Source organism: Hemiscyllium ocellatum, chromosome 20 (genome assembly GCF_020745735.1).
Source record: "Hemiscyllium ocellatum isolate sHemOce1 chromosome 20, sHemOce1.pat.X.cur, whole genome shotgun sequence".
Classification (NCBI taxonomy): Eukaryota; Metazoa; Chordata; class Chondrichthyes; order Orectolobiformes; family Hemiscylliidae; genus Hemiscyllium; species Hemiscyllium ocellatum.
Window position 1 is genome coordinate 51,204,402 of NC_083420.1, and position 144,179 is coordinate 51,348,580.

Genomic DNA, 144,179 nt, shown 5'->3' on the forward strand with positions numbered 1-144,179 from the left:
TAAATTATTCAGAGAGAATGGGTCATCTAAATCCCAACCCTGCTTTAATATTAAATTCTGAATGTTCTCATTTTGTCTGCATGCTCACCCAATGCATTATTTCCTTGCTAATCCAAGAAGGCTGTGAAGTAGAGCTCCAGAGCCCGGGGCTCCCCTGCCTTTTCTTTCTTTTCTCTTTTTTTCTCCTTCCTCATTATTTATCTTCTCTTTCCTTACCTCTTGTGAAGAGCGACAGCATCAGCAGCGATTTGGGTTCCCAGCAGCTTCTGCATTGATGAGGTGAGCCCAGCGCCAACTCATGGCTGCTGCAGGGCAGGTCAGTTTGGTGTCCCATGGCATCTGCATCCAGTTCAGATTCACGAGGATGCCAGTAAGGCAATACGTGAGCCAGTGTTATCAGCAGTGGCTGCATCGGCATGGTGGGTCCGGAGCGCAATCCTGGAGGCAGTAGAGTCACGTTTCAGATGGTGAAGGACTTGGGGGCATTGGTGGCGGCTGCATTGAATTGAATTGAATTAAATTTATTATCATGTTTACCGAGACACAGTGAAAAGCTTTGTCTTGCAACCAATACAGGCAGATCACAGAGTTAAATAGCACAGACAGTGAATAATAGATAAACCGCAGCAAAAACAAAAACACAGTTAGAGGCAAATGTTAAGAGTTTGTGAGTCCATTCAGTATTCTAACAACACTAGGGCAAAAATGTTTTTGAAACCAGCTGGTGCATGTGTTCAGGTTTCTGTACCTTCTCACTGATGGTAGAGGTTGTAGAAAAACATTGCCAGGGTGTGATGGATCTTTAAGAATGCTGGCAGCCTTTCCTTGACAGCGGGCCTGTTAGATGGACTCTATAGATGGGCGGTTGGCCTTTGTGATTGTCCGGGCCGAGTTCACCACTCTCTGTAACTGTCTCCGATCTTGAATGGTACAGTTGCCATATCAGGTAGTGATACATCCAGACAGAATGCTCTCAATGGCACACCTGGCAAGGGTATTTGCCGTCATGCCAAATTTCCTCAGCCACCTGAGGAAGAAGAGACGTTGTTGGGCCTTTGTAACCAGTGCATCCACATGAAGAGTCTAAGAAAGCTCACTGTGGATGACCACTCCCAGGAGCTTGACACTTTCCATTCGTTCCACCTCTGTGCTGTTAATGTGTAGGGGGGGCATAAGTAACAACCCGCTGAAAGTCAATAATGGGTTCCTTGGTTCCATCAGTGAGGTCCAATGAGGATTCATGGTGGTGGCTGTATTGGTGGAGGGAAGATGGCATCAAAGTGTTGTTCCAGTAATTCAGCGAGGGGATTCATGGCTGGCTGCTCCAAACCCGTGGCTGACCACTTATCAAGAAGGGCTGTCAAGTAGAACTTTATTTCTTTTTTTCTCTGCTTTTTTATTCTATGTTTTGCTTTGTTTTTCTGTGTTTAAAGATGGCACCGGAAAGAGGTGACACTTTACAACACTTCTCACTGTATTTTGTAACAAAATACATATGACAATAAATAAATCAAATTTTAATAATCAACATGGCTGCTTTGAATCAAATTTGATTTATTTATTTGTTTTTGGCATGTGTTCTATGACAGGAGAAAAAAATAGCCCCCTAATTGAACAATTTCTCCTACCTCATTTGATAGTGTTACATTGATGCTTCTATTGGACAATAGACAATAGGTGCAGGAGTAGGCCATTCTGCCCTTCGAGCCTGCACCTCCATTCATTATGATCATGGCTGATCATCCTTAATCAGTATCCTGTTCCTGCCTTATCTCCATAACCCTTGATTCCACTATCCTTGAGAGCTCTATCCAACTCTTTCTTAAACGAATCCAGAGACTGGGCCTCCACTGCCCTCTGGGGCAGAGCATTCCACACACCCACCACTCTTTGGGTGAAGAAGTTTCTCCTCATCGCTGTCCTAAATGGCCTACTCCTTATTTTTAAGCTGTGTCCTCTGATTCGGGACTCACCCTTCAGCGGAAATGTTTCCTGCCTCCAGAGTGTCCAATCCTTTAATAATCTTATACGTCTCAATCAGATCCCCTCTCAGTCTTCTAAACTCAAGGGTATACAAGCCCAGTCGCTCCAATCTTTCAACATAAGATAACATGATTGGTGTGTTGGATTTCCACTCTAAGCAAACAGTAACTTTATTAGATTGAAGTGACATACCATTCATTTTCAAGCAAAGTGAATTGGAACACTGGAAGAATTTAATTACAAATGCTCTTTCATTTTACCCAATTAAGCTGGAAGTTTTACTAGTGTCAACCAGTCACTTCATTTTGAAGGTTACCTTCTTGCTTGATACATATTTCTTCTTGATGGCACAGAATCCCTTTGTTTTTCTCCCTTTTTTCTCCATAATAGTCTACACTAGCAAAGTATCTCCCATGAGAAAGATAGTAGCCACCAACCCTGTTATAAATTCAGAAAGTATAGGCAAGATTCAGAACATTGTAGCATCTGTGACCAGTGAAAAAGTTAACTTTTCAAGTTAAATATTTCTCCTCTGAAGAAGAGTTTTGTTTTCATCTAGTGTTCTCAAGCTGGTCACAATATACAAGGGATGTCCTCAAATGGATTTACCCTTCTGTAATTTTGGGCCCTGAGGCCATTTGCAGCAAACCACGGTGTTTGTGGATACAAGAATGCTGCCACCGTTCCTTAATGAAGTATTTTTAGTTGTTCCTCTACCACTGTAAACTAAACATAAACTATGACTGAGGCTCTTGTCTGAACAAGATGCAATTTATTTTATGATAACAATTAGGTTACATTAACGATTTAGACATTGTTACTAAGATTATTAAGAGACAATGATGTCAAATTTGTTCACTTTGAGATCCAGACCTACCCTCCCCATTACCCCATCCAGACTGTATGAAATCATCACACTGGGTAGAACTTTATGCAATCTGCAACATTAACCCCTTCAGAACCATCACCTTATACAATCTTTCCCCCTAAGCTGTTTTCCCCATAATTAACATTTATACATTGACAACTCACTTGCCTCTGGGAATTTCTTCTTCATCCAATAGAATTTTTCACTGCAGTACCCTGTGGTACTGAGAAATGATGCCCATCACTGATTGCTCTGCAATATTTATGGATCTTAATCTCAAGGCCTAGGTAAAAACAATGACTGCAGATGCTGGAAACCAGATTCTGGATCAGTGGTGCTGGAAGAGCACAGCAGTTCAAGCAGCATCCATCTTCCAGCACCACTGATCCAGAATCTCAAGGCCTAGTTGATTTACAGTGGAAGAGGAACAACAACTACAGAATCCTTACATGAACAAAGTTCTTATCTTAACAAGATGTAGTTTGTTGCATAATGGCAAGTGGTGCAAGTTACATTAGCTAGTTACAATTTGCTGCTCAGAACATTAGGAGACATAGATCTGTCCTCTTTAAGAGTCAGAGCCATTCTCCCCTTTCCCCACTCGAGATATCATCAGATTGAGTGGAATTTAAGCACAGTCTCCAACGTTACTGCTTTCAGAATAACTGCCTTATACAACACAGGAAAAATGCAGGTTGACATTGACAGAGTTAGGAGGTCAGACCACAGCTCTTTCCTTGTCTGTGAGGTTTGGTTACTCACTGAATTAACCTGTTGAACCATTGGTGTCTTTCACAGAATAAAAGGTCATTTAGCCCATAAGGTCCATGCCAGTTTCCTATGGAGGAATCCACTCAGTCCTATTCTTCGTTCAATCTCTACAGCCCTGGTAATTTACACCTTTCAAGTGTCCATCCTTTTGAATTAATTAATTAATTGTTTCTGCTTTCACCATTCTTTTGGACATAAAATTTCATGTTATTAACACTTGCATTTCCCCTACATCTCCGACCTAAGATCTCAAATTTATGTCTCCTGGTGTATGAACCATCAGATAACAGGAAGATTGATTCCTTGACTATCCAAGCTTGTTGTTGTGAATCACATGGACAAACTGTAAACTGAAGTAACAAAATTTACCAAGTAACCTCCAGATGAAGAAATTTAAGATAAATTTCACTTTAACTACTTGATACATTAGAGATATGTCTTACACACTGCAAGCATCTTCATCACACCCCACAGACATGTATCATCATGTGTAATTCCAAAGTTCTTCAACTAAATCTCTGGTTGATAGAATTTCTCACTTTCCCACTCAATCAATTCTATATTTGAGTCATGTTCATAGTTAGCCTATATTCCATCTGAAGACCCTGGAGATGGTCATCACTTGAACATCACACTTCTGTAAAATGCTTCAGCTAGATTCATAACAGGCGTGATGGCACAAATTTTTCAGACACTACTTTATTTGATTTATTTAAAAAGCATTATTGCACAGTCTGGTTGATTCCAGCAGAATTGAAACATTGTAGAAAAACTGTACAATCCACAATCTCTGCTGTAATCTATGTTAAGATTTCTGGAACCATAGAATCCCCATATGTGGAAAGAGGCCATTCGGCTCATTGAGTCTGCACCAACCCTCCAAACGGAATCCCACCCAGACCTAGCTGTCTAAACCATCCCCTTAATCATGCATTTCCTCTGTTTAATCAACCTAACCTCCACATCCTTAGACACAACTTAGGATGGTCAATCCACCTAAGCTGCACATTTTTGGACTGTGAGAGGAAACTGGAAAAATCAGCGTAAACCAACACAGATATGGGCAGAATGCGCAAACTCCACACGCACAGTCGCCCAAGGCTGGAATCAAGGCTGATTCCTTGTGAATTATATTACATGCACAGCTCCTTACAAATGTCCCTCTCTGTTCTTCTTCAGTTGTAAACTTTGTCGCTGACAACATTTGTGTCCAAATATTAAATTTCTTCATACTGGTACCACTTCCAGGTCAACAGTCACCATGTTACATTGGCCAGTACACCTTATCTAAGAAAAGTATAACTGATACATTTACAATTGTTGCAGCCTCTTCAAAGTCCTTTTTCATAGACACTTCTAAACAATTACAACTCTCCATACAGTTTAAATGAATTACAATTTTCTTTACTGTACAGTTTCTGAGTCAAAGATTCTTGTACTCTCATTATCTTGTGCACCTCTATCAAATCTCCCCTCAATTTCCTTTGTTCCAAGGATAACATCTCCAGACTTTCGAACATAACCTTGTAACTAACCCTCCCTGCAATTCCTGGAACTATTCAGGTAAATCTCCTCTGGATCCTTTTAAGGTGCTTCATATCTTTCCTGAAGTATAGTGACCAGAACTAAATGCAATTCTCTAGTTGGGGACTAACCAGAGTTTATATATATGCAGCATAATTTCTGTGTTGCACTATATGCCTCTATACATGTAGCCCAAGATTCATGTGCTTTTCTAGCTACTCTCAGTATGTCCTGCTATCTTCAAAGATTAAGTCCCTGTATTCCTGCACACTCTTCAGCACGGCACCACCAAAACTATGTTACCTCTCTCTTCCTCTTATGCACAGCCTCACACTTCTTTGTATTAAATTCCATCTTCCACGTGTTTGTCTTTTCTGCGAGGCTACCTATGCCCTCATATTGGTGTTTCACATTATCATCACCGTCTTATTGTGAGCAAGTTTTGAAATGTTACTCCTTCTGCCGAGATCCAAGTCATTCATTTATATGTAACAAAACAAAGTGCAGTGTTGCTGGCATTGAACAGCAGGAAATACCATGGTCTACTATCCTTCAGATAAAGAAACAACCATCTACCATGACTCACTGCTTTTTGACATTAAGACAACTCTTTTATCCAATTGGGTACTAGCCCTCCTATTTCACACCATGGGGCACCAGTTTGTTAATCAGTATTTTATTTGGTACCTTGTCAAGCAATTTCTTAAAATGCATATAAACAATGTCCAACTGTTTTCTCTTCATCAATCTTCTCTGTGGCTTCATCAAAACAATTCCATAATATTAGTCAAGTGCAACATGTCTTTTAGAAATCTGCACTGGCTCTCCTTAATTAATTTAAATTTCTCCAATGCTTGCTGTACTTCCACAAATATCATCTACTGTATCTGTTGCACCCAATGTGGCCTCCTTTATACTGGGGAGACAGGACGCCAACTTGCGGGTTGTTTCAGAGAACATCTCTGGGATACCCGCACAAACTAAACCCACCACCTCGTGTCTGAACACTTCAACTCCCCCTCCCACTCCACCAAGGACATGCGGGTCCTGGGCCTCCTCCATCACCAAAGACTAACCACCCAAAGCCCAGAGGAAGAATACCACACCTTCTGCCTTGGGACCCTCCAATCATACGGGATAGTGTGAAGTTCACCAGTTTCCTCATTTCCCCTCCTCCCACCTTATCCCAGTCCCAAGCCTCCAACTCAGCACCGTCCTCTTGACAAGTCCATCGTCTTTCCCACCTGTCCTCTTACCCTCCTCTCCGATCTATCACCTTCTTCCCCACCTTCATCCACCTGTCACATTCTCAGCTACCTTCCCCACAGCCCCACCCCACTCCCATTTATGTCTCAGCACCCTCCTGCCCCACCCCCGCACCAGCCCCCACAAGCCTCATTCCTGATGAAGGGCTTATGCCTGAAATGTTGACTTTCCTGCTGCTTGGGTGATGCCTGACCGGCTGTGCTTTTCCAGTGCCACACTCTCAATGGCGATTGTTGATTTACATCCTTGATTATGGATTAGAAAAGTTTGCCACTTTTTAGCCAATGTTAAACTAACCAGCCTGTGTTTGCTAGGACTATCCATCCAAAATTTTTTGAATTAAGGATGCCTCATTTGCCATTCTCTGGTCCTTTCCCCATACCTAGGAAAGATTGGAAGATTAAAGCAAGCCCCTTCCACCTCCACTTCCTTCAGCAACCTTGGATGCAAGCCAATATCAAAGGAATAACTCAAATTGGTCTTCTTTGCATTTCTTAAATAATCTAGTAAATCAAATATATTTCCAGTCCAAAAACGGTAGCAAACTTTCAAGAACCAATGTGTTGCATCCAAGTATGAAACTGGTAGCAGTAGCAGTGACATATTTGGATGTGATCTTCACAACCAAGATAAATGCTTAACCCAGATTTGTTTTAGCAGAAAAGAAAAAAATTGTGGCGGACTGGAATTAATTTCCTTGACTCTTTTTCACTGCTTATCCTCACACTGTGATGGCAACATCACAAAATAACTGAAAATATGCATATCATTTTTCAGCTTAGCATATGTACAGTCAAACTGTTTGGATATCAAAGTATGAATCTCTGAGGTATATTACAACACTGTTGTAGACAGCAAGTGACATTTGGCATTTAGCCTAGAGAGAAGCATTTCCCTAGAATGTGATTGAACAGTCAAATCCACCATCTATAAGCAACTAAATATCAGAGAGCCTGCTCTTGCTAAGATAATTCAAAAAAAAGCAATATCAATGAAATGCCTTCCATGTGGAAATTAAGAAATCAAGGATGTGGTACTATAACTAAAATTGGATCCTTCAAATTAATGATAGACCGCTTAACTATAAATTTTGAAGTCTACTTGAAAAACCAAATATATTTGCATCAAAATGAACAGAGACACATCAATTTAAACATTTTTAAAATCTGAGAATGTTGCAATATTGAAGGAGATATTTTAGCCCAAGCTTATTGTACTTACTTTAAAAAACATTATCCAATTAGTATCACTTTCCTTGTTCAATCCTCAATTTACAACATGTTTAGTTTAATTTTAATTTTATAAGTGAATCTGCATCCACCATGCTTTAAGCTGCTTCCACCACCCTTTTGCACAGCATATTCTAGGAATGCTTTAGAAACAGAGGATTGAGATCTGGACATGATTTTAAAATCCACACACAAAATATTGCCAATGCTAGTAATGTGAGGTTGGATTATAGTCCTTAAATACACTGCCTCACTGCAGGAGAGTGAGCTGAGAATAGTGTTAATAAACATGGTGATACTCAGAGCTAGCCTGCTGAAGTGTCGAGGTTGGGCATCAAGCTGGTTCAACTTCAGAGAGGCCACAGACTGACTTAATGTCTGGGTTTGATGTAGCCATGGAAACGGGGGCTAAGGATCCCATGGAAATTCCAGCAGAGGCAGGAAATGAAGCCATTGCTGTGGATATTCTGGCTACAGTTGATTTCAATACGAATCTGATCATGGGAAGTTTCACTGAGCTGGATAGTGAGAGGAGGGAGATAACAAGGAAAGCAATTGTGACATTTGTTAGATCTTATGACTGGGGTGGAAACCTGGAGGATGCAGGTGAGACATCAGATTACAATCACAGCATCTTTGAGACCTGACAATGACAGCTTGGAAAGAAAAGGGAAATATCTAATGTCAGGGAATTATTTATAATGGCAGCTAGCAGGGAAATGGGGCTGGTTAAAATAAAGACTTGTGATTGTAAAACAATGTCCAAAATTTCAGGATATGCCTTACAGCTGATGAAATATACTATACAATGCTGCTAATATGATGTAGGAGAAAATGAGGACTGTAGATGCTGGAGATCAGAGTTGAAGAGTGTGGTGCTGGAAAAGCACAGCCGGTCAGGCAGCATCCGATGAGCAGGAGAATTGATGTTTCGAGCTTAAGCTCTTCATCAGGATCATTCCCGATGAAGAGCTTATGCTCGAAATGTCAATTCTCATGCTCCTCAGATGCTTCCTGACCAGCTGTGCTTTTCCAGCACCACACTCTTCGATTGCTAATATGATGTGTATGTTTCAAGGTAGGGCATGCGGAACTCAGTTTATGGATACATCCACAAACAGCAACGTAATAATCATCTCATTATAAGTTTTTGAGTCATGAATTGAGGAATAAATATTGCTCAGGACACAACTCTCCACTCTTATTCCCAATCTCTTTCAAAATAGAGCTATGGGATATGTTAGATCCATCTTAAAGAATATGTGGACGAAGTCTCGCATTAACATTTCAAACCAAAGATGCATTGCCAACACTTGCAGCATTTCTTCACTGGACTGGAGAGTGAGCCGAGGATTTTGTACTTCGGGCAGAATTTTTGTTCCAGTATAAGATCAAAAACAGATGAGAGCAGACACAAAATCCTGCATCCTTGGTATCCTAATTTGTTGGCACCATTCTGCCCCCTGGCCACATTCTCTGAGGATGGTTGCCAAATGAGGCTAATTGTCAGAGCCCAATTGAATATTTCTAGACAGCTCCTGGAGTCCCAGAGGTGTTGAGAACTAGATCAGCTGCCTAGAGATGACTTTCCATTGCCAGACTTGGGGCTTTTAGAACTCCAGGTTGACTCTGAGGTACCCTCTCTGCCTACTTGATCACAGCTGTGTCTGCAAGATATCTTATGGAAAGGTGATGGAGCTGCTGAAAGCCCTTGTCTTCCTATTTAAATAATGCAGAGAGGGTGCTTCAAGAGAGCGGCTCCTTCTCTCTGAGCTGCAGTCCAATGCTGCTTCTGTACTCAAAAACCTCCTATTTTTCCTCCATCTTCAAGAGCCTATACACTGTCAGTAATTAGGCAGCAGACTCACCTGCTAGCCACTAATGGGTCAATTCAAGGAAAATTGTTTTGTTATGACTTCCATTTGACCATGTGCCCTATCCAAAACCCCACCCCACATCATAGGAATGAGACTTTAATCCATAATCTTCAGGCCTAGAGGCACTGATGATGCCAAATCAATTATAACTAATAAAGATTACAAAAGGAACTTGGCCTTGCAAGAGAATGTAAGAAACAGGAACAGGAGTAGCCCATTCTGAACTTCAGGCTGTTCAGTAAGTTCAAGACTAATCATCTACTCCAACACCATTTTTCTGCATTATCACTGAACCTTTTGATATTTTTAATATCTTGAAATCTATGGATCTCAATCTTGAACATACTTAACAACTGATCCTCCACAGTCTTCAGTGGCAGTGATTTTCCTAAGACACAACACCTTCTACGGGAAGAAATTCCTTCTTAACTCAATCCTGAATGGCCTGCCCATTCCTCTGAATCTCTGGATCATAGTTTTAGACCCCCTAGTCTGGCAAAACATCATGCTGCAAAAGAAATGTAAATGTTTTAATGAAATCACCTCTCATTATTCAGAAAGTAATAAGCAAGTCTATTTAATTTTTTTTCAAAGGACAATCCCTCCATCTTGGAAATTAATTTCTGAATCTTCATTGCACTCGGTCTACAACAAAATATATTTGCCCCTAGGTAAGGAGATCAAAATTGCGCACAATACCCCAAGTGTGGTCTCAGCAAGGATGCTTTTAATTGCAGTAAGACATCATTACTCCAACACATAATCTTATTGTAATAAAGGTCAACATACTATTTGTGTTCCTAATTACTCTTATACTGAATGCAGGTACAACAAGAATTTGGTGAATATCATGGGATTTAAATGTTTCAATAGGCCCTTAATGAATAGTGAACCACCCAGGCACATGCAACACTTACTATTTCAAAATCATACTTTGCCTGAAACTAAATTTCAACTTCTTCAGCAACTAGTGCAATTTAAACAAAAAATATGTTTAACAAAAAATTTGCTTCAGCTGATGATTTGAACGAAATGGTGCAAACTGTGCTTTGCAATATAACAGAAAACATTGGATAAATCCAGCAAAATAGCATTTTTTTTTAGATTAGATTACTTACAGTGTGAAAACAGGCCCTTCGGCCCAACAAGTCCACACTGACCCGCAACCCACCCAGACCCATTCCTCTACACTTACCCCGGCACCTAACACTACGGGCAATTTAGCGTGGCCAATTCACCTAAACTGCACATTTTTGGACTGTGGGAGGAAACCGGAGCACCCGGAGGAAACCCACGCAGACACGGGGAGAATGTGCAAACTCCACACAGTCAGTCGCCTGAGGCGGGAATTGAACCCGGGTCTGTGGCGCTGTGAGGCAGCAGTGCTAACCACTGTGCCACCGTGCCACATTGTCAATGGTCAGAGAGACTACAGAAATATTTCACATTTATAATCCTTCATCAGAATTGGGAACTGTTACGGACGTGATACATCTTAAGCAAGGGCAGAGGCAGGAACAGGGTATGTGGATGTACCTACTAGAGAAGGTGCAAAACTTGACCTACGCTTGGGAAATAAGGCAGGGCAGATGACTGAGATATCAGTGGGGGAGCACTTTGGGGCCAGCGACCATAATTCTATTTGATTTAAAATAATGATGGAAAAGGATAGACGAGATCTAAAAGTTGAAGTTTTAATTTGGAGAAAGGCCAATTTTGATGGTATTAGGCAAGAACAATGGTTAGCACTGCTGCCTCACAGCGCCAGAGACCCGGGTTCAATTCCCACCTCAGGCAACTGTCTGTGTGGAGTTTGCACATTCTCCCCGTGTCTGCGTGGGTTTCCTCCGGGTGCTCTGGTTTCCTCCCACAGTCCAAAAATGTGCAGGTTCGATGAATTGGCAACTAAATTGCCCGTAGTGTTAACCAAAGGGGTAAATGTAGGGGAATGGGTCTGGGTGGATTGCTCTTTGGAGGGTCGGTGTGGACTTGCTGGGCCGAAGGGCCTGTTTCCACGCTGTAAGCTATCTAATCTAAACTTTCGAAAGCTGATTGGGGGTAGATGTTCACATGTAAAGGGACGGCTAGAAAATGGGAAGCCTTCAGAAATGAGATATCGACAATCCAGAGATGGTATATTCCTGTTAGGGTGAAAGGAAAGGCCGGTAGGTATAGGGAATGCTGAATGACTAAAGAAATTGAAGATTTGCTTAAGAAAAAGAAGGAAGCATATGTAAGGTATAAACAGGATAGATCAAGTGAATCCTGAGTAAAAAATGAGGTCTGCAGATGCTGGAGATCACAGCTGCAAATGTGTTGCTGGTCAAAGCACAGCAGGCCAGGCAGCATCTCCTGAGATGCTGCCTGGCCTGCTGTGCTTTGACCAGCAACACATTTGCAGCAAGTGAATCCTGAGAAGAGTATAAAGGAAGTAGGAGTATACTGAAGAGGGAAATCAGGAGGGCAAAAAGGGGACATGAGATAGCTTTGGCAAATAGAATTAAGGAGAATCCAAAGAGTTTTTACAAATATATTAAGGACAAAAGGGTAACTAGGGAGAGAATAAGGCCCCTCAAAGATCAGCAAGGCGGCCTTTGTGTGGAACTGCAGAAAATGGGGAGATACTAAATGAGTATTTTGCAACAGTATTTACTGTGGAAAAGGATATGGAAGATATAGACTGTAGGGAAATAGATGGTGACATCTTGCAAAATGTCCATATTATAGAGGAGGGAGTGCTGGATATCTTGAAACAGGTAAAGGTGGATAAATCCCCAGGACCTGATCAGGTGTACCCTAGAACTCTTTGGGAAGCTAGAGAAGTGATTGCTGGGCCGTTTGCTTAGATATTTGTATCATCAATAGTCACAGGTAAGGTGCCGGAAGACTGGAGGTTGGCTAATGTGGTGCCACTGTTTAAGAAGGGTGGTAAGGACAAGCCTGGGAACTATAGACCGGTGAGCCTGACGTCAGTGGCGAGCAAGTTGTTGGAGGGAATCCTGAGAGACAGGATGCACATGTATTTGGAAAGGCAAGGACTCATTAGAGATAGTCAACATGGCTTTGCATGTGAGAAATCACGTCTCACCAAACTTGATTGAGTTTTTTGAGGAAGTAACAAAGAGGATTGATGAGGGCAGAGCAGTGGATGTGACCTATATGGACTTCAGTAAGGCATTCGAAAAGATTCCCCATGGGAGACTGATTAGCAAGGTTAGATCTCACGGAATACAGGGAGAACTAGCCATTTGGATACAGAACTAGCTCAAAGGTAGAAGACAGAGGGTGGTGGTGGAGGGTTGTTTTTCAGACTGGAGGCCTGTGACCAGTGGAGTGCCACAAGGGTCCTCTACTTTTTGTCATTTACATAAATGATTTGGATGTGAGCATAAGAGATACAGTTAGTAAGTTTGCAGATGACACCAAAATTGGAGATGTAGTGGACAGCGAAGAGGGTTACCTCAGATTACAACAGGATCTTGACCAGATGGGCCAATGGGCTGAGAAGTGGCACATGGAGTTTAGTTCAGATAAATGTGAGGTGCTGCATTTTGGGAAAGCAAATCTTCACAGGGCTTATACACATAATGGTAAAGTCCTCGGGAGTGTTGCTGAACAAAGAGATCTTGGAGCGCAAGTTTGTAACTCCTTGAAAGTGGGGTCACAGGTAGATAGGATAGTGAAGAAGATGTTTGGTATGCTTTCTTTTATTGGTCAGAGTACTGAGTACAGGAGTTGTGAGGTAATGTTGCGGCTGTACAGGACATTGGTTAGGCCACTGTTGAAATATTGCATGCAATTCTGGTCTCCTTCTTATCGGAAAGATGTTGTGAAACTTGAAAGGGTTCAGAAAAGATTTACAAGAATGTTGCCAGGGTTGGAGGATTTGAGCGAAAGGGAGAGGCTGAAGAGGCTGGGGCTGTTTTTCCTGATGCGTTGAAGGCTGAGAGGTGACCTTATAGAGGTTTTCAAAATTATGAGGGGCATGGATAGGATAAATAGACAAAGTCTTTTCCCTGGGGTCGGGGAGTCAAATAGACAAAGTCTTTTCCCTGGGGTCAGGGAGTCCAGAACTAGAGGGCATAGGTTTAGTGTGAGAGGGGAAAGATATAAAAGGGACGTAAGGGGCAACATTTTCATGAGACATGTATGGAATGACCTGCCAGAGGAAGTGGTGGAGGCTGGTGCAATTGCAACAGTTAAAACACATTTGAATGGGTATATTAAAAGGAAAGGTTTGGAAGGATATGGGCCAGGTACTGGTAGGTGGGATTGGATCGGGTTGGGCTATCTGGTCGACATGGATGGATTGGACCAAAGGGTCTGTTTCCATGCTGTACATCTCTATGACTCTAGAACAAAAGAGACGGACCATGATAAGGTGAAGGTAGGAGACATTAAATGATGAAAGGGATGGTATTGAAAAGTAAAGAACAAGAGATGGAGCTACAGGAGGTATGAATGGAAAATAGTAGTGTCATCACCAACAACAGTGGGCGGCACAGTGGCACAGTGGTTAGCACTGCTGCCTCGCAGTGCTAGAGACCCGGGTTCAATTCCAGACTCAGGTGACTCAGGTAAAGGGGTAAATTGCTGTTTCACTGTGCCCCAGTTGGGTGAAGGTTGCAAATCCTCCACTTGCTTGGAAAGCTGTTTTGGGGGGAGTGATTGAGGAGTGGACTGCAGCATCAGAAAAAGAACTCCTGCTTCACAATGCTAGGGTAAAGAGAACTTGCATTTGTTGGTAGCATCATGCTGAAGGTGGCAGTAATGGCAGAGAATGATCTGTTTGATATGATGGCTGCTGAGGTGGAAGGTGAGGATAAGGAGTATGTTGTGGAAAAAGCTGGGTGATAGAACTGAGAATAGAAGTGTGCACATTATGTCAGACACTATTAAGGGTCCTGTCAATTATGGCGTTGGGGAATCCTGAGTTGAGGGCAAAGGAAGACATATCAGAATGTGACATTGTCAAAACTGATGCAACATTGTCTATCTTATACATTGCAGGCATGGTACATTGGGGAAACTGAGCAAAGACTACGACAACGGATGAATGGGCACCGCACAACAATCAACAGACATGAGGGTTCCCTCCCAGTTGGGGAACACTTCAGTGGTCCAGGACATTCAGCCTCGGACCTTCGGGTGTCCATCCTCCAAGGTGAACTTCGGGACAGGCAGCAGAGGAAAGTGGCCGAGCAGAGGCTGATAGCTAAGTTCGGTACCCATAGGGAGGGCCTCAACAGGGACCTTGGGTTCATGTCACATTACAGATGATCACCATTGCACTACACACACACACAGATATTCCTACACACACACACTCTCACATACACACGGACACAGGTACACACAGGCGTGCACACAGACACCTACACACACCCGTATAGACACACACACTCCCACGCTTACACATGCACCCCCTCGCAGACTTAAGACACTCTGCACCCACCACACACACACACACACACACTTTCTCACACTCACAACCCCCACCCCAGACAGACAGACACACACAGACAGACAAAGACCCACATGCACACAAATATTTTGTGGGGTGAATTTGTATTGTACAGTTACATTGCACTTTGCTCAAAAACTGCATACATTCATGTAGAACTCTGAGCTCAAAAACTGCAGGAATTTATGTAAAACACTGTTATCTCACTTATTAGATTAGAATCAATCTTAACATCAGGTCATAGACAGAGAACACAGGGGCGAACACCTTCAACATATTGTCTAGCTATCACCATTGTTAGCAGTAACCCGAGAATGCAACTTTAAAAAGAAGGGTTTTGTGATTTACACATGAAAGAAGTGAAACTATCACTGTATTCTAACAGATGAAAGGCTTAACAGACAATCAATTTTTCAATGTATAATTTCAGTTACATCACACTGTAAATTTTTGCTATAAATTCTGTTACGATCGAGCCCTCCACAATCACCTGATGAAGGAGCGTCGCTCCAAAAGCTAGTGTGCTTCCAATTAAAGCTGTTGGACTATAACCTGGTGTTGTGTGATTTTTAACGATGCATGCAAGAGAAAAAATTCTTACAGGAAGATAAGATCAATCAAGGTACCATTGACAGCTAGTGAACCTATCATAGCTATGAATCAAAGGCAAGTGGAGATAGAGAAGGAAAGTGTCGCAAATAGACCAATTGAATGCCAGGAATTGTTGAAATTGGGAGCAATATTGATTACATTTTCTAGTTTAGGGCAAGAGCAAAATTTGACATTGACATAGTCTTCAATGAAAGAGGTGAGAGGATAGGCAATGGGGTAACTTGGACTGAAACGCAGTCTGTCCTGACTATCTGAAGGGGCAGATGTAGTAAGAAGCAAGGTGAGTGCCTACAGCTCGAGGAGGAAGTGACAGAATTGAAGGAGAAATTGCTCAAAGTGAGAACAAATTCAAAAATGTGGAAATGGTGGTGAAGAAATACTGATGGTGGATGGGGATTGGTAAATGCATCGATTCATGTATCATTCAGAGAGATCTCACACCATCCTGATGGGGAATGGAGGTGGTGAGGTATTGGATATCCCAGTGAGAAAATTATCAGGGCCAAGAAACTGGAGGATGTTGAATGATTTACAAAATCCAAAGGACTACCGATGCTGGAAATCAGAAGCAAAATCAGAAATTGCTGGGAAATCTGAGCAGGTCTGACAGCATCTGTGGACAGAAAGCTGAGTTAACGTTTCGGGTCCAGTGACCCTTCTTCAGAACACAAAAAAAAGACTCACCGGTGTGGACTTGAAGAGATTGGATGAGGAGAGAAAAAAAAGAGTTGGGATAGGAATAAGATAAAAGTATGGAAAATACGAGCAGGCCATTCAATGCAAACACAGCTGATCTGCAACATCAACTACAGTTTCCTGTTTGCGGTTCTTAACCTTTGATTCCCTGAGAGATCTGTCTATCACAGCCTTAAGTGCACTGAATAATTAAGAATCCACAACCTTCTAGGGTAGAGAATTCCAAAGATTCACAACCTTTGGAGTGAAGAAATCTCTCCACATCTCAGTCCTAAATTATCAACCACTGATCCTGAAACTGCCCTAAATTCCCTAGCAAGGGGAAACAACCTTTCAGTGTCTAACCTGGCAAGTCTCTTCAAAATGTGATATGTTTCAGTGAAATCATTCTTCTAATCTCCAGAGAATATAAGCCAGGTTTACTGCACCTCTCATCATAGCACAATCGCCTCATCCCAGCGGCCAAAAAAGTGAACCTTCACTGTACTGCCTCCAATGTAATTATGTTCTTCTTAGAATAAATTGCAATGGCTGGTCTTATCAGAGCAGTTCTATTTGAGGATCTTAGGAAGGAGACAGAAGTGGACTGTGTGGGATTGAGAATTGTTCCACTTGGGGGGCCTAGGAACAAAGTGTCCCCAGAGATGTTGAAGACAGTGACTATCTGAGCAAAGATGACTTGACATTCAATGGTAGAGTCACGGTCCAGTCCTGTTCTTGTCACATTACTGGCAAAGTTACTTGGGTAAAGCCTCGAGGAACATGTGGGTTGATATTTGAAACCAAGGAGGAAAGCAATGGAGGCTCGGATCACAAACATAGCTGATGTAGCTGAAAGCTTCGATTTACACAGAGGCGTATGCATGGAGCTTCAGATAGCTGTGTGATTCCCCCTGGTGGTAACAAGTAGCAGAACTGCCTTACTTTGCAGTTCCCACAGATCACAAATTACTGAAGAAATAAGCTTCAGCAAGTCACATGGTTCCAAAATCGCAGAATAATAATATTTTACTTTACATGCAATGAAATTTATAATGGAAGAGATTTAAAGACATATTTCTAATCAAAATGTTGAAAAATAAACACAAAAAAGCAATTAGTTGAGCAGCAATCAGAAGAATTTGGGACTATGTAATTAAACAATGCCCTTTCATGCTCGAATCCATGTAGACAGACGCCTAATCCCTGGGGCACTTGTAACTGTCAATAGTGTCTGATACCCCAATATTAAACTTCTTCTGATTAGCATGAAAATGCTTCCAATATAAAACAAGCATGAGTATTGAAAACTTGAAATCAAAACCAGAAGAGTGCTAATAGACCACAGTTTATTGACAGAAACATTGGACTCATTGATAATTATTGGAAATCTTTGTATTGACTGGAAACATACCCAGCAGAAAGGAAGATGATGGTGAATTGTAAGTCAATCATCTCAGCCCCAGAACATCACTGCAGGAGTTCCTCAGGACAGGTTTTTAATTAACTTGTTCAGGTACATTAGGACACATAACTGGAGCGTAAGGGATTTGAATTCGGGCTGTTTAGCTCACAAGGTAGGGATAGCAACACTGTGCCACAACAACTCCATACGCTCCTCAGGACAATGTCCCACACACAATTATTTTCACCTACCTCCCTTCATCATAAGGTTAGAAATGGGATGGTCACTGACATTAGTAACTTCCATTCATATTCAGTCCATGCTTGCATCCTACAATAGTAAGGATTAGGCTGAAAAGTGACAAGTGACTTTCATATCACACAAGTTCCAGAAAATGACCAATGCTAACAGGAATCCTGTTCTGTGGAGAACTTCTGCAGTGTATTATACATATAGTGAAGGAGGAAATTCAAGAAATTTTAAGAAATTAACTCCTGCTAAAGCCTAGGGTTTTTTTTGCACGTAGTGTGTAACCTAATTTCAACTGAACTTACGGTCTCTTTCATAGAGAGATATGAGTTATAGAGCATGGAACAGACTTTTGGTCCAACTCGTCCATTTCCCAAACTGAACTAGTCCCATCTGCCTGCGTTAGGCCCATATTCATGTTCACGTACCTATCTAAATGTCTTTTAAATGGTGTAGTTCTATTTGCATCTACCACTTCCTTTGGCAGTTCGTTCTATAAATTCTCCACTCTGTGTGAAAAAGTTGTCCCTCAGGACCCTTTTATATCTTTCTCCTCTCAGCTGAAACCTATGCCCTCTGGTTTTGAACTCTCCTACCCTAGGGAAAAGACTTTGGTTCTTCACATTATCCATGCCTCTCATGATAATATAAACTTCTATAAGGTCACCCCTCAGCCTCCTATGCTCCAGAAAAAAAAGTCTCAGCCTGTGCGGTCTCTCCTCATAACTCAAACCCTCTGGTCTTAGTAACATCATTGTAAATTTTTTTTGTATCAATTCAGTTTATCAGAATTATATGCAGTATTCCAAAAGTGCCCACAAACTAGCTGATTACTGGCAGCCCAATCATGTGGCTTGTTAGAACTGTTAACTACTGTCAAATGACTCAAATCTTTCGAATTTGAGTATTTTTTCCCTTAAGGGAAATAAAGTAGTAACTGGGTTCTAAAAGATGGATAATACAGATTAATTTTAGACCATGGACTAGCTGAGACATGGTGTTAGGAATTCCTGTGCCATTTGGAAATGTCAGGACACTTTAAGTATCTTGGGGGAACCACTTGTGTTGGAAGGTTCTCCAGCTGTCTGAGCTTGATTTGTGGAGCATCAGGTAAGTAAAGAACTTTCTTAATTGAACGCTCCAAGGAGGTGGCCACCCTGCACACCTCACATATAATCACACTATCTGGCCATGTTCTGGTATTAGTCATTCTAATAGCTGGTACTTTGAAGCTCACACTGTTTCCAAGAATGTAGCACCGCCTAAGTGAAGGTCTGGATTTACAAATGGTGTAGTAGAGACTTTTGCACATCCATTATATCCAGAATCCAGTTTACCGATAGGAGATGCAATCTGACTCAAGTGTTGCAAGCTTATATCAAACTGCAGGCTCTCCTAAGTGAGTAGCTACTCAGTAATATGTTCAATGCTAGACATTCGGATGCTGCCTGCAACTCTATGATCAGCCACAGGTTAATCACCAACCCCAAGCACAATTTAGGAGACTTATCAAATTCTACCTCTTTCCTAAATTTATCAGCAGTCCACATTCATTTTATGCTGATAATTTGTTGAAAGTATCTGATATTTAAAATGGATATTCGTGGCAATATTGACAAGGAAATGATTTACAAAGATGTTGCCAGGATTGGAGGATTTGAGCGAAAGGGAGAGGCTGAAGAGGCTGGGGCTGTTTTTCCTGATGTGTCGAAGGCTGAGGGGTGACCTTATAGAGTTTTACAAAATTATGAGGGGCATGGATAGGATAAGTAGACAAAGTCTTTTCCCTGAGGTCGGGGAGTCCAGAACTAGAGGGCATAGGTTTAGAGTGAGAGGGGAAAGATATAAGAGACCTAAGGGGCAAGTTTTTCACACAGAGGGTGGTACGAATATGGAATGAGCTGTCAGAGGAAGTGGTGGAGGCTGGTACAATTGCAACATTTAAAAGGCATTTGGATGGGTATATGAATAGGAAGGGTTTGGAGGGATTTAGGCGGGTGCTGGCAGGTGGGACTAGATTGGGTTGGGATATCTGGTCGGCATGGACGGGTTGGACCGAAGGGTTTGTTTCCATTCTGTACATCTCTCTGACTCTATCTCTGGAAGTCAGCACTTTGTTTTCATGATTGGACCAAGGTGGTAATGAGTTCAGGAGGCATATGGGGCCAATGGAACCCAATTTGAGCACTAGCATACAGATTATTGCTGAGTAAGTGGTTTTGATCGAATTGTTAACTACCCTATCAATTTGCCTATGGTTGAGAGTAGACTGATGGGACAGTAAATGACTGAGCTGGATTTGACTAGTTGTTTTTTTTGTGGACAGGACATACCTGAGCACCACTCCCATCACCTCAAATGACTAGAGTTACTTGTTCTCAGCTTGACTGCAGCCTTTTAATGAACCAGATTGATGGTTCTTCAGGGTTGATTGAAAAAATATTTAAGACATTCTGCGGTTAAAAGTTGCTGGACATTCAGGAAATCTTAGTTTCAAATTTCCTGTCTACAACTCCATCCTCTGCACTAAACACATTTTGAACCCATGACCATCTGATTCAGAGACAAATCCTGCTATTACTGACAGGTTTGACTGTGATATTTTTGCATACAAGGATGGAAAGGCCTAGCAGGAGCCACATAGAAACTTCTTACAAAATGGGTCCTTCTCTGTGTGCACTAATAGTTGATATATTTGTTTTTTTTAATGTACTCTAGAATATAGTCCTGCAAATTCAACTGTTTTCTTGATATCAAAATTAATGGATTCTGGTTACTTTTATATATTCCTATATTACAGAATTAACATTTGATATTTTATGAAAATGAAAACACAAATGGCATTTGGGTTATCAATTGTAATATCATCTCCCTAAAAGCAGGCATAGGAAGTGTGAATATCATACCATGCATCTTGGCCAACTTCAATGCTGTACACCAGCCTTAATCATCACTAATGGCAATCTAACCCATGAAGGTAACACTTCTAAAGGTTGATATGTCAATATGCCTCTATAAATATAAATCATTAGGTGACCATCTGCAAGAAGCATCCTTGCAACAAACTGATATTTCCAATGATCTTTTCAAAAAGAAGAAGTTAAAATCCAAAAGCGTGCTTTCTTTTCTGACCCAGCAACCTGCCCCCAGCCTGAGAACCTCCACGTGAATTACTTTTGGAAGCTTCGGCATATTTTGCTGATCATCAAACCCCAGAAGGTCAAGAATTCAATGGCACGTAGCTGTTCAATTTCTGGCATTTTGGGATATGTTCTTCACCAACATCACTTTCCTCCAACACATTAATATTCTGGTATCAGATAGAGGGTAAGGCATGACTGGCCTGAGGGTGTAATGACAACAGAGACTGAATAAAGAAGGGCATGTGAATGTGTAGTGAGAACATAAATAAAGAATATAAGAAATAGGAGCAGGAATGGACTAAATGGCCTGTTAAGCCTTTTCCACAATTCAATAGCATCATAATGACTCTTTGGCTTTGTTCAGTCCCCATACCTCATGATTCCCTAAGAGACCAAACATCAATCCATTTCAGCCTTTAATATATTCAATGACTGAACATCCACAGCCCAAAAAAGTGAATAGATGTTGCCTCACCACCTAATAATTAACCTTCTATCATGCAGGTTTGCTCCCCAATGGCTAGGTGTCTACCCTATCAAGTCCCTACAAAATTCAGTACGGTTCAATGAAATCCAAATCTAATTAGTACTGATGTCGAGGAAGATGAATTCTTGGAATAAATGCAAAATGGTTTCTGCAGCAGATCTGCAGAACCAACTAATGGATAGGTTATTTTTGATCTAGTAATGTGCAATAAAAAAAGGACTGATTACTAATGGTTTTGTATAGAAGCTTTTAGGGAAGAATGAACATAATATGATGGAATTTTCCATTAATTTTGAAAATGATGTAATTCATTCAGAAACTAGGGACGTACATCTCAACAAAGGAAACTGATAAGGTATGAAGTGCCATGATTCACTGGGATAGCACACTGTGTTCCAAGAAAAACCAGCAATATGATACGTGAAACAGTGGGAGCTTTATTAAGGGGGTGTTCACTCTGTCAGCAGCAAGGTTAGATTAAGCTAGTTACCAATTGCATAGGACATGCAGGTCCTTGGACTCCTCCACCGGCAAAACATAACAACACGACGGCTGGAGGAGGAGCGCCTCATCTTCCGCCTGGGAACCCTCCAACCACAAGGTATGAATTCAGATTTCTCCAGTTTCCTCATTTCCCCTCCCCCCACCTTGTCTCAGTCGGTTCCCTCAACTCAGCACCGCCCTCCTAACCTGCAATCTCCTTCCTGACCTCTCCGCCCCCACCCCACTCTGGCCTATCACCCTCACCTTGACCTCCTTCCACCTATCCCACCTCCATCGCCCCTCCCCCAAGTCCCTCCTCCCTACCTTTTATCTTAGCCTGCTTGGCTACTCTCTCTCATTCCTGATGAAGGGCTTATGCTCGAAACGTCGAATTCCCTATTCCTGAGATGCTGCCTGGCCTGCTGTGCTTTGACCAGCAACACATTTTCAGCTGTGATCTCCAGCATCTGCAGACCTCATTTTTTACACTTAAATGAGACAGTCCACCAATCCACGTAAATACATAACATGAGTCATCACAAAAGTTGAAGGTTTTAAAGTAAGTACACAAAATTCCAAGTTTACCTGATTTTCAGATCCAGGTTGACAGAAAGCACACACCAAGTTTCTGTGCTTATAAATGACCATTTATTACAAGTAATTAGACTCTAACACCAGGTAAACAATAGAACGCCACAAATTAAAAACTTTAATCCTCTGAAATATTCACCTTTGAGACACACACACACATACCAAGAAAGATGAACTGTGGTTGGAGGAAAGCTGTGAGGCTGTGCAGTGCCTTGCTCAGATGTTCCTTATGATTCCGATGCTGGTCAGAATATTGCTTTTCAGTCATCTTTCTCCAGATACTTCCACTAGTTCGCAAGAGACACAAAGTTGCTGATTTATCAGTTAAAAGTCACAACTGAAGGAAAGATGAACTGGTGTTCTTCAGGTTTAAAATAGGTTTTGACTGCAGAGAACAGAGAAACAGCTTCTGTGCTGATGGACATCAAAACAGTTCTCTCTATCTTGTGCCCATCACCAAATTGTTCAGTTACCTGAGGACCAATTGGCAGGCAAACGGCACTAGTCCATAGACACCAAACAACTTCCGTTGCCACACAGTTGCATCTATACAATTCCCCTTGGTTCTGAGTCTTCCGTAATAACTTCAGTTATTGTCTGTCCAAAAAGCTGTTTAAACTATGTTTGCCATGAGTGTTGGGTTACTTACTTTTCAAAATGCAGCAACCCTTTAAAACACGGGCTTTAAAATAATTCTTCCTCACTTCAGGCCACAATTTTAGAAAAACTCAAAAAACAAAGATCTTTACAGAGAAAAACGTGGCTATGGTATTATTGGAAAATTGCATTAAAAGACATGATGGCAGTCAGGCAATGGCTAACATTTAAAGAACTAATACAGAGTTTACAACAAAAATACATTTCTTGAATGCTAAATAACCATTACGGAAAATCTTCCAATAATATTAATGAAAGGAATCAAGACCGTATTAATCAAAGAAAGATGTGTTAAAGTTACCCATAAAATGGAAAGCACGAGGATTTTTAAAATTCTTCCATGAGATGTGAGCATCAGTGACTGGACCAGCATTTACTGTCCATCTATAACTGCTCTTTTGGAAAGCTGAAGTACATTTGGTATAAGTACCTTACAGTGCTGTTAGGAAGTAGTTGATGGTGAATTGTTGCACAGCATCCTGTAGACAGTACAAACTGTTGCCACTATGTAACAGTGGTGGAGGGAATGAATGTTGAAGGTGTTAGATTGGATTTCAGTCAATCAAGTTGCATCAACCTGGTTGGTGTCAAGCATCTTATGATCTGCACTCACCCAGGCAAGCAGACAGAATTCAATCACTCTCGTGACCTGTGCTCTGTGGATGGTGGACAAACTTTGGGGAGTCAAGGGGTGAGTTACTCACCACTGAAATCCCTAGTCTCTGTCCTGGTGTATTAGCCATGGTATATTTCACTTTTTAAAAAGTATAGTAATCATTTCCATAATACTGCATTTTTAAAATCAGCTCTTTTCCCATTTCAGTTTACAATCAAGAGTACAGAAAAATAACAAGAAAGATCTGTCCACAAATGCAAACACGTTATGCAAAAAAGGAGCGACAGACAGAAAATAGGGGATTATAGATCCGTTTGTCATAAGAAAGTGCTAGGGTATATATAAAAAAGTGACAAGGGGACAGTCGACAAATCAAATGAGAATTGGACACAGCCATCATGGATACATAAAGGGAAATCACCTTGAAAAAAACCTGTTCGCAGTTTTTTGAAGATGTAGCTATCAGAATTGATAAACAGAAACAACTGGATGTGGTATTTTTAGAAAGCTTTTCGTAAGGTCCAACAAAGAAGGTTACTAAACATAATTATAGTGTGCAGAATTTGGGGAGAATATACTGGTATGGATTGAAAATTGATTAATGCTCTGAAAACAGAGAGTAGGAATGTATAGGTTATTCTCAGGTTAGCAGGCTGTGACATGTGGAGTACTCCAAGCATCAGTACTTGGACCCCACTATTCACGATTCATAGCAATAGATTGGACCTGGTGATTGAATGTAATACTTCCAGGTTGACAGATTACACAAAACTAGAGGGAAGTTAGAACTGTGAAATGGATACAAAGACACGTTGGAGAGGCTGTCAATAGGCAAAGAAATGCCAGATGGAATACAATGTGGAGAAATGTGAGGTTATGCACTTTGTGAAAATAACATGCAGTATATACAGAGTATTTCTTAAATGGCAAAAGACCGGAAAGTGTTGCACTTTGAAGGAATATTGGCCTTTGACAAGGAGATTTGAACTCAGGAGTAAAAATGTCTTCCTACTGTACAATTATATAGTGCTTTATAAGACCATAGTTACGCGCAAGTTTGATCTCCTCATGTACAGGCATGTGGATTGGCCATAGAGGGAGTGCAATGAACATTCATGCTCTAATTCCTGGAAGAAGAGATAGTCCTATGTAGAAAAATTCAACAGACCACGTCCTTAGTCTTTGCACTTTGGAAGAATGGGAGGTGATCTCATTCAAACTTACAGAATTTTTTTAACAAAGAACAGACATTTCTGGCAAAACTCAGCAGCTCTGATAGCATCAAGGGTCCCAGGAGTCATTAGATCTGAAATATTAACACTGTTTTTCTCTCTTCAGAAACTGCCAGACCTGCAAAGTTTCACCAAAAATTTGTTTTTGTTTGTTTCAGATTGCTAGCATCCACATTTATTATCTATCAAATGCTTACATTGCTCTTCAGGGTAGATGCTGGAAGGTTGCTTTCTTGGCTGAGGTGGCTACAATCAGCAGACAATGTCTAAGAGTAAGGAGCAGGCGATTTAGGATTGAATTGTGGAGAAGTGTCTTGATCCAAGGACGGTGAATCTTTGGAATCCTTTGGCCAGAAGGCCATGGAGGTTCATTGAGTAGGCTGAAGACTGAGATTGATAGAGTTTGACATGTGAAAAACAAAAAGGGATACAGGGATGATGCAGGAAAATAAGGTTGAAGATCAGTCATTACATTTAATGGCGGAATGGGCTCAAAAGCCTGAATCTCCTATCCTGCTCTTTCGCTTATTCTCATGAGATCACCTCTCATTTTTCTGAACCTCAATGAAATCGGCTCAACTAACTCAACCCTTTCAGGAATGAATGTTGAGAAATTTCACTGCAAGAGCAGCATGCTTAAGTATGGGTATTCTCTGGCATCTAGCTCAACATGAAAACTACAGTTTGGTTGTGCTTTTCTGTATGAAATGACAGGAGGTTGACTTGTAAAATAGATAATTCATTAATGGTATTTGATTTAAAGGGAACAGCCTGGACCAAGGCTCAAAAACTAGTCAGTCCAATAGAATGCAGTTCTCTTCTATCTAACTTATGGTTGACATAAGGTAAATGTGTGCCTGAAGGTCTTGTTACCCAGCTTACTTACTTCAACTTACACCACCCACTGAAACATCCTTCTCCAATGCTTCCAAAACATTTCACTTTTACGATAACAACTGCTCAAAGAAAATACAAAACTTTTTTTTTTAACCGATCCTGCAATTTTCCTGCAGCAGGTTGTCCATAACAGTGTTCAGGAGACTAATGTGTCCAGTTCCTATGAGTCACCAGGGTGATCTTGAAAGATTGACTGATGCTGGTTGCAAATGTCTTTGGTGAGTTTGGGCAGTTTCAAACCATCTCTAACTAGCCAGGAAGGGGCCACAGCACCAAACTGGCAGAGAATTATCTCACTTACAGGTTTCATCACTTATTTCTTTTACTCAGAAATGCTATCACACACTGCTAAGTGACTTGCTCACCACCAAAACTACTGTGATGTCTTTATTTTGCATTTTTTAAACTACTGCCAGAAATCACCAAGTAGCCAATTAAATAGTTACCAGCAAAGCCCATTATGGACAGTGCAAGCCATCAAAAGTGAGGGAGAAGTAGGGTGAGAGGGAAGGAAGTAAATCAAAATGGCGTTGGAGTTGAAGGGAACTTTTTCAGGTAATTTTTATTTGTAAACTTATAACCACCACGAGTAAAATCACTCGTGGAGCCAACCTAATCGTTTCAAGCAACACGTATTATGGGGAATGCAAGCTATCAAAAGTGAGGGAGAGGGAATATACTAATCAAAATGGAGATGGAGGGGGAAACACTTACAGGTGATTAACTGCTGCTGGAGATGGGAAAACAACCGTCACTGATGATGATCATGGAGGTGATGATCAGTCACACCAGCTGCAGAATTAAACACGTTTCACTTTTTAGAGAGAATGAAAATGAATTGGGAAATATGTGAACTGGATTTACATTTCTCATAGACACCTGCTTTGACCTGCCTCTCTCAGGAAGCAGCCAGTTGAGCTGAAGCCCGCGGTGCACTGCGCTCTTGGCCTGACCTCACTCCCGAGATACTCCTGCTTTTGGAGAGTGGCGGGAAGGCCTGACCTCACTCCCATGTTGCCCGGTGCGTTTGTGGCACGACCATGGGGAAAGAAACAGGTTAGAGTGAAACATGGAGAGAGTTGTTAATTGCCTTCAGCATTGGAATCACTGTCTTTTAGTGAGTTTGTGGAGGGGAAGAAATCGCTGTCTCTGACTGAAGTGAATCGGAGAGCCTTCAGCTCTGGGCCGCGGTTGCTATGGGAACCAGCCTTGTCCAGAGCTGAAAACAGCAGCAAATGGTCAGGCAGTCACATCCTTTCAACTCAGATGTGGTTTTAATTCTCTCTCCCGTTTTATCCTCGAAATAGGCTTTATTCATCAGTCAATCAGGATACAGCAATGTACAATTCAGCTGTGGCTGTTCACAGCGTAATACAAACCACACTCCAGAATGCCTCGCTACACTTCCATGCAGAGTACATTGACTTTCCATATGGGAAACTGGAACTGGGTTTAGCCATGCAGTTCCTTGAGTCTCTTCCATCATTTAAATTAGTTTGTGGCTGATCCTCAACTGTAACTCCCACTTGGAGACAGTAAGGACCTGCAGATGCTGCCACTTCCCTGTCTGATTTTCAGTGATCACCATTCTTAGCCTTTATTGACTGAGCGTTTGCAACTGTTTTGGGGTGGATTTAACAGATTTCTAACTCGTGAGTGAAGACATTTCAGCTCATCACAGTCCAGAATGGTATCCCCATAACCTTGATGATGTCCACCAGCTCTAGGCTTGCCATCTAAGGAAAGCATCCTCTGAGTAGCTACCCTTTCAATTCTTCAGAATCAAGGTATTAAGCTGATTGGGGGTAGATGTTCACAGGTAAAGGGACGGTTGGAAAGTGGGAACCCCTCAGAAATGAGATAATGAGAATCCAGAGATAGTATATTCCTGTTAGGGTGAGAGGAAAGGCTGGTAGGTATAGGGAGTGCTGGATGACTAAAGAAATTGAGGGTTTGGTTAAGAAAAAGAAGGAAGTATATGTAAGGTATAGTCAGGATAAATCGAGTGAATTCTTAGAAGAGTATAAAGGAAGTAGAAGTATACTTAAGAGGGAAATCAGGAGGGCAGAAATAGGACGAGATAGCTTTGGCAAATAGAATTAAGGAGAATCCAAAGAGTTTTTACAAATGCATAAAGGATAAAAGGATAACTAGGGAGAGAATAGGACCCCTCAAAGATCAGCAAGGAAGCATTTGTGTGGAGCCCAAGAAAATGGGGGAGATGCTAAATGAGTATTTTGCATCAGTATTTACTTTGGAAAAGGATATGGAAGATATAGGCTGTAGGGAAATAGATGGTGACATCTTGCAAAATGTCCAGATTACAGAGGAGGAAGTACTGGTAGTCTTGAAACAGGTAAAGGTGGATACATCCCCAGGACCTGATCAGGTGTACCCTAGAACTCTGTGGGAAGCTAGAGAAGTGATTGCTAGGCCGTATGCTGAGATATTTTTATCATCGATAGTCACAGGTAAGGTGCCGGAAGACAGGAGGTTAGCAAATGTGGAGCCACTGTTTGAGAAGGGTGGTAAGGACAAGCCAGGGAACTATAGACCAGTAAGCCTGACGTCAGTGGTAAGCAAGTTATTGGAGGGAATCCTGAGGGACAGGATGTACATGTATTTGGAAAGGCAAGGACTCATTAGGGATAGTCAACATGGCTTTGCGCATGGGAAATCATGTCTCAGCAAACTTGATTGAGTTTTTTGAGCAAGTAACAAAGAGGATTGATGAGGGCAGAGTGGTAGATGTGATCCATATGGACTTCAGTAAGGCGTTCGACAAGTTTCCCCATGGGACACTGATTAGCTAGGTTAGATGTCATGGAATACAGGGAGAACTAGCCATTTGGATACAGAACTGGCTCAAAGGTAGAAGACAGAGGGTGATGGTGGAGGGTTGTTTTTCAGACTGGAGGCCTGTGACCAGTGGAGTGCCACAAGGATCAGTGCTGGGTCCTCTACTTTTTGTCATTTACATAAATGATTTGCATGTGAGCAGAAGAGGTACTGTTAGTAAGTTTGCAGATGACACCAAAATTGGAGGTGTTGTGGATAGCAAAGAGGATTACCTTACATTACAACAGGATCTTAACCAGATGGGCCAATGGGCTGAGAAATGGCAGATGGAGTTTAATTCAGATAAATACGAGGTGCTGCATTTTGGGAAACCAATTCTTCGCAGGACTTATACACTTGATGGTAAGGCTCTAGGGAGCGTTGCTGAACAAAGAGACCTTGGAGTGCAGGTTTATAGCTCCTTGAAAGTGGTAGATAGGTAGATTGGATAGTGAAGAAGGCATTTGGTATGCTTTCCTTTATTGGTCAGAGTATCGTGTACAGGAGATGGGAGGTCATGTTGCGGCTGTACAGAACATTGGTTAGGCCACTGTTGGAATATTGCGTGCAATTCTGGTCTCCTTCCTATCAGAAAGATGTTGTGAAACTTGAAAGTGTTCAGAAAAGACTTACAAGGATGATGCCAGGGTTAGAGGACTTGAGCTATAGGGAGAGGCTGAACTGGCTGTTTTCCCTGGAGCGTCAGAGACTGAGGGGTAACCTTATAGAGGTTTACAAAATAATGAGAGGTATGGATAGGGTAAGTAGGCAAAGTCTTTTTCCTGCGGTCAGGGAGTCCAGAACTAGAGGGCATAGGTTTAAGGTGAGAGGGGAAAGGTATAAAAGAGACCTACAGGGCAACTTTTTCACGCAGAGGGTGGTACGTGTATGGAATGAGCTGCCAGAGGAAGTGGTGGAGGCTGGTACAATTGCAATATTTAAGTGGCATTTGGATGGGTATATGAATATCCAAGGAACAGGAGAATCGGCGTTTCGGGCATAAGCCCTTCTTCAGGAATGAGGAAAGTGTGCCAAACAGGCTAAGATAAAAGGTAGGGAGGAGGGACTTGGGGGGAGTGGCATTGGGATTGCGATAGGTGGAAGGAGGTTAAGGTGAGGGTGATAGGCAGGAGAGGGGGTGGGGGCGGAGAGGTCGGGAAGAAGATTGCAGATCAAGAAGGCGGTGCTGAGTCCGAGGTTGGGACTGAGATAAGGTGGGGGAGGGGAAATGAGGAAGCTGGAGAAATCTGCATTCATCCCTTGTGGTTGGAGGGTTCCTAGGTGGAAGATGAGGTGCTCTTCCTCATTCCTGAAAAAGAATGCAGATTTCTCCAGCTTCCTCATTTCCCCACCCCCCACCTTATCTCAGTCCCAACCCTCGCACTCAGCACCGCCTTCTTGACCTGCAATCTTCTTCCCAACCTCTCCGCCCCCACTCCCTCTCCAGCCTATCACCCTCACCTTAACCTCCTTCCACCTATCGCTTTCCCAATGCCCCTCCCCCCAGCCCCTCCTCCCTACCTTTTATCTTAACCTGCTTCCTCATTCCTGAAGAAGGGCTTATGCCCAAAACATCGATTCTCCTCCTCCTTGGATGCTGCCTGACCGCTGCACTTTTCCAGCAACACATTTTTCAACTCTGATCTCCAGTCCTCATTTTGTCCTGGGTTTATGAATAGGAGTGGTTTGGAGGGATATGGGCCGGGTGCTGGCAGGTGGGACTAGATTGGGTTGGGATATCTGGTCGGCATGGACGGGTTGAACTGAAGGGTCTGTTTCCGTGCTGTACGTCTCTATGACTCTATGGACATTTTGTTCTTCTGAATGCACATTCTTCTCATTGTGCTTCCACCAGAGAACCCTCTTATCCCAAAAATTAATTTATTCAATCATATTTACACCCCCCTCTTAAGTTAACTGTGCCCTTCCCTAAGTAAAATGGGGTGTCTGTACAATATCCTAATGCCATGAGGCTAGTACAATTCCAACATTTTAAAGGAATCTGGATGGGTACATGAATAGAAAGGGTTTAGAGGGATATAGACCAAATGCTGGCCAAGGGGACTAGATTAGTTTAGAATATCGGGTCAACATAGATGAGTTGGATCGAAAGAACTGTTTCCAAGCTGTACAACTCTATAAAGTAACCAGAATTGTTCTCATCCAGTTACTTCTAATTAAGCCAAAATATAGGTTCTCCCAATTGCTTGTTCTTAATTATGTTATGAATATATTTTGATTGGTATAAGCGTGAATGGTTTTACACTGGTTCCAGGTCCTTAGTGTGACTTAGATCCAATGTGACTTAGACTCTGACTGTGACCTTCACCCCATTGTTACTTTATGTTGACTGCATCAGACTTCCAGTGTATCTCTCAGCATTTATCCCTGGACCTTGGAATATGCCAGTCTACACTGCCTGTGGACAAGCGGAAAAGGTTACGTCAGAATACAACGGGATCTTGATCAGATGGGCCAATGGCCTGAGCAGTAACAGATGGAGTTTAATTGAGATAAGTGTGAGGTGCTGTGTTTTGGAAAGGGAAATCAGAGCTGAACTTATGCACTTAGTGATAAGATTCTAGAGTTTGTTGCTGAACAAAGAGACCTTGGAGTGCAGGTTCACAGTTCCTTGAAAATGGAGTGGCAGGTAGATAGGATAGTGAAAAAGGCATTTGGTATGCTTTCCTTTATTGGTCAGAGCATTGAGTATAGGAGTTGGGAGGTCATATTGTGGCTGTACAGGACATTGGTTAGGCCACTTTTGGAACATTCTGTGCAACTCTGGTATCCCTCCTATGGGAAGAATGTTGTAAAACTTGAAAGGGTTCAGAAAAGATTTACAAGATGTTGCCAGGATTGGAGGATTTGAGCTATAGGGAGAGGCTGAACAGGTTAGGGCTGTTTTCCCTGTAATGTTGGAGGCTGAGGGATGACCTTATAGAGGTTTATAAAATCATGAGTGGCCGGGATAGGGTGAATAGACAAAGTCTTTTCCCTGGGGGTGGGAAGTCCCAAATGGAGGGCATAGGTTTAAGGTGAGAGGGGAAAGATTTAAAAGGGACCTAAGGGGCAATTTTTTCACATAGAGGGTGGTGCCTGTATGGAACGAGCTGCCAGAGGAAGTGGTTGCAGTTGGTACAATTACAACATTTAAAAGGCATCTAGATGGATATATGAATAAGAAGGATTTGGAGGGATATGAGCCAAGTGCTGGCAAATGGGACTAGATTAGGTTAGGATATCTGGTTGGATTGGAGCATAGCATCTGATCTTACAGAGCTGTTTGAGATGAGCCTCAACAAAAGCTCCTGAACCCCTTTCCAAAACATTCTTTGTAAGTGCACAAAAGATGACAAGTCTTACTCTTCCCAACCATCTAACCACGAAGTGGGACTCTGGGTGTGCACGAAGGAGCTATTGGAGAGGAATGTATTCACCACACTTCAAGCCACATCTTGGTTATTCCTTGTCAGTTCTGGCAATAAAGTGTTTTGAGGAACCATCCAACAGGATCCAATATCTCCTTTCTCCGCAGGGCTTTGAGGATATTACATGCAGACCACTACCTCATCAAATTGTCTGATCAAACATGTTTTTATATTTTTAAAAATTATCTATCAGGAGCAGGAGTATGGTGTGTCCAACTGAATGGAGCATTCCTGGGAACTTGGCCAGATCTATCCTTCAAAATACTGGCACAATTAGAACTACTGCACATACTGGCAGGTAGTGTTTGTGTACTGAGGAATTATGGAGAACTTGATGCAGCCACATGCAAAGGTAGTGATCAGGTGTATTTTCCGTCCTTTATCATCTAAAGGTTTGAGCATTATACCCCTGCAAATATGGTCCATTTTCAGTCTCCAGATAAAATGAAGTCGGGCTTGTGTGATTGCCTTAGTGCTGCAGGGAGAATGGGTCAAACACGCACCATGTATAGAAGCACCGAGAGCATTTTGTATTCTGATAACCAGGTTATCACATGGAATTGAGAGGAACCATTGCTCAAAGAAGGTTTTCACAATCCTCCAATTGTGTGAGTTCAAAGGTGTCAACGTGTTTTCTGAGGTTTCAACCAAGGATGCGCTAGATCTGCGGTGTGCCAATGACATCACACAGTTTGGTGTCTTTTACTAGTTCTGTGGCGTCCAGTTTGCTGTCATTTTTGCTGGATCATCCAGCCTCATTGATGATGCAGTTGCAGTTACTGCATAGAACAACATGGCCTGGTCATCATCAGCAGCAATAGGAGTTGCTAGAAGTAGACCAGTCACTCATTTACTCAAGCCAGAAATGAAACCTGAGTGGTCAGAGCAAAGCAATTTTGCAACAAGACCACTAAGTACTGCTTCCTTCAGTGTTAGCGAAGTGTCTTCTAGCAACAGAATATCCAGCCGTAAAGAACAATGACCGTTAACATGCATGTTTGCTCACTGAGCTGGAAGGTATGTTTTCAGATGTTTTATCACCATACTAGGTAACATTATCAGTGACAGTCTCCAGTCACCATACGTGGGAACATCATCAGTGAGAGTCTGCAGTGAAGTGCTGGTGGTATGTCCCGCCTCTCCACTTATAGGTCTTGCTTTCTTAAGGTGGGTGATACCATTTCTGATTTCTTTTCTCTCAAATATCACAAACAATGATCATTGCCTCTTGACCAAATTGATGACCATTATCCTGACCACCTGAAAGAACATCAGTTAACCTTGGGGAGGTATCCTAGGATCAAAGACCATTGTATAGTTTTCTTTCTTCACATCATTATCCTTCGAACTTTGAATTTCTGTTTACAAAGGTTAGTTCAAAGATCCATCTGAAATGTCATATAGGTTGGTTCTGGCCTTTGGGTGTGTTCCTGCACAGTGTTACCTGCAAGGTCCCTTCCAGACCTTACACCATTCTGCCTTAAGTCAAAATCTTGGAATATTTGTCATTGGAACAATGTTAGAGTCTATTGTCAAGGATGTAACGGCAGTGCATTTAGAAACACATAATATAACAGGTAGAATCAACATGGCTTCAACAGGAGAACTCATGCCTGATAAATTTCTTAGAATTATTTGAGAATGTCACAACCAGGCTAGATGAAGGGGAACCAGTAATTGTCATATATTGGGATTTTCAAACAGCATCAAATGAGGTACTGTAAGGCCACCTTTTAAGGTGAGCCCATGGTATTGGGGTCCTCATGTAAGAATAAAATAAAGCTAGCATCCAAGGATTGTTGGCCTTTATTTCAAAGCAAATTGAGTATAAAAATAGAAAGGTCTTGTTAAAATTATACAAGGCACCAGCCAGACCACACCTGGAATAATGTGAACAATTTGGTTCCACTTATCAAAGTAAAGATATACTGTCATGAGAGGCAGCTGGAGATGGAGCGGTTGAGTAATTTGGGCTTGTACTCAACGGAGTTCAGAAGAATGAGAGGAAACCTTATTGAAACCTATATGATACTGAAGGGGTTTGACAGGATACATAACTGAGAAGTTCTTTTCCCTTATGGGACAGCCTAGCATCAAAGGGTATAAAATCATAGTAAGGGGTTGCCTATTTAATGCCAAAATCAGTAAGAACATTTTTCTTTCAGAGGATAGTGAATCTGTGGAATTCTTTATTGCAGAGGGCTGTTGAGGCTGAGTTGTTAAATATATAAGCACATGGATGATGATGGGATAGTGTAGGGGGACAAGCTGAGAATAGTTCACAGGTCAACGCAACGTCGAGGGCTGATGGGTCTGTTCTGCCCTGTATTGTTCTCCGTTCTATATTCAATGCGGAGCTAGATAGGTTTGTACTCTAGAAGAGAATCAATGCTCATGGGGAAAGACAAGGGAGTGGAGATGAGGATTCTCAACTTAGTCATGATCTCAGTGAATGGCAGAACAGACTTGATGGACCAAATTGCCTAATTTTCCTATGTTTTATAGTCTAACTTCGGTGTTAACAGTACTATGGTTGCCCCTACAACACATGGTCTGCAGCATGTAACCTTGATTCTTTCAATAGCAAAATTGGAGAAAGGTATGGGATGGCTTCTTTGGCATTCATTTTCAATGCTATCTTGATCTATTAGACCATTGATGTAGGAGTACCTTCCAATCCTATCAGTATATTTGCTGTATCGTTTCAGTGACAGGAATGTGCTGTCATGGTGCAGTTCCTTTACACTGGGAAGGAAAGCTTGCAGAAACTTTGGGGATCCATTCACGTTTTTAAAATATCATTTCAAGTTATGCACTATAGGCAAGGTAGTCCACTGCTTGGAAATCATATCACTCGTATGAACCCTCTGCACTTAGAAGATGAGGTTAGCAGGCATATCTTTTTCCACTTTCTTCATCAACATTCTGACAGTGCCCTATACTCCCTCACTCAGTTCTCACCATTTTAACACGTTTGACTCCTCGACTCCTATTGATATTAGACCAAAGCTACAAACTAATGAGAAAAGTCAAGACTCTTCACTCAAATGTTTACAATCCTACCTTTGCACTTTGCCAAAAAGCCAAGAAGCAGTCCCAGGAGGGAACTACCCTGCAGTTTCCAAAGTCTGTGACAGACTCTGAAAAGTACCGTTGAAGCCACAATCTCATAGTTTAAATATGCTGGAGAGTTAATTTCACTTGATTGTACTTTCAAAGAGAAGCTGATATATAGGCAAAAAATGATGACAAAATGCAAATTAATTCTGTCAAAAAGTACTTATGAATTTGATGTCTCATGGCTAACTGCCTTGCTGTTGCTCCAGAGGTAGCCAAACATGAAAGAATCAGCAGCAGTGGGCTGCATCATTAGCTTGAAAAGGTGAAGTGTTCTGTAATACCTCTTCTTCCAAACTGAGTATCCCTGAGCTGCAAGCTGCTGCTCTCTGCAGTTTAACTTTAAAATGAATCTTGATCAATTGGGTCAATGGGCTGAGGAGTGGCAGATGGAGTTTCATTTGGATAAGTGGGAGGTATTGTATTCTGGTAAAATAACCAAGTGCAGGACTTACACAATTAATGGTAGGGCCCTGGGTAGTTTTGTAGAACAGAGAGACCTAGGAGTTAGGTACATGCTTCTTTGAATTTGGTGTCACCAATAGGCAGAGTAGTTATGAAGACATTTAGCACACTCATCTTCATTGCTCTGATCTTTGAGTATTGGAGGTGGGATGTCATGTTGATGTTGTATATGATGTTAATGAGGCCTCTTCAGGAGTACTGTGTGCAGTTCTGGTTGCACTGTTACAGGAAGGATATTATTACCCGGCAAAGACGAGTTAACTTGTCTTCACCCAATTTGTCTTTTTCAGAGTGCGATGAGTAAACTCGTCCAAAACATATAATTTCAAAAACAGCCGCACACGAGTTTATACGTCAATTCTCAGCATTTATAGGCCCTTCTCAGCTAGAAATGAGTATACTCGGTGACTCATATGTCTGGTAGCTGTGTCTCTTCCACCTCAGGCATTGCAAGAAGCGTCAACGCACCGCTTTTGGGTACACACTGTCATTCGGTTTTTTCTGTTTTTTTTAACAAATTACGCCCAGATGTTGAGCTCAGAAGATGACAATGAGTATGAGCCTTCTATTAGAAGCTTGGATACATCAGATGAGAGTGCAAGCATTAAAAATACTATTAAAAAAGCAATTAAAAAATTGGTCTGAAAATGAAACGTTTTGTCCAAAAAAAAGTCGCTGGGGAAGGGGTTAAAATGGGGAGGGTTCAGAAAAGATTTACCAGAATGTTGCTGGGAATGGAGGGTTGCAATTATAAGGATAGCTTTTCACTGAACGTAGGAGATTATAGAGATCATGATGGGCATAGTCAAGGTGAAAAGCAAGGTTCTTTTCCCTAGGTTGAGGGAATTCAAAATGAGGGGTATATTTTTAAGGTGAGAGGAGAAAGCTTTAAAAAAGACATGAGGGGCAACCTTTTCGCACAGCGTGGTTCGAGCATGGAATGAGCTGCCAGAGAAATGGATGCAGGTACAGTTACAACACTTAAAAGACAAGTACATGAATAGACTAGTTTAGTTTGGGAACATGGTGGCCATGGATTAGTTGGACAGAAGGGTCTGTTTCCATGTTCTATGACTCTCTGCTCCAAGAATTTCTGTTAATATCTTGCTTCAGTTATACAAATTTGCCTGTGTATCGTGGATTCTACCTAATCTGGCTTAAAATAAATATTTGTGCACATTGCAGAGCTCATCAACTGAAGCATTTCTACCATTTTCTGGAATTTAGTACCTCCAGAACAGTAATTACTGACATTTTATTTTCTTGATAAACCTATGCAAATTGTGTTAGCTGTTTATCTCTCTTGCTAACATCATTACTTGTAGTATATCATCAGATACTCATTCAAAAACCAGTAGAAAATAGATTGCAATTCTTCAATAAAGTGGAAACACTTGAGCCAAGATTATGATAAACAGACTTGATACATCAGTGCAGTACTGAGTGGAGCAATGCCAGAAACAGGTGACTTGGTCATTCATTTCATTGCTATTGGAGGATCATGCTGCACATAAAATGGAAACTATACTTGCCCACAGAACAAGAATCGGTACCTTCAATTTAATTCTGTGTGTAGCAAACTCAGAGATAATTCTGAGATACACTTGATAAATAAATATTTCTCACATTTTAAAGGACTAATATTGAGGCTACAATCAATCGATGTTCCCAGATCATCTGTAGTGTTTTTATAAATATTGCACTCTCCATCATTGAATAGCTATTAGCCTCTTCAAATTCTCTGTGCAAAAAAGCCAAAGAATACTAAAAAAAAATGCCTCTGGAAAATGGTGCCATGTGTTATACTCTGCCATCAATGGGAATCAAACATACTCTACGCTTCATTACAGTGGCCAATATTTTATGCTATAAATGTTGCTGTCAGTTCACAAAGGAAAAATCCAATAATTATGTAGCGTTGTTTATTGCCACACAAACAGAAGTAGTAAATAATTCTCAGCAACATGGTACAATAATTGTACATGGGATGTAGACTCCCAATCCATTGACTTTTATTTCTCATCTTTTACGTCAACCCAATATCATGAATCATTTTTGTCTTGATATTAAATGCTACCTTTGTTACTCCATTCTATATTGCCGGATGGCATACAGAGATATACAAGTGACTCCTTTGGTTCTTTCAAGAAAACTCACCCGCTGGGTGCATTTTTTCTTTTCAACGAACCTCAAATTTTCAAAGTTGTGGAGTGTGGCTGCCTGCAGAAACCAGCCGTTTTTTAACTTCATTCATACATCCACCATTTTTTGACACCAGTAGACCTGTAAAATTGTACATAACTGCAACTCTTCATTTGTTGGCCTAATCAATATCTGAAGCTATTTATTCACAGGTGGCATCACAATTGAACCTTATGCTATTGTCATCAATATGAACCTTAATCATACGTGCTGAAGAGTAATTTGAAGAGGGAGCCATGTTTTGAATGGTAGAAAATGTCTCAAACAAATAGATGCAAATGTGTTGCTAGTCAAAGCACAGCAAGCCAGGCAGCATCTCAGGAATAGAGAATTCGACGTTTCGAGCATAAGCCCTTCATCAGGAATAAGAGAGAGAGCCAAGCAGGCTAAGATAAAAGGTAGGGAGGAGGGACTAGGGGGAGGGGCGATGGAGGTGGGATAGGTGGAAGGAGGTCAAGGTGAGGGTGATAGGCCGGAGTGGGGTGGGGGCGGAGAGGTCAGGAAGAAGATTGCAGGTTAGGAGGGCGGTGCTGAGTTGAGGGAACCGACTGAGACAAGGTGGGGGGAGGGGAAATGAGGAAACTGGAGAAATCTGAATTCATACCTTGTGGTTGGAGGGTTCCCAGGCGGAAGATGAGGCGCTCCTCCTCCAGCCGTCGTGTTGTTGTGTTCTGCCGGTGGAGGAGTCCAAGGACCTGCATGTCCTCGGTGGAGTGGGAGGGAGAGTTAAAGTGTTGAGCCACGGGGTGATTGGGTTGGTTGGTTCGGGCGGCCCGGAGGTGTTCTCTGAAGCGTTCCGCAAGTAAGCGGCCTGTCTCACCAATATAGAGGAGGCCACACCGGGTGCAGCGGATGCAATAGATGATGTGTGTGGAGGTACAGGTGAACTTGTGGCTGATATGGAAGGATCCCTTGGGGCCTTGGAGGGAAGTGAGTGTGGAGGTGTGGGTGCAAGTTTTACATTTCCTGCGGTTGCAGGGGAAGGTGCCGGGGGTGGAGGTTGGGTTGGTGGGGGGTGTGGATCTGACGAGGGAGTCACGAAGGGAGTGGTCCTTGCGGAATGCTGATAGGGGAGGGGAGGGAAATATATCCTTGGTGGTGGGGTCCGTTTGGAGGTGGCGGAAATGGCGGCGGATGATACGTTGTATTTTGGAGGTGGCGGAAATGGCGGCGGATGATACGTTGTATTTTGGAGGTGGCGGAAATGGCGGCGTTTGGAGGTGGCGGAAATGGCGGCGTTTGGAGGTGGCGGAATAGATTCCTACATTAATTTGTAATAGTGACAGATTGATAACAATTATGTCAGAATAATCTAAAATGATGAAATAATTTCACTTTGAGACATGGCTTTTTCCAATATCTAAGTTGTTTTCCTTATCCTCCACTCTCAACCTTTTGCTCCTCCCTGGCCACATTCTTCATTAACTCAAATTGGTGCATTAGCTTTCACGTCTACTGAAGTAACTGTTTCCTACCTTGCTGCTTTGTCCAGTGACCTAAGTATTGTATTAAGACTTGGGACATTAAAGACTGAGAAGTTGTAGCCTGGAATCTATCAACTTCAGTTACCTTCAAATTGATCCCTATGGTTGCTGTCTCTTCTTCCGTTAATACTCTTCTCAGTGCCTTCATCATTTTGGCTTCTCCAACATCTTTCAACCTTGTTTCCTTGTGCTACATCTCAACAATCTTGCAACTCATCCAATAATTACAGCAGTATATGTCTTCATTGAACTTATGTTCAAGAGTTCTGATTTCACAATTCACATGTGTCTTTTTAAATTTTCATATCCAACTTACTGACTTTCTCTTCCTTGATGTTGCTGTCTGTGCTTTCTGCTTCTTACTGCACCAGACTCTCTTCACTCAGTTAATTTATTATCACTCATTAAAGTTTTGTCCACGAGTTTCCTTCTCTGCATCATTTTTGACTTTATCTCTTGCAAGATCCCAATATTCTCCCTGTCATAAACTTAAAGTTCTCCTCTGTAAATTTCTTTTTGTTCAGTTTCAGCTTCATTTTACTGTCCTTGTACATTATATCCTTCTCTTTATTGTCAAGTATTCTGACATACTTTCCTGCATTGAAAGAGCATCATTATAAATGCAAGTTGTTAGTTAAAGGGAAAGGAATGCTTGCATTTTCATGAAAACCAAGATTCCTCTCAAAGAGTCATTTGATTGATATCTTTCATTTTCATGGGCAAATCTTACTTTTTTTATTTAAAAAAAACTAATACTATTTTGCCAGTTAATCAATATTGTATTTGAGCACTGTTTGAGCCATGACTTTACACATTATTGGTATTTATTTTCATATGGTAATACTCTGACAGCAATTAAAGCTTTATTTTCTCTGTTTCAGCATTCCCCTGCAGATACTAATTTGTTAGATTGGAGAAGCACTCTAGAAATCAAGCCTCATTATTTCCAGTGTTGTCATGAGTTAAAGATTTTTAAAATAGGCAAAATTACCTGTCTTTTTGACCCAGATTGACAGAAAGTATAGACCACGTTTTGGTTCTTAACAAGAATTACTATTTATGACAGCTAAATAGAGTCTAGCTGCAGATAAACAATTGTGAATGGTCAACATGTAACTCTAGTAGTTAAAACTCTAACCTCCTTGTAAAACCCAACCTACACATTCATGCAGACAAGTGCATAAAATTAGTGTTATGGGTAGAGGAAAAGACTGGAAAGGCAGTTCAGTGAGTCCTGTCCTTTGGGTTTGTCAGGACTTGCTGCTCATCAACCTTTCAGAGGTATTTTCACATGCTTGTAAGAGGAATATGGCGACAACTTCACAGTTACAGTTGATTTATTGTTTAAAAGCTACAGCCTACAGCAAATGTTACGGGGAAATAAACTAGTTTACTTCAGACTTGAAGTACTTTTTAGGTGCAGACAAAAAGATTGCACCTTCTGTTTCAGAGGTTCAATGGCTACTGATCAAACATTCACGCCCATAAGCTGTTCAGTTACCTTGTAACCAATCATATATTTAGTGGAAGGTAAAAGCCTTTGTGATTGGCAACTGCCACAATTTCACAGATCAGTTAGCTACTTGTTGCTGGCCAAATTTCATTTGTACATATTTCCTGGTTCCAGCTTCTTTGCAACTAACACCCCACACCTGAACGGCTTCAACGAACAACAATGTTAACAATGAATGTTGGTGACCTGCTTTTTGAAAGTGCAGCAATCCTTTCCACAATCTTTGCATTTTTTTAAACAGTCCTTTCTACTTCAACCCACAATTAAAGATACAGAAAAATGAAAAAGATACAGTCTTTTCAGATTTATGTAAGGTATAGTACCAAAGACAACTGTTAACATTCTGACACTTCATATAAAATGACATTTACTCATTTGTAAACCTGACAGTAAACTGGCAGGCAGCAAAGGTTAACCAGACAATCCAGGTCTTAATTTCAATCAATGTGCATTCATTCTCCAGCAATTATCATTGGGTGGTTATACGATTACAAAGTTTAACTTTGTTTTCCTTCCTTCCTAACAGAAAGGCACTGAGAAAATCTGAGGAATCAAGCCCACAAACTCTAATCTGTAGATCTCAGTACCACACCAAGTAATGTTCTTAGCCAATGTTTGGGCAGATCTTTTATGGTCATCAGACAGAATTAAACTTGAAGTTTATTAGAAACAATTATAATATTCAGAAGTGGTCCATTGTTATTTAGGTCCTCAAATGATAGAAATCAGTATAGGTCTGTGATTTAAACATGCGCCCATTGTGCAGATCAAAATACTTTACTCAAGATCTCTGAGAGGTGATGTATTTGAATACAGGTCTTTCTGCTATAATTTGCATTTTGTTAATGGGAATTTGCTACAAACACAGTTGGCAAATTGGGGATACTGCTTCTGAAGTGCGATCTTTTAAAATGTGTGTTGCTGTAATGCGATTACATCAACAACACTGTAAGCGCTGTTTCTAAAGAGCGATTTTTCTATAGTGGGGGTGGGGGGGGTTGCACAAGAACACAGCCATTACATTATAGGACAACTACCTGTATGTGCTTCTTCCTTCATTGTTCCATTTTGTAGTTTGGCACCAAGCATACTTGTTAAGTAACTTGTGATTGTCTTGTAGTGCCACTTATCGAGAAGAATCTGCTGGATCTGAAAGTAAAAGAGGTTCCTCCCTGGACTATACAGAGACTATTATCCCCAATGTCTATTTTTCATGCTATCTGCAGATGTAAGTGTGATTTAAGAAATCTAATTCTACACATGAGATCTCAGTGACACATTGAATGTACTGCATGGATTAGAATTTGAGTAAGAGTTCTTTTATCGTAGTAGATGTTCTACTCATTTCTGCTGTATTCCATCATACAGGCCATGATTCTTACTACAAACATTACATCGATGTGAAAAAGGGTGGCCTTGGTGGCATTTCAATGTTCCTGATGGGTTATGTTGTGATCAGCTACATTTGGGGATTCAGCCACATTAGTAAGTAAATGTGCACAGACTCCTTCGGGCTTGAGATGTTTTTCATTTACTTGTAATTCACTAAAATAATGGACCTGCAAATTTTTAAAGTTCCTTCATAGGACATCTCGTCACTGACTGGCCAGCATTGCCCACCTCTTGTTGCCCTTGAGAAGGTGGGGATGAGCTGCCTTCTGGAACCATTGCAGTCCATATGCTGTAGATATGCCCACAATGCCATTAAGGAGGGAATTCCAGGATGTTGACTCAGCAACATTTAAGGAACTGCGATATGTTTCCAAGGCACTGATTGGCTTGGAGGGGAACTTGCAGCTGGGGGTGTTCCATGTCCTTCTAGATGAAATAGTTGTGCTCTCTAAGGATCTTTTGTGAATTTTTGTAATGCATCTTGTAAATAGTACACACTGCTGCTACTGAGTATCAGTGGTGGAATGACCAAAGTTTTGTGGATATGGTGCCAATCAAGCTGTCTGTATTGTTCTGATGGGAGACTGGTTAGCAAGGTTAGATCTCACGGAATGCAGAACTGGCTGAAAGGTAGAAGACAGAGGGTGGTGGTGGAGGGTTGTTTTTCAGACTGGAGGCCTGTGACCAGTGGAGTGCCACAAGGATCGGTGCTGGGTCCTCTACTTGTTGTCATTTACATAAATGATTTGGATGCGAGCATAAGAGGTACAGTTAATAAGTTTGCAGATGACACTAAAATTGGAGATGTAGTGGACAGTGAAGAAGGTTACCTCAGATTACAGCAGGATCTTGACCGGATGGGCCAATGGGCTGAGAAGTGGCAGATAGAGTTTAATTCAGATAAATGCAAGGTGCTGCAGTTTGGGAAAGCAAATCTTAGCAGGACTTATACACTTAATGGTAAGGTCCTAAGGAGATCTTGGAGTGCAGGTTCATAGTCCTTGAAAGTGGAGTCGCAGGTAGATAGGATAGTGAAGAAGGCTTTTGGTATGCTTTCTCTTATTGGTCAGAGTATTGAGTACAGGAGTTGGGAGGTCATGTTGTGGCTGTACAGGACATTGGTTAGGCCACTATTGGAATACTGCGTGCAATTCTGGTCTCCTTCCTATCAAAAAGATATTGTGAAACTTGAAAGGGTTGAAAGATTTACAAGGATGTTGCCAGGGTTGGAGGATTTGAGCTATAGGGAGAGGTTGAACAGGCTGGGGCTTTTTTCCCTGGAGCCTTGGAGGCTGAGGGGTGACCTTACAGAGGTTTACAAAATTATGAGGGGCATGGATAGGATAAATAGACAAAGTCTTTTCCCTGGGGTCGGGGAATCTAGAACTAGAGGGCACGGGTTTAGGGTGAAAGGGGAAAGATATAAAAAAGATCTAAGGGGCAACTTTTTCACACAGAGGGTGGTACGTGTATGGAATGAGCTGTCAGAGGAAGTGGTGGAGGCTGGTACAATTGCAACATTTAAAAGACATTTGGATGGGTATATGAATGGGAAGGGTTTGGAGGGATATGGGCCGGGTGCTGGCAGGTGGGACTAGATTGGGTTGGGATATCTGGTCAGCATGGACGGGTTGAACCAAAGGGTCTGTTTCCATGCTGTACATTTCTATGACTCTAAGTGTTGTTGGAGTTGCTCTCATCTAGGAAAGTGGGCAGTATTTCTTTACGCTCTTGCTTTGTGCCTTGTAGTTGGGCGACAGTTTTTCGGGAGTCAGGAAGTGAATTATTTACTGCAAGCCTTGACCTAATCTTGGAACCATTCTATGTGTACAGGGAGAAAGTGAGGACTGCAGATGCTGGAGATCAGAGCTGAAAAATGTGTTGCTGGAAAAGCGCAGCAGACCAGGCAGCATCCAAAGAGTAGGAGAATCGACATTTCGGGCATGAGCCCTTCTTCAGGATTCCTGAAGAAGGGCTCATGCCCGAAACGTCGATTCTCCTGCTCTTTGGATGCTGCCTGGTCTGCTGCGCTTTTCCAGCAACACATTTTTCAGCTATGTGCACAGTGAGTCCAGTTCAGTTTCTGGTCAGAGGCAACCCAAGAATGTTGATAGTGGGGGATTCAGTGATGATGACACTATCGAATATCAAGGGACGGTGATTAGATTGTTGCTTGTGGTTGGCATCTATATGGTGCGAACATACTTGCCACCAGTCAGCTCAAACCTGGATATTGTGCGAATCTTGTTGCATTTGGACGTGAACTGCTAGAGTATCTCAGGAGTCTGAATGGTGCTGAACGTTGTGCAATCATCAGCAAACATCCCTGCTTCTGACCTCGTGATGAAAGGAAGGTCATTAATGAAGCAGTTAGAGATTGTTGGACCTAGAACACTACTCTGATGAACTTCCGCAGATATGTCCTTGAGCTGAGATGACTGACCTCCAAAAACCAGTCATCTTCTTCATTCATCAAGTGTCCTTCAGTTACTCATTGCCATTTGGTCAATGGAGGCAACTTTTCTCTAATGCCAGATCTTGGTGTCATGAAACTATGGTAATATGACATTGTGTAACATTGCATACAGTCCACCAAAATCTTTTACTATAGAAAGTTCCTTAATTGTCATCTTAGTTTTATTTTAGACCTGGGGTTTTAGTCAATATTCTAAGAAGAAAACCTGCTAATTTTAGATTAATTACTTCCCAGAGATTCAGTCAGAGTATACTTTATTCTCAGAATTTTGAGGATTATATTTTCTCCCCAGTGTTAATTTTTGAAATCTTATCTAATTACCTCTTTACACAAACGCACATTTTCTTTCGGAGCAGTCTTTGTAAATTCAAGCAAAATGAGTAAGGTCTCTGTTAAGAATTTATTTTTTAAATTATACATTCAAGAATGTGTTTACCCTGACTAGGCAAGCAGATGTTGCCCACTCCTAATTGCGGACAACCTTTTACGGATGCCCAAGCAGAGCTCAGAGCTGACGTAGCCCACAATGCCCATATCCTGTAAACATGTTTAAAAAAAACCTGGGAACGGGGTGCTGAATTTTAAATTGCTAATAGGTTGGGAACATTGGTTTCCAAAAATAGGTAAGAAAGTCATAAGTATGTGCATCACATTAGTTAGTGGCTTTCAAACCCAGCAATTGTATACTCATATTATTACTGCATCTCTTGACCAATCAGCATGAGTGGGTGTGGTGATTATCCTTATGAATGGATTTCAATTTCAGTATTTAGGGGGATACTGTAGGTTTACAATTTGCCAGATGATAGAATTAGTAAATTGGGGCATACACATTCAAAGTCGTGATGCCTCTCTGGATATGGAAGCCACATTAGGAGTACTGTGTACAATTCTGGTGACCCTGCTATAGAAACAATATTATTAAACAAAGTTAAAAATCACCAGGTTATAGTTCAACAGGTTTATTTGGAATTATAAGCTTTCGGAACAGCGCTACTTCCAAATACACTTGTTGGACTGTAACCTGGTGTTGGTTTTTAACTCTGTCCTCTCCAGTCCCACACTGGAATCTCTACATTATTATTAAAGTAGAAAGTGTGCAAAAAAAATTTGCAAGGATGTTACCGAGATTGGAAGGTTTGAATTCGAAGGAAAGGCTGGGTAGGTTAGGACTTTTTTTTCTGGAGCTTAGGTGGCTGAAGGATGACCTTATAGAGTTTTATAAAATCATGAGAGGCATGGATAAGGTGAATAGCCTCAGTCATTTCCCAGGGTAGGGGAGTCCAAAACTAGAGGGCATTGGTTTAAGAGGAGAAGGGAAAGATTTAAAAGGGACCTTTTAAATCCTTTCCTACCAGGAAATTGCAGGAATATAGAGGTGAGGTTAAAATCAGGTCAGCCATGATGTATTGAGTGGTGCTGCAGGCTTAAGGCACCAAGTGGCCTATCCTTGTTCCTTTTTCAAATGACAGTTGCAAAAGAGGAGGCACTGATCATTAGTGGAGCTTTGGTGCACATCTTTGTTGCAGATGGTGACACAATTAAATATAGATCCTCCAGGGCATACATTAACATGATGCCAATCACGAGTGAAATATAATGATCACTTAAAATGTTCTGACCTGGACAATCCTAATTCATATATTTAAATTGCTGCAGGCAATTGTGTCCTGCAGGAGATGGTGCAGGGAAACAATAATAATTCTTCAGAGGAAGCCACTCCCTCTCTGTGCATAGTTACAGATCTCATGCAAACAGTGCACCAGCTCGGATATTCACAGTGCTAGAAAAGCACGTAGTTGGATTTTGACACATCATCAGTGAGTAAAAGCAAATTGAAGTGAGAGACAATTGAAGAGAAGACTGTCAAAGGCTTAAGAATGCTCCAGCTGCTCCTCAGCTGAAGTTATATGTTGTACTTTTGAGTTCACCAATGAGCTGGAGTGTTATACTGATGAACATTCCAGCTATACTGTGCAGGCTAGCCATAAGATTGGTGTCACATCACAAACCTTCACAATTATGTCTTCATACATACATAAGAGTTCTCACCTGTTTGCAGAATCAAACTTAACAATGACCAATTGCACAATATCAATGCCACCTGAAAAAGGATGCATGATACCCTGGCCTTGGGCATTCATCACCCCACAAATCTGCAATAAAGTGTTCTTAACCTTATTGCAAGCAGAGAAATGTGAATGCAGAAATATAAGATTGATAGTAATGTGAACATAGAAGTGGGGACTCAGCTCAAAAGCGCCCTCTTCCTACCCATTTCCTTGCCTTCCCAGTTAGTAACTCAAACACTGCTTTATATCTCAGAAAGGTGATTTGTCTTTGCAAAGGCACTGAAGGAATCCTTAAGGACTCCAAAACCTTGTGTAGATGTTAATGAAGAGTATCTACATCTACAAACTGGGATCTGAGCAATTTGCCTATTCTCACCACTGTAGCCACTGGTGTGGCATCACGTGGAGGTGCGTGGAAAATTTAAACAAAGAATTTGAAGTTGCACAAGATTATGTACATTGGTATATTCCATAGTATTAAATTGGAAAGTTTTGTGTTTTAAATTTAAACCATTCAAATATTCTTTCTCCTGCAACTTTCCCATCTTCACCATTTTTGATTACTACCTAGCAAGTGATCTTTTGATAAAAAAGCAGAAATTCATAAACACAAAGCCACAGGGATCTGTGAAGGAGGTGCATGATTTGTGGTTTGTTGGAATGGAATGCATTTTGCATGTAGATGTCAGATGGCTGGGCTGGTGGAACCCCAGTGAACCTCACATCATTTAGGTTTTCCAAGTAGTAGGAATAGTCTTCTTCCCTTGTTCTTCCTGTACATCCAACTTCATAGTTGCACAATATTGTGCGGTGTACAGCATGCCTCAACATTGAAGATCCTGGGTAGTAGGTACTGAAAGGCCTTTCTAGATCTGTCCAAAAATCTGAAGTATATCTTTAGCATGCCAGTGGCTTGCTGAATGCTGCAACAGGTTGCCATATAGCTTTCCTGAGCCACCATTGATTGGGTTGTTCAGAGTAAGAGAGGTCATTAGTCAAATTTTAGGTGAGGTTTCTGTGTCTCCACTCAACTAGCATTTAACTCTGTCTTGAGAGATTATAGAGGAAGATTTGCTGCAGCACGAAAAATACATAGCAGCTGCCTGAGAATAAAAACATTTGGTTTTTATGCAGAGATGTATTCCCTACTCCAAAGGAGAAATTGAACATGAGCCCACCATCTCAGAAGCCCACTGCTCCACTGTCATATTACCATGGGAGCAGCATTAATGATGCAGAGTGGGACGTTTTCCCCCCCCTCCCCCAACATCATTTAGTATTAAGATGTAGAGAGCTGCTGGATAATCTGAATATCTGGTTCTGCGATCCAAGTTGTGCCAGGATTGAGCGATGGCCCCTGCTGGGACTGCGCCTCGTCCCTGAGGAGAAATTCAAATGTTGTGGAACCTGGACCTCAGGTAAGTTTAGGATTTTGGATGAGCTCATCTCGCAGACCCCACAGAAGTTGGGAGTGGTGCAAGTAGATTTGGAGGTTACATCTTAGAGGGTGGAAAATGGATAAAAGATGGGTATGACCTTGGTGGGGAAGGGTGCATCTCATGGGGAAATCCCAAACAGCAAAGAACATGACAGCAACCTGCACAGTGAAAGCTGACATGCTACCTGTTTTGACTCTACCTTCCCCAACTATTCATAATATAACAACAAATGTGAAAGAGGGCCTTCTGTTGCCATTAGTTGACTATTTAATGCTTTGAATGGTTCAAGTGTGGTGGATTGCCCGATGCCTGTCCTACCAACAACAACATTTGAGAGACCCCAGGAACTGGTGAGTAGAAGGGAGATGGAAAAGCCAAGCATTTTATTTACAAGTCCCCTCTACGCTGCCTTCAAATACACCCGGGTGGCTGGAAAATCATTCAATTGAGAAGATAGAAACATCTAACATTTATAGCATGGAAGAAGTCTATCAGTGTCTGTGCTGGCTTGAAAAAGAGCTTTCCAGCTTAATCCCACTTTCCAGTTGTCAGTCAGAAACCTTGTGAGTTATGGCACTTCAGGTGCATATCCAAGGTTTCTTTTGAATTTTGAATTACCTTGTCGTACAGCGAGTTTCAGAACCCACTTACTCTCTGGGTGAAAAATATTTCTCAACTCCCCTCTAATCCTTCTCTCACTTATGTCAAATCTAAACCGTTGGTTATTTGGCTTCTCCACTAAGGGTTAGACTTCCCTATTCACTCTGCCTAAGCTCCTCATAATTCTGTGCACCTAAACTGAATCTCCACTCAAACTCCTGAAACTCAACGAAAACAATCCAGCCAATCCACATTTCCCTCAAATCTAAATTTCTCCATTCCTGGAAAAATCATCTCCTTTGTACCCTCTCTAATGGCAATGTATCCTTCCTGTCGTGTAGTACCATCTTACAACACATAGTGCTCTCACTGCAGTCTAACTGTTTTTTATGCAATTCTAGAATAACTTTCCTTCTCTTTTCTTTGCTATCTAGGAAATTGTAGGTCAGTGAGCCTTACATCAGTATTAGGGAAATTATTGGAGAAAACTCTTAGGGATAAGATTTATTCGCATTTGGAAAGTCAGGTAAATTGGGTACTATGCACACCTTAACATTTGATGTGACTGCAGGAATAGTGGTACATTAGATTAGATTCCCTACAGTATGGAAACAGGCTTTTCGGCCCAACAGGTCCACACCAACCCTCTGAAGAGTAACCTACCCAGACCCATTCCCCTTCCCCTTCCCAACATGGCCAATCCGCCTGACCTGTGCATCTTTGGACTGTGGAAGAAAGCGAAGCACCCGAAGGAAACCCACATAGACACAAGGAGAATGTGCTAACTCCACACAGACAGTCGCCCAAGGCTGGAATCAAACGTGGGTCCCTGGTGCTGTGAGGCAGCAGTGCTAACCGTTGAGCCACTATGCGTGTCCCCCCACCCAATGGTACTTGATTTACAATACACTATCCCTGCATATCATAACACTATTCCTGCTGGTGCTGCTCGTCATCCTCGTCCTCATCAAAGATCCAATGTAACCAAATTTTAAGCAGGATCCTAGTTGATCTGATAGATTGCAGCTCCAAATTGGAGCTCACACAAAGAAATCTCCAACTTTGCCCAAGCAGCTTCTCAGCTCGTGTATTTTGTGCAAAGCCTTTTGCACAAACAGGCAGCAAAACAGCTGCAAAATCTTGATACTTGCTGGCATTTTTCTGTGGTGTATACCGTTCCCTCAGTTGTTGCTGTGGAAGCAGGAAGCCCAGGAAACATGTACGTCGTTAAATTCCAGAAGCCTTGTTAGTATTGCAGTAATCAAGTGAGTAATATGTTAAAATTAACAATCCAACTTTCCTGAGGGATTTGCTTGCATACAGCCCTCTGTACTGCAGTTAATTGTGGAATTTGGCAGGTTGCACCTAGCTTTTGAAACCCTAATTAGATTCCAAGCCCATACATTCTTGCACAAGTAAGACTTATAAAATTTTTGCAGTGAAATCCTTAAAGGTTATGGGCTGCTGGCAAGTGCTTTTTACAAACTGCATAGCATTTCACAGAACATGGTGCACACAAACAGATAATGTGGCTCAGCTTTTTAACATACCAAGTGGGAATGATCTGAAATTCTCTACCTATGAGGACAATGGAAGTAGATGAATAATTTTGATTTGGAATTAGATGGGCTCTGAAGTGAACTAAAACTTTGTGTTACAAGGAGTGGGAGAATGGGGCTGATTGGATTGCTTTCGAGAGAGCTGACAGTGGATGTAAATGGGTTGAATGGCCTGCCTCTGCACTGTAATGATTCCATGATTCATCAAATCCCATCAGTATACTCTTGTTGCTTTGTCTCTCAAGTAGTCATGACCCAGAACTCACTCCCTTTGAGCGAGATGGAAGCAGAGGTGTTGAATGATTTTGAAATAAAAATTAGATGTTTTTCTGTTGCACTTCAACTGTTTGTTCACTAAAATGCACATTCAAAATCCTGACCAGCTATTTCAGGTGTCCTATGGCTGTCACAGGCAGAACTGGGTAAATTGGTATCTTCTGTGTATCAAATGCAAATATCCTCATTAATCTCCTCTGATGAACTTTGTACATTAATTCAAACAAGTTTCATACAGTGTATCATATTAACTCAAGCAGAGATTGCATATTTTAACACTTATAAAATCACGGATGTGACTTTATGTGAGTTTTAATTGCTGGCATTTTCCCCAAGGGAAAGGCTCATGTTTGGATGAATGCCGGTATACAGTGCTGCTTATGTGTAAATGAAATGGAATGTGATTAATTCACACTAGTGCATCAAAACAAATCTTCCATTACTGGCGAGAGACCTTGTTAATACAATTACACCAATTTACTCATCTTGAATTTTATTCCAAATTTTGATTTACTTTTTGCCTCATTCTTGCGATTCATTTCTAATTTTCATTCAGTTGGGAATATACTTTTCTCGTTATAACTCAGTTAAATATTAAAAACATTTACAGCCTGGGGTGGATGGGGGGGGGATAAAAGTGGGATGATCGTATGGGTTAGTGGAGTTTAAGTTTGCAATTGCAATCAATTTAACGGAAGCACATCCAATTTGTTACCAACAAAAAAAATCCTCAGTGGATCTTTCTGAAGCTGATTAATATTTCAGAGGCTTGATTTTAAATGCGAGATTAGTTCCAGCCTCTAAAATATAATCCTGACAGGATGCAGTATAGCACAGAGGCAAGGGCAGTGTCATTTCAAAATTCCAAACACAATTAACTGCTTCAGCACGTTGATGTGCAGATAATGTAGCTGTGTTTGGTGTTCCAGAGAGACAGACTGATAAACATGGTTGCAATCTCCTATTTTAATAGAAATTTGAGGACAGATGCCTAATATATATTCCATTGTATTGTAGAGCAGGATCGCTGGAGAAAGTACCACTAAATGACTGCAATAACATTACAGCTCGAAGTAATGATAGAAGCTGACAAACGTCTCTGCTGGACCTGTTGTTATTGAATGGTTACTTTGTTCATGCATTTTTTACACCAGTTGGTTATAAGTAAAACTCATTGCTTACCCATTTGTTATATTACTCTGTCCTGATTTTTGTGAAAGGACAAATTTGAAAAATCTGTTCATTGTTTCTGGAATTAAATGTGATATATTGCTGAATTTGGCTTCTTTAAATGTGTAATTAACAAAGGGATGTAAAACACATTGTTTTTTTTTTCAGTTTCAAAATAGCAGTTGAGGTAATGTGAGGTTAGATCAAACACCAGATCTGTACTGCCCTAAAATTACAGTCTGTGAAAGCAACCATGAAAATGGGAGTCTGCTTTTCCTTCTTTTGACTTTGCCTTTGGCCGCACCTGAGGCACAGCCTTGAGCAACACTTGGTTTGTTTGACCCTGACATTTTCCACACCCAAGAACATATTTTCAACTGTTAAGCTCGGAATCTATGTCTCCTATACAAATTCATATTCAGATAACTGCTACACTTGGTGACTTATTATAACAGCTTGTTGAATTGCACCCTTTGAGGATTTGTTTTCTTCCATTCAGGATAACATGGGTGTTATTGCCTAAGGCAGCATTTATCATCCATTATTAATTGCCCTGGAGTAGGTGGTGATGAGCTACTTCTTAAACTGCTGCAGTCCTTGGTACTGGTAGGAAGGGTGGTCCAGGATTTTGACCCATTATAAGTGAAGGAGCAATGACAATACTTCCAAGTTAGGACTGTGTGTGGCTTTGAGGGGCACTTGCAGGTATTGGCTAGACAGGTAAAGATGGAAGATTTCATTCCTATTAAGGAACTTGGGAGATTGAAAGGCATAAGAAAGTAGACATCAAATTAAATGGTCAACAGCTGGAACAAGGATCACAATGTAAGTATTTAGAATGTATCTTGTCATAAGGTGGTTATTGCCAAAAAAAAATCTAAGGTACAATAGCAATGTGGAAGAACGTATTCTCCAAGTTTAATGAAAGAGTACAAATCTTAAGAAAATAACGATGACGATGATATGAAGTGTTTTAATCTAGGCTTTTGAATCATTGACCTTAAGGAAAATAGGACAAAGTGAGGACTGCAGATGCTGGAGACCACAGTTGAAAAATGTGATGCTGGAAAAACACAGCAGGCCAGGCAGCATCCGAGGAGCAGGAGAATCGACGTTTCGGGCATAAGCCTTCTTCAAGAAGGGCTTATGCCCGAAACGTCGATTCTGCTGCTCCTCAGATGCTGCCTGGCCTGCTGTGTTTTTCCAGCATCACATTTTTCAACTTGAGGAAAATAGGCAATGAAAGATGAGAAAGTTGTCAAATGTAGTTTGGGGAAGGATGGAGCAGATCGGTTGGAAAGAACATAAGACTAATAAAGTAATTCTGGAGATGGTGGCAGAGGAAAAATTGTTTGTGACTATCACCATGAAAAGGCAACAAGGTTGGATTGTCCATTTTCTGACACATGACAACATGCTAAAGGCGATTGAAGAAAAACTGGAGGGATGTCCACTAAGAGGGAGAAGGAGAATGATTATGTCAGATTACTTTAAATTGAAAATGGGAGGTTTATAAGAGCAATTTAAGAGGAAAGTATGAGAGATAGAGTAATGAACAGAGAACCTGTCCTTAGGCCGACTTATTGCTACATTACTAAAGAATATTAGTGAGCCAAGTGGGTTTTTGCAATAAGTCGACAATTTCATGGTTACCATGATTGATAGCTGGACATTTACATTGAATTAACTAAAGGTAAATTTCCAACAGTGTAATGGCATTTGAATTTGTGACTCCAGATCACTAGTGAAGGCCTGCTTCAGTTGAACAATTTCAGATTGTAGCCACTTCCCCTATTTTTTCATACAGACATTAACATTGAAAATATTGGAATCATTTACAACTTAAGAGTCATTTTTATCCCATCAAAAGCTTTGTCAAAAAGATCAGTTTAAGGAACATCTGAAAGGAAGATAGTGAGTTGGGAAGGTCAGGGTGGATATTCCAGAGCTTGAGCAAGGCTGACTAAAGACAGACATACCCTTTTGAGCATCCGCAGTCCTCACTTTTGCCTACAATAATTCAACGGCATCTGGATGGGTTATATGAATAGGAAGGGTTTAAGAGGGGTCTGGACCAAATGCTGGCAAATGAGACTACATCAGGTTGGGATGTTTGGTAGGCACAGATGAGTTTCCGTGCTGTATAACTAAGCTTACAATTCACGACTGCATTTGCCAGGAAATAAATACGCTTCAGAAGGACTTCATTGATTACAAAACTGGGATGTTTGAAAGATGCTAAATAAATGAAAACTCTCTCTTTACAAGTTTCGAGACAGGAACATTAGTCATATTTATTACAGCAAAGAAACTGATTTGATGGGAGTTCTATGTCAGTTCAATAAATAGCTAGTATATTGCCATTTAGTCTTGGTTTTGTTTATTCATTTGAGATTTAAATACCACAGGCTAAACCATTTATTGCCCTCAGGATGTTGTTAACCTCCATAAACCTCTGCATTTCCTGTGCTGCAGGTACACCCTCTGCTGTTTGGAAGGCATTTTCAGGATTTTGATTCCAGCATCTGTAGTTTTGTTTTGGCTCTAACTAGGATTTTGACCCAGCAACAGTGAAGGATTGATGATATTGTTCTAAGGCAGAATATTGTGTGGCTTGGAAGGGAAGTTGCAGGCAAGGGTTGCTATACACCTGCTGCCTATATTTTTCCAGTTGTTAGACCTCTCAGTTTTGGAAAGTGCTGTCAAAAGCCTTAGTTTCTGCAGTGCATCCTGTGGATGTTACACACTACTGCCACTGAGTATGAATGATGAAGGGATTGAATTTTTAAGATGCTGGATGGATGTCGATCAAGCACCTGATTGGTGTCAAACTTTTAATATCGTTGGAGCTGCATTCATCCCAGCAAATGAAGAATATTCCATCACACTGGTTTCTTTGAAAATGTAATGATATAATAAGAGGTAAATGGATTCCTTCATATTTCCAACTAAGAAAGCAGTCTCAGTGGATGAAGATCCTGTCTATTAGAATTTCAATTGTTACAACCAGACCAGAACCCTTAAGCTTAGACCCTAATCTCTTTCTTATTTTAAAGGCAAATGTAAAGTGCTGTGATCCAGATGTAATTCCACTGGTCAAATTATTCATCATTAAGCAAAACAATTTAAACATCCTATAATTAAAATACAAAAAAAAGAAAAACACAATAACTTAACTGTTTTAGAAAACTTGAGAATAATAGATACAGTAATTACTAATTAACTGCTCCAATATAGTAACATCCCATGAATACATCACTTGGCAAAAAGGCAAATTCAGAAATCAGATTTTCTCACGTACAACACCTACAGTAAGGAAGAGAAACCCTAGCTTCTGGCTGTAACAGAGAGGGCAAAGACGCTTCTACTTTAGCAGCTTCTGCTGAATCCAAAAGCGAAGAAAAACCTAGAAATCGTGGTATGAGCGAACTGCCCACACCCTCCCAGGCTGCTTCTATTGTTCCAACTTTTAAAAAAACTTAAGCCCTCACAAGCTATTTACATTACCACAGAATACTCAATACCTCTCGTTCAATCTCCCTCAAATTAGCACAAAATACACCTCCGAAAGCCACAGTATCGTCACAAAATCCACCACCACATGGTCACTTTGAGTCATAGAGATCTACAGCACGGAAGCAGACCTGTCAGTCCAACTCGTCCATGCCGACCAGATATCCTAACCTAATCTAATCCCACTTGCCAGCACTTGGCCATATCCTCCTAAACTCTTCCTATTCTTTTACCCATCCAGATGCCTTTTAAATGTTGTAATTGCATCAGCCTCCGCCACTTCCTCTGGCAGCTCATTGCATACTACCCTGTGTGTGAAAAAGTTGCCCCTTGTGTCCCTTTTAAACTTTTCCCCTCTCATCTTAAACCTATGCCCTCTAGTTCTGGATTCCCCCACCCCAAGAAAAAGACCCTATCCATACCCCTCATGATTTTATAAACCTATATAAGATCACCCCTCAGCCTTAGATGCTCCAGGGAAAACAGCCCCAGCCTATTCAGCTTCTCCCTATAGCTCAAATCCTCCAACCCTGGCAATACCTTGTAAATCTTTTCTGAACCCTTTCAAGTTTCACAACATCTTTCCGATAGGAGGGAGATCAGAATTGCACACAATGTTCCATAAGTGGCCTAACCAATGTCTTGTAAAAAGGAACAAAATAATCCAAGTGCTGTGTATGAGTACTTCTTTTTAAAAAGAAATGTCCACATTAGCTTCTCTGTTACATTCCTTTCTTATCCAACACACACTGGAATCAATCAAGTAAACATGTTACCTGTCACCATATAGATAATGCTGCTGCTCTATAAGCAGTCATCGATATATAGAAGAGCTAACGTGCATATTTTCAACATTGTCAAGATGTTACTTGGTGGCTCATTGTGCCTTCATCTGAGTTTCTGCATTATGAAGAAAACTTTGACCCACATTTTCCCGATCATCTTAATTGAGGCCTCATGTTGCTGTGAGGAGCATCACTCAATTTAAAAAAAAATACAAGAACCTTAAACAAAACCTTTGAAGCAATCCATTTCAACAATTGAGGAATAGAAGGTAATACTATGAACATACTGGGAATGAGATTAAATAAGGACACAAAACAAGGCAGATTTTGTTAAAAAATATTTATTAAATTGGATAAAAATTAACACATGACAATCATAAGGTAATTTAGGTTTCAAGAGTAGAATTTCTGCAACTTTTATTGCATTTTTCTTCTGCCACAAAGCTAAAAGCTTCTTTCCTATAAAATGTGATAACGCACAGGGCAAATCAATAAGACATCCTAGCAAGTAATTCTACGTGACCTAAAGTAACCCTCATCAATCATTATTTTGCTAATCCAACAGACATATTTGTTTCCAAGTTTGATATCTAGCCAGGATTTTCTGTTGGCTTTCACATCAATGTGAGGTTGAGTATCAGAACACTATTCCAGTGCCTGGTGCGAATCCATTCATTGAAATATGACTAAGGATGTTCTCCGCTCCTTTCCCTACCACTTTTATATACATAAATCTCAAATGTCTAAATTCAGAGCATCTCAATAACAGCTCCGCTAGAGAAAAGGATCAGACTTGTATTAGACACTGAGACCAACCAAATTTATGGTTCTCTACAGAGAACAGCAGATCTGCTCAATGCTTTGAATGGATGCTACCAGAATTGAGAGGTATGCCTGTAAAAGGCCTCTAAAAACATTACAAACAGCTTCAGCTCAATACATGACTCAAAACTGCCCTCACAATTGGAGAAACAAAAAAAAAGTAATTCACAAATTGTGAGATATAAAGATCACAATCTAGCAATCTGCTTTGTTCTCTCCCTCAGTTTCTTGCCAATTAAATCCACTGCCAACTCTGTACTTATTTTCACTGAAAAAGTCGGAGCTGAAGGACATTAAAGGCTATGGCTGGAAACATTACAAGTAGAAGCTATTCAAAGTAGCTTTTCTTCACGGTGTAGTGCTTCCTGACACCAAACTTTAAAACAGCGCACATATTTCAGTAACAAGTGTCACAATGTGCATAAAGGGGCTCGGGAGGTGGGGAGAAAAAAAGATAAATTAAGTTTTCCAACTCCCAACCCCATCCAAGAATAATGTACATTCCAATCAGGGCATTAATAGAACTGGAGAGTTTTCCAATGTGTTGTTCACCAATGACTCTGCTACTGACCGCTAAGAAATGCCAAGTGTCCTTTGGTACATCGATTAGCATAATGTCCTTTCTCACCACACTGGGGAAAAAAACACAAGAATTTATTTCAAGATCAGAAATCGGTAGACTACAAAGTCGGTTATAGAATACAATAATAGCAGCACACATAGGTCATCATTATTAGGTGTTAGATTCTGACAGAAGCACAATGAGAAAATTCACACTCCACTCTGTTTCTTTTAATTAATAAAGAAGCATTAACTAGGACAACACAATTCATTTTGCACTGATCCAAGGATCAATATGCGATCAAATGATTTTTCCTTTCATAAGATATACCAGATATAACGCTGAAATATATTTTAAATGAAGTAAACGCATTTGAATGTTGATAATAAGTGTACTAGACTGTATGTAATAGGTGAAGTAAGAACCCATCATTACCAAATCAAATGGGGTCAAAATATTCCAAACAATGGCAATTACAACGTCGATGTGACCAAATGCCCTCTGAAATAGTCTAGCAAGCCACTGAGTTGTATCAGTCCTATGAAATCTCAATGTAGAAATGAAGCTGAATGGATCAACAGGTATCTATCTGGGTACTGGAAATGACCTTTCGGTTCAAGACAGCAGCTCACCACTACTTTCTCAAGGGCAACTAGGGACAAGCAATAAATGGTGGCCAACCAGCAACACCTATCTCCTGCAAGTGAATAAAATAGCAGTGCCATGTGGTTAACCTCTGTTCCTATCTCTTGTTTGTTATATTCAATATACCAGACTTGTACTTCATAGATTATTTCCAAGTAAATTATCACTAATGACTTTTCAAACTTAATTGTCCTCAATAGTCTGGAATAAAGTACCAGAGTGAATGACACTCATAACTCAAGTCAAAGCAGCTGGCTTGATCACAACCCATCCATCATCTTAAACATTCACTCACTCCACAATGGGGAGTAAAATGTACAATGTACAAATGCATGCAGCAACTTGATGGATAAAAGCAGCAGATGAATGGGAACATCAACACCTGCAAGTTCTGCTCCAAGCCAGAGTCCACCCTGATTTATACAGTTCCATCAATGTAATCGGATCAAAAACATGGAACTTATTGCCCAACAGTAATGTGGGCATACCTATACCAAATGGACTGAGGGCCAAACGTAACAGGATTTGTTTAGTTGGGAACATGGTCGCCCGGACTAGCTGAATTGAAGGGTCTGTTTCCATGGTATAAAGAGAGGTTAGCATTATGTTCCAGAACAATTGACAATGGGTGATGAATGCTAGTCATTAAAAACGGAGGGTATGATTGCTTCATTAGGTGCATTCTCCTTAATATTGTCTCTACCAGAGTTTACTCATAGAATCCCTTCAGTGTGGAAACAGGCGATTCAGTCCAATAGTCCATACCGACTCTCTGAAGAACATCCCACCCAGACTAACCCCCTACCCTGTAATCCTGCATTTCCCATGGCTAACCCGCCTAACCAATACATACCTGGACACCACAGGCAAATTAGCACGGCCAATCCACCTAACCTACACATCTTTGGACTGTGGGAGGAAATCAGAGCACCCAGAAAAAACCCACATAGACACAGGGTGAAGATGCAAAGTGCAAACAGTCACCCAAAGCTGGAATCGAACCCAAGTCCCTGGCGCTGTGAGGAAGCAGTACTAGCCACTCAGCCACTGTGCCCTCACCTAAAAATAGTCAATCAACATTCTCCTATCACAATGCTGGCTCTCCCTTAAATTTGCATTCTTGCAAAACATCCCGATGAGTGAAAGATATGAAGCTTCGCTTTCAGCAATACACCCATGAGTAACTAAATCATCTTCACTTCTAAAATTATTTCTCAACAACAAAGAACCATCAAGTAGCTGGCATTCACCTTATAACACGTGACTTGCTCTAATGGTCTAGGGCCTCGATTCGACAATGTCTGAAATTGAGATTGTTGCACTGATCCACTTGATTGCGTGTTTGACTTCTGCTGCCCTACAATTATGTTGGTGCTAGGTATCTGTACCAGTGAGGATGACCGCTGAAGAAACGGAGTAAGACTCTGCTGTAAAGAGAGAAAAAAAAACATATTGGCACAGGATTGCCTAAACTATGCATCATGAGCTGATATGCAACTTGGTAAAAATATTTTAAAAATTACAATGCTAAATTTAAAAAAAATCAAACTACATAAACTTAATTCTCAGTCATACTGGTGTATCTCCAGATTATAGCCTGAACCCATGACATTTAAGACAAGAGTGCTATCATTAAAGTCAGGTTGAAATTTCTAACGAGTCTGTTTGAGAACGTGGCTGAAGAGTTTCTGTGCAGAGGAGATGACCTGGGGGGTGCAGTGAGAGAGGGACTCACTGAAATCCTTGTAGAGGGAGGAAGAGAGCTTCTTCAAGGAAGGCATCCTTGTAAGAGGATTCGCAGTAGGTTAAAATCTTCGAGTAAAAAATGAGGTCTGCAGATGCTGGAGATCACAGCTGCAAATGTGTTGCTGGTCAAAGCACAGCAGGCCAGGCAGCATCTCAGGAATAGAGAATTCAACGTTTCGAGCATAAGCCCTTCATCAGGAATGATGAAGGGCTTATGCTCGAAACGTCGAATTCTCTATTCCTGAGATGCTGCCTGGCCTGCTGTGCTTTGACCAGCAACACATTTGCAGCAGTTGAAATTTCTAACCTCCTCTTTAATGGTTTTTAAAATCATACTTTAGACAATTCAGTCATTCATGAATTTCTTCCTTCTCTGAGATTATTAGCAACACAAGGATTAAATGTTGCTGTAGAATGATCTGTAGGTGCTAGTAATACCACACAACCGTCCATTCTTCACCCCTGAGCTCTAACAGGATAGGCAGGCTACCTGAGCAATTGTCCAGGACCAGGCGATCTGGAACTAAGTCCCATCTGGTCCCAGAAATCATAATAAGATGTTGTAGTTACATCTCTGAACAAGATGATAAGAAAATATCTATCTATTGTCCAGCTTTATTCTGTCCTTGCTCAACCCAATACTGTTTAAACTATTGTTGTTTTAGCAGGAACAATAACTCATTCTGGCGAATGGTTAATGAAACCAGTATAATACTTACTGGGCCCTCTAAAATAGCAAAGTACAAGGATCATTTGGTGTTTTTTGCTCTGTATGATTTAGTTCAACACCATATATCTAGATACTGTCCTGTTAAGATGCAGTGGTAACACAGTTGACCCCAAGGACATAGTATAGACGGAGAGTGGGAGCCGAAAGAATTTTGGTGGAGTTGACATACATCTTTAATACCCAGGAAGGGAAAGTAAAGCAACGCAACATAATTCAATCGCCTGAAAAAATACAATCACTCTGCAAAGGCTGAGGACAGAGATTCTTCCAGATTCATAAGCTATCCCAGCAATTAGTGAATGGGAGAGAGTAGCGTAGCAAATAAATAATCTTGAAAAGGAATGGACCATAGCTGAGGCTCACCTTTTGAAGTATCTGTTGCTGTTGCTGTAACGGTGGTTGGTCAACACCAGTACCCATTGGCAGCTCAAAACGAGGACTGATCAGGAGAAAATAAAAGCAGTGTCATTCTCAACAAATCCCTAGAGCCACCTGCATGGAAGGCAAGCAATGAAAAAGGCCAGCATTGAGATCCTGTGAAGTACTTTAATTAAGGTCAGTGCTTCCTGACACCCAGGGCATATGCACTAGAGGGTGATGGGAATCTGGAATGCACTGCCTGGGAGAATAGTTGAGGTAGGAAACCCTAACTTTTAAGTAGTGTTTGGATAAGCACTTGATATATCAGAACATTGGGCTGGAGATTGGGACTAGTTTAACTTTGTCACTGCAGACTCTTTATGTACTGTAAGATTCTAGAAGTGAAATCTTTCAAATATATTTAAATAAAAAATGATTAAGACCTAACAAATACTTAAAAATGGAAAGAACAGAATGAAAGAGTATATTGCTGAATAGGAAAAAAAAAGTTAAACAAAGTAGAATTATCTTTAAAAGTCAGCTTTCTGTTTTGCTTGTTCGCAATTTGAGAAAATCAGAGGTGAGGATGTACAGTTGACATTCGCAATAGGATCACTAGTGTCAGCAGACATATCGGTAATTAAATCAAAGCATAAAATTCGAATAAAAGGCTTATGGCTTCTTGCATTTCAGTTTAACATGAAGGACACAGAGGTTCAATCGCACCTGCACTGACTTCTCAAATCAGCATCATTACCTCGTACCAATCACTTGCTTTTGCCCCATTCCCTTGCACTTTGTTTAGATCCAAATAATCATCTAATAGCCTCTTGAGTGTCTCAACTGAACCTACCTCCACCACAGTTTCAACGGTGCATTTAATATACTTCCTACTCATTGAGTGAAAAAGATTTCCTTATCCCTTCTTGCTTTCTCTGAAAATCAATTTATATCCACGTCCTGACACAGAGTCTGCAAATAGAAAAGAAGCCACACGGCCCATTGAGTCTGTGTTGGTCAAAAACAACTACCTAACTATTCTAATCCCATTTCCCAGTGCTTGCCCCATAGTCTTAGGTGCCTCGGATATATCTATGCACCCAGACATTGATTCCTCCACCAATAAAAAAAGTTCCTTCTTGTCTACTCTCTCCCCTCAATTTTTGTACATCTCGATCATATAGTTCTCTCAATGTCTTTTGCTTCAAGGAAGACAACCCCAACCTCTCAATCTCTCATCATAACTGAAAGTCTCCAGCCCAGGGAACATCCTGATAAATCTCCTCTACACCCTCCACAGCTATCATATCACTCCTATAAACGCAGACTCTAGGACTGCACACAATATTCTAGCCATCATCTAACCAACATTTTATACAGTTCCAGCACAAGCTCCCGGCTCTTAAACTCTTGTGCCTCAGCTAATAAAAGTATCATATAATCACTTTATCTACCTGCCAGCTACCTGAAGGAACTGGTGAAACAAGCTCACCAAGGTTCCTTTAATCCTTGATACTTCTCAGGATCCTACCATTTGTCATGTATTCCCTTACCTTCTTTGTCCTGTCCAAGTGCATCATCTCGCACTTACTGGATTAAATTCCATTTGCCACTCATCAGCCTATCAAGATCCTCCTGCAATATCTAAAGTAATCTTCCTCACAATCTATCACCCCACCAATTTTCCTATCATTTTATAATTATGGGGACAGATAGTATCCTTTGCAAGCTGGATATGGAGTCCTGCATGATGTGTTGCTTGCCTGGTGCCAGGGTGCAGGGCATCTCTGACCAGCTTGAAAGGATATTGGAGTGGGAGGGAGAAGATCCAGACGTTGTAGTCCATCGTGGCACGAACAACATAGGCAAGGCTAGGAAGGAGCAACAGTTTAGGGATTATCAAGCATTAGGAAGGAAATGGAAGAACAGTTCCTCGAGGGTCCTAATCTCTGGATTACTGCTCCAGCCACATTCTAATTGGCATAGGGATAAGAAAATAAGGGAAGTACGGTCTCCACATGGACCTATCTGGAACCAGTGTTCTAGTGAAAAGGATAAATAGGGTGGTCACTAGAACTTTAAACTTGTGAGTAGGGGAAGGGAAAGGGAAAGCGACAAAGTATGGAGTCAAGTAGAAAGATAAGCAGCAGGTTAACGCCTACAAGGTTTAAGTTCAACACAGACTAGGAATGAAGCAAAAAGGATGGATAACTTAAGACGTATTACTAGAGATGTTGGAAGTCACGAGGCTAAGAAAATTAGCAATAAGGAGCTTCACTTGAATGTTTGTAGTATTCGTAACAAAGTAGATGAATTAACGACCCAAATCATCGTGAATGAGTACGATATGGTAGGCATCACAGAAATGTGGTTGCAGAGAGCTCAGGACAGTTAAACATCCAAGGATCGAAAAGACAGGGAGGTGGGCAGAGGAGGCGGGGTTGCCTTGTTAGTTAAGAATGAAATTAAATCTATGGCACTGAATGACATAGGGTCAGATGGTGTGGAGTCTGTGTGGGTGGAGTTGAGGAACCACAAAGGCAAAAAAACCATAATGGGAGTTATGTACAGACCTCCCAGCAGTGGTCAGGACCAGGGACGTAAGATGTACTGGGGAATAGGTAAGGCAAGTCAGAAGGCAAGGTCACGGTGATCACAGGGACTTCAATATGCAAATACACTGGGTGAATAATGTTGCCGGTGGAGCCAAAGAAAGGGAATTCATGGAATGCTTACAGGATGGCTTTTTGGAACAGCTTGTGATGGAGCCCGCAAGGGAGCAGGCTATTCTGGACTCAGTGCTATGTAATGAGCCAAACTTTATAGAAGATCTTAAAGTAAGGGAGGCAGCGATCATAATATGGTAGAGTTCAGACTGCAGTTTGAAAGGGAGAAGGCAAAATTGGATGTAATGGTGTTCCAGTTAAATAAAGGTAATTACAAAGGCATGAGAGAGGAACTGACGAAAATCGACTGGAAGCAGAGCCTCATGGGAAAGACATTAGAGCAATAATGGCAGGAATTTCTGGGTGTAATTGAGGCCACAGTGCAGAGGTTCCTCCTAAAGAAAAGAAAGATTCTCTGGCAGGGGGTATTAGACAGCCATGACTGACAAAGGAAGTCAGGAAATGTATCAAAAAAAAGAGAGAGCTTATAAAGTGGCCAAGAGCACTGGGAAATCAGAAGACTGGGAAGACTACAAAAACAAACAGAGGATAACAAAGAGAGAAATAAGGAAGGAGGTGATCAAACATGAAGGTAGGCGAGCCAATAATATTAGAAATGACGGTAAAAGTTTCTTTCAATACATAAGAAACAAACGAGAGGCAAAAGTAGACATGGGGCCACTCCAATTAATGCAGGAAGGCTAGTGCTGGGAGAGAAGGAAATAGCTGAAGAACTTAAGTTCTTTGCACAGCCTTCACAGTGGAAGACATGAGTAATAGCCCAACAAATAAGGAGAGTTGGGGGCAAAGTTGAGCATGGTAGCCATTACAAAAGAGAAAATGCTAGAAAAGGTAAAAGGTCTAAAAATTGATCTGACATTCTAGAATTCTGAGGGAAGTGCCTGAGGAAATAGCGGAGGCATTAGTTATGACCTTTCAAAAGTCACTGAATCCAGGGAAAGTTCCAGATGATTAGAAAGTCTCTGTTGTGACCCTCTTGTTCAAGAAAGGATCAAGACAAAAGATGGAAAATTATAGGCTGAATAACCTAACCTCAGTTGTTGATAAAATTCTAGCATTCATCGTTAAGGATGCGATTTCTAAATTCTTGGAAGTGCAGGGTCGGATTAGAACAAGTCAGCATGGATTTATTAAGGGGAAGTCATGCCTGACAAATCTTTTAGAACTCTTTGAAGAGGTAACAAGTAGGTTAGACCTGGGAAAGCCAGTGGATGTTATCTATCTAGACTTCCAAAAGGTCTTTGATAAGGTGCCTCACGGGAGGTTGCTGAGTAAGGTGAGGGATCATAGTGATCGAGGTGAGTTACTGGCATGGATCAAGGGTGGCCATCTGACAGAACGTAGAGAGTTGGGATAAAAGGTTCTTTTTTGGAATGGCAGCTAGGACAAGTGGTGTCCTGCAGGGTTCTGTTTTGGGGCTGCAGCTGTTCACTTGATATATTAATGATCTGGATGAAGGGACTGGAGGCATTCTGGCGAAGTTTGATGATGACATGAAGTTAGGTGGACAGACAGGTAGTTCCGAGATGGTGGGGAGGCTGCAGTAAGATTTAGACAGTTTAGGAGAGTGGTCCAGGATATGGCTGATGAAATTCAACTTGAGCAAATGCGAGGTCTTACACTTTGGAAAAAAGAATACAGGCATGGATTATTTTCTAAACAGTGAGAAAATTCATAAGCCAAAGTACAAAGGGACCTGGGAGTGCTAGTGCAGGATTCTCTAAAGGTTAACTTGCAGGTTGAGTCAGTGATTAAGAAAGCGAATATAATGTTGTCATTTATCTCAACAGGGTTGGAATATAAAAGCAGCAATGTGCTTCTGAGACTTTATAAAACTCCAGTTAGCCCCCATTTAGAATACTGTGTCCAATTTTGGACCCCACACCTCAGGAAGGATGTACTGGCACTGGAGCGTGTCCAGCGGAGATTCACACGGATGATCGTTGGAATGGTAAATCTAACATACGATGAACAGTTGAGGATCCTGGGACTGTGTACCTTAGAGTTTAGAAGGTTGAGGTGAGATCTAATAGAAACTTAAAAGATAATGCATGGCTTAGAAAGGGTGGATGCTGGGAAGTTGTTTCCATAAGGCAGGGAGACTAGGACCCATGGGCACAGCCTTAGAATTAGAGAACGGAAATGAGGAGACAATTCTTCAGCCAGAGAGGAGTGGTCCTGTGGAATTCATTGCCAAGGTACACAGTGGAGGCCGGGTCTTTAAATGTCTTCAAGGCAGAGATTGATAATTTCTTGAAATCGCAAGGAATTAAGGGCCGCAGGAAAGAGTGCGGGTAAGAGGAGTTCAAATGCCCATTAGCCATGATTAAATGGCAGAGTGGACTTCATGGGCCGAATGGCCTTACTTCCTATGTCTTATGCTCTTATGGTCACTTGCAAACTTACTGATTAATCCTCTTACATCTAAGACTAAACCATTTATAAAGTTGCCACAGTCCTCAAGGACCATAGGGTTACTCTCTTCTCAGAGACAATTGGGGACTAGTTTAACCAGACTCTTGTTTTTGCTCCTTTTACAAGTAGAACAGTTTCACCTGAACTACTTTACCGAGCCCACTCATTGAAGCAAAATACGTGACTCACAGAACTCTGACTTCATAGCACACCATTAACAATGAAAGCCCTGCTTAAGCATCCTATTCAGGCACCCATTGATCTGGAGTGTAAACACTGCCCGCAATTAATTAAAAATACATAGAAGCTACTCAACCCTGAAGTGCACTCTGTTAATCATTTTAGATCATGGCAATTTGTGCCTCAAGTCCATTTCCCTTCCTCAGATCTTTATTACCCTTACATAGCAAAAGTCCAGTGCTGTCTCTCTTGAATTTCAAATGACTCTCAATATACTCAGTATTTTGGTGCATATGATTTCCAATGCCTTTCACGTGGACAAAGTTCTGCCTAATTTCAGTCCGTTGTGGCTCAGCTTAAATTTGAAGCGTATGCCTTGTTCTGTATCTCTTCTGATGAAGTAACCGTTCCATTTCCACCCACTGAAACTAATTACCATTTCAAGATTTTCTTCAGATTACTTCTCAACCTTAGAGAAAGTATTGCTCAATAAAATTATATAGGTTTTACAAATTGATTTGGCAACCTTAAAAAGCACCTATAATGTTAAGTAGTGAATGGCCACAACCTGCAATCAATACTGTGCAAGTAGGTGGCACAGAAAGTTATATGCCCATTGTGTAATACTGCATGACAACTCTAACAGTGGCTGAACACACACCTAATGAAGAACATGTACATAATTTCTGGTATCATTATTGTATGGAAGCAAGGTGGACATCTTGATCCAAGAGAGTGGCAGAACTAATGGCCTGCCCTCATTCCAGTGTCCCTATCTCACTGTGTACTTACTGCATAAATTTACAGCTGGGGCCTTCAGGACAGAATCCTACCAGATAGTTAACACAGATGACGCGCCGTGTGTGTCGGTGCCTACACAGGGGACCTATAACAAAACAAGATTCAAGGTCAGTAATCGACTAAAGTTGTAATTCAGCAAATAACAATCACATACCCATGGCACCACACGATTCAATGGAGTTAATCACATAGGGTCTGACTGATCTTAGCTGTATACAACTCCACCTGCTTTAAAGAATTGTTACTAAACTTTAACACTTCTGTTCTAAAACAACTCATGCTGGTGAGGCACACTTACAAAATTTCTCTCATTTGGACAAGGCACATGTTACAAAAGCAAAATAAAGATGCACTCACCCAACACTGACAGAAATCTCAACTTTAAAACTTCACTCAGCGCAGGCACAGTGAGTTGTGCCACTATAATTGCCCCTGGATTAAGGAGGCAGAAGGTAGGGTTTTTTCCTAAAAAATCACAATATTTTGAATCACCATTGAGTGCCTCCTGGTGAGTATTCCTGCATCAACAGCAGGTTCAACCCAGACCAAGTGCCCAATGGGCCACAACTCATTCCCAGATTGGGATTGTACAAAGTGACCTGCTGCCAGGTCTCTGCCAATATCCCACAAGAAAGTTGTATGTGAGAGAAAACCAAAGGCATCTAATTCATCCATTTATCCACAGCTCACTGCTTACCATGTTTACAAAATCCTCGGTCATACCAGGGGCAGTCTTTGATTTTGGACTCAGGGTCAATGTGTAGAAATGGACATTCCTTATTACTACATTCTCCTAGAGAAACAAAAGGAAGAAATGAAACACAGACCACAAGGAGAAAGCAGCAACCAAAATACCTACAGGTTCTTTTCTACAGGTTTTACTTGGATTCTTTTGTCTTGATGCCGTACCAAAATCCACTACCTTCAAATAATTCAGGAACCAATCCATTTCCTTTCAGAGTACTTCATCTGAACTATGATTTGAAAATGCCGGTGTTGGACTGGGGCGTACACGGTTAAAAATCACACAACACCAGGTTATAGTTCAACAGGTTTAATTGGAAGCACACTAGCTTTCGGAGCTATCACCTGATGAAGGAGCGTCGCTCCGAAAGCTAGTGTGCTTCCAATTAAACCTGTTGGACTATAACCTGGTGTTGTGTGGTTTTCATCTGAACTAAGTGACCTCAAGCTGGTGACAGTTTATTCCCAAACTTAACTCAAGGGTATAAAGAAATTAGATTTTAAACCATATCCAGCTCATTTTCAATGAGATGAACTGTTTCAGGGGACAGATGATGTCAAAAGCATAAGAACAGCTTCACTATTTGCGACATGCCCAAACAGTAAACTCCTTCCTGATGAGGAAGCAGATGGGCTCAAATTAAAAAGCCTACAAAATCAAAATGCATGTGCTACAAACTCTCAGTATCTTCTAACTCAGAAAGGTCAGCTGAAACTTCAAGCAACGAGAGTTCCCACCACCTCTTCACCAACCTTGGTACATTTCCTGCTCCCAATAAAATCCACAATACTGCCTGAAAAGAAACAAAGCAGCTAATGATATTCTTAAACCTTAAATACTATAGAAAACAATATAGAATCACAATGTTACAGCTCTACTATGTAGGAAAACTGTGATGTACTGTTAAAGTCCTATCTCAGTAGAGTCATAGAGACGTACAGCACGGAAACAGACCCTTTGGTCCAACTTGTCCATGCTGACCAGAAATCCTAAATTAGTCTAGTCCCATTTGCCAGCATTTGGCATATATCGCTCCAAATGCTTTCTATTCACATACCCATCCAGATGCCTTTTAAATGTCATAGTTGTACCCACCTTCACCATTTCCTCTGGTAGCTCGTTCCATACACTCACCATCCTATGCATAAAAAGGTTACCCCTTAGGTCCCTTTTAAATCTTTTCCCTCTCATTTAAATCTCTACTTTCTGGTTTGGGACTCCCCTACCCTGGGCAAAAAATCTTGGCTATTTATTCTATTTGTGCCCCTCATGATTTTATAAACCACTATAAGGTCACCCCTCAGCACCAATGCTCCAGGGAAAGTAGCCACAGCCTATTCAACCTCTCCTTATAGTTCAAATCCTCCAACCCTGGCAACATCTTTGTAAATCTTTTCTGCACCCTTTCAAGATTAACACCATCAGTATACTTTGAACCTTGGTGGGAGGTGAAGGTAGTGGTAGAACTAAAGTGATTGTGAGTTAGCAGAGAGGAAATGGTGCCTCTTCCTCTTCTTCTGCAAGGGGAAGAATAGGTTAACCACTCTGCTATAACTGGAGATACAAAGCCTGGTCCTTCCCACCTCCAATTGTGATCAGTCTCTTGGGTTGGTGTGGAAACTATAAGCAGGGAGCACTCACCAAATTTGGAATAGAAATAGCACTCAGGCATCTTGGTCATGTCATACTCGTGTAAGAATTCACACTGATCTCCTTTCTTGCAGAGGCCCCTCAGCCAGTGTTTGCACACCACTGTCTTCTCGCCGCTGATGTGACGAAAAGGGCACATCCCACCTACACAACAAAAGCAGGTTCAATCACCAGATCAGTTCCTCCTCACCAGGGCCCTTTACAGCTTTCTGATGAGGAAAAGACGCAGCGTGGATAGACAGGGATTTTGCAGAAGTAGACTTCTGGTGCACAGGAAAAATCGGTTTACGTTTCACTTAAGGAGCAGCAACTTACACATGTTAAAACGTATGAAACCCACTTGATACAAGGAAAGAAATCCTCTCTCCCTGTGTGGGCACGTAGCCAACTCCAGTAGTGCAATAAGCTAGGAGAAAAGCCCTTCTTAATTGGAAAGACAGGAATTTGAATTGAATTAGCATGTGACTTTCTTTCAGTCCCTGGTGAAATACCTGGGACCCCCACACTCCTGAAACCACAGAGATAAAGAAAGCTCTAAACTGAAATTGACAAGCGTAGGTCAATGGTCCTGACTCACTAACTCTCAGTGGTAACAGATTTATTCAATTATCGTGAAAAAGAAATAGTTTGAGAAAGTGTGCCACACATTGTTCACTTCTGGGCAGTTTAATAAAGCCTTGATGTGAGTTCAGAGGAGATTTACTGGAATAATACAAGGAATGGTGGATTTCAGATAAGGAAGAACAAGAGAGATTGTGATTATTCTCGTTGGAGCAGAGAAGATGAAGAGGTAACCTTAATGAAGTGAGCAAAATTATGGACAGTTTTGACAGGGTTAAAAAGAATATTCTGTTTCCATTAGGTGGTATGTCAGTAACTAGGGATCACAATTTCCAGATTGTCAATGAGAGAGCTAGGTATGGGATAAGGAGAAACTTCAGAGTGGTTAAGGTTTGGAATGCCTTGCCTGGGAGAGTGGTGGAGGCGGATTCCATAGGAGGTTTCAAAGAGTGTGGAATATATATTTGAAAGTGATCAATTCAGAGGGCTATGGAAATAGAGCTGGAGAATGGGACTAGCTGGCTTGCTCTCTCAGGAGCCAGTACAGACACAATAGGTTCAATTCTATGTAAAATTCTATGATTCTACTACATTTTCTTCCCTTCCTCACCTCATCCCACTGGCTCTCTTTGTCCAAAAAAACCATTATGTAACAGAGAAGACCGACTACTGAGCTGTTCTCAGATTTCTGTCCGTGTACTACTTAGCCAGGCACCAGCATATAAGTGTTATCAGAGGAACTGACTTCATGGAAAGGCAACTTGCTTCTTACTTCCTCTGTCATTGTCAAGAGGCACAAACATAGGGGAGAGGTTGGGAAGGAGACTTCAGGAACGCTCTTCCCAACAAGAATACTTCATGCATGATTCAAAATGATGTCAAAACACAAAAGTAGCATCTGAATGCATCGGTGGTAAGAGCTCTACTTAATAAACAGATCAGAACATCACTATAATGAGCAAAAACAGGAAAAACAACAGCATATTGACACTAGAAATAGCTCACCCTTTCCACATGATGCTCTCAGAAAGAATTCACAGACCGCTGCCCCAGATTCTGAGGGAAAAAATAAACATGTTAAAAGACCACTCATTTCAAAAAATTGCATTTACAGTTATGTAGTTTGAGGCCCTCATTTGAATTTTATGAAACATTTCACTGTAACAGGAGACGACCATTCGGCCCCTGATGTCAATCAACAAAACCAGGGCTGATGTGTGACCCAAATGCACAAAACCCACCTCTGGTCCGTCTTGCTCAATAACTTTGATCAATAAAAATCTACCAAATCTGAACTTAAAACTGATCTGGCATCAACTGCCATTTACAAAAGTGATTCAACCATCGCTGCGTGTAGATGTGTTTCCCTAACTTCATTCAAAAAAGTCCTGACAAACACTTAAGCCATGTCCTAGACTGCACAGCATGCAAATGTAGCTTCTTTGTTGCCTGATAGTTACTTATTCCCCCACTCTTGTATGAACACAAGGGTTCTGAATGAATTGTGTTTTGGCAATCTCAAACTGTTCCCAAGATAGCACTAGTACAAAACACACAAACTACTCACAACATGGACAGTTCCCCCTCTCCAAAAAACAAATAGTTTGGACACCTAGTGTCCAGTGATTGAAGAGGAGTGAGAATGATCATGAGAGTTTAGAACTGCTATTAATATTGGTGTAGCAAATACTGCGTTTATGTACATTTTAATAAAACCACCGCACTATTTACATCAATGTTAACAACATTTCAACAGCTGGTACACCAAATGTACAGTATGGAAATGATATACATCAAGAACACAGTCCACATTTCTGCTGGCCTAGGTGGCAGCATTCAAAAGTATCCAAAGTGACACCAGCTCAAAATATATTTATGTCGACAGGTCGCTGAGTAAAGTATGTTTGTCTAATTGTTCTATTCATCCGGCTAATACAAAATTCTACCACACCTTCAGAAGCAATGGCATAAATCATTGCTAAGATTTTCTGGAGAGAAAGATGTGGGCTGACAGGTGCATCTGGCAATTGTACCCAAGAGATATCTTCTTTCCACTGATGCCAACTTGGCATGAGTTATCCAGAAGCAGTAATTCACAGAGCCCTGGCGTTGTTAAGCACACATCTGATCACACCTGTTCTTAAAGGAGAGCAGGGAGGAAGAGTTGCTAAAAGCAATCATTGTAAATGCGAGAGGGGGAATAGACAGAGAGATTTTGTACGGGGGGGTGAGAGAGATAGAGAGATGGTGGGGGGAGAAAAGAGAGAGACTCAGATGGGGGGAGAGACACAGAGAGATTGACAGGGGTCAGAGGGTGGAGGCATACGGGCAAGGGGGGCTGGAGGCACGGGGAGGGGGGCTGGAGGCGGGGGGAAGTGGGGCTGGAGGCGGGGGGAAGGGGGGGTGGAGGTACAGGGAAGGGGGTTACGGGGAAAGGGGGGTGGGGGTACGGGGAAAGGGGGGTGGAGCTACAAGGAAGGGGTAGTTGGAGGTACAAGGAAGGGGGGCTGGGGAAGGGGGGCACGGGAAGGGGGGCACGGGAAGGGGGGGCACGGGGGAAGGGGGGTAGGAAATACGGGGAGGGGGTGGAGATACGCGGGGGGGGGAGGTCGGGTGTATGGGGGATGGGGAAAGGGAGTGGGAGTGTGGGGCAATTGTCAGAGGAAGAGGGGGATTGGGGGCAGGTGATGTGAGGACAGGGATGGGGGAGGAGGGGGAGGGGAGTGTGTGTGTGTGTGGACTGTGAGCGATCCCGTCCGCCCCCGGCCCCCGGCCCCCACTCACTGTCCATTCCCGGGAACGGGAGCGGCTGGGCCCCCAGCTGCTGCTCCACCGCGATCTCCAGCTCGAACCTGATGTGCTCCACGTTGGAAATGAGCTCCTGCATCCTCCCGCCTGAGAGAGCCCGAGGCTTCACTACAACAACCCGAACAACACCGGGATCCGGGGGCAGAGAGCAGGCCGGGCCCCGAGCACCGGGATCCGGGGGCAGAGAGCAGGCCGGGCCCCGAGCACCGGGATCCGGGGGCAGAGAGCAGGCCGGGCCCCGAGCACCGGGATCCGGGGGCAGAGAGCAGGCCGGGCCCCGAGCACCGGGATCCGGGGGCAGAGAGCAGGCCGGGCCCCGAGCACCGGGATCCGGGGGCAGAGAGCAGGCCGGGCCCCGAGCACCGGGATCCGGGGGCAGAGAGCAGGCCGGGCCCCGAGCACCGGGATCCGCTCCAAACGACGAGCCGACTTCCGCATCAAGAGGTGACCCCTTCGCCAGGCACAGCGCCCCCCTCCGCCCTGGAGGACCGGGCAGCGGTGCCTATCCTAAAAGGGGAGACCGTCCCCTCACCGCTTTGTCACCATGGGGAATTTACATAGCACCTTCCAACACCCTCCCATCTACTGCAATGTTTTCTTCGTACAGGCTCATGGGCTACTGCTGCCTGGAGTGCTTTGCCAGAAGTGCTTCCTTCTCAATCACTCAGCTATTCTCTATATCACTTACATACTTGTAAAAGTGTGATTCTCCTCTTTATGTCATATTGTGTCTCGTCTAATAGCAGTTTTACAATTATCAGTATCTCTTGCTTTACAGTGAAGCATTTTGGAGATAATTCCGAAGAGACACCATGTACAAAGACCAGTGCAATGGGGGAAAAAACACTCCCAATGCCACCCTCACCCTGATGGCCACCTTTGTGTGTGGCTGCATCAAGCTGTGCGTGGATCCCCGGTATGCAAACACCAAGTGTCACTATGTACTGAGGTTCTACCTGTCCCCGGTGTTGAAAAGGATGGGCCTGGCCTCGCTGCCGCGGAACGCTCCGAGTAGTTGGACCGTTCCGTACCACCTGTCCTTCGTGGAGAAATTTCTGAAGAAAAACACCTTTGACCACAAGTCCATCAGGAAGTGATCAGCACGTAGTGTCCTTGAGACCCTTCGGGAAAAGGAGAGGGAGGATCCTGTTGAGTGGTTCCCTGAGCAGACTGTCAAAGCAATTTGGCAGAATGCCTCATCGCCAGAACTTTCCAACAAGCACCAAGACATGGCTTGGCTGGTGGTGAGAAGGGCTCTACATGTGAGATCGTTTATGCACGGCCGGACTCTCTGCCGCATCGCACGCAGACCTCGAAGCGGCTGCGGGGGGGACGAGACTGTCATACACCTCCTTCTGGAATGTGCCTATGCAGAGGAAGTCTGGAGAGGAATGCAGTGGTATTTGTCGAGGTTCGTCCCGAGCAGCGCCGTGACGCGGGACTCCGTGGTCTACGGCCTGTTCCCCGGTACGCACACTGAGACGAACATCAACTGCGCCTGGAGGATCATCAACTCGGTGAAGGACGCTCTCTGGGTGGTCCGAAACCTGTTGATCTTCCAGCTGAAGGAGTTGACCCCGACTGAGTGTTGCAGACTGGCACATTCCAAGGTCCAGGACTACGTGTTGAGGGACGCGCTGAAGCTTGGGCCAGCTGCCGCCAAGGCGCAGTGGGGAAAGACCACCGTTTAACATCTGCCTGTCGAAAGAAGATCAGGGGACCCATGCAGTCATTTGGGCTTTGCTGATGCCTCAGCTCAATATGTGAGTGAGAAATGCACAGATCTGTATGTAATAATGAAAATTCTGAGCTGTGTATGTAAATGTGGAAATAGGTATGGCATTGGCATTACCTAATGTACAGTGTATCAAATTATTTTATGAATATTTTATGAATAAAGTATATTTTTGAAATTAAAAAAAATTTTGGAGATAATTCTGATTATTTTTCAATATGTTTGTGCCTTACAGCATAAGGTAACCACCTCACCATCAGACTCTTTCAGTGTAATAGAGCCAGTGTCATGTCTTCAGTAAATCACCTACATGTATGTGATGTCCAGTAACATCAGTAAACACAGAACCGAAACTGTCAGAATTGCTGCATGCAGTTTAAAGATAACATCAGTGATAATTATATAACTGTGTTACATGTCCACCAAAGCAGTATTGAATGTATAGATATATGCATCCTTGTACATGTTATTGGGATCTTTGAAGTCACCATCAGAAGTACTGGAGTATTTTATTCTTCTTAGCCCTTCAGTGCCCAAAGCAAGGAGAGATTTGATGGTCTGTTGTTCTTTGTCAGTTATCTGCTGATCCATAAAGTAAATATTGATTCTTTGTATAATTGAATTTCTGACAATGTCAGTAGATTGCTAGTCTATGGTGAAATGTTTACTTTTCATATGTTTCTTTTTATGACAAATGCGCTCTAAAATGCCAGTTCACAGATCTGTAGTGCTGCTATTAGCTTGTCTTCTCTTTTCTCTATTTTTAAATGTAACTTTTTGCGGTATCTTTTTTCTGTACTTTGTTACAGAATTGATTTCGTAAATCAGGGCTGACCTTCCACATTTTTAACTTGCATGTTTTTAAAAATCAGGGCTGTCCTGGCCTTCTGGAAATTTGATGTTTTGTTTTAAACATTGGAGCTGTCTAGCACTTTTAAACTACATTTCATTTACAGGTTGTAGCCATTAATTTTATGCATATTACTTTACTCTTGATAGCAGTTGCAACTTCAATTCTAATCTCGGACAGATTGTTGGAATACTGTCAGGAAAAAGATTTTTCACAATTGCCACACTATCAACTCCTCAGGCCTTTAGCATCCACTTACTGCAACGAACCCACTGTCACCATTAACTTGTAATACCCATTTACTGCCATCATGACATGTTTTGTGGGTTCGTTTACATGTTCGCCTACATTATAACAGAGACTTACATTCTTAATAAGATAGATGTCTTAATATTTGTTTAGGAGAAAGTGAGGTCTGCAGATGCTGGAGATCAGAGCTGAAAATGTGTTGCTGGAAAAGCGCAGCAGGTCAGGCAGCATCCATGGAACAGGAAATTCGACGTTTCGGGCATAAGCCCTTCTTCAGGAATTAATATTTGTTGACAACAGTAACCACTTACACAGATGCAAATCACAGGCTTGAACACCCAGTCTGGATTTTATATTCATTGATGCTACTGTATCTTGCACACTCACAGTTGACTAACTAAAGGTATGACACTGAACCTTGTGTACACAGTGACTGAAGGAGAGACAGGTACCTCTATACTAGAATGCCACTTTGCCTTATAGGGTACAGGCCTGTGTTTAGAATCTATAGGTAAAAAATGAGGTCTGCAGATGCTGGAGATCACAGCTGAAAATGTGTTGCTGCTTAAAACACAGCAGGTTAGGTCCTGTTCCTTGGATGCTGCCTAACCTGCTGTGCTTTAACCAGCAACACATTTTCAGTTTAGAATCTATACCATAATAAAATACCTTGTGCAAATATATGTTATTGTTGAAGTGGGAATAACATTGACAAGCAAACTGGCAATGAATTACATTTATATAATGCCTTTTCCAACCACATATAAGGCACGTTCAACTAGAGAAGGGGCAATGGGGATGAGTGATCATGAACTTAAGTCAAAAATTGGGATTTGAAGAGAATGGGGATAAAAATTCCGGGGAATAGTATTTGGGAAATCTTGCCTTTGAACACATTCCATGCTGTGGGCTGTTGTTTTCTAAATGTTGTTCCTAAAGTCAAACTCGACATTGAAATCAACGGGAGAGATCAATTGCTCGACACCCGATTGCACCAGGCTGGGGGCGGGGCTCCCGTTGATTGACCCGATCTCTACCAATCACACGGAGCGTTCCGGAAAGAGTGGTCCAATCGCAACCTGGACATCTGTACCGCAGCCAATGGTGCTATGTGTGGGCGGGACACTTCCCAACCGGAAGCACATGGAGACAAATGGAAGGAGCTGGTTTCAAGGAGAAATGTTTATTAAATATCCTCAAAGATGTGTAGATTCTCTACTGTTGGGATAATTTTTGGTGGGTATCTCATCCTGTGTTATTATATTTAGCCACTAGTTCTCTGCAGACACTGACTTTTCATGTCAGTGTAGAAAGTGCTGGAGAAACTCAGCATCTGGGAAATTTATTGATTTATCGTTGTCACATGTGCCAAGATACAGTGAAAAATATTGTTTGTGTGCTACATAAGCAGATCGTATCATACAAGTGCACCAGGGTAGCGGGACAGAGTGCAGAATACAATGTTACAGCTGCAGAGAGAGATCAGTGTTACCATTAAAGAGGTCTATTCAAAAGTTGGGGAAGAAGGTGTTCTTGAATTTATGTGCCTGCATATTCAAATTTTTATATCTTCTGCCTGCTGGAAGAGAGTATAACCAGGGTGGGAGGGATCTTTGATTATGTTGGTTGCTTTCCCGCGGCAGTGGGAAGTGTAGATGGTTCACAACTCTCAGTAGTTTCTTGTGGTCTTGGGAAGAGCAGTTGCCATACCATGCTGTGATACATCCAGGTTGGGTGTTTTCTATAGTGCATCTACGAAAATTGGTAAGAGTCCTTATGGTTATGCCAAATTTCCTTAGACCCCTAAGGAATTAGACATTGTGCTTTGTTGACCATCACATTGATGTGGGTGGACTAGGACAGATTGGTGATCATCATTCCTAGGAACCTGATGTTCTCAACCATCTCCACCTCAGTCAGCACCATTGATGCAGACAGGGGTGTGCCCTCCTCTCCACCTACTGAAGTGAAGGCCCAGCACCTTTGCTTTGCTGCCATTGATGGAGAGATTGTTGGCTAAGCACTTAATTTCTTTGCTATATTCTGTGTTGTGATTGTTTGAGATCCAACCTACAACAGTGGTCTCGTCAGAAAACTTGCACCCCAACACCATTTACAATTTGGCCACATAGTCATGATCATATGAGAAGAATAGAAGGGAGCTGAGTATGCAGTCTTGCAGGGCTGATGTTGAGGATAATACCGGAGGAGCTGTAATTACCTATTCTTGCTGATTGAGCCGAAGGGTCAGGAAGTCAAGGATGCAGTTACAGAGGGGGGAGTTGAGACTTAGGTATAGAGTTAATGTTGCGCAAAGAATCTTGTTCGGAACTGAAGGGGGCCAAAAAATGATGGGCATATGCTGCAGACAAAAAGAGGAGGACAGGATGGAACAGATGGTGATAATGCCCAGTGCAAAAGACAAAGGGAGATTTAGTAATGGTAAAAGTGAGACGTAGAGGCAAAATAGAGGAGTGAAGGCAGTAAAGGAAGGATCTAGATTTTTGTTAACCATTAATACACAGTCTTTTGTTATTTGTATTCTCACTATCTGTTTCACTCACTGTTCCTCCCCTTTGTTAACAGCATTAAAAAAAACACTGGCCAGCTCCCTTCAGTTACTCTTATTCTCACCACATTACCAGCCAGACCTGCTGCGTTTCTGCAGCACTTTGTTTTTAATTTATATCTCCAACATCCTCAGGATATCACTTTTATTGAGTTTTAAATTTCATTATCTGCTATGATGGGATACAGCCCAGATTACCCGAACATCCTTTGGAAGTTTTAGGTTATTCGGTCCACTGACATTAAAACACCATGGAGTCATACAGCACAGAAACAGACCCTCCAGCACAACCAGTCCACAACCAGTCCATGCTCCCAAACTAAACTAGTGCCATTTGTGCTTGACTCATATCCCTTTAAACTTTCCTATTCATGAACTTATCTAAATGTCTTTTAAATGTTGGAACTGTACCTGCATCCACCACTTAATTTGGCAGTTCATTCCACACACACTATTCAGCCTCTGCGAGAAAAAAGGCCCCTCGTGTCCTTTTTAAATCTTTTTCCTCCCACCTTAAAAACTATGTCCCCTAATTTTGAACTCTTGCCACACTAGGAAAAAGACCCATGCTATTTACCTTACCTGTGCCCCTGATGATTTTATAAACCTCAATGTACTCACCCCTCAACTTCCTATGCTCCAGTGAAAAAAGCCCAACCTTTCCAGTATATTTTTATTATTTCAAGCCCTCCATTCCTGGCAGCATCCTGGTAAATCTTTTCTGAACCCTTTCCAGTTTAATAGTAACAGACAACTACAACTGCACACAGCACTCCAGAAGAGGCATCACCAAAGTCCTACACAACTTCAACATGACATCAAACTCCTATATTTAAAGTTCTGAGCAATGAAGGTAAGTCTGCTAAACACCTTCTGAATCCCCTGTCTATATGTGATGCAAATTTAAAGAATTATGTACCTGGATCTCTCTGTTCTACAACACTACGCAGGGCCTGTCATTAATTGTATAAGGTCTGCCCTTGCTTGTAATACCAAAATGCAATACATCACACTTATCCAACTTAAACTCCATTTGCCATTCCCATTTGATCTTGATGAAAATCTTTTTGTAATTTTAGATAACCTTCTTCACTGACCACTATACCATCAATATTGGTATCAATCTGCAAATTGCCTTCCTAACCACTAAATGGCCTACCCCTATTAAAAATTATGTTGAGTAATCTGCTGCTTGTTCTTATCCTAAAGCATCAAATGATTACAATCTTTGTCATAACATAGCAAGAACAATCCTGAAGCAAAGGCCACCGGAGACAGTGCAGAGAAGATTTACAGGAATTATACCAGAAATGTCTGGATGTATACATTAGAAAAGGGTTAAGAGGATAGATCTCTTATGATAATAAAAGATTAAGGGTGACGTGTTTAAAATTCTGAGAGGTTTTGGTCAGAGTGAACACAAAAGGTTTCCTCTTGTGGTGAAGAGTGTAACTGGAGGCCATCAGTAAGTACAGTCCTTCGGAACTGCATAGCGAATTCAGAGGAAATTCTTTACCCAAGGAAGTGCTTGAAGTGAATGGTATTTAAGGAGGAGCTAATCAAGCACAAGATGTGGAAAGGAATAAATACTGCAGCCTCTGGAGACCTGAAATAAAAACAGAAAATGCTGGAAGTACTCAGCAGGTCCAGCAGCACATGGAAGGAGAAACCAGAGGTCACATGTTTGGTAAATGAGACTTTATCAAGATGGGAATATAGAATGCCGACAGTGTAGAAAGAGGACTTTCAGCACTAACTGAGTCTGCACTAACCCTTGGAAGAGCAGCCCACCCAGACCCACCCCATCCCAGTCACCCTGCGTGGGGTATTAACCCCTGGGTTAAGCCACCAAACCTGCACATCCCTGGTTGCTATGAGCAATTTAGCACAGCCAGTCCACCTCACTGCACATCTTTGGACTGTAGGAGGAAACCAGAGCACCTGGAGGAAACCCACAGGGAGGATACCCAAACTTCACACAGTCAGCCAAGTCTGGAATTGAACCCGGTTCCCTGGTGCTGTGCGGCAGCAGTAATTGCCATTCTGTCACCCATATGTTCTAACGAAGGTGGCATCTTGTAACAATATGCTAACTAACATTCAAATTTGTTAAACAACGCATGAATGGCATTTAAGCAACTGTGGAACAAGGGAAAAGCCATGATAGAGATGGCTGCAAAAAAGAGGTAAAGGGAAGGTCTGATAGAGTGGAAGAGAGAAGAGATTAAATGGCAAAAGTGATGGGGTAAAACATGAATGGAACGAGTAAAGAAGCAAATGAAGACATGGGTGAGGTGCAGGAGATAACAGCAGGGGAGGAAGGAAGCATGGAGAATCTGGCAAAGGGAGGGATGCTGTGGTTCTGGAACATAGTGTAAGAAAGTTTATCAATCCTGGAGCAAAACCTTTCCAGTTGAAACCAGTCCAGCAAAAAGGGCAGAAGGCACTTACATCTCCATAATCCTCATCAAGCTGAAGGTATAGAGAGGTGTCTCCTGGCAGAGATCATCTCCATTTCTAATATATAACTATATTTGTATATATGTGGTGAAATATTGACTTTGTGCTTTGCACTAAACAGATGCTGCCTGAGTATTTCCAGCATTTTCATTTTTATCTTGTGTATTGGTTGATCTGTATCACCATGATCTGCGTTATCAAAATGTTTTATGATGGATGTAAGTTTGCTCGTTGAGCTGGAAGGTTCACTTTCAGATGTGTCGTCACTATTCTAGGTAACATCATCAGTGAGCCTCTGGTGAAGCACTGGTGTTATGACCTGCTTTCTGTTTATGTGTTTAGGTTTCCTTGGGTGGTTGACATCATTTCCTGTTCTTTTTCTCAGATAGGGTCCAAGATGATGTGTCTGTTGATAGAGTTCTGGCTGGAATGCCATGTTTCTAGGAATTCTCATGCATGTCTCTGTTTGGCTTGTCCTAGGATGGATATGTTGTCCTTCTTCATCTGTATGTAAGGGTACTAGTGACAGTGGGTCATGTCTCTTTGTGGCTAGTTGACGTTTATGTATCCTGGTGGTTAGTTGTCTGCCTGTTTGTCCGATATAGTGTTTGTTACAGTTCTTGCAAGGGATTTTGTAAATGACATCCATTTTGCTTGTTGTTTGTGTGGGGTCTTTTAAGTTCATTAGCTGCTGTTTTAGTGTGTTGGTGGGTTTGTGGGCTGCCATGATGCCAAGAGGTCTGAGTGGTCTGGTAGCCATTTCTGAGATGTCATTGTAGGGAAGAGTGGCTTGGGTTTCTGGTTGTTTGGTGGTACCCAAACAAGCAGAAAAAATGCTTCCAGAAACCCTAGCCACTCTCCCCTACATCAACACACCAAAACAGCAGCTAATGAACTTAAAAGACCCCACACAGACAACAAGCAAAACGGATGTCATTTATAAAATCCCTTGCAAGAACCGTAACAAACACTACATCGGACAAACAGGCAGAAAACTAGCCACCAGGATACATAAACGTCAATGAGCCACAAAGAGACATGACCCACTATCACTGGTGTACAGATGAGGAAGGACAACACATCCATCCTAAGACAAGGCAAACAGAGACATGCACAAGAATTCCTAGGAACATGGCATTCCAACCAGAACTCTAAAACAGGCACATCGTCTTGGACCCCATTTACCACCCTCTGAGAAAAAGAACAGGAAATAACATCACCACAGGAAATGACATCATCAACCCAAAGAAACCTAAACACAGAAATAGAAAGCTGGTCATAACATCAGTGGTTCACTGGATGCTCTCTGACGATGTTACCTAGTTTGATGACAAAATGTCTGAAAACAAACCTTCCAGCTCAGAGAGCAAACTTACATCCAGAACTTCAACCTGAGCTACAAATCTTCTCAAAACTCGCTATGTTTGATTATGTTATCCCTGATTTTTCACCCTGCACCTCAGCATCTATTTTTTACAAGCAACCTTCACACGGCGAATTCAGTTGTATAAAAGTTCATCTCTATTTTTATTTTTAAACTTAGCACTCCAGTCTGCAGACCCTTGAAGGAAGCTGGAAGGACTTTGCAAAACATGGCTTGGCCTTGGTTTTTACCCCTTCAGCATTTCCAGATGTATCTATCCATGAGGCTTGGCTCTTCCCTGTATCCATCCCTGGCTCCATTCAGACACCTGAGCGCTTTCATGAGAAGTAACCCCATGAGAGCCATGCCTCCTCGAAATGTGACTCACCCCAGGAATTTGCTGTTTTGGAATGGTGGATGGACGGGTTTACCCAGGATGGCCAGCAATGACCAGGGCAGTGACACAGAAGGCAGGCAGTCTCCAGCCTCACCTGGCCAGGACTCATCCTTTTCCTCGTCTGAGGATGAAATTGAAGGATTTGGAGCAATGGGCAGGATCTACTCCTCCAGGAGATTTTTCCGCAAACACTCTTTGGAGCTCCAGGATTCTAGATATGGTGACACCGAGGATCAGAGTGAGGAAGAGATTGAACGTCCAGAAGTGAGACGGAAGCCAGGCCGAAGGAACACAACATACTGGTACTTTCTGCAGTGCAAGAAACTCATCAAGGAAGATAAGGTCAGGAATTTGGTTAACCAGTGTTGCCAGTCTTACAAAATGTCAAGCTATACAGCACAGAAGGAGGTCATTTAGCCCATCTGATTTATGCCAAATCTCAGTGCAGCAATACAGTCAGTTCTACTGCCCCTACCTTATCCCCCATAGCTCTGCATGAATACTTCCCGTAAGTGCCTGTCCAGTTTACTTTTGAAGACTTCATTCATCTCTGTTTCAACTACCCTGGCAGGCAGAATCTTTCAGGTCAATTCAGGGCGGCACGGTGGCTCAATGGTTAGCAGTGCTGCCTCGCGGCACCAGGGTCCCAGGTTTGATTCCAGCCTCGGGCAACTGTTTGTGTGGAGTTTGCAAATTCTCCCCGGGTGAATTCTCTCCTCGTGGGTTTCCTCCGGGTGCTCCGGTTTCCTCCCACATTCCAAAGATGGTTAGGTGAATTGGCCAAGTTAAATTGCCTTTAGCATTAGGTGCATTAGTCAGGGGAAATTGGTTACTCTTTGGAGGGTCGGTGTGGATTTGTTGGGCCGAACGGCCTGTTTCCACACTGTAGGGAATCTAATCTAATTCCACTTGCTGTATAAGAAAAAAACAACTTTCTCACACCCTTCCCCTTTCCCCACCCCCTTCCCCTTTCCCCACCCCCATCCCCAAAACCTCTTGTCCAAAACTCCATTTATATTTTCCCATAGTCTTTGCATGATCAACTAATGGGAATAGTATTTATTGTCTTTGTACCTATTCAGCATAATCTCGTCATGCATCCCAAAAGCTCCCTGAGCTTTTTTTTTCAAGAAGAACAACCTCCCCTTCTCTAAATTAATCTTGAAACTAAAATTCATAATTCTTGGAACCATTGCTGTACACCATCTCTGCATGCTCCCAAGGAGAAGGACCCACACATCCTTGGGGTGACGGTGGCTCCGTGGTTAGCACTGCTGCCTCACAGCGCCAGGGACCTGGGTTTGATTCCAGCCTCAGGCAACTATCTATGTGGAGTTTGCATGTTCTACCCTTGTCTGCTTGGGTTCCCTCCCACGGTCCAAAGATGGGCAGATTAGATGTATTGGCCATTCTAAATTGCCCATTGTGTCCATGAATATGCAGGTTAGGTGGGATGCTGTTTGGAGGGGTCGATGTTACTGGATGAGCCAAATGGCCTGCTTCCACATTTTAGGGATTCTATGGTCCTTTCCAAAGTGTGGGACCAAAAGTGAATATAAAACATGAGGGAACAATTTATTCCAGTCAACTGCAGGCTCTGGTTTACACAGCACAGAGTGTGTTTAATAGTGAATGGGACAAACTCTTTCTCACACTTTCACCAGCACTGCTTCGAGTTTGTTATTTTTATTTAACCTGTCCACTCCCCTCTTGGAAAAGGCACCTCAGTTTTGCCTTCCCTACAGCACGGCCACTCCATACGGATAAGAAGATTTCTGAATCAGTCTCAGTAAAGACCATTGATATTCTGATGTGAGATGTTGACCAAGGAAATAATTCCATATGTCGTGATCACAAGGGAGCTTTGGTTGTTTTTTTATTTAAGGACAGTTCCATAAATAAGAGAAACCTTTGATTTTTATAAAAGAATTCTAGTTGAATATGTGCCAGGAGTGTTATTGAAGGAATGGATTCTGATTAGTTGGAGGCTGGTGAACACATTATTGCAAACTCCACTGTCACGGAATACTGGTGGCCCTTCAACGGAAATCAGTCTTTTCAAAACATGGGACCTTACAGTATGCAGCACTAGGTAAAACAAACATTCAACACTGAATCACTAACAGGATCGTCAGCCACTGTATAGTGCTGAAAATGTGTTGCTGGAAAAGCGCAGCAGATCAGGCAACATCCAAGGAGCAGGAGAATCGACGTTTCAGGCATGAGCACCTCTTCAGGCCGAAACGTCGACTCTCCTGCTCCTTGGATGCTGCCTGACCTGCTGCGCTTTTCCAGCAACACATTTTCAGCTCTGATCTCCAGCATCTGCAGTCCTCACTTTCTCCTAGCCAGTGTATAGTGTCTAGTTCAGCCTAGGTAGAAAATTTAGTTTCTCCAAAATATGCCTTAAGAAGACCAGAAATGTAGAAATGAAAACTACTTTGCAGTTGTAGGTTTTATGACTAGTGTATAACGTTTGTAAAAGGAATGCACTGATGCACTTTAACCATAGTCACCATCCCAACCACATCCCTTTATTCGTTCCTATCCAGTGATTTATTAATTGCACTGTGTGCTTTACTGGGTTGCCCAAATGCGTTGATCCAAAAGCTCGTTATTCGTTTGTTCGAAATGTTCTGTTTTAATTTCCTTTTCATTTTGTTTTACAAGTATGAGCAGTTAGTCTGGGTCAATCTCTTTTCTGATGGAACACTGCTGTTTGTTCAGCTCAGTGTATATTTTACCCAACAGTCTGTCCAATTTCCATCATTCTTTCTCATTAACATCATTCCCAAGATATGGTGTCATCCTTATTGGAATATATTACACCCTTTCAAGCATAGAACTACCCCAGTTTCGTGATCAGAATTGTACATAATAATCAGAATGTGGGGATGAGTCTAATAATTTATACGTTATCAGAATCATCTTGGCGAATGGTCTTTTATTGTTACTGTTGCTGAAATTTTGGATTGAATGCTTCAGTCCTTTTCATGGTTAGTACATTGATGATTGTTCCAATGCTTACTCCCTGTGTCTTTCTCACACTGGTGGCTTTCTCCTCTCTAGTTGGCTGAGGCGCTGCACATGTTTGAGACTCAAATGATGAAGGAGGAGCGGCTGTTCCCAGAGGAATACAATTACACAGTGCTGATAGGGGGCTGCGGACGAGTGGGCTACTTGAAAAAAGCATTCCAACTCTACAATGACGTGAGTGCTGGACACGGTGCTGTTTTTCCAATCAGGGATTTGTGAAATCCGTTTCTGTGCAAGAAGGGAATTTGATTCCAGTTCAGACGGTGGCCTGTGTGTGTCTGAGCATCCTGTTGCCCAGGTCACTCCATCCTAGTCACACCTACTTACCAGTGAAGCAATAGCCTAGTGGTATCATCACTGGACTATCAATCCAAAGACCTTGGTAATATCTTGGCGATCTGGGTTCAAATCCTGTCATGGCAGAATTTGAATTCAGTTTTAAAAATCTGGCCATGTATCCATTGTTGATTGTTAGAATAATCCATCTGGTTTACTAATGTCCTTTAGGGAAGGAAACTTATCCAGTCTGGCCTACATGTGACTCCAGACCCTCAGCAATGTGGTTGACTCTTAACTGTCCTCTGTGGAAATGCTGGCCTGGTCAGTGAAGGCCCTCAACCCATGAATACATAAAAAAAACCTTTTATGGAATTTTTACATGTGCAGTGGGTTTGGACAGAACTATTCTTGAACTAGCGAGCTTTGAGAATATTTGTAGTTCAGGTTGAGGTTCTGCATATAAGTTTGCTCGCTGAGCTGGAAGATTTGTTTTCAGACATTTTGTCACCATACTAAGTAGCATCATCAGTGAGCCTCCGGTGAAGCACTGTTGGTATGGCCCACTTTTTATTTCTGTGTTTAGATTTCCTGGGGTTGCAAATAACGTCACCACAGGAAATGATGTCATCAACCCAAGGAAACCTAAACATGTAAATAAAAAATGGGCCTTACTACCAGTGCTTCACCAGAGGCTCACTGATGATGTTACCTAGTCTGGTGACGAAACATCTGAAAACAAACCTTCCAGTTCAGCGAGCAAACTTACATCCTATTCTTGAACTGCTGACAAATTGGTGGAGAATCCTTCATTATTTGAGGTAAATGGGATTGTATGGAAATATGGCCCAGAGACCCTGTGTTACCCATTCAAACTATTCTGTGGGAAGGCCAAGGGTGGGGGTCTGTATTCTGTTCAGCTCACCGTTGCCACTAGTATCTTCTGCCTGTGCACCTTAAGTGTCTGTGATTCCCTCCTAAAGCCTTACTTTCTTTTCTCCCCTCCTTTAAAAATGTGCCATAAAGCCTACCTTTTTGGCCAAGGTTTTCATTACTTGTCTGAACACCACCTCATTGGTTTGCTGAGAGTTTCTGTTCAGTTCTGCTCCTGTGAAGGGCCTTGGACATTTCCTTTCAGTGTGATTAAAGATGCCATTCATCGTCAATAAAGGAATGAATCGTGATTTTTGTTTTGCAGATGAAGAAGAGAGCTGTGACCCCTTCGGGAGCCACCTACACTGCTCTGTTCAATGCTTGTGCAGAAACACCTTGGAAGGAAACAGGTCTGCAGTTTGCCACAAAGCTCCGGGAAGAGTTAAGCAGCAAGAACATCAGTCTTAATCTGATCGCATACCATGCCATGTTGAAAGCGTTCGCTGTCTGCTCGGACCTAACGGCCTGCTTTGATGTGCTTCGGGTGAGTACTTGCATGGGGAGCTGGCGCTTGGGGGGGTTCGGGATCTGCTGGATTCTCCTGATCTCTCTACACTGAGATCCTGCACATTGTCTGCTCACCAGCCTGGACAAGAGAGGTCAGTTGAAGCAACCACTGAGCTGGGTCTCTGGGTTGAAGAGGAGGTGGGGAACAGGGTTACATTTATACAGTTGGGTAAATGGCAGATTAGAGTCATAGAGATGTACAGCATGGAAACAGACCCTTCGATCAGATATCCCAACCCAATCTAGTCCCACCTGCCAACACCCGGCCCATATCCCTCCAAACTCTTTCTATTCATATACCCATCCAAATGCCTTTTAAATGTTGCAATTGTACCAGCCTCCAGCACTTCCTCTGGCAGCTCATTCCACACACGCACCACTCTCTGCATGAAAAAGTTGCCCCTTAGGTCTCTTTTATTTCCCCTCTCACCCTAACCTATGCCCTCTAGTTCTGGACTCCCTGACCCCAGGGAAAAGACTTTGCCTATTTATCCTATTCATGCCCCTCATAATTTTGTAAACCTCTATAAGGTCACCCCTCAGCCTCCAACACTCCAAGGAAAACATCCCCAGCCTATTCAGCCTCTCCCTATAGCTCAAATCCTCCAACCCTGGCAAAGCCTTGTAACTCTTTTCTGAACCCTTTCAAGTTTCACAACATCTTTCCGATAGGAAGGAAAGATTATCACACTCTCAAAATATTACACACAGTTAAAGAATTAATTTAGGATTTTAGTGACTTATACGGATTTTTATTTTTAAATGTATTCCCGGGATGAGGATCACATATTTACTGCCCATCCCTAATTACCCAGAGGGCTGTTTAAGAATTAGCCACATTGCTGTGGGTCTGGAGTCACATGTAGGCCAGAATGGTAAGCATGGCAGTTTCCTTCTCTAAAGGACGTAAGTGAACCAGACGGGTTTTCCCAACAATTGACAATGGTTTCATGGTCATCATTAGACTCTTAATTCCAGATTTTTTTTTCTTGAATTCAGATTCCACCATTTGCCATGGTGGGATTCAAACCCGAGTCCCCAGAAGATTATCTGGGTCTCTAGATTCACCGTCTCACAACACCACGAGGTCATCGCCTCTACATTGCACTCATATTCTCTATAGAGATGATGCCTAATCTGCTGAGTTTGGTTTTCCAGCTTCTTCAGTTTCTAATTCAGATCTTTCCAGAATCCACAGATTTCTGGTTTGTGATGTGAAATGTTGAGGGGTTTGACAGGGAAAATGTTTCTCGTGGAGGAGTTTAGAATTGAGGGACACATTATAAGGGGTCTGCCATTAAAGACAGAGAGGAGGAATTTCAGCTCTCAGAGGGTCTTTAATCTTTGGCATTCTCTTCCTCAGTTAGAAATGGAAGGGGTTTAAAACATTTAGTACATTTAAGGCTCTGTTAGAATGATATTACAGTGAAGTCATGAGTTATGGGGGACAGACAGGAAAGTGGAGTTAAGGCCCAATCAGATCAGTGATGATGTTTTGGGATGTGGAGCAGGTACGAGAGGCTGGATAGGTAAAAACAATGACTGCAGATGCTGGAAACCAGATTCTGGATCAGTGGTGCTGGAAGAGCACAGCAGTTCAGGCAGCATCCAACGAGCAGCGAAATCGACGTTTCGGGCAAAAGCCCTTCATCAGGAATAAAGGCAGTGAGCTGGAAGCATGGAGAGATAAGCTAGGGGAGGGTGGGGTGGGGAGAGAGTAGCATAGAGTACAATGGGTGAGTGGGGGAGGAGATGAAGGTGATAGGTCAGGGAGGAGAGGATAGAGTGGATAGGTGGAAAAGAAGATAAGCCAGTTGGACAAGTCCGGACAAGTCATGAGGACAGTGCTGAACTGGAAGTTTGAAACTAGGATGAGGTGGGGGAAGGGGAAATGAGGAAGCTGTTGAGGTCCCCATTGATGCCCTGGGGTTGAAGTGTTCTGAGGTGGAAGATGAGGCGTTCTTCCTCCAGGCGTCTGGTGGTGAGGGAGCGGCGGTGAAGGAGGCCCAGGACCTCCATGTCCTCGGCAGAGTGGGAGGCGGAGTTGAAATGTTGGGCCACGGGGCGGTGTGGTTGATTGGTGCAGGTGTCTCAGAGATGTTCCCTAAAGCGCTCTGCTAGGAGGCGCCCAGTCTCACCAATGTAGAGGAGACCACATCGGGAGCAACCGTTACAATAAATAATATTAGTGGATGTGCAGATAAAACTATGATGGATGTGGAAGGCTCCTTTAGGGCCTTGGATAGAGGTGAGGGAGGAGGTATGGGCACAGGTTTTACAGTTCCTGCGGTGGCAGGGGAAAGTGCTAGGATGGGAGGGTGGGTCGTAGGGGGGTGTGGACCTGACCAGGTAGTCACGGAGGGAACGGTCTTTGTGGAAGGCGGAAAGGGGTGGGGAGGGAAATATATCCCTGGTGGTGAGGTCTTTTTGGAGGTGGCGGAAATGTCGGCGGATGATTTGGTTTATGCGAAGGTTGGTAGGGTGGAAGGTGAGCACCAGGGGCGTTCTGTCCTTGTTACGGTTGGAGGGGTGTGGTCTGAGGGCGGAGGTGTGGGATGTGGACGAGATGCGTTGGAGGGCATCTTTAACCACGTGGGAAGGAAAATTGCGGTCTCTAAAGAAGGGGGCCACCTGGTGTGTTCTATGGTGGAACTGGTCCTCCTGGGAACAGATATGGCGGAGGCGGAGGAATTGGGAATACGGGATGGCATTTTTGCAAGAGATAGGGTGGGAAGAGGTGTAATCCAGGTAGCTGTGGGAGTCGGTGGGTTTGTAAAAAATGTCCGTGTCAAGTCGGTCGTCATTAATGGATATGGAGAGGTCCAGGAAGGGGAGGGAGGTGTCAGAGATGGTCCAGGTAAACTTAAGGTCAGGGTGGAATATGTTAGTGAAGTTGATGAATTGCTCAACCTCCTCGCGGGAGCACAGGTGGCGCCAATGCAGTCATCAATGTAGCGGAGGAAGAGGTGGGGAGTGGTGCCCGTGTGATTATGGAAGATCAACTGTTCTACGTAGCCAACAAAGAGACAGGCATAGCTGGGGCCCATACGTGTGCCCATGGCTACCCCTTTGGTCTGGAGGAAGTAGGAGGATTTAAAGGAGAAATTGTTAAGGGTGAGGACCAGTTCGGCCAAACGAATGAGAGTGTCGGTGGAAGGGTACTGTTGGGGACATCTGGAGAGGAAAAAGCGGAGGGCTTGGAGGCCCTGGTCATGGCGATGGAGGTGTAGAGGGATTGGATATCCATGGTGAAGATGAGGCGTTTTGGGCCGGGGAAACGGAAGTCTTGGAGGAGGTGGAGGGCGTGGGTGGTGTCTTGAACGTATGTGGGGAGTTCCTGGACTAGGGGGGATAGGACAGTGTCGCGGTAGGTAGAGATGAGTTCAGTGGGGCAGGAACATGCTGAGACAATGGGTCAGCCAGGGTGGTCAGGCTTGTGGATCTTGGGAAGGAGGTAGAACCGGGCAGTGTGGGGTTCCCGGACTATGAGGTTGGAAGCTATGGGTGGGAGATCTCCTGAGGTGATGAGGTTCTGTATGGTCTGGGAGATGATGGTTTGGTGATGGGGGGTGGGGTCATGGTCTAGGAGGCAGTAGGAAGAGGTGTCCTCGAGTTGGCGTTTAGCTTCAGCAGTGTAGAGGTCAGTGCGCCAGACTACCACTGCACCCCCTTTATCCGCTGGCTTAATGGTGAGGTTGGGATTGGAGCAGAGGGATTGGAGGGCTGCTCGTTGTGAGGGTGAGAGGTCAGAGTGGGGAAGGGGGGTAGACAGGTTGAGGCGATTAATGTCCCGGCGGCAGTTGGAAATGAAGAGGTCGAAGGCAGGTAATAGGCCAGCGTGAGGTGTCCAGGTGGATGCAGTGTGTTGGAGGTGGGCGAAGGGGTCCTCGGATGGTGGGCGGGAATCCTGATTGTGAAAGTAAGCTCGGAGGTGGAGTCGACGGAAGAATTGTTCGACGTCACGGCGTGTATTAAATTCATTGCTGCGTGGATGGAGGGGGATGAAGGTGAGTCCTTTACTGAGGATTGATCGTTCGTCCTCAGTGAGGGGGAGGTCTGGGATGGATGGTGAAAACCCAGCAAGGCTGGGAGCTGGGATCTGGTGTGGGTGTGGAGCTGGGATCTGGTGTGGGTGTGGAGCTGGGAGTGGGGACAGAGCCGGTAACTGGAGTGGGTGTGATGGTGGGGGGAATGGGGGTGGAGTCATGAGCAGGGGTAATGTGTCCCTCAGGGTTCTGGGGGGTGGGGATAGTGACAGTGGGGTCTGTGGGGGGCGTGTCAGCAGACTGCAGGTGAGTGGCGCTGGTGGGGGCGGAAGTGGTGGCAGACACAGCAGTAGGGGTGGCAGAAGTCACTGAGCGTGTGGCATCAGCGATGATGTGAGGGCCGGAAGTGGCTTTAGGGGTGGCCATGATGGGGGCGGAAGTGACATCATCAATCAGCGTGGGGGTGGAAGCTGCATCAGCCGCATGGCTAATGGCGTTTCCGAGGCCGGGGGAATCTTCTGGAATGCTGAGAAATAAGAATAAAGGTAAAGTCGCCATAGCTCTACTAGACCATAGGGCTGCTCTCTCATTTGAGAGAGAGAGAGGTTTATAAAATCATGAGCATGGATAGGGTGAATTGCCAAGGTCTTTCCACCAGGAGAGGAAGTCCCAATAAATATGAAGACAGCAGAAGGAATCACAGCCATGGAAAGAGCATCGTGAAACTTCAATCGAGTGATATTGGGACCAAGTATTTATAATCAGAATGAATGGCATGCAAGACTGGATTAGTGACAAATTTCAGAGTTGCTGCCTTTCTTACCAAAGTTGCCTCTGGCCTTTATTTTGCAGGAAATAGTTCATAGTGGTCACAAGATGAACGTGGAAACATTCAGCATTTTAATGATTGGCTGCATCAAGGACACAGAAAATGGTTTTAGGTATTTGCTACAGGTAATTAAGGTTTCATTTCCTCGCTGTTCTCTCCTACCCCACATTCTTCACGTTTGCCAGACACCAGAAACGACTTCCACTCCTATTTCCTGTCCTCCTCATCTGGGCTCCCCTTCTCTCACTGAACTCCGAGAGGAGTCCGAGCACAGTCTGGAGGAAGGGAGAATGTACTGACAGTCATCTGTCTCTGTGGAGAGTAGAATTGTAATCTCTCCCAGGTGACTGATGACATATTGACATTTCCTTCTTATTGCTCAGCATTATACTGAGCAAGTGAGTCAGCATGTAGCAGTGGATTATAAGAGACCTCTGCTCATCTTCTTGTATTGAGGTGCATTTTTTTTTGCTTTTTTTTTAACCTACTTTTTTCTTACTATCTCATTTTTTTGTTTTCAAAAGCTAACTTCTGTGAAGTAACAGAGACCATACTAAATGTCACGGTACAGATTTGAGTAGGCATCAGGAGACACTGCAATGCGAATTGCTGTTTTACTGCCTATTGGCTTTCAGTTTTATATTGTCAAATTAACTGATAAAAGAGTAACAAAGAAGCAGACAATGAGAAATTCTCAGGGAAGGGTAGGTCACCCAGTAAACTGGGCACCACTGAGGTATCACAGTGACAGTTGACAGTAGTCTGTCATAGAAACCAGATGATGGCAGGGGACAGTAAACTCCCCAAAAGGTGAGAGAGTGGAAGGGGCCAAAGCATGAGAAAGCTTCCTAGAATATGTACTTACTGAAAACGATGAGGCTTATCAGAAGGCAGAGAGGATGACAGAGCTAGATAAAACCGAGCAACAAGGAGGAACCATCTAAAGAAATAATTTGAAATGACACAGTCACTTCACATCTGAGACCTCCAAAGAGGTCTACAATCAATTAAGTACTCTTGAGGATAGGTTAATATTCTAAATATATCTGAACATATGAATTGGGAATAGATTAGATTCGATTCCCTACAGTGTGGCAACAGGCGCTTCGGCCCAACCAGTCCACACCGATCCTCTGAAGCATAATTCACCCAAATCCATCTCCCTCTGACTAATGCACTTAACACGATGGACAATTTAGCATGGCCAATTCACCTGACCTGCTCATCTTTGGATGGTGAGAGGAAACCAGAGCACCCAGAGGAAACCCACGCAGACACGGGGAGAACATGCAAACTCCACACAGACAGTCACCCAAGGCTGGAATCGAACCTGGGACCCTGGTGCTGTGAGGCAGCAATGCTAACCACTGAGCCACCATGCTGCCTGTAATAGAATAGGCCATTTGACCGATGAGCTTAATCTGCCTTTCATGCCCAATCTGATTGTAATCTCAAATCCAACCCTGCTTACAAGAATTTATCTACCTCTGTCTTAAAAATATAAAAGGACCCTGCTTCCATCAGCTTTGTCAGGAAAAAAATTATTTGTGAATACAATTTACAATCAGCGAGGCATCCCTTGGTGGAGGGTTTTCTGCGAATCAGAATACTGGGAGAACCTCAGCTCTTGAGATAATGCCAAGAGATCATCTGCAGCCAACACTATCAGGTAGAAAGTGCACTGTTGTTGTTGCTGTGAAATGCAGCAGCTACAATAGTTCCCTGATCCTACAGCAAGATACTGAAATGTCAAGCTGGAAGATGTGTTGAACTTGCAGTGGATTGTGGTGGATTTCCAATCCTTATAATCTTGGAGCGTTACCACACTGTCACAGATGAAACCAAAACCAGTCATAACTGCGGTAGTTGTGGGTATGTTTGCTGGGCTGGGAAGTTGGTTTGCAGACATTTTGTCCCCTGTCTAGGTGGCATCCTCAGTGCTGAGGAGCCTCCTGTGAAGCACTGCTGTACTGTGTTGGTTGGAATTTATTTGGTTTCATTCCCACTGCTTCTGGTTGTTCATTGCAGTGGTCTGTACATTGGGTCCATCAATAAACTCATTGAGCTAGACCCAATATACCAGCCACTGCAGCAAACAACTGGAAACAAAACCAAATCAATTCTAACCGACACAGTACAGCAGCGTTTCACAGGAGGCTCCACGGCACTGAGGATGCTATCCAGAAAAAGGACAAAAGTCTGCGAACCAAATTACCATCTCGATGAACATGGCCACAACAACGGTAACCGGCCCCGAACTACAAATCTCTCTCACAAACCTTGACCAGTCAGACCTTTTGAAGCACTGAGGATGTAACTTTGCTTAGTGGTCAATCATGTGACTCAGCAAATTATTTTTATTTATCCGTTGATTGGATGTAGTTATCGCCAGCCGGGCCAGCATTTATTATCAACCCTAATTGCTCAGATGGTAGTTAAGAGTCAACCACATTGCTGTGGGTCTGGAGTCACACGTAGGCCAGACTGGATAAGGACAGCAATTTCCATTCTGAAAGGATGTGAATTACTCGATTTTTAAAATCGCAATCAACAGTAGTTTCATTGCCATTATTAGACTTTTACTGAATTCAGATTTCACTTTCAGTCGTGGTGGAATTTGAACCCTGGTCCCGAGAACATGACCTGACTCTATGGATTGTAAATCCACCAGAACAACACTCATCCATTATCTCCTCCTAGGATGGGTTACTTGTTTAGAGTCATAGAATTGTATGACACGGAAACAGACCATTTGATCCAACTTGTCTAAGCCGACCAGATATCCTGAAGTAATCCAGTCCCATTTCCCTGCATTTGGCCCATAGCCCTCTAAACCCTCCCTATTCATATATCCATCCACATGCCTTTTAAATGTTGTCATTGTACCATCCTCCACCACTTCCTCTGGCAACTCATTTCATACACACACTACCACTTTGTGAAAAAGTTGCACTTTAGGTCCCTTTTTATATCTTTCCCCTCTCACTTTAAAAGAACCCAAAGATTTTAGTGCTCTTTGTTACGAGTTAGGTCGATGATTGTAGATACTGTGGATATTACATGTTGAGGGAATCTATTTGAATGCTGAATTGATTTTCTTATTCTCTCTCTTCCTTGCAGATTTGGCGAGAGATGTTGAAACTGGGTGTGAAGCCCGATGTCAAGAGCTACAACCTGCTGCTGCGAGCCACGAGGGACTGTGGTCTCGGGGACCCTGCCGTGGCCTCACGGTTGCTGTTGGCCGATGACGGTGAAGTATGGCAGCTGAAGCAGCACCAGAGGGTTCGGAGAGTTAAAGGCCAAAAGGAGGCGAGAAGCAGCAAAAATACAACAACGATGGTGGTTGGTCTATTGGAAGAGCAGTTACTTGGAAAGGCTTCTGATCAACCAACCACCTGCAGAGTCTCTGAACCAGAGGCTGAGCAGAGTGGTGAAACTTTACCAAAACTAATGGAAGCACAGAACCTACTGTCCAACAATGGGCAAGAGAAAGAGTTGGTGTCACAAGGAGTGCCCATTTTGGAACTAGTTCCCAGATCCCAAATATTTGCAGTTGATTCAGACTCCAGCAAGCTTCCTGAAACTGCACATCTACCTAATCTACTCGATGTTCAAGTCAACAAGAAGAATCTCGTTTCCTTAGGAACAGTAGCTACACCACCTGACAGGCTAGCACTGATTGGGTGTCTGAATGGCTTTTTAAATAAGATGAAGGAAGACAATGCGCCCCCCGACATTAAAACCTTCACACTTTTGGCTGAAGTGGTGGAACCAAACAGCCAATTCGAGTCCTCCTTGGTAGCTTTCATGGAAGAGTATGGCGTGAGGCCAGACATTTCATTTTATAACACATTAATTCGAAGGAAGAGCAAGCTGGGTGACCTGGAGGGAGCTAAGGTAAGTGACTGTGTCCAGAACAAGCTTCACTTAAAAACAGACTGACCCACTTAATCAGACTGTCTCTATTTTATGTTCTCGGTGTTAAAAAGGACAAGTGATATTGTCAGATGTAAAGCAACATGTGGTGAGGCCACTTTTAGAATACTGCGTACAGTTCTGCTCGCCCTTCTACAGGAAGGATGTTGCTAAACTTGAGAGAGTGCAGAAAAGATTTATGAGGATGTTACCAGTACTGGAGGGTTTGAGTTATAGGGAGAGGCTGAACAGGCTGGGGCTTTGTTTCCTGGAAAATCTGAGGCTGAGGGGTAACCTTATAGAAGTTTATAATATCATGAGGGGCATGGATAGGATAAATAGTCAAGGTCGTTTTCCTATGCCCTCCAAAACTGGAGGGCATAGCTTTAAGGGAAGAGGATGAAGTTTTAAAAGGGTCCTGAGGGTAACATTTTCAAGCAGAGGGTGATGTATGTATGGAATGAGCTGCCAGAGGAAGTGGTGGGGGCTGGGTACAATTGTAAAATTTAAAAGGCATCTTTAAAATTTAAAAGGGTACATGAATAGGAAGGGTTTGGAAATGGGATGTCTAAATGCTGGCAATGGGACTCGGGATGTCTGGTCGGCGCAGACAAGTTGGACTGACAAATCTGTTTCTGTGACTCTATGACTCTAAAACCTGGAGGGGGAATGAATGAATTGGAAAAGCGTGTTTCAGTAAATTACGTGTACCACCATATGCTTCTTTCTCTGGGATAGTACGCTACAAGGAATCTGCATGTCAGTGAGAAAATAGATTAGCCCTGCTCAGAAGGCTGTTCTTTAGGTTCACTGGAATCATCTTTGTGGATATTATTGTGTAAGCTACTTATTTTTAGAGATCTTTTGCTACAGTATGTTGTACAGCCTCCTGCTTTTTATTCACTCCAAGAAGTAGAAAAGTGAAGGCAGTTTGTGGAAACTAGAGATTGTCCACAATTCTGAAGTCAGTTCATTGTAAAGATTGATAGGGTAGGGCTAACCTGATTCACTGAAGCTAAACATCAGATCCTGGCACCAACATTCGATGACTTGCTGATCCATGGGGTCATTGCTCTTTGCAGTGGGACCTTCCTATTTGTATTGTTTGGAAAACACTTTATGTGAGGGTACATATTATGATCCCACCCAGAGCCTTCACCACCCCTCACCTTAAATAATACATGAGTCTGGATGAAGTACTGAATTTTGTGTCATTGAGTCATACAGCATAGAGACAGACCCTCCAGTCCAATCAGTCCGTAGAGTCATAAAGATGTATAGCACGGAAACAGACCCTTCGGCCCAACTCATCCATGCCGACCAGATATCCAAACCTAATCTAGTCCCATTTCCCCACACTTGGCCCATATCCCTCTAAACCCTTCTTATTCACATACCCGTCCAGATGCCTTTTAAATGTTGAAACTGTACCAGCCTTCACCACTTCACCCAGTAGCTCATTCCATACATGCACCACCCTTTGAGTGAAGAAGTTGCCCCCTAGATCCCTTTTATATCTTTTCCCTCTCACCCTAAGCCTCTGCCCCTAGTTCTGGACTCCCCTAACCCAAAGAAAATACCTTGTCTGTTTACCCTATCCATGCATCCCATAAACTCTGTGGGAAGCTATGGAAGTGATTGTGGGGCCTCTTACTGTGATATTTGTATTATCGATAGTCGCAGGTGAGGTGCCAGAAGACAGGAGGTTGGCTAACATGGTGGCACTGTTTAAGAAAAGTGGTAAGGACAACCCAGGGAACTGTAGACCAGTGAGCTTGACATTTGTGGTGGGAAAATTGTTGGAGGGAGTCCTGAGAGACAGGATGTACATGTATTTGGAAAGGCAAGGACTGATTAGGGATAGTCAACGTGGCTTTGTGCATGGGGAATCATGTCTCACAAACTTGATTGAGTTTTTTGAAGAAGTAACAAAGAGGATTGATGAGGGCAGAGTGGAAGACATGATCTATATGGACTTCAGTAAGGCGTTCGACAAGGTTCCCCATGTGAGACTGGTTAGCAAGGTTATATCTCATGGAATACAGTGAGAACTAGCCATTTGGATACAGAACTGGCTCAAAGGTAGAAGACAGAGGGTGGTGGCGGAGAGTTGTTTTTCAGACTGGAGGCCTGTGACAGTGGAGTGCTACAAGGATCGATGCTGGGTCCACTACTTTTCATCATTTATATAAATAATTTGGACGTAAACGTAAGAGGTATAGTTAGTAAGTTTGCAGATGACACCAAAATTGGAGGTGTAGTGGACAGCGAAGAAGGTTACCTCAGATTACAACAGGATCTTTATCAGATGGGCCGATGGGCTGAGAAGTGGCAGATGGAGTTTAATTTAGATAAATGTGAGATGCTGTATTTTGGGAAAGCAAATCTTAGCAGGACTTATACACTTAATGGTAAGGTTCTGGGGAATGTCGTTGAACAAAGAGACCTTGGAGTGCAGGTTCATAGCTCCTTGAAAGTGGAGTCGCAGGGAGATAGGATAGTGAAGAAGGAGTTTGGTATGCTTTCCTTTATTGGTCAGAGTATTGAATACAGGAGTTGGGAGGTCATGTTGCCTCTGTACAGGACATTGGTTAGGCCACTATTGAAATATTGTGTGCCATTCTGGTCTCCTTCCTATCGGAAAGATGTTGTGAAACTTGAAAGGGTTCAAAAAAGATTTACAAGGATGTTGCCAGGGTAAGAGGACTTGAGCTGTAGGGAGAGGCTGAACAGGCTGGGGCTGTTTTCCCTGGTGCATCAGAGGCTGAGGGGTGACCTTATAGAGCTTTATAAAATCATGAGGAGCATGGATAGGATAAATAGACAAAGTCTTTTCCCTGGGGTGGGAGAGTACAGAACTAGAGGGCATAGGTTTGAGGTGAGAGGGGAAAGATATAAAAGAGACCTAAGGGGCAACGTTTTCACACAGAGGGTGGTGCGTGTATGGAATGAGCTGCCAGAGGAAGTAATGGAGGCTGGTACAATTGCAGCATTTAAAAGACATCTGGATGGGTATATGAATAGGAAGGGTTTGGAGGGATATGGCAAAAGTAGGGATTGCAGATGCTGGAAACCAGAGTGGTGCAGGATAAGCACAGCAGTCAGGCAGCATCCAAAGAGCAGGAAAATCGACGTTTTGGGCAAAAGCCCTTCATCAGGAATCAGAAGTCACAATGCGTGTTAAATTCATTGATGCGTGGATGGAGGGGGATAAAGGTAAGGTCTTTGCTGAGGACTGATCGTTCGTCCTCAGTGAGCGGAAGGTCTGGGGGGATGGTGAAAATTCGGCAGGGCTGGGAGCTAGGATCTGGGGTAGGTGTCGAGCTGGGATTGGGGGCGGAGCCTGTAACTGGAGTGGGTGTGGTGGTAGGGAAAATGGGATGGAGTCATGAGCATGGGTGATGTTCCCCTCAGGGTTCTGGGGGTCGGGGATGGTGACAGTGGGATCTTTGGGGGGGCGGGGACGGAAGTGGTGGTGAACATGACAGTAGAGGAGGCGGAAATCGCTGAACGTTTGACATCAGTGATGACATGGGGGGCGGAAGTGATGTCACTTGTGGTGCATGAGCCCTTCCTAATAAAGGGCTTTTGCCCAAATCGTCGATTTTCCTGCTCCTCGGATGCTGCCTGACCTGCTGTGCTTTTCCAGCACCACTCTGATCTACACCCTTGGAGGGTTATGGGCCAGGTGCTGACAGGTGAGTCTAGATTGGGTTGGGATATCTGGTCGGTATGGACAAGTTGGATCAAAGAGTCTGTTTCCGTGCTGTACATCTCCATGATTCTATAAATATTGAGGATATCCAATGAAGGAGTGGGAGTTTCATCATCCAGCACCTCCAGGTCAATTTATCTTGTTATGGACAGAGTCTAACTCTCTTCACTCTATCCAACCATCGCATGCCTGTCCCAGTTTCAGAGCAGCTGCCCTTGCGACTTACGTTCTTCATTCATGCCCGTAGCCATTCCTGGATGCTAATTTGAAATCCCAATGAACACAAGTGGGAACAGTTCAATGTTGTGGGCTGGTACCTATTTGAAACAGAATTGAAAAGGGCCAAATTAATTTCGGCCGAGACTGTTAGAGGAAGCAGGGTCAGGTCAGCCTGGATACAAATGCCAGATCCCTGAGTACAACTTGATTTAACCCAGTGACATCAGCATCTCTCAGTTTCCAGTAGGTCGGTAACAGAGCACTGAAAGAAAGATTGGTGTTTTTGTAGCATTTTTCACAATCGTGGCATGCAATAGAGCCAAATGCAGCTGAGTTGTTGAAAGGCACTAGTTGCCACAACAGATTTCTTCGATATCTGTTGACAAAGGGATACATATCAGCTGAGATACGTCCTCTGCATTTTCATCCATAATGGGATATTTTATGAGAAAATGACTGATCAGAACACCTCATCAAAAGACAGCACCTCTGAGGGCAGCAGTCCTCATTACTGCAGGGGAGTCAGCTTTGTTCTTTATGCTCAGCTCTCTGGTTTGAGATGTTTGACTCGGTGGTGAGACTTCTACAAGTTGAGCAAGTTCTTCTCTGAACCTAGTCCACTGACCATGTTATTTATTTATTCCCCTTTAGGCACTACTGCCAGTACTCATCAAACAAGGTTTATCACCAACCCTGCACACCTTCTGTAACCTGGCTATAGCCTGCAGAAAAGAGAGTGATGGACTGAAGCTTCTCCATGACATGAAGGTAATTTCCAACTCTTCATTTGCACTGTAAAGTGATTTCTGTGGGAGAAAATGTCTAAGAGCACTTCCAGTAATCATAAAGAACCTCAGCGATTTCCACGCCATGTTTCAGGTTAGATTCGTAGATGAGATTAGATTCTCTACAGTGTGGAAACAGGTCGTTTGGCCCAACAAGTCCACACCAATTCTCCAAAGAGTAACCAACCTAGACCCATTCCCCTACCCTATATTTAACCCTGACTAATGCACCTAACACAATGGGCAATTTAGCATGGCCAGTTCACCTGACCTGCACTTTTTGAATTGTGAGAGGAAACTGGAGTACCTGGAGGAAAGCCAAGCAGACATGGGGAGCATGTGCAAACTCCACACGGACAGTCTGCCTGAGGCTGGAATCGAACCCGGGTCCCTGGCGGTGTGAGGCAACTGTGCTAACTGCTGAGCCATTGGGCCATCTCTTACATGGCTCATTTGTGTGTGATGATGTAGTCAGAAACATATCCAAAAAGTAGATTTCCAGTTGGCTGAGCCAGGTTGAGGGATGAATCTTGGAGGAGGAGGGGGAGGTGAGGAAAACAAGAAGCTTTCCTGAAGAATCATCTAAAAAATGGGAGACTGAGTCCTCCATGCTGATCCTGAGCACCTCTCAGTGGCTGATTTCAGAGCAGCAATGGTATTGCCTACGGGGAAATTATTCAAGTCTGGTTGGTAAACCTCCAGTAAAAAAGTGGAAATGATAGAAGCCAGAATTGTGGAGTAATTGTAGCATGAAAGGAGCTCATTCAGCCCATTGAGTTTGTGCTAGCTCTCTGTAGAGCAACCCGGGCAGCTGTGCTTCACTGCCTCATTCCTGTGGCCCTGCAAGTGCCTTTTCACTTTCTTCTGAAATCTTTCATTTCCTCTGCTTCTCCCATCCTCAGCCAGAATGGTAAGTGACTTAGAGGGAAAGTTGCAGGTGACAGTGTTCCCATGTATCTGCTGCCCTTGTCTTTCTAGACAGAAGTAATCATGGGTTTGGAAGGTGATGTCTAAGGATCTTTGGTGAATTTCTGATGTGCATCTTGTAGATGGTACCCACTGTTGCTCCTGAGGGTCAGTGGTGGAGGGAGTGGATGCAGTGCCAATCAAACGGGCTGCTTTGTCTTGGAAGGTGTCAAGGTCCTTGTTGGAGCTGCATCCATCCAGACAAGTGAGGAGTATTCCATTACCCTCCTGACTTATTCCTTGTTGATGGTGGACAGTCTTTGGGGAGTCTAAAGGTGAGTTATTCACCAAAGTATTCCTAGCTTCTGACTGGCATTTTGTAGCCACTGTGTTTGTGTGGCAGTTTCAGCTGAGTTTCTATATCTGTGAGACTGGGGCTGCAGGAGGAGGCTGAGATGGATCATCCACTGTGCACTTCTGGCTGAAAATTGCTGAGAATGCTTCAGCCTTATCTTTTGCACAGGTGTGTTGGGCTCTTCCATCTTTGAGGATGGAAATGTTTGTGGATCCTCCTCCTCCAGTGAATTATTTAATCATCCACCACCATTCATGACTAGATGTAGCAGGACTGCAAAACTTCGATCTGATTCATTGATTGTGGGGTCACTCAGCTGTATCTACCATTTGCTGCTTCTGCTGATTGGCATGTAAGTAGTACTGTTTCCTGACTTCACCGGGTTGACACCTCATCTTCAGGTACACCTGGTTCTGCTCCAGGCGTTTCCTCCAGCACTCTCCATTGAACCAGGGTTGATCTCCTGGCTTGATGATAGTGGTTGAGTCAGAGGAGATGCCTGGCCATGAGGTTACAGATCGTGCTGGAGTACAATTCTGTTGATGGCCCACAGTGCCTCACAGATGCTCAGCCTTGAGTTGCAGCATCTGTTCGCAGCCTGCCCCATTTAGCACGGAGATAGTGCCACACAACACGGTATTCCCAATGTGTTGGAAGGACTTTGTCTCCACAGAGACTGTGCACTGGTCGCTGCTACCCATACTGCAATGGAAAAATGCATCTGCAGCCAGCTAATTGGTAAGGGTGAGGTTGAGTATGCTTTTCCCCCTTGGCTCCCTCACCTACTAGTCTAGTAGCTATGTCCTTTAGGACCTGACCAGTTCAATCTGTAGTACTGCTACCGAGCCACTTTTGTTGGTGAACTTTAAAATCCCCCACCCAGAGTACATTTTGTGCCATTACCAACTTCAATGCTTCCTCCAAATGTTGCTCAACACAGAGAAGCACTGATTCATCAGCTGAGGGAGAATGGTACTTGATAATCAGCAGGAGGGTTCCTTGCCTGTGTTTAACCTGAAGTCATGAGACTTTGAGTGGTCTGGAGTCAATGTTGAGGACTCCCAAGGCCACTCCCTTCCAAATGTATACCTCTGTGTTTCCACCTCCTGCCAGTGAGACAGTATGTAGATGGTGATGGGAGTCTGGGACATTGTCTGTATGGTATGAATCTGTGAGTATGACTATATCAGGCTATTGCTTGACAAATGTGTGAGACAGCTCTCCCAATTTTGGCACAAGCCCCCAGATGTTAGCAAGAAGGACTTTGCCGGGTCTACAGGTTGCAGTGTCATTTCTTTGTTGAGCCTTTGAAGTGATTGATACAACTGCTTGGCTCCCGAGGCCATTTCAGAGGGTAGTTGAGAGTCAGCACATTGCTGTGAATTCAAATTCTGCCATCGGATTCAAACCCAGATCCCCAGAACATTAAGTGAGTTTCTAGATTAATAGCCTAGCAATAATTCCACTAGATCATCCCTGGAAACCAGGAAGTATAAATTAGATCTAAATCATAACCAGAGAATGAAATAAAGATTGGAAAAGCAGATGGGACTGTGGGAGCTAAAAGAGATGCACAGAAATGTACAGTATTTTTTTCCTAAACTTTAGTGAGAGATTGTTTTCTAGAGTGTTTTTGATGCTGTCAATGCCTGCTTATCCTAATTACATCAGACCTTCCTACTCTGTCCAGTTATATTTCGTTTCATAATTAACTGACCATTTGAGTTGGATTTACACATTTATGCAGTTTCCCCTAAATTTCTTTCTATCTCACCTTATAATTTCGGTTGGCAGAGCGACTGGCAGAGTAGTTTCCTGCTAAATGACTAGTATGAAGTAGGATATACCTATGCAGTGGTCTTGCAGCTGAACTGAACTGCAGTCATGGCTGAAGATTCTGGAGCGGTTTCTACCTGTTTGCTATCTTTCCCGCAAAGAGGTGGAATGATATCAGGAGAAGTTCCCTGCTTAGTGTGCCTGAACCACCTAAAATTGATTAACCTCTTCATCCTGAATGATTTTCTTTCCAAATTTGTATTTTGCCTAGGTTTTTGTTAAGTATTTATATGGCTGTGGGATTACTGAAATGTTCCCGTTGTTTCAGATGTCTGGATTAACCCCCAATGTCAATGTATACAGCACCTTGATCAACAATGCAGCAAAACAGCTGGACTACGTATACCTCACAAACATCATACAAAATATGGCAAGAAATCAAGTACGACCTAACGAGGTTGTCCTTAAGCAACTGGAATTTGCAGCCAAGTATCCTCCAAAATTTGACAAGGTACATCAATCCTTATACTTTTGTGAAAGAGAGAGGTTTTTATTTGGAGCAGCAGTGCTGCTAAGCCAAGGCAGACAAGGTGGGTATCAGCTGACTTGAAGCATTGTCCAGTCATCCCTTGAGGGATGCGATTTTAACAGCCTAAGCCTTTTTTCATTCCCTCAACGCTCTGTGTTAGCAACTGGATGCATGCAAATCTGTGTGCCAGAGCCAACACAATGAATCTTAAATTGTCAGAGCAAGGCAGAGTGACGTAATAGACCCAAATTGGCACATTATTTCCAATGGGGATTTGCTATTCTCACTAGTGCTAATGCAGTGTTATAATCCGTGTAATGCCTCAGGCAGCAAGTGGAGACAGAACAGAAAGGTATAAGAGACAGACAAAATCCTCCCAGCGTGAAAAGCTGCAGTGACGACTGCTTTTGCAGTGCCTTCGTGTATGTTACTTTCCAATGAGATTCATGATGACATTGATTCAGAGGAATGTCAAAAAGAATTGATTGAACTCCCTTCTCTCATACACTAGTTTTTAACATCTCACAGCAACATGCAGATAGGACCTCAATAAAAATCTCACCCAAATCAGATGAAACTTCATCGTACAGTATGTGGCAATACACTGAACAGTTAAATCAAAGCAAAATAGTGTTTGGGAATATTTTCAAGATTGCAGCAGACTGATCATGTGAGGATGTGAACTGACCTTTCCTCTGCCCTATAATTTCTATAGTTGATCATTACTGTGCTTCTTTCAGCTATAGTAAGGTTATAATTAAGTGTGAAGGACAGTAATTGGCCAAAGCAATGCAGTATTAATTTTGCTTGCAAAGTACTAAATTACCCATTGCTTCTGACTGCACCTGTGAGAAAGGATTAACCAATTTGACTTTTACATATTACAAGAATATGCGGAGAAGGTTATTAGTATCTGTTTAGTGCAATTTTGCAAGCTTTTATAAAGTACTTGCAGAGTTCACCAACTGATTTATTTTCCCTTTTGTTCCCAGTACAAGTCAAAAAATACCTATCTGGAAAAGATTGATGGTTTTCGTGGATATTACTATCGCTGGTTAAACTTTATGCCCGCAGCAGAGACACCACATCCGTGGAAAAAGTACAGGATTAGGAGTCAGGTCTCAGCAAGAGAATAAACATAAACACCCAAGCTGGTGGAACAGAGTAAAATTGAAGACTGATACCTCACTGAACCTCGCAGCATCAACTTTCTGACTTTCATTTCCTCCTAATTCATTCACAGCTACGATTCAGCCGATCATTGTTCTGAATGTCGATGGAACTGTACTGTCAATGTCACAGTAGAAATATAGACAGAAAAATTAATTCTGTAAAATTTGATTTATGGAATTTATTTACTATGTTGTGCAATGGAATAAAGAAATCTCACTTCATCAAATTCTAAAATGGTGGACTGAGACTAATGTGGATCTTGTAGCTGCTCCTGACTTTCAGGCTTATTTCTAGATTTACTTCAAGGTTTCTTACAATTATTAGATTAGATTACTTGCAGTGTGGAAACAGGCCCTACAGCCCAACAAGTCCACACCGACCCACCGAAGTGTAACCCACCCATACCCCTACATTTACCCCCAACCTAACACTACTGGCAATTTAGCATGGCCAATTCACCTGACCCACACATCTTTGGATTGTGGGAGGAACCAGAGCACCCGGAGGAAACCCACGCAGACACGGGGAGAACGTGCAAACTCCACACAGTCAGTCGCCTGAGGCAGGAATTGAACCCGGATCTCTGGCGCTGTGAGGCAGCAGTGCTAATCACTGTGCCACCGTGCCGCCCACATTTACATTTCAGTAATTTAAGATTTTTGTTTTGATTCATTTTTACTTCTTTTATAGTACAAGAATAAGAAACGTTTGGGGGATGAGGGCCAAGCACAGGCAGGAGGGACTAGTTTAGATTGGGATTATGGTCAACGTAGATTGGTTGGACCAAAGGGTCTGTTTCCGTGCTATATAACTGAAATAGAAAATGATATGTGCTTTAAACAGAACAAGCAGAGTTGACACCCAGGACCATTGAACAGTCAATGTCACTGGGGCAAGAAGCTTCAAAGGAAGTTTGGCAATAGTCCTGCTCAGCAGGCACACCACAAGAAATAGAAAATTCACTTTGATTTTCTAACGTAATCAGTTCTCTTCATGTCGAGTATACTCTGCACATCATCTGTGTCAGGGATAGCTTTGATTTTTGTCCCATGGGCCAAATATGAAGGTTCCTTTCCAACCTCATTAAATTTATACAGGACTAAACGAAGAAACAGGACTGCCTTTTTAAAAATTTGACTTCTGAATTATTTCCAAAACCACATAAGTAAGGAAGCAATTGGGTTAGCACTTGGCTGGAGTATGAGGGGAGGCACTCAGATTCCTGGGGCTTTCAGACTTGTAAACATTGAACGGGTTGCACCTCTCCAGGATTGCAATTAATGCTGTGGGATGGAGTGGGGGAGATGGCTTAATGTTGTAAAACAACGTTTAAACTAATTTGACATGAGTAGGAGTACCAGGATAAACAATGAGAAAATAATTAAGATACAGAGGGGACTAGGAGAGACAAATAGCATAAGGAAAAGGTGGTTCAGATATAGGAGGCATTGGAGCTGAGGAAGTTTGAGTTTGAGTCAAGATGGACTTTGCACCCGTGCATGTTGAGATAAAATGGGTGAACTGCAAGTAGATGTATCCATTACAGCAAATGTAATGGAGAGCTAATTTAAACTGGGGGAGAAATAGGCCTTTTATATTTGTAGTTGCAGTGTATTCAGACATGATAGAGAAGGAAAGAAAGGATCTAGCAACATGATCTAGGTGGTGGTTATGGCACCAGAAAGGGTTAATGTTCTGAGTGTTTAAGGGCTGAATTTATTTTGTTCTAATTAAGAAACAACAGAGGAGTTATTTTAGTTACCGGATATATTATAGGCTACCAAGGCGTGGGACGATGACAGAGGAGCCAATTTGTAGAAAGATTGCAGTTATGCATAAGAACTGATAATGGGGATGTTCGTATACCCTTACGCTTATTTTCCTATTCTGCATTAGTATAATGACAAAGAGAAGGAAGAATCTCTGAGATGTGCACAAGAACAGTCTTCACTGAAAAGTTTCCAGCCTGTTCAGAAAGGTGCTAGACTAGTTCTGGGAAACCAGTGGCAGGAAGAACAGTAAATAAGCAATGGGAGATGTTCGAAAAAAGAGTCCTTAGACTAGGGAGATGATGGACATCTAAAACTAAAATGGCAAATCATAGAAATTAAAATGAAACAAAAAGGGATTATGATTTATTGCATTCATAATTCAGTAGAAAACTAAACAGAAAACATGCTAAGAACTGAAAAATGGGGTAAATAAAGTGTGATTACAGTAACAATATAAAAGAGACGTCATAAAGTCCAACCCGTCAATGCCGACCAGATATCCCAACCCAATCTAGTTCCCACCTGTCAACATCCGGCCCATATCCCGCCAAACCCTTCTTATTCATATATCCATCCAAATGCCTTTTAAATGTTGCAATTGGACTAGCCTCCACCACTTCCTCTGGCAGCTCATTCCATACACTCACCACCCTCTGCGTGAAAAGGTTACCCCTTAGGTCTCTTTTATGTAGGGTGTATGTTTGCTCGCTGAGCTGTAGGTTTGATATCCTTGCTAGGTACATCATCAGTGGCGACCTCCAAGTGAAGCGAAGCTGTTGTCTCCTGCTTTCGATTGATATGTTTGTCCTGGATGGGGTTCCCGGGGTTTGTGGTGATGTCATTTCCTGTTTGTTTTCTGAGGGGTTGAGAGATGGCATCTAGATCTATGTGTTTGTTTATGGTGTTGTGGTTGGAGTGCCAGGCCTCTAGGAATTCTCTGGCATGTCTTTGCTTAACCTGTCCCAGGATAGATGTGTTGTCCCAGTCGAAATGTTGGATTTTTCCATCTGTGTGTAGGGCTACGAGGGAGAGGGGGTCATGTCTTTTTGTGGCTAGCTGGTGTTAGTGTATTCTGATGGCTAAATTTCTTCCTGTTTGTCCTACATAATGTTTGTGGCAGTCCTTGCATGGAATTTTATAGACGACGTTGGTTTTGTCCATGGGTTGTACTGGGTCTTTTAAGTTTGTTAGTTTTTGTTTGAGAAGTATTTTACCATATTTATGTTATGAGGTAAGGGTTGCTGAAGTTAGATTGGTTGATGTGGCTGTGAACTTTAGAAACCATTTTGATAAGATTAGATTCTCTATAGTGTGTAAACAGGCCCTTCAGCCCAACAAGTCCATACCACCCCTCTGAAGAGAAACCCACCCAAACCCATTCCCCTACCCTATATTTACCCCTGACTAACGCACCTAACACCGTGGGCAATTTAGCACGACCAATTCACCTGACCTGCACATCTTTGGATTGTGGGAGGAAACCGGAGCACCTGGAGGAAACCCACACAGACACGGGGAGAATGTGCAAACTCCACAGACAGGTGGAAATCGAACCCAGGACCCTGGTGCTGTGGGGCAGCAGTGCTAACCGCTCAATCACCCAGAGATAAAACAAGCTTTGTAGGAGCAGCTGCAGGTGCATCCCTGGGTGGGCTTGAACCACCAACCTTTTGGTTAAGGGCCAAACGCGCTGACCTATTGTGCCACAGAGACTGGTGAAGATACCAGCTGAGAAAATTCTTAACAAGACTGAAGCCTATTTGCTTGAAGGGGCAGTGACTGACTGCATGTACTATACACAGAATTGGTTACAGCTCAGAAATCAGCATCCTGAACTACTGTTTCTCAGATGTCCGGCAGGAGTCAGTATTGGGGCACATTTGTTTATATAATTTGTGACTGCAGAGCAAAATTTCAACGTTTGAAGATAGCATAAACCTATGCTAACAATGAGATATATATTGACATACTGTAGGAGGATATGGACAAAAAAAAATGGGCAGACACATGCCTGTTAAAATTTAAGGCAGAATTGTGAAGTAATAGATTTTGGTGAAATGAACAGGAGCAATAGGAATAAACTATGCAATCTCAGAGTGAATGCAGGAATAGAGAAGTGTATGGACATCGGTACCCTTTGAAGGTAGCATGACAGGTTGAAAATCTGTTAAAAAGATGTGGGAACCTTTGTTTTATACTCTGTGCTTCTATTTACAAAAATAGGGAAACAACGCCAGATTTTCCCAAAGACTAGTTATATTCCAGCTGCAATATTGTGATGATTACCAGTGCCACACTTTATCAAGGATTTCAGAGCCTTACAGAGGGTGCAGAGATTTATGAGAATGATACAGGCAATGCTAGACTTTAGTTATGAGTGACTATAAAAATTATGGTTGATCTCCATTTAAGTAAAGGTTCAGAGAAGATAAAATTCGCAGGATAGTACAGACAGCCATGTTAGTGTCCAGAAGGTGGCAGATTTAGGAAAACTTGCCAGAAAAAAATACTACAAAAGACGTAGAAATTTCTTATACACATGTTATTACAGGATGTTTGAAGTGGATTGAAGTCTTTTGGATAGACAGTTTTTTAAAAAACTTGATGTCAGGATGTGGCCTCCACTGAGTATACCAGCATTCATTACCCATCCCTAATTGTTCAGGAGGCAGTTAAGAGTTTGTGGGCAGCATGGTGGCTGAGTGTTTAGCACAGCTGCCTCACAACGCCAAGGGACCCGGGTTCAATTCCAACCTCAGGCAACTGTCTGTCTGAAGTTTGCACATTCTCCCCGTGTCTGTGGGTCTCCTCCGCATGCTCCAGTTTCCTCCCACATTCGAGTCAGGTGAATTGGCTACGCTAAATTGCCCATAGCATTAGGTGCATTAGTCGGGGTAAATGTAGGAAAATGAGTCTAGGTGGGTTACTCTTTGGAAGGGTCAGTGTCGACCTGTTGGGCCGAAGGGTCTTGCCACACTCTAGGGAATCTGATCTAATCAAATCTCATTTCTGCGAGTCTGATGTCACATGAGGCACAACTAGGTAAGAGTGGCAGGGTTTCCTTCCCTAAAGGACACTTGCTACGTTGCAAAAAATTGCAAGGCTGTAGGTAAAGAACACGGCAGTAGGTGTAATTAAATAGCTCTTTCCTAGAGCCAGTAAAGGCACAGTGAGCCAAAGGGTCTCCTCCTGTCATTCTTTAATTGCCAGCTCTCAAGCTGCTGTCAAGTTACTAGTCATCTGGGAAGCACTGGCCTTTCATTTCCAGCACCATTGCCGCAGGGCCAAGACAACTGCTTTGACTTTCTGATCTCTTCAGGACAAGCGTGGTCGAGTTCTTCAAAAGACCAGGTTTTTTTGTTTTATTACCCATTTACTAACATGGGGTTGCACAGTTATTTTGTGTTAAAAAGAATGTGGAGGGAGGGTGTCTAAAGAAACAAGAATTGTAGAGAAATGAACGAGAGCCACTTTCTAAACACAAGCTAGAAACAGTAAAAAGAGAATTTAAGATTATACTGAAGATCTGTAGCTCAGGTTGTGGTTGAAGTTGTTGGTCAGTTCATTGAGTTGGTTGATTTTCCTGCCAACATCTGGGTGACATCTTCAGTGCAGTATTCATCCAGAGACTACACAGCATTGAAGAGGTCACCCAGGAGGGAGACAAACATTTGCAAGAAAAATCAACCAGCTCAGCAAACCGACAAACAACTTCATTAAAAAGGAAATATTAAGCTAAATGATAAACTTATTTGTAGTTTACAGATTGCCACTTATCATGCCGTCAGATTTACTGAAATCCTAGAATAAACATATTAAGTATTTATGTTGAAAATATGGTTCTAGCCACTTATCCCTTTTAGGGTGGAATATAAAACATTGTGAGATTATACAGGAGAACAGTATCAATCTTGTTACTTTTACACAACGTAACCCTGAACCCCAGGTTAATATATTGCAATAACACCTTGCTTTTAACATACAACGTACTGGTGTAACTGGAATAAAGATTTGACTTATAAGCTAAGTGTGGCAACTATAGCATTAGCCCATTACCCTTATACTGCATGCACTTGGAAGTAAAAGACTATTTGCTGCAGTGAGGAATATACTTCCCACACCAGCGACCCTTTAAACAGGATGAAAGTAATCTACATTCCTGATAAAAAATAAAAACTGCACATCTATCACATCAGGACCAAGCTGACATGACGGTTACAATTTGCATGCATCAGGTGTTTACTATTTTAAAACACAAGTAAACAGAAAGGTCAGAATTTCCACTCAAGTGCTTTCACCTCTTCATTGTAAGGCAAGAAAATTCAGAATTATATTGGTAGATAAACCCAGTAAAAGCTGATCTTAATATATCCCTAAAAGTATCTGCTCTTAAAAAAAAGGCAAGGATGCAGTAATAATCAGGAAAATAAATTCCAATATGCATGAAGTCAGAAGGCAAAGATCTACGAAGATTAATTGTTCAGTGTCTTGAATATGTCACTTGAAGCCATTGTTTCGCCATAAGATTAGATCTAATTTACTCACTTGAAGGGAAGGCAAGAAATAGATCTTTCAAATGGTTTTATTACCAAAAAAACCAAACATAAAACTGTACAGCACAGGAAAGAGCCATTCAGCTCACGTTGTGCTGAACATGATGTTAAATTAAACTAATCTCTTCTGCCTGCTCTTGGTCAAAATCCCTCTATTCCTTGCATCTGCCCTATTCTTCCTTTTAATCAAGTACAAGATCTAAACTTTGACGTATAATGCTTTTGAATACAAGGTACTAAATACGTACTGATCTTTATTATTACTGATCTTTATAATGAAGGAGCCTTACACAGAATGGGGTTTACTTTGCATAGGTGACAGTGCAGACTAATTTGGGCAATGCACCTACCTCTGTACCCTGGAACAGAGCTGGAGACAGACACTAAAAAAAGGTTTCGTTTTGTAGGAAGTTTAAACAAAACAACAGTGCAGGGAAATGAACAAGAACTTTATTTCACAGAAACTTTCAGTGCAGATCAAATCAATGGTCAGAAAATAACAGAAATCTTGAAATTGGATGCAGACTAGGATGATCTTCAATTATAGTTGATTATTGATGTAATTGCTTTGAAGGAATGAGCCAGCCCAGAGTAGCCATAGTCATCTTTTAAAGGCTGTCTGCAGAAACCAAAGGTGTAATTGCTCAAAAATTAAACTCCCCCCCTTTGTAACACGGTGATTCAGAGTGGACATGGATGTCATCTGGGTCCATTTGTGCATTACACTGGTTCCATAACTATGTTATTTTATAAAGACTATGGCATTCCAAAGCTTCAGTTTTAAAATACATTTTAATTTGTTATACTCCATGTCAGGGAACAAAGCTACCTAGAAGAGAGCTACAGCAAACACAGTACATCTTGTCATAATTATGGTCCATATACCGAGTCAAAATAAAACTGGATTATACATAAATTAAAACCCCTTTCATCCAATAAGGACAATTTCAACCAGAGCAGCCTCTGCATCCACAGTGTGTGCACTCAATAATCCTGCCCTGTGAGGGGATAAAACACAAATAGTTATAAAGCAGTCTCAACCTGAATTCTGATGATCACAAGAAATCTGAACCACTCATACCCGTACAATTCGCCAAAGTTAATCCCTGGATTATCGCTTCCTTCTTTCTATCCTGGGCCTTAGCAATATCATCTAAACACCTGGGTTTGGGTTTAGCATTGCCCTCAGTGTCACCCACCAATTTCCACTAATTCTGTTCGGCCACTTGTCCCAATATCCAATCCTGAATGAGGTGGCATTTCCTGATTGGCAGGACCAACACCATCACCTACAAGCATTCTCAGCAATTATATCCATGCTTTCAACCAACTTGGTTCAATGTTACAGCTAAGCTGCAGGCAGGCAACCAGACGAGCATGAAAGGTATCACACAGACTCGGTTCTATGCTAAATGACAGACAAAATAAAGTACCACCCATTGTGAAAACTACTGACAGTGCAAAACAATGAAATTTCACAGGGGCAGTAAGCCCTATTTGCTTGGATAAAAACAGAAAGAACTGCAAATGCTGCAAATCAGAAAAAAAATCAGAAGTTGCTGGCAAAGCGCAGCAGATCTAGCAGCATCTGTGAAGATAAATCAGAGTTAATGTTTCAGCTCCAGTGTCTTTTCCTGAGAACTGTCCTGAGGAAGGATGTACATAAACGATCTAGAGGAAGGTATAGCTGGTCTGATTAGCAAGTTTGCAGATGACACTAAGATTGGTGAAGTAGAAGATAGTAAAGGGGACTATCAGAGAACACAGTAGAATACAGATAGATTGGAGAGTTAGGCAGAGAAATAGCAGATGGAGTTCAATCTGGGCAAATGCGAGATGATGCATTTTGGAAGATCAAATTCAAGGGCAAACTATAGAATACAAAGAAATATAGTACAGAGGAATCTTGATTATCTGGCATTCAATTAACTGAATTTTGGATTATCTAAACAAGATCGCAAGATCCCGATGCTTGGCTAACTATATTATTTGGCACTCGATTAACTGAATGAAATACTCGCCACCCGTGTCCTTCGAATAATTGAGATTCCTCTATAGATGGAGAAGCCCCGGGAAAAATTGATGTACAGAAGGATCTGAGTGTTTAGGTCCATTGTACCCTGAAGGTGGCGATGCAGGTCAAGGCATACAGCATGCTTTCCTTCGTCAAACGGGTGGGGGGGTATTGAGTACAAGAGTTGGCAGGTCATGTTAAAGCTGTACAAAACTTTGGTTTGGCCACATTTGGAATACTGTGTACAGATCGGGTTGCCACATTACCAAAAGGATGTGGATGCTTTGGAGAGGGTGCAGAGGAGGTTCACCAGGATGTGGCCTGGTATGAAGTCAGGTTGAGTAGATTAGGATTATTTTCATTAAAAAAGCAGAGGTTAGGGTGCGGGGAGTGGCTTGATTGAGGTCTACAGAATCATGACAGGTATAAACATAGCAAGAAGCTTTCCCTCCCCACAGAGTGGGGGACTCAATCACTAGGGGTCATGAGTTCAAAGTGAGAGGAGAAAAGTTTAAGGGAGAGATGCATGGAAAGTTCTTGGTGGGTGCCTGGCACACATTGCCAGCAGAGGCGTACAAGTGGGCACAATAGTGTCATTTAAGCTGTATCTAGACAGATAATGAATGGACAGGGAACAGAGGGATACAGATCTTTAGAAAATAGGCCACAGGTTCAGACAGAGGATCTGGATCAGCACAGGCTTGGAGGGCCAAAGGGCCTGCTCCTGTTCTATCATTTTCTTTGTTCTTTGTTGAGGGGTCACCGGACCCAACACGTTAATGCTGACTTCTCTTCACAGATACTGCCAGACCTGCTGAGCTTTTCCAGCAATTTCTGTTTTTGTTCCTACTTGCTTGGGGCTTCTTCTGAAATCTCTTATCAGAATCCAGTGTCCAAGGGTTTCATTATTCCTGTCAATATTTTCTTCAGCTTCACATCTTTCTTTATCTATTTACACTTTGTGAAATACTTTCAACACAGTAAACTTAGAAAAATCTTCAAATTACTACATATCAAAATTGTAGACCTTTGAGGTAAATCTAGTTGAAGTTGGGGTCCATATTACAACTTCCAAAAAACAATGACATTTCTGTCCCAGCTTTATGATCTAAATCAGTTATCTAACCATCCTCAAAAGGACTCCACCCAGTTTAAAGAAATGGCAGTACTTCTGCAGTGTAAAGTATCGGGGGATTTTAACTATGAAGAAAGATTGGATAAACTGGATTTGTTATCCATCAAACACAGCAGGTTGAGGGGTGACCTGACAGAAGTTTCTAAAATTGTGAATGGCAGGGATATGGTGGAAAGTATGAAGCTCTTCCCCCCCTCCCAGGGTGGAGGGGTTAATTACTAGGGGACACAGTTTCAAAGCACCCAGGGAGGGGAGGCAGAGTTCAAAAGAGATGTGCGAGGCATGTTTTTCACATGAAGGGTGGTGAGTACCTTGAATGCACTGCCAAAGGATGTGGTGGAAGCAGACACAATTGCAGCATTCAAGAAGCACCTGGATGAATACAGGTCGCTCTGTTATAACATGCATTTCGTCAACGCCAATTCACCATCATGCCATTGACAAACTGGTGACACTGTTTCTACAGTACAAACTTTGAGAACGTGTTGGCTGTATCGTGATTGTAGCACCAACACTAAATGCTGTTTCTAAAGCATGATTGCACAAGAACACAACCATCTTGTTACAGAACTGACTGTACACAAATTGGAAGGGAATAGAGAGATACTAATCCAGTAAGTGAAGATAGTATGCTCTTCTAAACTAAATCTGAGTCGATGCAGGCTGAAGGGCCAAAGGGAGTGTTCCTGTGCTGTATTGTTCTAATGTTGTCTTGAACCTCAAAGTTCTGTCCATACATACACAACAATAAATTATTTAACACAGTGACATGCTACCCTAGAGAATTTTATATTTTATGCACGTTTGTCTAATCTAAATCATGCATATTGACCACAAGGAAGGAGATTTGACATTCAAAGCTGAATGGAGTTCATGAAACATTGACGATACAGAATTAGGAAATTGCTATCTTTATAATGTATTTTTTTAAAAAATATTTTTATATAACTTGTGAAATTACCTTTTAATGTTAATGTTTTAATTATATGTATATATTAAATTATTATCCATTAAATATGTGAAGTGTGCATTATGGGAAGTGCTTCACACTGAAAATACATCCCGATGAAGTATGCTTCAATATTTATATTTTTAATTATTGTAAACTTTTTAGAAGTCAGACACTTGGGTGAATTATTAATTTGTCACAAGCATACAGAAAGTGTAAAGGAGTTTATAGGTTTTTTCACAGCAGTATGCTTAAACAAATAGATGTCAACTTAAATGTCACAGCTCTGACTGATTAAGTTTGTAAGCTCTGAACAGATTCACTGTAGAGAGGAGATCTCTGTGTAAAAAGAGAGACTCACCACTTCAAGCTTGCTCTTGGGGACCCTGCAGATGCAGTTTGTTCCAAAATTGGTATCTCGGGTCTGAATGCAGCGAAGACAGCACAGGTTCTCATAGCCCTGTTTCTTCCATTTAGCAATGAGATTCTTGTCAGCATATCCTTCCCTTATACAATAATCATAGAGCTCTACAAAACAAGATTGTGAAAGAGCCCACTTAATTATAGTGAATTAATCTCAAAATCTTCAGAACTATCAGACTAACCATTGTGCACTGCGAATAGGGCCTGTACATAGGACGGACAAACAAAACATATTACTTGATCTTCCCAGGATTTAAACACCAGTTACGTGGCACTCCAATCTTTCACCAATGCAATAAATTTGAGTGCATGAGAAATCACACTGCCAATGCTGCAATTACTGAAATAGCAGAAAGCACTAATTATCAGTTTCCTGTCTGGCTGCTGGAACTTAATTTCAGATACATTGCACACACATACAGGAGTTTTGTTCGCTATAAAACACACTAAAACAGGGGAAAATGTCAGAAATTCCAATACTAATGCACAAATAAACATTGATGGACATGCATATTAAACACATATACACACAAGAAACACAGTCACAGTAAGGACTGATTATTTTAATCAACTTTGTGTCCTATTATAAAAGAAGCTGGGTGCTTCAGTTTCTTACTATTCTGGAAGGCAACAAATGAGAAAGAGAACATCTTTCAAAAAGACCAAGAAAAAAATTGTAAACAATTATAATATAGTAGCCCATGCAGATTCCAATTTCACACCACAAAAGGTTTCTACGAAGGCCTCCCTTCTAAAAATTTATCCCTTAGCTGAGGCTCATTTGCCCTCATGTTAAATCATCACCAGTCATCTCTGTCTAATGAGATTGCAGCCCGACGGTTGTCTGGAACTATGGCAATTTTAATTTTTCAGAAGCCTGGATAAGCAAATCAGTGAAAAGTTGAATTATTCAAATCTACATGACACCAGATATTTCAACATTTGGAAAATTTCTAAAGCCTGACAGGATTCAAGATGATTAACTGAACCAAATTTAGCTGCTTCCCCATGTAGAGATGATACTGGAATTTACCTGACAAAGTAAAAGGTGAACTAAACAAGCAGACTGGTTATTGGTTAGGTCTCTGATCAGTTTTCTCCTAAGGAAATCAAAGTCATCAAACAAAACCCACTCATTGACACTTTGGAACTGACAGAATCCAGTCATTGTAGTTTTGTTCTAGATATGGATGTCAAAGCAGATGCCAGGGGTGAGGTGAGAATGGATCCTTCAACCAAGACATCTGACCAAGTATGGCACAAAAAGGCACTCGAAAAAAGCACAAATGGGAGCCAAAGGGAAAGCACTTCCAGTAAGAGAAGTGATATACAATGCAAAGGTGACTGTCATTGTTGGATATCATTAATCATAGCCCAAGGATGTAACTGCAAGAGATCTTCAGGTAAGGATCTTCAGTTCACCTATTTACAGCTGTTTTAGCAATGATGTTCCCTACATTACATGGTCAGAAGTGATGGCTTTTGTTTGTGACTTCAGTATTCAGCATAATTCACGTTTCCACCAATAACAAAACAGCCAATACTAGCTGACAGCAAGACCTTAGTTAATGTCTGGTCTTGTCTGACAAGCAGTGGATAACATTTCTAGCAAATAAGGATCAAGTAAAGATCAAAATTCAAAATGGTTTTCATACCTATACCTTGTCACGAATACAGAGTGGGTGAGTATCCAGGAGTCTTCATTAGCTGGAAGCAGAATTGCTCCAGTTATAGTAGTGTTATTACGATGGCTGGGCACAGGCTGTATAATCTGTGAAGAATGGTTTACCTCCTGACCATTCAAAACTTTTCCATCATCTAGATGTCTCAAATCAGAAGTGCAGTGGAACACTAAACAATTTGCCATGAGTCATCATCAAAAAGCAGATCATAGCACTTTGTTAAGTCAATATCACAGCGAATGCACTCAGTATCTATCCCACCGACATCTGTAACAGTGGCTGCAATAAAAAAAATGCAGCAACTCAAAAACGTTACCTTAACAAACTTTCCTTTCTTACCTCTGCTAATTGCTTTTCTTTTATAGAACAGATCAAATATGTAACGTGTTCGCTGGTGGTGCAATCTGAAGATAGGCCACAGCGATTCTACTTTCCTCTTCCCTTCATGAGGCTCGGTTTCAGCTACAAAAAGAATGAATAACAATATAGTGGAAAGTCAAGATACGAGACTTTGTTTCAATTGAATACCTCCATAAAAGCAACGGTACTTCACTGAAACCTCCCTTTGGGTACAATGATTAAGGACTCACATCCTAATATCAATGAATATCCATACTGTCTTCCAGAAACATTGATAAACTTTATAAATGACAGCATCTAATCTTACAAACCAGTCTTTCAGGAGTCTGCAGGGCAAGGGTAGGAATTATCCTCCCTCTGGATGATCTTTGAGTCATCGTTCCCAGACTTCCGTGATGCAAGTATTCTTCATGCTACACATTCACAATATAATTTTTTACCTCTTCCAACTGTTGATTGAGGAATTAAAATTAGTGAATTCACTTTCCTTAAAATGTATCAGTTCAGTGGTTAGGCTGGTAATCAATACTGTTGATGACAAGTTACATTGATGATATGTGAGCAAGGAAGACAGTAGAAGCTTCAGAATACAGTGCCATTTTAAAACCTCTCACTTTTAAAATTTAACTTCTTTTATAGATCCTTTAGTTCTCCACCATATAATGTGAACATGCTTGGGGGCAGGTAGATAAGCTGATTCCAGCAACATTCCAATGCTATTTTCCTCTTAACTTCAAGGCAGTGCTCCAGAAATCCATGATCTCTCAAGCCATTCTCAGCACTTCCTCTCCAGCACCTCTGAGAAATTTAATTCCCTAGCCAAGACTGCGTCCTCCCTCTCCAGCGACAGTGTAAGGTTGAAGCAGGCTATTCGGGTAAAAAAATGAGGTCTGCAGATGCTGGAGATCACAGTTGAAAATGTGTTATTGGTTAAAGCACAGCAGGTCAGGCAGCATGGTCCTATTCCTTGGATGCTGCCTGACCTGCTGTGCTTTAACCAACAACACATTTTCAACTGAAGCAGGCTATTTGCAACTTGACTTCCTTTCTGTCCCAGAGGGCAGTAAATCTTAGCATCCAGGTATGTCAATGTATGTCCCTTGAAAACCATTTCAAAAAAACATGATCCGATCATTTTAAGTGAGAGAAAAATACAGTTGATACTGGGAATATGCAACAAACAACAAAAAGTGCTGGAGAAACTCAACAGGTGTGGCAGCATCTGTGAAAAGAAAACAGAGTTAATGTTCCGAGTCCGGTAATAATTGTCTGAAAAGTGTCACGCTGGACTGGAAACGTTAACCATGTTACACTCTCTGCAGGGATGCTGTCAGACCTGCTGAGTTTCTCCAGCGCACCTCACGATATCCATCACGAGCAAGTTGTCATTTGTGGGATCTTGCTGTGCCGCGTTTCCCCCATTTCACAGCAGCGACTCTTACACCTCGGAAAGTATTTCCGTTGATTTAAAAAAACAGACACTTTGCGGAGTCCTCGAGCCGCGAGAGGCGCTAGGTAAATGCAAGTCGTCCCTGATTAAACTTCTCGCGGCCTTCTCTCCCCTTCCCCCCAACTCCCGAAAGAGGGGGGGGGGGGAAACATTTTTTCCCCCTTCCCCGTGCGCATCCCCCTCTCCTTGGGCTCACCCTCTCGCATTTTCTGGTCCAGTTCATCCAGGGTGGGTTCGATCAACTCCCAGCCGTCAGGAGGCGGCTTGCGGCTTCGCTTCACCTTCGGCATCGCAGCACATCCGGGACCAACGCCGTCCCACAAATAATACGTCACCGCATGTCGGGTCCTCCTGTACCCATAGGCCCTTAGTAAACACGTCACCAGGCTGCCTGAAGATAAAATTGGGTCAATGTTCAGAGAGTGAACGTCAAGACAATAAGTTGGCCTGCAGTCAGGATTGATAGTACAACCCTTCCTCTTCCTTTTTAAAAAAAAGTTACTATTCCTGCAAGAAATGAATGAAGCATGTTTGAAAGATGAACAAATTCAACCAAGGTTTTACTACAAGTGCTACACTTAAGCCACTGGCTGGGGAAATCAATTGCTACATCTTTAAAGTTAAAAATCACACAACACCAGGTTATAGTCCAACAGGTTTAATTGGAAGCACTAGCTTTCGCAGCGACGCTCCTTCTTCAGGTGATTGTGGAGGACACAATTGTAAGGCACAGAATTTATAGCAAAAATTTACAGTATGATGTAACTGAAATTATACATCGAAAAATACCTTGATTGTTGAGTTTTTCATCTGTCCGAATACCATGATAGTTTCACTTCTTTCATGTGTAAAGCACAAAACTTTTTGTAAAAGTTGCATTCTCAGGTGAACTGTAACAATTGATGTTAGTCCCCTTTGTTCTCTGTCTATGCCATGATGTTTAAATTTGGAGATGTCGGTGTTGAACTGAGGTGTACAAAGTTAAAAATCACACAACACCAGGTTATAGTCCAACAGGTTTAATTGGAAACACACTAGCTTTCGGAGCGTCGCTCCTCCTTCAGGTGGTAGTGGAGGGCTCAATCCTAACACACAGAATTTATAGTAAAAAGTTACAGTGTGATGTAACTGAAATTATACATTGAAAAAACTGATTGTCTGATAAGCCTTTCATATGTTAGAATATCACTTTTTAGATTAGAATCAATCTAAGCACCATGGCATAGATAGAGAACACAGGGCTAACACCTTCAACATATTGTCTAGCTATCACCATTGTTAACTGCTAACCTGAGAATGCAACTTTTTTTAAAAAAGGTTTTGTGATTTACACATGAAAGAAGTGAAACTATCATGATATTCTAACAGATGATTTTTAACTTAACAATGTTTAGATTGATTCTAATCTAAAAAGTGAGATAACAGAGTTTTACATGAATTCATGCAGTTTTTGAGCAAAGTACAATGTAACTCTGCAAGTACAATACGATTGTTTGAGGACTCATCCGCTGAGATTAGAAACAAGAAAGGAGAGGTCACCCTGTTGGAAGTTTTCTATAGGCCTTCGAATTGTCCCAGGGATGTAGAGGAAAAGATAGCAAAGATTCTCAATAAGAGCGAGAGTAACAGGGTAGTTGTTATGCGGGACTTTATCTTTCCCAATATTAAATGGGAATACTATAGTTCAAGTAGCTGAAATGCAACAGTTTTTGTTCAATGTGTGCACAGTTTTCTGACACAGTATGTAGACAGGCCAACAAGAGGTGATGCCATATTGGATTTGGCACTGGGGAATGAACCTGGCCAGGTATTAGATTTGGAGGTAGGTGAGCACTTTGTCAATAGTGACCATAATTCGGTTATGTTTACAATAGCAATGAGCAGGGATAGGTATGTACCACAGGGAAAGAGGTTTAACTGGGGGAAAGGCAATTATGATGCAATTAGGCAAGATTTAGGATGCATAGGATGGGGAAGCAAACTGCAGAGGATGAACACAATTGAAATGTGGAGCTCATTCAAGGAACAGATACTGAAGGTCCTTGATAAGGATATACCTATCAGGCAGGGAGGTAGTTCTCAAGCAAAGGAGTTATGTTTTATTAAAGAAGTTGAAGCTCTTGTCAAGAGGAAGAAGGCGGCTTATGTGAGGATGAGGCATGAAGGCTCAGATAGGGGACTTCAGTGTTATAAATTAGCCTGAAAAGGTCTAAGGAGAGGGGTAAGAGGAGCCAGGAGGGGACATGAGAAATTATTGGTGGATAGGATCAAGGAAAACCCTAAGACCTTCTATAGGTGTATCAGGAATAAAAGAATGACTAAATTAAGATTAGGAAAATCAAAGATAGTAGTGGAAAGTTGTATGTGGAATCTGAGGACATGGGGAAGCGCTTAATGAATACTTTTTATCAGTATTCACATTGGAAAAGGGCAATGTTAGTGAGAACACGGAGATACAGGTTACAAGATTAGATGGGATTGAAGTTGACAAAGAAGAGATTTTAGCAATTTTGGAAGATCTGAAAATAGATGAGACCCCTGGGCCAGATGGGATTTATCCTCGGATTCTCTGGGAAGCCAGGGAGGAGATTGCAGAGCTTTTGGCTTCGATCTTTATGACATCATTGTCGACAGGAGTAGTGCCAGAAGACTGGAAGATAGCAAACGTTGTTTCCTTTAAGAAGGGTTCTCTGGTAATTATAGGGCAGTGAGCCTTCGGTTGTGAGTAAGGTGTTGGAAAAGGTTATAAGAGATAGGATTTATAATTATCTGGAAAGGAATAATTTGATTAGGAATAGTCAAACGGTTTTGTGAAGAGTAGGTCGTGCCTCACTAACCTTATTGAGTTCTTCGAGAAGGTGACAAAACAGGTACATGGAGGTAATGCGGTTGATGTGTAATGTGGACTTCAGTAAGGCATTTGATAAGGTTCCACATAGTAGGCTATGTACAAAATAAGGAGTTTTGGGATTGAAGGTGATTTAGCAGTTTTGATCAGAAAAGAAGACAGAGGGTAGTGGTTGATGGGAAATGTTCATCCTGGAGCTCAGTTACCAGTGGTATTATGCAAAGATCTGTTTTGGGGTCACTGCTGTTTGTCATTTTTATAAATGATCTGGATGTGGGAGTCGAAGGATGGGTTAGTAAATTTGCAGATGACACTAAGGTAGGCAAAGTTGTGGATAGTGCCGCAGGATGTTGTGGATTACAGAGGGACATAGATAAGATGCGGAGCTGGAGTAAGAAGTGGAAAATGGGGTTTAATGCAGAAAAGTGTGAGATAGTTCACTTCGGAAGAAGTAGCAGGAATGCAGAGTACTGGACTAATGGTAAAATTGTTGGCAGTGTAGATGAACAGAGAGATTTTGGTGTCCATGTGCATAAGTCCCTGAAAGTTGCCACCCAAGTTGATAAGATTGTTAAGAAAGCTTATGGTGTGTTGGCGCTTATTGGTAGGGGGATTGAGTCTCAGAGCCACAAGGTCATGCTTCAGCTGTACAAGACACTGGTAAGGCCTCACCTGGAGTATTACATGCAGTTCTGGTCACCACATTATAGGAAGGAGGAGATCTACTAGGATGTTGCCTGGTATGGAAGGGAGGTCTTACGAGGAAAGGCTGAGGGTACTGAGGCTGTTTTCGTTGGTGAGGAGAAGGTTGAGAGGTGACTTAATCAAGATGTATAGGATAATCAGAGGGTAAGATAGGGTGGACAGTGAGAGCCTTTTCCTTTGGATGGTGAAGGCTAACATGAGGGGACATAGCTTTAAATTGAAGGTGATAGATTTAGGAAGATATTATGGGTAGTCTCTTCACTCAGAGTAGTATAGGGACATGCAACGGCCTGCCTACAACAGTAATAGACTCACCGATGTTAAGGGCATTTAAATAGGCATTGGACATACATTTGGATAATAATGGAATGGTGTCGGTTAGATAGGCATCAGATTATTTTCACAGGCTGGCACAACATCGCCGGCCGAAGGGCCTGTACTGCGTTGTAATCTTCTATGTTCTATTGTCCATGTGAAGGAGATACCCTCCTTTGTAACTCCAAATGGATTCTAGTATTGAGTCTTGCTGTTTGAATTCAACATGAGCCCAGCCACATTTCAAAGGCTGATGAACCAGGTAGTGACAGGTTATCTAATTGCACGGTGTAAAGTGTCACACAGGAAATGCTCTTGAATCAACTGGGAGCCCTCTTCCAGAGTATCCAGTCAGCTCATCCAGTGGTAAATCTTAAGAAGCATAAGGTCATTCAGGCGTAAATGACCTGTTTAGTACACATAGTGGGCCAATGGCAAGTTATGCTCAGGTTTGCAAAGGTACAAGTAGTAGCGTGGTTCCCCATTCCTGCACCAACATGGCAAATCAAGAGGTTCTTGGGAATGTGTGGATTCTCCCACAAGTTTATTGCAAACTTCAGTTTTGTAATCATGCTCTGACAGTCTTAATACAGACACAAAGCAAAGTTGGCACAGACTGAGAAATACTAGACAGTTTGTGACCCAGTGCTTGCATCTCCAAACTTTAATTAAGCATTTAAAGTAGCCATTGATGTGAATGACATCCGGTTACGAACTGTCTTCTTCTAGGGAGGTGAATCTGAGATGGACCAATCAGTAGATTCTCCAAAAGATTAACATTCATCCAAAGAGGTATCCACCTTAAAGACAGAAACTGTCTGTTTATTACTGGCTCTCAGAACAATAAGATGTTATGTCCAAAATGGGTACAGAGAGACTACAGTTGACACCACAACATGTTAGAAAGAATTAAGACCCAGTATGCCAGGTTATTCCATCAGTTTGTTCCCTCAACAATACCACGTAAAAATCACCCACAATACTGAAAAATGAAATGTAGTTAAAGTTGCACCTCGAAGTGGGAATAATAAGTATATAGCTAGTGTGGAAAGGATTAACAGGGGGACAATGGAAAAGTACCGATCAGGTGGAAATAAGAGTAAAGGGGCATTTTGGTGACTGCAAGGGGTTTCCATATAAGTCACACAGCAGGTGCTCGCATAAGATAAGGATAATGGGAGGGACAAGCTCTTAAAGAACAAAAATGTTGTAACCTCGATATAACAGGGATGTTAAACTGATACCACAGATATATGTGCATAAGTTGCGATTGGTGAAGGTTGTTGTGATATCTTTTTTAAATTGGCAAATGAATGATCACATGGCATGATGTAATACAATGTGATTGATACAATGTAGTACAACAGAAGGGGTTAACATGATCAAAAGGTATACAAAACATTTGTATCCTTTGTTTCATAGGAGAAGTTTTCTTGTGTTCCAGTTGTGATTGATTCCCCACTGGTGTCATAAAAGGCACTTGAAATATTGATTTGAACCTTACATCAAGTGCTGGTTTAATATACTCCACATCACCCTGTCAATAACCTAGAGACACAAATAGAGCTGAAAACCTAATATTGACTAAGCCAAGGAGAATAAAAGCTCATGAGTGTGTTTGTTGTTCATATTTGATCATTTATTATAATTTGAAATAAAATAATAATGAATCTCATTTAATTTGTCATGTGGGGGAAGTACCATAAGAAAGGGGGTTAAAAACCAACTGCAGCAACTAGTTTTTGAACATTATAGTGCTGGTGTGTTAGCTTGGGGTTTGACAACTACTCAGTTGTCAGACAACTACTCAACTGTCACAGTCAACACTATCAGAAATCACAGCTTAATGGCTGCCTGTTTCACAAGGATGTCCTTATAAGAACCGGGTACAATGCTAAACTCATCGATCGCCAGTTCTGACGTGCCACAGTGAGAAACTGTAATGACTGCCTCAGGAGACAGACACAGGATGCAAGCGATAGGGTACCCTTCATTGTCCAGTACTTCCTGGGAGCAGAGAAACTACTCCATGTTCTTCGCAGTTTGCAACACATTATTGATGAGGATGAGCACCTCACCAAGACCTTCCCTACAACACCACTTCTCACCTTGAAACAACCACCAAGCCTTAAACAGACCATTGTCTGCAGTAAACTGCCCAGCCTTCAGGACATCAACCACAACACAGTACAATCCTGTCAACCACTGCAAGACGTGTCAGAGTGTCGACATGGATATTACTGTCACACGTGGGGACACCCACCATGTACCGCCTCAGGCGACTGTGTGGAGTTTGCACATTCTCCCCATGTCTGCGTGGGTTTCCTCCGGGTGCTCCGGTTTCCTCCCACAGTCCAAAGATGTGCAGGTTAGGTGAATTGGCCATGCTAAATTGCCCGTAGTGTTAGGTGTAGGGGTATACTTCGGCGGGTCGGTGTGGACATGTTGGGCCGAAGGGCCTGTTTCCACACTGTAGGCAATCTAATCTAATCTAAAAAATGTATGCGGCAGGGACTCGTGTGATTTGGCAAACATTGTCTATTTCATATGCTGCAGGCAAGGACGCCCTGAGGCATGATACATTGGTGAGACCAGGCAGACGCTATGAACACGATTGAATGGATACCTTGCAACAATTGCCAGACAGGGGCGTTCCCTCCCAGCCGGGAAACACTTCAGCAGTCAGGGACATTCAGCCTCGGATCTTCAGGTGACCATCCTCCAAGGCGGACTTTGCGATACATAACAACACAGAGTGGCCGAACAGAGACTGATCAACAGGTTCAGTACCCATGAGGATGGCCTCAACTGGGACCTTGGGTTCATGTCATACTACAGATGACCCCACTACACTACACACTCTCTCACACACACTCTTGCATATTCACACACTCACACAGACCCTCTCTCATACACACGCATTCTCTCTCATATAGACATACACCCCACTCCCCCCCACAATCACACCCACGCACACACCCTCTTACAGGCTTATACTCCATCACAGTCACTCACACACTTTACCAGCATGCATACATGCAAACACACACTCTCTTACATGCACACACACCTGCAGACACTCACTCTCTCTCCCATGCACGCACACAAACACATAAGTCTGTGGGGTGAATTTGCATTTTTAGAATTATAATTGCAGATACATTTGATTTTGCTGAAAAAACCCACAATCTGTAGGCAGTCAACCCATGCAATATTTTATAAATTCCATTTTGGAAATAGAACCAGTCTGACTCAAGATTGGGATATAGACAGACTCTAACCTCACACCTTTAATGCACTGCCTGAGCTGAGATAGCACCTTTTTTTTAAAATAAAACCTTAAATTATCTTGAGAATGTGACTTAAAAGAAGTTCTGGGATTTACATATTAATGAACCGAAACCTGCAACCCATTCTAAAAGATGAAAGACTTAACAGCCTCAGGTATGGGTGGGGAGGGGTGGGGGTGCGGAGCTCACTGTTAACTCTAGCTCGGTATTATATCTAAATCCTATTAAGGAGCGCCCGGGTCGAGGGTGGGACACTGTTTGGGAGAGGATATGGTGGAACGTTGGAAAGGTAGTAAGGCCCCCTGAGAACAAGGGGGAAGATCTCCATTCAAACATGTTTAATTTTTTTTTGTTCTTATTGTTTGGAAATAACTTCCTTTTTATCATACTGTTATGAGTGTATTAGAGAACATTTTCTCTTATTTGAAGGATGTAAGCGACTCAACTATACACTCTGGATGATTGTGGATTAGTTGAATTTTGATGATTATATATTTAAGATCTATTTTTATATTAATGTTTGTGCTTGAAAATTCTGCTTATTTTTGTAAATTTGTCAAAATGTTAAATTCCCAATAAAAATATCTATATAAAAAAAAGAAAGACTTAACAGCAATCTAGGTTTGTTCAATAAATCATTTCAGTTGCATGACACTGTAATCTTTTGCTATAAATTCTGTGTCTTATGGTCCAGCTCCATAGCTACCTGATGAAGGAGCAGCGTTCTGAAAGCTAATGCTTCTAAATAAACCTGTTGGACTATAACCTGGTGTTGTGTGATTTCTTGTGCAACTTTGTCCACCGCAGTCTAACACCGGCTCCTCCACATCATTTTTTTATTGCTGACTTTTACTTTTTGGACTCACCTGCCATTTCTAATCTGTATGTATTCAAATAACATTTTATTAGGTTTCCTTGTGTTTTAGTAGTAAAGAAACTCACTTTCTATTTAGCTCAAAAAAGCCTGGCTAAATTGGCTCCTTTTGAAGCTTCAATACATTTGGGTCTGAAATTTACCAGAAATGAGTTGAGTCAATTTTGGAGAGCTTCATGCAGAATTTCACTTAGTAATCATGTCCAAATTATCTCACAAAACCTATTCTGCTCACGTCACTCTGTAAACACCACACACCTAACATGCTGTGTTTAAGCTATCATGCTGTCACCAGAGTTGGAAATACTGCCTGGGTTTTCTGGGATTTGCATTGCCAGTACAATATTTAAAGCCCATCAAAGCAGATGTGTTTGATTAGAACCCTGAATGGGGTAATAAAAGCTGGGAAAATCTAAGCTCAACAGTATGAATACAAAAGAAGAGACTATCAGACTCTCAAGACCAGGAATAAAAAGCAACAGTTAAGTCAAACTTAAATTGTAATAGAGAAAGTGTTGACTGCTCTGGGGACTTATTTCAGCTTATATTTAAAGCCCAACTGTGCAACACATTATTAATCACTACCATTCATGAATAACAATTTGACAGTGCCCAGGGAGGGAAACAATCAAGAATAGCTTCTGGGGGCAAATAGGTGGCATGGGTGATGGAGAGTGTGTGATTTATATAAATATTTTAATATCATTTATTTTAGAGTTTATACAAACTAGTGGCATGTGGGTTTTGGTCTGTGTGCATTACTTTGATTTATTGTCATGTGTACTAGATACAGTGAGAAGTTTTGTTTTGTGTGCAGTACCTGCAGATCATACCACACAAAGATAATTCGGTGATAGAATAGAGTGAGGAATACAAAGTTATGGCTGCAGAGAATGTGCTCAAAAAGCAAAGTTAACATTAGATTTGAAGTTTGAGAGGTCCATTCAGAAGTCTAATAACAGCAGGGAAGAAGCTGTTCTCAAACCTGTTGGTACATGTATTCAAGCTTTTGAATCTTCTGCCTGATGGAAGAGGTTGGAAGAGATTGTAACTGGGTGGGAGGGGTCTTTGATGTTGGCTTCCTTTCTGAGGCAGCGAGGAGTGTAACTGGAGTCAGTGGGTGGAAGGTTGGCTTGTATTAAGGGAGTCAAAGAACAGATTCTCATTTCAAGAGTTATGGTTATATTTTGAAAGACAGCAAGAGAGAGAAACTTTCTGGAGTACAAATGGCAATTTGTTTGCATTTGGAAAGTTTTTTTATTAGTGAACAAAGCAAGCACTGAAGACCATTACAGATTTACAGGAATGGGAAACTTCAGTTATTAGGATAGATTGAAGAAGTTGGGTTATTCTTCTTAGAAAGCTGAGAGGAGATTTGTTAGAGGTTTCCAAAATCATGAGTGGACTAGATAGGGAGAAGTTGTTCCCACTCTTAATGGAACAAGAATGAAAGGGCATAGATTTAAAGTGATGTGCAAATGAAACAAGGTTACGTGAGAAAAAAATCTTTTTCATACAGCGAGTCATTAGGATATGGAACCTACTGCCTGGAAATGTGGTGGAGACAGGTTCTATTCAGAAATTGAAGAGGGTGTTGGATGATCTTGGATGATCATTTGGAAAGAAAGAATGCACAAGGATATGGGGAGACTGGCATTCGGTAATAAGAACTGCTTAAAACTTGATGGGCCAATTGGTCTCCTGCACCATAATAAATTTGTGATTTGACAGCTTCAGAATGATCAGTAATTTTTGTTCTACTTAGGGGAAACATGAGTAGCTCGGAAAACCTTTTGGTTTCAGTTCATAGATGTTCTGGCTGAAGTTAGACGAAACGTTTCTCCCTAAGAAAGGAGTTCAGAAAAAAAATGAGGAGAACAGGTTATCCCAGTGTAAAGATTTTAGTTTGAATTTTCCAAAGCAGATGTGTTTGATTAGAACCCTGAATGGGGTAATAAAAGCTGGGAAAATCTAAGCACAACAGTATGAATACAAAAGAAGAAACTATCAGACTCTCAAGACCAGGAATAAAAAGCAACAGTTAAGTCAAACTTAAAATTGTAATAGAGAAAGTGTTGACTGCTCTGGGGACTTATTTCAGCTTATATTTAAAGCCCAACTGTGCAACACATTATTAATCACTACCATTCATGAATAACAATTTGACAGTGCACAGGGAGGGAAACAATCAAGAATAACTTCTGGGGGCAAATAGGTGGCATGGGTGATGGAGAGTGTATGATTTATATAAATATTTTAATATCATTTATTTTAGAGTTTATACAAACTAGTGGCATGTGGGTTTTGGTCTGTGTGCATTACTTTGATTTATTGTCATGTGTACTAGATACAGTGAGAAGTTTTGTTTTGTGTGCAGTACCTGCAGATCATACCACACAAGGATAATATGGTGATAGAATAGAGTGAGGAATACAAAGTTATGGCTGCAGAGAATGTGCTCAAAAAGCAAAGTTAACATTAGATTTGAAGTTTGAGAGGTCCATTCAGAAGTCTGATAACAGCAGGGAAGAAGCTGCTCTCAAACCTGTTGGTACATGTATTCAAGCTTTTGAATCTTCTGCCTGATGGAAGAGGTTGGAAGAGATTGTAACTGGGTGGGAGGGGTCTTTGATGTTGGCTTCCTTTCTGAGGCAGCGAGGAGTGTAACTGGAGTCAGTGGGTGGAAGGTTGGCTTGTATTAAGGGAGTCAAAGAACAGATTCTCATTTCTAGAGTTATGGTTATATTTTGAAAGACAGCAAGAGAGAGAAACTTTCTGGAGTACAAATGGCAATTTGTTTGCATTTGGAAAGTTTTTTATTAGTGAACAAAGCAAGCACTAAAGAGCATTACAGATTTACAAAGCAGATGTGTTTGATTAGAATTCTGAATGGGGTAATCAAAGCTGAAAACATCTGAGCTCAATGATGTGAATACAAAGGAAGAGTTAACAGTTAAGTCAAACCTAAAATTGTAATAGAGAAAGTGTTAACTGTGCTTTGGGCACTTTGATCACCTTATGTATTAAAAACACCTTACCTGAGTGATCTTGTTGGTGAGGCAGACAAAGGGACACAGAAGTTGATTTGCACTTCAAATTGATTTTATTCACAAAATATTCCTCATTAAAATCACCATGTGAGCATTTCCCAAATTCCAACAATATTTACTGTTTATCTAACTCCATCCATCTGAGAAAGGACATTACCCAAAATGATCCACGTGTTTGAGCCGGGCCATTGGAATCTCCTCGCTGTCAAAGGGCTGTCACTCTTCCACGAAGGTGGGTGTGACAGGTGAGGGCAGATCTTAGTCATAGTTTTAGAGATGCACAGCCGGAAACAGACCCTTTGGTCTAACTCATCCATGCCAACCAGATTAACCTAATCTAGTCCCATTTGCCAGCATTTTGCCCAAATCCTTCTCTCTCTCTCCCAGGTGGTCAAGCTCCACTGATGGGCCAGGTCGAGTCTTCAGTGAGGGGGTAATGCCCAAATGTGTTCATATCCTTTTTCACCCCTAATCTTCCTGAATTATGGCGACAAGAGCTGGGTGCAAAGCATCCAATGGGGTTGTGCCAGGACCTGTCAAATCTTCTCCAATACACAACCTTCGAGCTGGTTGTAACTAGTTCTCCATGAAATTTTGTGAGCTCTTTGGCTTTGGTTTCTACAGTTCTCTGCCATTCAAAGCTGATGGCAACTGTAGAATTTCATTTTGCCAATTTTCTGTCAGGCCCAATTTCCATGGCTGTGGGTCAATTTAGAATGACTGATTTTGCTGCCAACCCTCCACCTCCCACAGAGGAAATTCTCTCGTGTATTTGAGTATTGTAAATAGATGCTATTGTGATGGATTGAATATTATATTTTTACTGAGTGTTTCTAAGTCTTTCAAATTGTCAATAGCTTAATCTATTTCATCAGTTGCATAATAAACTTCTGTTTTGTTGGTAAAACCAACTCTGCAGGATTCTGTGCTTGTGTTTCAGTAAAAGACCACCTCATTACATTAAAAAGAAGTCTATCAAGCCAGATTTCAGTCTGTGATCTGACTTGTACAGTAATAAAAGCCACTGAGATCATAGCAATTGGGGTGCTTTGTAGGATTTGAATTAATTGGACTGAAGAGAGATTTGTGATCATCCCTTCATGCAGCGCAGCCTGGCTGCAGCATTGCAATGTAATGTGTTGTTATGCTTCAAAGTGCAACATTGAAAGAGCAATAACAGATTTTAAGGCTGGGAAAATTCAACCATTGCAATGGTAATATTGTACACAAGGGAAGGGAAAGTTAACCTTGTTGTGACCAACTCTCCTCACCTTGGGGCATAATCAGTTGGGGACCCTCGCCCAGTGACCTGTTGTAACATATAGTCATCCTGAAATTGATAACCTTGATGTGGAAATAATCTGTAGATGAGTCTTGAATATTTCAGCTGATAGGACTATGAGAGTTTTTCACTGTGAGGATTGTCTTTGGCAAGCAAAATTGTTGGTACATTGTCATGGAAACAAATGGTCTCTGTAGTTTGTGTGGGTGCCTCACTAGTGTTTTGTCATTGCCAAGGACCAACTAATTAAAGGGATGAAATAAATCAGGAACTCATCACCATGAAATGGCAGGATAGAACATTGAAACCCCTCTGGACTGTAGCAAAACCAAAGATTGAGGACGTGAGGAATTCCATAGTTCTGAGTTGCTGGGAAAGAATGATTAGACTGTGCAATTAATTTAGATTTCAACACTGTGGAGGAGGGAACTATGAGAATAGCGGATTTAGCATTAGATAGAATAAAAAAGTTCAGGACAGTAATTGTGGCATTAATAAAGTAATAAGTTTAAGAAGAGTATGTAACTTAATACAGTAACAGCTAAATTGAGTATTGTATTAAATTATTTTTAACCCTGATGTTTGCAATTTATAAGTTGAATTTTTATCTCCTTCAATTTTCAATGTTGTGCAAAGATTTTCCAGACATTTTGCTCTCAATAGGCATAATTTAGATTGTGTCATGGTGTAAAATGAGTGATTCTACATCAGCAGCCCATTCTATATCAGTATCAGTTTTCATTCTCATTGATTTCAATGACTGCATTGCCTTGACCCTTTTGAGATGTATCTGATTGAGATGACTGTTTAAGTCTCAATCTTACCTCAACAGTTCTAGTTAAAATTTAGCAGGAGCCAAAGAGCCCTCTCACATTGGTCCTCCTGGTAAAGCAAACTGTACTGTTAGAGAATAACAATGGGTATGCAAAGATGTAAATATGAGGGTGAGAGGAAAAAACGTTTTGACAAAAGATACAGAAAATAAGAAGTGTCATTCAGGTAGGAAGGTAGCCTCAGAAATTTCATTAATAAGAATATCTGTGTTTATAACGTAACTAAATTGTTATATGCTTTCTCTCCCTTTGCAATCTTTACATTTCTATTACTCACCAGGGTTTCAAAATGTTCCAGTCATTATTTTGAACTTAATGATCTTTAATAAATATAATGCCTCCAACATTTGTTTCTTGTGAATTTTATTTCTCTCAAGCTCTGTTAAATATTTATAGATTTGTAAATATGAGGTGAGCAGCATTATATCTCTTCACTATAACAGCTGTGCCTGAAAATAGTGATATTCCAAAAATTAAATTTACTTTATCCAAAAATACTTTCTATCAAAATACCAGGACTCCCATTTTCCACAGCTAGAATATGGCTGTTTCCTGCATTAAAGTTCTCCCTCACAATAATTCAAACTCCAGTCCAGTTCTCTTATTTACTAGCAGTTGTCATGGATACCCAAACATTGCTGCATCAATTGTAAAGGCAACCTTTTCCTTGAACTATTTCTCAACAGCTGATGAAGGGAAGCACAGTGAGGGAAGCAACTGGGCACTTGTGGTAAGTATCTGAAGATTAGAGCAAAAGAAATAATGCTGTCAAAATGAAGTGGATCTATAAAATAAATTTAATTGATCGTGATTCTTGTAAAAACTAAATACTGTCATCATTGATACCAATTCAAAAACTGCTGGACAAAACCTTCTGTAATGCTGTTTATTTTAACCAAGAAATCAACCAGGTTTCACATGGATCTTACAGAGCCACATCAATTACAATGTCTAATGTCAATAATTGTCAGCATGAGTAGGCGGTTTGGGAGTGGGGAAGAAGTTTGGCCCCAGTGCTGGCATTATTGAGAACTTTTAACTTATTACTACAATAAAGTGTCATGAGGTATCACAAGGAGGGGCCATTAGGATCAATTTTCATGTGATTGTTTAAAACAAATGCAAAACACTTGCTAAGCAGTCTTTCATAAAGATGGCCTTCAATACTGGTAGCAAGGATTTTTGTGCTGTCCTTTCTCCCCAATCTTTCTGACTTTTGTAATTTTATCAGGCTTTTTGTTTGAATTTCAGGTTGTTGAAAATGTTTAAGAAAATTTCCTTCCAGCAGAACCCAGTCGCTTTGTTTTTGGCATTTGAAATTACCCTTTCTGGTAAGTTATAGTAAAACAATCCGGAATGCTGAACACTTGAATTTTAGTGTGTGCCTGTTTTCTTGAGAAGAAATAGCTACAAAATCAACAATTTCACACAAAGGGTATTGGAACCTGGAACTCTGCCAATGGGTTACAGGTGCAGAGTTAATTGAAATTTCAAGGCTGAGACCAATAGGTTCTTTGTTAGGTGAGGGTCTTGGGTACCAAAAGATTATGGAGTTAAACTGAGTAAGTGGAATTAATCTAACTATAAGAGTTAAGATGTGGAGGTTTTGGTGTTGGACTGGGGTAGACAAAGTTAAAAAAAAATCAGAGCTGAAAATGTGTTGCTGGAAAAGCGCAGCAGGTCAGACAGCATCCAAGGAACAGGAAATTCGATGTTTTGGGCACAAGCCCTTCATCCTGATGAAGGGCTTGTGCCCGAAACATCGAATTTCCTGTTCCTTGGATGCTGCCTGACCTGCTGCGCTTTTCCAGCAACACATTTTCAGTTCTGATCTCCAGCATCTGCAGACCTCACTTTTTCCTTAAAAAAAAATCACACAACACCAGGTTATGGTCCAACAGGTTTATTTGAAAGTACAAGCTTTTGGTGTGCTGCTCCTACGTCAGGTAGTTAGTGTGGCAGGATCATAGGACATAGAATTTATAGTAAAAGATCAAAGTGTCATACAACTGATGCGATGTATTGACCAAACCTAGTTTGCTGATAAGTCTTTAATCACTTAGAATGGATTGCAGGTTTTGATTCATTAATATTATGCAACAATGCAAGAGTGGTCGAGCAGAGGCCGATAGCCAAGTTCGGAACCCATGAGGATGACTTCAACTGGGACCTTAGGTTCATGTCACACTACTGGTAACCCCACTACCCTTACATATACACTCTTACACATGATCACATTCATGCAATCCCCTCTCATACACATGCTCTCTGTCAGACACACACATATAGACTGTCTCCCAGACATGCACTCCATCACACTTGTGCACACTCTCTCTCTCTCACATGCACACACATATAAATCTATGGGGTGAATTTGCATTTGCAGATTTGTATTTGCAGATTTATTCTATTATGCTCAAAAAGCACACAATCTGTAGGCAGTCAGTCCATGTGACATTTTGTAAATTCCTACTTTGGAAATAGAACTGGTCTGACTCAAGGTTGGAATACAGATAGACAGTAACCTTTTAATGTATTGTCTGAGCTGAAATGTCACTTTTTTTTAATGAAACCTTAAGTTATCTTGGGACTTGAAAGAAGTTCTGGGATTTACATATTAATGAATTGAAACCTGTGACCCATTCTAAGTGATTAAAGACTGAATAGCAAGCTAGGTTTGTTTAATGCATCACATTGGTTGTATGACACTTTTTACTATAAATTCTGTGTCCTATGATCTGTCCCACTAGCTACCTGATGAAGGAGCAGCATTCTGAAAGCTTATATTTCCAAATAAACCTATTGGACTATAACATGATGTTGTGTGACTTTTTTTTAACCTTGTAAGAGTTAAGATATGGGAGCAGAAGTAGGCAATTTTGCCAATTGACTAAATGCAACAGACTCAAGGAGTTGAATGGTCTATTCCAGTTTCCAAAGAAAATACTGCTGATGCTGGAAATCTGAAATGAAAACAATGTTCTGGAAACACTCAGTAGGCTTTGCAGCACTTACAGAGAAAGAACACAAAGTTTTCAGTTGAAACTGTTCTTCAGAACTGGAATCTCACTTGACTTGAACCATAAGGTTTCATTTTTCGCAATCTACCCCCACTTCCACCAATATAAATGTTTGAAGGTGGGGTGAGATTACAAAATGCAGTCTGAACTTTCCACTGGACCTAACCAATGCCTCACCTGTCTCCCATTTTACCCAGATCGAGGAAGCTCTTTGATTAACTGCATTCTTAAGTGAAAAGTGTGGACTGCAGATGCTGGAGATCAGAGTCGCAAAGTGTGGCGCTGGAAAAGCTCAGCAGTTCAGGCAGCATCTGAGGAGTAGGAGCGTCAACGTTTCAGCTATAAGTCCTTCATCAGGAATCCTTATGAAGGGCTTATGCCTGAAACGTCAACTCTCTTGCTCCTTGGATGCTGCTTTGCCAGCGCCACGCTTATCGACTGCATTCTTAAATTCCATATTGCGCCTCTTTTTCCAACAGCAGCAAGAACCTCAGACCAGATGGCTAGCTTTGAAGACTTTACAGCCTGGGCTGCTGTTTAGCAAGGATAACAGGACCTCATGAAGGCAACCCCCCAGTGTCCATACCTCACTGTAATCCTGGCCCCAAACTCTTTCAATCCATCCCCACCCCACATTCCCTTCATCACGGGCTAACAGCTTAGTCTCCACCAATGCACTAGATCTACCTGGAAGTCTGTGCTCCCTTAACCTTCTCTTCCTCAGTCCTGGCATTTTCTTTGGAAACTGGAATAGACCATTCAACTCCTTGAGTCTGTTTCATTTATCAATCAGCAGAATTGCTCATGTGTGCTCCCATGTCTCAACTTTTATAAGGTTAAAAATATTTTGAAATACTAATATTAGGTCAGTCCTCAACCCTTTCTTTCATGAACCCATGAACAGGAGTAGGTCATTCAAGCCTTCTAGCCTGCTTGCCATTAAATAAGACCATGATTGTAACCTCAAATCCACATTCCCACCTAACTTGATAACCTTTCAATCCCTTGCTTAACAAGAATTTAACTTCCTCTGCCTTCAACATTTTCAAGTTCACTGCTCCCACCATCTTTTCAGGGACAGAATTCCAAATATTCTTAATGCTCTTAGAGAAAAGAATTTGTCTAATCACTGTATTAAATGGGCCACTCTTGACAATAAGACAAACTACTGAGTAATGCCTGGGAATTAATTCCTCAAAGATCCTTTTAGATCCTCCATCGAAGGACAATGTATGAATATAGCTTTCCTCTTTTTTTCTCTCTCCAATAACTCAAAGGAAAAATAGTTGCTTCTTCAGTGTATCAGCACCAACACTGTTCTTGTTCACAATTGACAAGTTTCTTTTTCCATATTTGCTATCATCATGAGGAGCCTGTATCACAAGCAGCTGCATGTGAAGGGCCCATGTTTGTTTGAAATGTGCCAGCTGTAGTTAGGATGTAAGGTTGGTAAGTTATGAGTCATACCAAGTGCAGCAAAGCCGCTGCCAAGTGCTATAGTTTCTATTCAATTTGATAACCAATGGAAAGCGTTCAAAGAACAACCCTATGGTGCAATTTTGAATAAAATTTGTTAACACGCTTGTGAATTGGCATATGTTTGATCATAACTGTTTTTTTCTATTTTACATTTTTAGGATTCTGCGGTGCCCAAAACTGTAAGCTACATTTCCTACTAAATGAGTGTCAGTGCATGTAATCAGTATATTTCTCATACTTTAACCAAAGCTCTTCAGTCATTTGATGGACACAACTTAAATGTTAGCGAGTTTTGAGAAGATATGTAACTCCAGGTTGAGGTTTTGGATGTAGGTTTGCTCGCTGAGCTGAAAGGTTCATTTCTGGACATTTCATTACCTTACTAGGTAACATCTTCAGTGGACTTTATGCAAAGCAATGCTGAAACTTCCTGCTTTCTATTTATATGTTTGGGTTTCTTTGGGTTGGTGATGTAATTTCCTGGGGTGAAGCCACTTCCTGTTCCTTTTCTCAGGGGGTGGTAGATGGGGTCTAACTCGACATGTTTGTTGATAGAGTTCTGGTTGGAATGCCAAGCTTCGAGGAATTCTTGTGCATGTCTTTGTTTGGCTTGTCCTGGGATGGATGTATTGTCCTAGTCGAAGTGGCGTCCTTCCTCATCCGTATGTGAGGATACTAGTGAGAGTGGGTCATGTCTTTTTGTGGCTAGTTGGTGTTCATGTATCCTGGTGGCTAGTTTTCTGCCTTTTTTTATCCAATGTATTGTTTGTTACAGTCCTTGCACGGTATTTGGTAAATGACGTTAGTTTTGCTCATTGTCTGTATTGGGTCTTTAAAATTCATTAGCTGCTGATTTAGTGTGTTGGTACCATGATGCCAAGGGGTCTGAATAGTCTGGCAGTCATTTCCAAGATGTCTTTGATGAAGGGGAGAGCGGCTAGGGTTTCTGGATATGGTTTTGTCTGCTTGTTTGGGTTTGTTACTGAGAAATCGGTGGACTGTGTTCATTGGGTACCCATTCTTTTTGAACACTTGTTATAGGTGATTTTTCCTCTGCTCTGCGTAGTTCCTTTGTGCTGCAGCGTGTGTTGGCTCATTGAAATAATGTTCCGATGCAGGTTCATTTGTGGATGTCGGAATGATTTGCTTCTGTAATTCAATATCTGGTCTGTATGAGTTGTTTTTCTGTAGATGCTGGTTTGAAGTTCCCCATTGGTTGTTCGCTCTACTGTGACATCTAGGAATGGCAGCTTGTTGTTGTTCTCCTCCTCTTTAGTGAATTTTATCCCAGTAAGGGTATTATTGATGGTCTTGAAGGTTTCCTCTAACTTGTTTTGTTTAGTGATAACAAAGGTGTCATCCATGTAGCGGACCCAGAGTTTGGGTTGGATGGTTGGCAGAGCTGTTTGTTCAAGTCTCTGCATTACTGCTTCTGCTAAGAACCTGATATCGGAGATGTCATGGGTGTTCCATTGGTTTGTCTGTAAGTTTTGTTGTTGAAGGTCAAGTAGGTGTTAAGGCATAGATCCACTAGGTTGATATTCTCCTTGTTGATGAAGTTAGTGGTGTTTGGTGTCTGTGTCTTTGGGTCTTCTAATAGTGTAGTCAGTGTTTCCTTGGCCAGGTTAATGTTGACTGATGTAAAAAGGGCTGTTACATCAAAGGAGACCATTATTTCATCCTCTTCTATCTTAATGTCTTTAATGGTCTCACATACGGATGAGGAAGGACACCACTTCGACTGAGACAATACATCCATCCTAGGACAAGCCAAACAAAGACTGCACGAGAATTCCTAGAAGCATGGCATTCCAACCAGAACTCTATCAACAAACATGTCGAATTAGACCCCATCTACCACCCCCTGAGAAAAGGAACAGGAAGTGACTTCACCACAGGAAGTGACTTCACCACAGGAAATGACATCACTAACCCAAAGAAACTCAAAATACAAATAAACGCAGGAAGTTTCAGCATTGCTTTGCATAAAGTCCACTGAAGATGTTACCTAGTAAGGTAATGAAACGTCTGGAAATGAACCTTTCAGCTCAGCGAGCAAGCGTACATCAACAACTTAAGTATTGCTGAAGAAAGACAATTTTACCAAAACTTCTCATCTTGCACTCACCAGGTCAACTCACAAGAACTATCAAATTAAGGGGATAGCCAACATTTATACTAGACGAAATGTGGATTCTGATTGGTAGAGGTGTTGCTATGGAGACTACACTCATTAATAATGAATGACAGTTAACTGCCTGGTGTTGTTTAAATTTTAAGCCTCATAATTCTAATAGGTCAAGACATCATTTGACAAAGAATAGCAAATGGCTGCCAACTATTTTGTTGATTTGAAATAGATGCATATCATATACGTGTTCTTCCTGACTGCAAATTATATGCCTATGTATTAATATATATAACTTCCTGTACACATAGTATCAACTCAACCCTACACCAAGGTCCAGTGTAATTCTTCACACACTCAGGATTAACTGTCAAATGTTGCCCAATTGCAGTCTCACATTTTATACTGCACACTAGAGTTTTGCAAGTGTGACCTGGTTATATATGGTCAGTGCCATGCTTGTAATGAACAGCTGAACAAAGATATGCTGTTTGATATGTTCTGCCAGTCCTCAGAACTTGTGGCCCATATACCAGGCATCAAATTAGTTCTGAACTTCAACTATACTTTCATTCCCAATTCCTTTTTATAACATGGCTCTTGCAGTTTAGGATTTTTATAGAGAACAAAATGGCACAGACACAGACTTCGTTGTTGTTGAAATAAACCACCTGATTCCTGATACAAAAGCTCTAAGCTGATCTGAATGACACTACCTTGATTGGTTTGTCCAATTTAAATCCTCCCACGATTTAACATCGGTTGCAACCCAAAACAAACACAATGACCAATGATTTATTCAAAATAAATCTCTACCAGGAAAGCACATGCAAAGCCTCATGTTCTTTCTCAAATCTTGCTCAATTTGGACCCAAGCTCCATGCATTTCTTTGTTACACTCCTATACTCTCGGTTGATAATTTATAATCCTCCATGCAGTTTGTTCTGGTGAGAATGATAAATCCTTGAGCCAGTTTGATCATTCCAGATCCTCCTTTGTGCCTGAAGTTCACTCGGAGATCATGATTTAGCTGTAACAGTTACAATCCATAAACACGGCTGGTCTGTCCTGCAATAATTGTAGGCCTCAGTCTGGCTAACCGACCCTGACCTTTGTTTCCATGGCAGTGTTAACCCCTTCACTTGTCTCTTTTACAATGACACTCCTTGAAACATCAAAAACATATTTCCTGAGGTCATTCTGCTCGATGGTCAGTACTTGGAATCTTCTTTGATCCTTTGAATCTGTTTCAGATTGTCCAACTCAGTGTTGATGTTATTTTTACAACTGAAAATAATAGTTCCCACCAAGTTGAGGTGTCTCTAGATGCAGAGCTGATTTCCATGTAAAATTTTTTTTCTTTCTGTGACAGAAGTGAATTCTGAAGCCATCTTGTTATGACAATGGCTTCCTCCATTTCAATGATTATCTCCTGTCATTGTTATGATAATGTCCAGAATTCAAGTCCTTTTAATATCATCACCACCTGACACCACAACCCGCCTCCCCCACCAAACACCCACCACACACATACAAAATGTAACCTGCTTATGTGTGTTTAGGCTTGGCTGCTATTTATAGTATTTATGTCCGTAAGGTTTGATTTTCCTTTCCCTAGCATATTTCATAAAGTCCAGTTTGGAGGGGATTCCAAACTCACAGGTTGAGCCTGACCCTCTACGCATCTTACAACAGTAACTTACAAACACACAGTAGCTTTAACACAGAAAAACATCTAAAAGCACATCACTCAGGTGTAATGAAATCACATCACCCATGATTGTGACCACTGGCCTGGATTTTCCGATGGCCAGTGTGAAGAGGAATTGCAGATGAGGACCATGGGGAATCCTCATTATAGCATACTCTGAATAAACAGCCAGGAAATTGAAGATTCCCCTGGGCAATTCTCCTTCACATGGAATGCTCCAAAAGTATCTGTTTAAATCAGAGACTTTGGAGGGTTCCATTGAAATTAAAAATAATTATTCAAGAGAAGTTAGATTATCAAATATATGATTTAACTCCTGAGTAATCATTCAATAAAGACCATCTTATTGGACAGACTCCTAACTACACCTCCCTACGAACCACTAACATCCCCCAGAATGTGTTCTGGACCCACTGTCCCCTTCCTCTGCTCTGGACACCATGCGCCTCCACAGGTCACCTTCCTACCTCATTTCCCTGCTCCTGACCTTTCCTATTTCAGACCCAATGTCCCCGTACCCCACTCCTCTGGATCTAATCTGCTTACCCATCTCCTCCGGGGACTTGCCACTCCCACTTCCACTACTCTAGACCCATCAGTTCTTTCTCTCCTGCAGACCTGTGCACTCCCTTGCCCCACTTCAGCTGCCCCTTCTTCTGATCTGGGCCTGATTTGCTTCACTGCACCCCAGCACTCATTTCTTGCACTCAGTCCTGAATTGCCTCCCCCACTCCAGGAACTGCCCCAAATTCCCCCACCACAAACCCTCTACTCTTGCCAACTTGTCATCCACTTACTGGTTACACTCTTAGAATGAATCAGACTGTTTCCACCTTAGCATCCCACAAAATCCCAAGCTGAACATCTAACTATATAAATTTTCCGTCAAAAAGTGCATCTCCAAAACATTTCTATGTCCATCTCTTCATCAGTTCACTTGCTGTTGAAATTCTCAAATGTGCAATTAGAAATATAGAAAATGGTAAATGAATAGAAATCTATACATATAAATGGAAGCAGAAATTCCAATGTTCGCAAATTGGTCCCACATCAAACCTTGTTCATCCATCACTCCACGACTGGCTCCTGAATCCCCAGGCCTTCAATTTAAAATTCTCACCATGTTTAATTTTCTAATGGCTCTCTACCCTTCCCTATCTCTCGAAGTTGCTTCAGCACATAAAACATTGGAGCAGAAAGTTAGGTCGTTCAACCCATCGAGTCTGCTCTGCCAATCAATCATGACTGATAAATTTCTTAACCTCATTCTCCCACTTTCTCCCCATAATCCTTGATTCCCTTGATACTCAAGAACCTATCTATCTCAGTCTTAAATATACACAATGGCCTGGCCTCCACAGCTTTCTGTGGCAATGAATCCCACAGATTGACCACTCTCTGGCTGAAAACCTTCCTCTTGATCCTGGTTCTAAAAGGTCTTCCCTCTACTCAAAGGCTATACCCTTGGGTCCTTGTCTCACCTAGCAATGGAAACATCTTCCCAACATCTACTCTGTCCAGGCCATTCAGTATTCTGAACCTCATCTTTCTAAACTCCGAGTATAAACCCAGAGTCCTCAAACATTCCTCATATGTTAAGCTTTTTATTCTTGTGAATCTCCTCTGAACACACTCCAGGTGCAGTACATCCTTCCTGAGATATGGGACCTAAAACTAGATGGGCTTCAGATTTGTTCCACAGGTCAGCGCTATAGAGGGTCTGAGGGCTTGTACTGCACTGTAATGTTCTATGTGAAACTGTACACAATACTCCAAATGTGGTCTCACCAGACCATATACAGCCTCGGAAAGACATCCCTGCTTTTATATTCAAGTCCTCTCAAAATAAATGGCATAATTGTCTTTGCCTTCCTAACTACTGACTCTACCTGCAAATTTACCTTGAGAGAATCCTGAACCAGAAATTCCCAAGTCTCTTTGCACTTCAGACTTCTGAATTTTCTCCCCATTTAGGAAATACCCCATCCCTCTGTTCTTCCTACCAAAGTGCATGACGTCACACTTTCCCATATTTGTACTCCATCTGTCACTTCTTTCCTAAACTGTCCAAATCCTTCTGCAGCCTCCCCACCTCCTCAATGCTACCTGTCTCTCAACCTATCTTTGTGTAATCTGCAAACTTAGCCAGAATACCCGATTGTTAATATATAAAGTGAAAAGTTGTGGTCCCAACACTGAGCCCTGCGGAACACCACTTGTCACCATCTGCCATCCTGAGAAGGACCCTTTTATCCCCATTCTCTGCTTTCTGCCAGACAGCTAAGCTTCTATCCATGCTAGCACCTTGCCTCTGACACCAGGGACCCTTGTCTTATTCTGTAGCCTCTTGTGCAGCACCTTGTCAAAAGCCTTGAAGTCCAATTAGATAACATCCATTGACTCTCCTTGGTCTAACCTGCCCGTTACTTCCTCAAAGAATTCTAGCAGATTTGTCAGGCATGACCTCCCCCGATGAAACCATGCTGACGTTGCACTACTTTACAATTCACTTCCAAGTATTCAGAAATCCCATCTTTCATGTTGGATTCCAGCAATTTACCCAAGATTGAGGTTAGGCTAATCTGTCTGTAATTTCCCACCTTTTGCCTTACTCCCTTTTTAAACAGGGGTGTTTTGTTAGCGATTTTCCAGTCCTTTGGGACTCTCCC

The 144,179-nt window shown here is 42.0% G+C and overlaps 4 protein-coding genes and 1 non-coding gene across 7 annotated transcripts; 2 read left to right on the forward strand and 3 right to left on the reverse strand.

Annotated features, from left to right (window-relative positions):
• The first annotated feature begins 27,000 nt into the window (after positions 1 to 27,000).
• On the forward strand, positions 27,001 to 52,090 carry atp5mf (ATP synthase membrane subunit f). The gene is made up of 4 exons (XM_060840350.1): positions 27,001 to 27,085; positions 42,200 to 42,307; positions 42,448 to 42,564; positions 51,911 to 52,090. Exons 1-4 carry the CDS (start codon positions 27,070 to 27,072, stop codon positions 51,937 to 51,939), a joined length of 270 nt encoding a protein of 89 aa, XP_060696333.1. The 5' UTR covers positions 27,001 to 27,069; the 3' UTR covers positions 51,940 to 52,090.
• Positions 52,091 to 56,686: 4,596 nt separating this feature from the next.
• On the reverse strand, positions 56,687 to 73,159 carry cpsf4 (cleavage and polyadenylation specific factor 4). Of its 2 annotated transcripts, none has more exons than XM_060840853.1 (8): positions 73,050 to 73,159; positions 71,271 to 71,321; positions 69,696 to 69,848; positions 68,007 to 68,102; positions 67,301 to 67,394; positions 61,230 to 61,305; positions 59,641 to 59,814; positions 56,687 to 57,815 (listed from the first exon to the last, which is right to left on the reverse strand). In XM_060840853.1, the coding sequence occupies exons 1-8, from the start codon at positions 73,150 to 73,152 to the stop codon at positions 57,747 to 57,749; spliced, it is 816 nt and encodes a 271-aa protein (XP_060696836.1). In that variant the 5' UTR covers positions 73,153 to 73,159; the 3' UTR covers positions 56,687 to 57,746. The 2 variants fall into 2 exon arrangements, with proteins under 2 accessions (XP_060696836.1, XP_060696835.1); XM_060840852.1 differs by having other exon boundaries at positions 59,641 to 59,817.
• Positions 73,160 to 77,047: 3,888 nt separating this feature from the next.
• ptcd1 (pentatricopeptide repeat domain 1) lies at positions 77,048 to 105,832 on the forward strand. Of its 2 annotated transcripts, XM_060840353.1 has the most exons (10): positions 77,048 to 77,143; positions 79,213 to 79,329; positions 82,480 to 83,038; positions 85,766 to 85,906; positions 87,207 to 87,425; positions 92,287 to 92,388; positions 95,384 to 96,160; positions 100,764 to 100,880; positions 104,263 to 104,445; positions 105,456 to 105,832. In XM_060840353.1, exons 3-10 carry the CDS (start codon positions 82,529 to 82,531, stop codon positions 105,597 to 105,599), a joined length of 2,193 nt encoding a protein of 730 aa, XP_060696336.1. In that variant the 5' UTR covers positions 77,048 to 77,143; positions 79,213 to 79,329; positions 82,480 to 82,528; the 3' UTR covers positions 105,600 to 105,832. The 2 variants fall into 2 exon arrangements, with proteins under 2 accessions (XP_060696336.1, XP_060696335.1); XM_060840352.1 differs by lacking the exon at positions 79,213 to 79,329.
• Positions 105,833 to 109,047: 3,215 nt separating this feature from the next.
• trnak-cuu (transfer RNA lysine (anticodon CUU)) lies at positions 109,048 to 109,121 on the reverse strand. Its single transcript has one exon. It is a non-coding gene; the product is annotated as a tRNA-Lys (tRNA).
• A 3,268-nt stretch (positions 109,122 to 112,389) lies between these two features.
• On the reverse strand, positions 112,390 to 120,304 carry bud31 (BUD31 homolog). Its single transcript, XM_060840354.1, has 4 exons — positions 120,171 to 120,304; positions 118,504 to 118,626; positions 116,421 to 116,587; positions 112,390 to 112,959 (listed from the first exon to the last, which is right to left on the reverse strand). The coding sequence occupies exons 1-4, from the start codon at positions 120,262 to 120,264 to the stop codon at positions 112,909 to 112,911; spliced, it is 435 nt and encodes a 144-aa protein (XP_060696337.1). The 5' UTR covers positions 120,265 to 120,304; the 3' UTR covers positions 112,390 to 112,908.
• Positions 120,305 to 144,179: the final 23,875 nt, after the last annotated feature.

Coding starts and splice junctions, on each gene's coding strand:
- atp5mf (XM_060840350.1), top strand. Junction 42,308..42,447: donor TTTTCATGCTATCTGCAGAT/GTAAGTGTGATT, acceptor TCCATCATACAG/GCCATGATTCTTACTACAAA. Junction 42,565..51,910: donor TTGGGGATTCAGCCACATTA/GTAAGTAAATGT, acceptor ATTGTATTGTAG/AGCAGGATCGCTGGAGAAAG.
- cpsf4 (XM_060840852.1), bottom strand. CDS start 73,152: ATGCAGGAGCTCATTTCCAACGTGGAGCACATCAGGTTCGAGCTGGAG. Junction 69,849..71,270: donor GAGAGCATCATGTGGAAAGG/GTGAGCTATTTC, acceptor TTTGTTGTGTAG/GTGGGATGTGCCCTTTTCGT. Junction 61,306..67,300: donor CCCAGCTGTAAATTTATGCA/GTAAGTACACAG, acceptor TCTCCTGATCAG/TCCTCGTTTTGAGCTGCCAA.
- ptcd1 (XM_060840353.1), top strand. CDS start 82,529: ATGGCTTGGCCTTGGTTTTTACCCCTTCAGCATTTCCAGATGTATCTA. Junction 96,161..100,763: donor GTGACCTGGAGGGAGCTAAG/GTAAGTGACTGT, acceptor ATTCCCCTTTAG/GCACTACTGCCAGTACTCAT. Junction 104,446..105,455: donor ATCCTCCAAAATTTGACAAG/GTACATCAATCC, acceptor TTTTGTTCCCAG/TACAAGTCAAAAAATACCTA.
- bud31 (XM_060840354.1), bottom strand. CDS start 120,264: ATGCCGAAGGTGAAGCGAAGCCGCAAGCCGCCTCCTGACGGCTGGGAG. Junction 118,627..120,170: donor GGACCAGAAAATGCGAGAGG/GTGAGCCCAAGG, acceptor TTCTTTTTGTAG/CTGAAACCGAGCCTCATGAA. Junction 116,588..118,503: donor AAGAAAAGCAATTAGCAGAG/GTAAGAAAGGAA, acceptor CTTGTTTTGTAG/AGCTCTATGATTATTGTATA.